Source organism: Cupressus sempervirens, chromosome 3 (assembly GCF_028749045.1).
Source record: "Cupressus sempervirens isolate cs-2001-9-10 chromosome 3, ASM2874904v1, whole genome shotgun sequence".
NCBI lineage: Eukaryota > Viridiplantae > Streptophyta > Pinopsida > Cupressales > Cupressaceae > Cupressus > Cupressus sempervirens.
This window is the reverse complement of record NC_143120.1, coordinates 270,245,815-270,389,993: the sequence shown is the minus strand read 5'-3', so window position 1 is coordinate 270,389,993 and position 144,179 is coordinate 270,245,815. Positions and strand designations below refer to the sequence as shown.

General features: G+C 32.1%; 2 protein-coding genes across 3 annotated transcripts; one reads left to right on the top strand and one right to left on the bottom strand.

Annotated features, from left to right (window-relative positions):
* Window positions 1-90,446: 90,446 nt before the first annotated feature.
* On the top strand, window positions 90,447-91,830 carry LOC149565954 (cationic peroxidase 1-like). The gene is made up of 4 exons (XM_089817300.1): window positions 90,447-90,662; window positions 90,746-90,937; window positions 91,034-91,199; window positions 91,294-91,830. Exons 1-4 carry the CDS (start codon window positions 90,459-90,461, stop codon window positions 91,677-91,679), a joined length of 948 nt encoding a protein of 315 aa, XP_089673426.1. The 5' UTR covers window positions 90,447-90,458; the 3' UTR covers window positions 91,680-91,830.
* Window positions 91,831-128,540: 36,710 nt separating this feature from the next.
* Window positions 128,541-138,766, bottom strand: LOC149565953 (cationic peroxidase 1-like). Of its 2 annotated transcripts, XM_089817299.1 has the most exons (5): window positions 138,745-138,766; window positions 129,870-130,018; window positions 129,595-129,786; window positions 129,142-129,307; window positions 128,541-128,923 (listed from the first exon to the last, which is right to left on the bottom strand). In XM_089817299.1, the coding sequence occupies exons 2-5, from the start codon at window positions 129,915-129,917 to the stop codon at window positions 128,541-128,543; spliced, it is 789 nt and encodes a 262-aa protein (XP_089673425.1). In that variant the 5' UTR covers window positions 129,918-130,018; window positions 138,745-138,766. The 2 variants fall into 2 exon arrangements, with proteins under 2 accessions (XP_089673425.1, XP_089673424.1); XM_089817298.1 differs by lacking the exon at window positions 138,745-138,766 and having other exon boundaries at window positions 129,870-130,082.
* Between the last annotated feature and the right edge of the window lie 5,413 nt (window positions 138,767-144,179).

The following is a 144,179-nucleotide window of genomic DNA, read 5'->3' as shown; positions in this document are numbered from 1 at the left end:
AATTATCAATTTTTTTTATAAAAGCAGCTAGAGGAAAGGCTTGCATATTCAATGTTCATTCGTGAAAATGTAGCTAGAGGAAAGGCTTTACATTGATAAATAACAAAAAGTGATTGTTTCCAAATAAAGTTTCTATAATATTTAGAGAAAGGATCATCAATGAATAATATGCAATAACAATAATCTTACAAGAAAAAAAAGGAAAACTCACATCTCAAGCTCCAACTGGGATATACAAACTCAATAGAAAGAAAAAATTGTTGGCATACAAAGATTATCACAGCTTGAAAATAAGGAGATACCCAAAATGCATACTAGAAGAGTCCAAAACATATAATTCTTTAGCACGGGGTTCATATAAAGAAATGTGTTAAAGAAAACAAAAAGAAAGTTGTATTTTATTTTCAAAGTTGAATTCAAATCAAAAGAATACAAGGTTAGTATAGTTTCAATTCAGTTTGGATATTATTTTACTATTCATGGCACCCCATTAGTTTATATTCAGCTATCAATAGTTTGCATAAATAACCATTACAAAACTTCAAAATACTATTATAGCTTCTGCATTTTCCCCAAGGTTTTTAATTTCAGATTCATTAATATGTTGTCTCCACTTCTCTTGGAATATTCAACTTATTAACTATTACACCCACATCACCTTGCACATATTTTTAAGGGAAAAAAGCTTCCATAGAAGTGACATTAAAGAATTTGTAACTTAATCACAAGGACACATTTCGATCCAACAAGGCTGCTTCACCTTATCGGGTTGCTTCAACTTACCAACTACCACTAGTACATGGCTTTAAATAGTGGACTCATTTTTGGGTGGGATTTGCTTTGGCTTGCCATTTTAATTCCAAGTACCAATTCTAAAACAAAAGCCTAATTGATTTTCTTTGATTCGGTAATTTATATAACAATGGAAAAAAAACCTTGTAAAAACAAAATCCATAAGAGAGTATTGAAAATGATTAGAAATCTAGAACTTTTATTTTAAAAATGAATCATATATATATATTTTTATTGAATAATGCAAAAAGAATAATATACAAAAAGTCAATCAAAAGTTCCAAAAGTTCATAAAGTGGACAGCATGATCAGTAACTAACCAGCTCGAAAGAGCTACAACCAATCAACAACTAATTGGCTCTAACGAGCTATGACCAAACAAAGAACATTACAGCTGAATGTTAACATAACCAGCTCAAAAGAGCTACAACCAAACAACAAACATTACAGCTTGAATGTTAACATTTGTTGAAGCTCCTTCGAGCAAAAAACATCTCTTTTGAAAAGATGTAGCAGCTGGTATTTAATCCTGTCAAGCTGGTTACTAATCTTCAACTGGGCCTTGGGTCCTCCCTGCAAAAGTTTACACAAAAAAATTGTCTGGAAAATGATGTCAGAGTAAAACTGAAAAATTTCTCCTTCAAGATGCATTGTAGAATTAGAAAATACAGCCCTACATCTGCACTTCCAAATGTTAAGTAAAATGATCTGCCGCAAAGAGTCGCCCACAATATTACTTTTAAGATTAATATCAAAAATAGCTTCCTTCCAACTTAAAGAATGTTCGAAGATAGCTGGAAGAAAGATGAAGACAACAGTCCACTTTTTCTTAGCCCATATACAATCCCAAAAGAGATGTTTCATATCTTCCTCTCGCAAACAAAATGGGCATTTAGTAGGTTGGGTCAGCAAACTTCTCAACCTACTACCAACTGGCAATTTGAAATGTAAAACTTTCCAGGCTAAGAGTTGAGCATTAGCCTCAGCTTTAGAAAGCCAGATCTGGGCACTCAAATTACTCCAAGTGGTTTCATTGAATTTACAATTCCATTTATTATTAAGTCGTGGATTTAAAGGCATTGGCAGCACAAGATTTAAATAGATTTTCTTGAGGGGAAAGTGGCCAAATTGATGAGTAGATAGCCATGACCAGTCCTTTGAAAAGTTGCATTCCAATGGAGTGCAGATTTTCATGGCAAGCTCGATAGGGATTAGTGATTTAACAAATATAATAAAGTCCTTGAACCTGCTGTGCAAAAGAAAACTATGTTTAATGGTTGTCCAAGACGCCCAATCAAGAGAATTGAAGTCCCACAAATCTTTGAACTTACGAACTCCTTTCTTAAAAAGATAATGAGCATGTTTATGAAATGCTACAGCAAGAGGTTGTTCATGATATTGAACCAATTTGTTCCACTAAATAGAAGAATCGCTGAAACTAAAACCATGCTGTAAGGAAGGATTTCTCCAATTCAAAAACTTGCAAACTGACTGCCAAGCTTTCCAGATAGACTACAAAGGAAAGGAAGCTTTAATTTGAAAGGAAGGGGCCAATAGAATTTTATCCACCCATCTAACTGATTGCCATCTATTATAAGCAGATGCTTGAGAAATACGAAACCAAACCAACTTCTTCCAAGGTTCCTCCCCATCAATAATTCTAATTATCCACTTGGCAGGTAGGCAAACCCCTTGAGTTTGAGGGTCCAATAAGCCTAAGCCTCCCTTAGATTTAGGTTGAATACAATGCAACCATGAGGTAACTGTATAACCAGCATTACCACTCCATTTAGACCATAGAAAGCCTCGAATAAGTTTAGTAAGATCATTATAACATTTTTTGGATGGCATCCAGCATGAAGAATAATAGACATGAGAAGCCAAAAAAATACGATTAACCACTTGAATCTTGCCAGCTAGAGATAAGTACTTATTTTCCCACACATACAACTTGGATTTGAATTTGTTAAGAAACCATTTCCACATATCAGCCAAAGAGACACCCAGTCCAAAGGGAATGCCCAAATAACGAGAGATTTGGCCATGTTTTATTTGCTTCCATTCTTTAGGAATCCAAGAAGGGACTACATCTATATGAGTCATGATAAATTCTGTTTTATGATGTGCTAACTTAGAACCAGGGATTTCGCAATAAAGATTGATCACCTCCATAATATTAGAAATCTCAGCTTCATAATTCTGCAAGAAAAGCATGCTGTCATCAGCAAAGTGAGAGTTTAATACCACCGAATTATCGGGTATGGAAATACCCTTAATAAGATTCATTTGGTTATATTTTTGGAGCAAGTAACCAAGAGCATCAGCTGTGAGCACATAAAAGAAGGGGGATAACGGAGAGCCTTGTCTAATAGAGTGCTGCAAAATGAATCATATTAACTGTCAATAAATACAACAAATATCATAAAGTTAGAAAACCAAGTGCAGAAACATTTTTCTAGTACAATGGACCAGAGTTGCATATACCATTTATCATTAAGTTTTTTTCAAATTCACACTTGAACCCCAATTGAATATGGGAAACATTAACTGATCTAAATCAGAAAAGACTTAATCAAATAATATTATTTGCCCTAGAAAGAAAGTAAGGAATATTGTAGGCATAACTCCTCCCTTGTATTCCCTGGCGACGACCATTTTTGTGATTCTAAGAGTGCTTTTCTCAAGGGGTTTCTTGCACATTTTGCAGGAAGATCGTGAGATTTTGGCGTATTCCACCTTCCATTGCTTGATTTAAGGCTATGATTTGGGCTCTACATTGAAATTGATAAATTTCAATTAATCTTTTCTCCAGACGTTCAAAATCATTGGCACAATAGAAGAGAGGAGATAAGTCATGACAGTATTGAGACCCATTTTAAATAAGAAGGGAAAATAGGAGCTTGTAACTTCTATTGACGTATATTTTTAAACAAAGTACCTAATTCTTACCCAATAAGGCCGTCTATGTGGGTTGTATAGTACTGCCATCTTTTAGCTCCATGCCACGCATTTGAAAAACATAATCATTTTTAACTCCTTTAGTATAGGTATATTCAACAAAGTTTATATACAACATGTTTCATTGTTTGTCATTGGCTAACAGTGAACTTCAAATGAAATAAATTCTTGTTACAAGTGCAAGTTAGGTGGTCTTCATTTGAATTATTAGAACTACAGTATGAACTTGAGAAGTGTATCATGAAATGAATACGAAGTCTAGTAACAATTGTGCTGACCCAAATAATTTTATGTACATCACTTTGACTTTTAAATGTCTAATGATGATCTATTGTTTCAACTCAATGGTTTGTTGATTATAATGAAACTAGGATTATGTCCTTGCTTTTTGAGATATTCATTACAACATAGGTATTGGCTACATCGTTGTGTTGAATAATAAAAACTCCATGCAATCTCTAAAGACAAAAGGAAAAGGCTAGTCAAAGTGCTCTTTATAACAATCCTTTGTATTGAAAGTATTTAAAAGGCAATTCCTTGCATGGAACTTTTCTTTACAGAATTATAATATATCAAAACTGTGACGAACCATTATTAAGTTTTTGAGCTTGATAAAAGGAGAACAAATTGATTATAGTTTTAATTCAACAATAACACAGTTTTAATTCCTTACTACATTCAGGTGACCCATATTTCAATAAGTGACACAAAGCGTCAAAGTTCCTACCAATAGTAAATGAAATGTTATTATCTGAAATTAGAATAAAATCTAAAATTATAAAAATTAAATTAAAATTAAGAATTAAATTTGATTATTTGTAAGAATTTAAGAGATTCTTGTGAATGATAGACACATACATGAAAACAATAACCTCCTCTGATTTTTGTAGGTGGATGAACAGGAATTTCAGGTTACAGTTGTATTCCTGTGCAACCAAATCCCCCTGACGGATTTCTATAGATTTCATCCAAATTCATTTAGATTTACCAAAAGTTTCTATTATGTTAATGAGAATTGTATAGTGTCATGGTAATATTTTGTGGACAGTTGGACTATAACACAATTCAGTAAAAATAAATTTCAATAAGAGCAGTGTTTGATCTTTGAACAAAAGTTTCATGGAATCCATGTCATTCAACCAACATGAGATCATAAACCAACCTTGTAAAAGGCATGGAAACCTGTTGGGAAAGTGTGTTCTTTGCCACCTACTAGCATGAACCAGCTCAACGCGTACCTGTGTCAGAGTGGAAGAGAGCCTTGAGCAACTATTGCTATTTTTTTGACAAATAATTGAAGAAGTTGAATCTAATATGCAAACGAGAAGTGAAAATTAAAATGTCAGCCTCAATACTCTTATTAAATACAGGAATTAATAAGTTGCTTTTGATTTTCTATGGCAGAGAGGTGTGGAAGAAAAACTTAAAGAATCTTTGTAGTTGCATGTTTGCAGACATGTGCAAACTGGACGCAAAACTCAAATATTCCATATGTAATTGTAAAAAAATAGAGAAGAATTATTATTTTAAAAGTTTATATAAAAAATAAGAAAATAAATGAATTAAATATATGGTAATTAAAATATATATGATTTTTATTGTTAAATTGAAACATTTAAACTGTGTTTTGACTGAAGATGCAAGTTCTATTTTCGTCAGTCAAAAATAGTAATGATATTTCTGTGCTAATGAAGTCATTTGATCCATCAGTTCTTAACAAAAAAGCTATAAAGTTCACTATATTGGATAAATCAATTGGTATCTGTAGAACAATAGTCTTGAATTTAAGTAGTCTTCTTTTATCAACCTCTTTTTCTACTATCTTTCTGTTAGTTTTCTTAATTGCTTTGACAATAATCTTACAAATTTTCTTCTTGGGGAAGATTATAAATCCTTAATAAGGGAAATTGCAAAATGATTTTTGAACTTTGTTATGAATATGTTTTTTATATCAGCTTGGCATGTCTGCCACATCCAATAGTAAAGTCTATTGCAGACAATTCCTGATAGGTGGTTATTATGGTTATTATGCTCTTCTGAATGCTAGTGCTTTTGAACCAAATCCTGATCATTATAGATTAGCAATGCAAATTATAATTTGTTATAACATTTTGTACATTGTGACTTCATTCTGGTTTATCTACAAATTTCAAGCATCACTGAAGAACTTGAATTATTTTAAGAAAGTGTTGAACAAGGTTACTACAAATTTTGCAGAGCATACAATGTATGTGGAATCAACACCATGGTTTTCATTCTTTTTACAACCACAATCAATAATGAATAGAGAAACATTTGTCTATGAAATTTTGAATAGATTTATATTAGAGTGAAGTCTGTTAAAAATTCCTTAAATGTGCTTCCCTTACTGTGTAGATCAATCAATTGAAGATATTCAAGCAGCAGGTTATCTCCACCATTTACCAAAGAAGAATATGTTTGACAAAATTTGATGTCAAAATAGTTTGTTTGCAGTGCATTAATTTACAAGATTTTTCTTGATTAAACTGCTAGATCTCTCTCTCTTTAGTGGATCTGCATTAATTTCTCAAGCTCTTCATATAAGAACTTATTTCATCTTTTGTCACTGTTATGATGTGATTGAGGATTTCAGTCAGAGCTTTCTTCCAAGTGATGAGGCATTCAGTAGAGTGATTTGCATCATAGAAATATGGGGAAAGGACTTGACTTGTACCTACTAAACTCTCAAACTCACCATGTGCCATAAATCTAAACCAAGATACATGATATGACCAAAAAAGGTTTCCAAAAATGCCACTCGTGTATGGAAATTCTTTCTGTTCACCAACCATTGTTTCTCTTGCCACGTTGTCTTTATAGTTTCTCTCATTGCAGCTCACAAAACGAGGCACTGGGGTTTGATAGGAGCAACCTCTAGTTTAGCAATATTAATAAGAAGAAAAAATTTAAATGGTGTATTCGTATTCTAAAGCACACACATCCAAAAACAAAGTGCATTTCGTCCACGTGTTGTCTGTGACAGCTAGGAAATATGTGTAAGACCAAAGGAAACACAAGTGTGCATGGCCATTTGGACAGGGTATGGGAATCCATCGATTTATAATATATGTGTTACAATGAAGCCCAAGTCTTGCATTGGCAGACATTGAATGCCTACAACGGTTATTTTTATTTTGAGGATTATTGTGAGAGAAAGAAAGAGAATTCAGAAGGTAAAGTGGATCCAAACCCCCATTTTGAAAATTGATCACAGAGGTGGGCTTCTTCTTTCATAATTCAGAGCAGTTTTAATTTTTGATATTTTATCATCTGCGGCCTGGCAACAGAGGGCTCTATGAATTGCAGGTTCTGCAGTGAATATCAAAAAAAGGGAATTGAATTGGGGAGAATTGGATTGAGTGGTGATGTTCATTACACCGTTTGAACTAAGACATGGTAGCAAATTATCTCTCAAAGCAGAAATGAGTTTTGACGTGTTGAATAACAAAAAGAGAATGCAGATTAAGAAGTTCATGATGGGCAGTGGCCATTGTGATAATTCTCTATTTTGTGTTTGATGAAATTTAATTTGGGTGATGAAAAAATTTTCAATTTTCTTTTTTACTTTTTAAACTAGTTATGAAATAAAAATTGGGTTGTGTTTCTAGGATTTCTGAAAATGACAATAACAATTGCATTCGCAGGTATTTCCAGAATCTTTCATTAAAGAATTCTGGCTATGAATTTGACACCTACGGTTCACATTGTGCTACATATTTTGCTTGGATAAAAGTCTTTCCACTGCATTTGGGTTTCATTTTAATTAGTTGCATCTTTTTTCATAATTGCTCCTTAGAATACCTCCCAGACAAATCAAGATTAAAATGTTGACACGACAATGAGGAAGTCATACAGAAAAGATTGGTACCACAAATTGTGCTACTCAAATGCAACAAGAGTTGCAATATTCGTAGGGCATAATTGATGGGCTTTTTGTCATATTTTTGGTAGTTTCATCGGGTGCGCATACTATTTTGCACAGATTTTCTTTCAAGCCTGGATAAGTATTGGGTGATTAAGGGGAGAAGGAATATTTTTGGGTGTATCCAGAACAAGGCGGAGGAAGCCTCTCAAATGTTATTTTTTGTCGCTGCTTTAATGTTTGAACATTAAGGATTTTGTCTAAACAAAAATTATTTTTCCGCTGGCTTCAATGAATGAAAATAGATACAATTTAGAGGGTTTAACAGGAGGAAAAAATCATACCATGTGTGTCATTTCCTTTCGAATTTATCAGCCTTGGATCCCAATTTAATACAAGCTAGCTAGCATCTCAGTGTCAATTCACTTCAATGACAACCTATTCCATTTGCAATTAGGTGCAGTATCCAAAAGATGTATCGCTTAGATTTTCTAGATTGAACCATCTCCACACTTTGTTTACATATCCATGAGAGAATTTGCTACTATAACATCTGAAACATGCCCACTTTTTTGTTATCCTTCGACGAATTTTTATACCCGAACCTGCAAATTAACACAATTTAAGAAAACCCTAATTTTTACAGTAAAAATATTTTTTTCTATCTAGGGTTTACTTATCGCATAATCTAACAAGATCGACTATGAATAAAGAGAGTGTGTACCAAAAAAATCAGCGTTTGATGTATTGTGCAGGAATGAAATTGAGGTACCAAATTGTAAGAGATCCCCTGGGTTGTCAACGTGATGCATGAATAATTTATGAATCAGAATGATGGTGTTGTCATAGCATTTTTTTTGACGGATTTTGGGGAGACTTATTGAATGGGCCTCAGTAATTTGGAGATCTATGGAATAGTGAAGTTTTGAAGAGCGCAACTTTGTAAGCTTTGTGATTAATGAAAGAAAATTCTCTGAAAATATATACCCCGCTTGGGTCTGCCCCCCATGTCATCATTCTAGATAGTGAGTTTACCTAGATAGTGAGTTTACACCAAGGTAATAATTTGTAGCATTGTGAGGCCTTTATTTATTTATCTTAACAGAGAATTGTAAATATGCATTGATAGCTTGGGAATAGAAAATAGTCTGAAGTTGTTTATTAAGTTCAATGTTAAGTGGAGATAAATGAGTTAGTGATCTATTTGTAAAAGTATAAGAAAATTGTTTCAACATTATTCATTTATTTTTAGAAATTATAGTGAGGATACATTTTTTTATATGTTAATTAATCTATTTAAGATAATTAGAATTGTAGATGGACAATAGTTTTGGAACAATAAATAATTTCAATCTATTGTTTACAAGCATCATAAAATTGTATAAACATTTTTAATTTTCAATTTGGCACCTTCTAATTATTGGTTCTATTTTATATTAGATATTACCCATTATATTCAAATTATCATCAAAAGACCTTTACAAAATGAAACATAAACTATATCCACTAAATAACCTCATAACCCTTACATGATCCTTGTTGCCCAACATTGACATATTTGGACTCAAATTACATGGAAATTCTACTATTAGCAGTAATTGCATCATTAGTGACCTTATAGGTATTAATAAAAAATAAATGGCCATAAATTTCCTTATTGGTATTCAAATGTGTGGCTTTATCCATATGACCCCCTTGGTATTCCTTTAAGTCTCGAGCCCCTTGGTATTCCTTTAAGTCTTGGGTGCTCTTCACCATAAAGTGAAGTCAATGTTGAGTACTTTAGTCAAGAAGGGAAAGGTGTGCATGTCTCCCTTATAATGAGGAGACAAAGAAAGTTTAAAATAGAAAATATTGATCTAAGTCAAGGTTTTATTAGGTGGGATCGATAAGGGAGATTTAGTATGAGCAATTAGAAGACAAGAAATTCTAACATGATCTAGTTGTCATCAAAACTAGAATATTGGATAGGATGTGAGAAAGTTCTTACACTTTAAGTATAAGATGTGAGACCAAGGAAAACTCTAATTTGTGAGATACTTATAATAATGTATTAAATGATCATTAACAAAAGTGAGATTCATCAAAGATGCTTGTAGATTGGTATAGTTATCTAGTTGGTGAGTATTAGGAGTTGGGTGAATGAGAAATGTCCAAAATGATTGGGTATTATAAATATAAATGGATAAAATATTTATTGAAGGGGAAGACTTATTAATGGGTCTTATGAATAGTGAGTCATATAATGAACATGTAATTAGTATTTTAAGTTTTTGATCAAAGATGAGTGAGAGTGAATGAGAATAGGTCTAGGTAGTCATGATGTGAAGCTAGTCTTCTTTAAGGAGGCTTGCAAACTATCATAGTTATATTTTGAGGATTTGAGTGGAGATTGGGGTGATTTTAAATTCATTTCTAGTTCAATATCAGTTGAGAGTCCACTTAAGGAAGTTAACTGATAATGATGTATTGATTTGAAAAAAACTTGATGAGCAAGTAATGAAAGCAATAAAAAAGTTAAATAATGTATTAATATGATAAAAAAAATTATCAATCATTCATGTAGTCATTTGTTTGGGTGACTAATTATTAGTGACCAATTGTTTAGTCATTTATTTGATCATTTATTTCGTCACTTATCTTTGTCTATCTTTGTGATTTTATCTGATGACCAAATTGGTCGTTTATTTAGTCAGTTATACTTATAAATTATAGAACATGACTAGAATTTGATCACTTTTAGTCACATGGCTAAGATTTTTAGCCTTGGGACTAAAATTTTTAGTCATGTAGTCATTTATTTACCAATATTCTGTTGGTGCTACTTGCGAGTGGTCTATAATGTGAAATTTTTCACATAGCTCATCAATTATTTGTTTTTTAAAGTACAAGGCATTATCCATGAGAATGGCATGTGGTATGCCAAACCAAAAAATGATATGGTTTAGAATGAAGGAAGATATTTGTTTTCCCATAGAGTTAGCAAGTGGCACTGCTTCGACCCACTTGGTAAAGTATTCTGTGGTGGTGATAATTCATTTATGTCTACCAAAGGAAGGTGAATAGATGGCTCCAATCAAATCAAAGCCTCACTAATAAAAAGGCCATGGTGTGGCCAAAGGGTTAAGCTCTTGGGCTGGCACATGAACAAGGTTACCATGGATTTTGCATTTCTTGCAAGTTTTAACATAGTTGATGGAATCTTTTTCCATGGTTGGCCAAAAATAACCTATCCTAAGAATTTTCTTTGCTAGCATAACCCCATAGCAACATAGGAGTATGACTCACAAATCCCTACATGGACTTGTTGCAGAGTACCTCTAGACTTGTCCTTTTCAAGACATCTAAACAATGTACCATCAAGACCTTTCCTATATAGTGTATTAACCACCAAAGTGTAACGTGAGGTATATCATATTAAATTTCATTTTTGGCTATGTGAGAGGTCAAAAGGAATGGTGTTATCATAGAGGTAAGTGATGATGGGGTTATACCAAAGGGAATCAAGAGTGTCTAAGTGGAAAATGATAATGGAATTAGGTTGAATAAATGCAGGTTGAACCATACCTTCTACGAAGAACTCATATTGCTCATGCTGCTCTGGGAGCTAGAATAAGGAGGCTAAGCTGTCCATAGAATTTGTTGCTCTGTTCCTTTCTCTGGGAATTTTTTGAAAGGTAATATGAAGAAAACATTCTTTGAGGGTGTCAACCATATGTTTGTAAGGCAATAATATTTCATCTATGGTCTGATAAGTGTTAGTGACTTGATTGATGATCAACTGGGAGTTTCCATAAACCTCTAGTGATGTCAGTCTCCACTCTAAAGCTAGTTTGAGACCTAAGACCAAAGCTTCATATTCTACCATGTTGTTGTGCAAGGGAAAAGCAGTTTTTAAGACTTCGGTATGGTAACACCTAGTGGCATGATAAACAAAATACTAGCACCTAATCCATGATGTGTGTAGGAACCATCAAAATAGAATTTCCACATTACTAACTCTATTTGAAGAATGTGCATGTTTGGGAAATTAGCTATGATAGGATTTGATCTCTCTATAGGTGCATCTTCCAATTGATCAACAATGGCCTATCCTTTTTTGGCCTTCTTATCAATGTACTCAATGTCAAATTCACTTAGGATCATCACCCATTTGGACAACCTTCCTATTAATTTTTTTTTACTAAGAAGATATTTGAGGGGGTCAATTTTGGAGATTAGCTTGACTTTGTGTGTTAGAAGATAATGATGTAGCTTTTGGGAAGAAAAAATTATGGCTAGACATGCCTTTTCAATAAAAGAATAATTGAGCTCATAATTGACCAAGGTACAACTTATGTAATAGATGGCTTTTTCCTTTCCTTGGGTAGTTTCTTGTGCTAGGAGAGCTCCAATTGATTTATCCATTAGAGAAATGTACAGTAACAAAGGTTTATGTGATATTGGAGGTACCAACACAAGAAGATTCTTCAAGTGGGTTTTTAGTAAGTCAAAATCTTTCTGATACTGACCATCCCACTAAAAAATTATATCGGCATAATAAGTGGGTGAAAGGTACACACTTTTCTACTGACTGAGAAATGAACTGACAAATTGATTGAAGCCTACCTTGAAGAGAGTGCAACTGAATTAGGTTCTTCAGAGGTTGCATATTGATTATCACTTGTACCTTTTTAGGGTCAACATCTATTCCTTTGGTTGACACAATGTATCCCAGAAGCTTGTCTAATTTGATGCCAAAAGCACATTTCTTGGGATTGAGCCTAACTATGAATTCTTCTAGATTGGTGAATATCTTGGCAAGAATGGGGAGATGTTCTTCTTGACTATGGGATTTGGCGAGGATGTTATCTATATAATCTTCAATAAAAATATGCATCATAGCATGGAAGATAGTGGTCATGATGCGCTAATAGGTGGGCCTTGCATTCTTTAGTCCAAAGGGCATCACATTCCAACAAAATGTGCCACATGCACAAGTGAAGGAAGTTTTCTCTTGAATCTTGGGTGCTATCTTGATTTGATTATACCCTAAAAATCCATCTATGAGTAAACTAATGGAATGGTCCTCTGTCAAGTCTACAATGGTTTCAATGTTGGGAAGAGGGAAATTATCTTTGGGACATGCTTTATTTAAATCCTAGAAATAAATGCAGATGCATATGCTACCATTCTTCTTTGATATGGGAACAATGTTGGATATCCATGATGCATACACCAGAGACCAGATGAAATTGGTGTTGATTATCTTCTCTAATTCCACTTTAACTAGTAGAGCTATATAGGTATGTATCTTTCTAAGCTTTTATTTTACTAGCTTGACCTTTGAGGAAATGTTGAGATGGTTGAGAATTAAAGTTGGGTCTAATCTAGGAATGCTTTCTTAAGACCATACAAAATTTATTTTTCTTTCTTCAAAGAAACAAACAAATGCATTTATTTCTTCTATGCTTAGGGACTATGCTAAATAAATGATGATCAGTTCTTGCTCTATGCTAATGGTGACTTGTTCTATTGGTTCAATCAAGATAGAAGATCTTTCCTCATAGTGTTCAAGTAAGGTATCAATCACCTCATCCATGGGTGTGATAGTTGGGATTTCACTTTGGGATGTGTCACTTCTATTTATTTCTATTTTTTCTCAAGATCAGCTATAACACGGTAGTGATCATTAAGGCAATGAAATTCCTAACTTTTCCTAGTGTGTCTGAGGTCACTAATATCAGACCCAACTATATGCATCTCTTCTATTCTTCATTGACGAGATGGTTCAACCACATTAAGCTAGATGAAAATGTGATAGTTAATTTCAAAATGAGGAATGTAGTGAGGCTCATTTGTATCCTAGCTGATAAGTTTGGGATGGACTAGGGAGAGTGGTTCATAATATGGAAAGGGTTCAATAGGGTTTAAAGAAACGATTTCATTGGATGAGTTGTATGCTATATCCATTAGATCTATGGCATGAGCTTCTTCTAGAGTATCAAGAAAAGTAGAGCTTGCAAGAGGCTCATAATAGTCATCTTCAACTTCTATTAGAAATAAGTTAGGAAATAGGGTTTGAAACTAAAAACCTTCAACATGTTCATCATCTTCTAAGTTGTGATGTTGTGTACTAAGTCTTGGTAAAGTGGGTCTTAGACAAGACATCATTCCTTGTGTAGCTAAATTGTCAAATGTGGGTATGTGAACAACATCACATTATTTTCATGGAGACAATCCTTAGATGATGATTCAAATTCCCATTGAGTGGATAGATTTACATTTATGATGTCATTTGTTGTCTAGCTATTACCATCCCTTTGTTTAGGTATCCACACCAAGGTGGAAGAGGAGGAATCACTATGCTTAGGATGATCCTCAAAAGAGATTGGTGTCTTGTCTTGGTCACCATACCCTACCCCTACTTTGGACCTATTGGACTTGAATTGTGCTATCAAAGGTTCAATGATGCCTGTCCCTTTCCCTAATGGACCATCTCCCATATATCCCATTTTTTTTCATGAGATCAAAACTTTTTCCAGGTAGGTGGGAGAAGATGTCAATTTTTGTTTGACTTATTTATTCTACTAAACTTGGAGGTGTTCCAATTGCTTTGACAAAATGTGTGTGATTAGGCCTAATGGTGGATGATGGTTTCCCATGGTATTTCAAAGAAAGTGTGGTATCAAATAAGGAGACTAAGTACTCACCCACCCCTTTGGATTGCAATTTACACTCTCTATCAAATTCTTTCATCAATCTATCTATTTCTTCATAATGTGACTATTTAGGGTCTTTGGATGATGATGGTGAAGTAATGGAAGGACCTAAACAACTGCTTTCTCTTTTCCCTTAGTTGATGTTGATGAGTGGTTGTTATTTTGACTGGTAGAGTATGAAGCATCTATAGATGTGGACTGGCTAATGTTATCTGTCGGTGTGCTAGTTTCTTCCTGTTATGAGGGACAAGGGAATTACAATACTGGTGAAAATATTGATCTTCAGGTATGGTCACCTCTTGACCCATAAGGAAATTTAAAACACTGATGATAAGTAGAGGGAACAACTTACATGTCATGAATCCATGGTCTTCTCAATAGAATGTTATAAGTTAATTGTAGGTCTAAGACCTAAGAAACAATTTCTTTCATAACTGGTCCTACTCTGATTGGTAGAATAACTATGCCTTTGGAGGATCTCTCCTCATAGTCGTAGCCTTTGATGGTGATTTTCTTTCTTGGGTCAACAACATCCTCTGTATACCCTATGAATTTTACTAAATTGAGTTTGCAAATGATGAGACCTACCCCACCATCAACCAATGCTCTTTTAACTCTATTACTATGGATAAAGACTTCAATATGCAAAGGAGATTTTTATGGCTGAATGACATATACGTCATCTTGGGCTGAAAATGAAACATAGTGAGGAGAAACTAGATTGCTGACCATGTTCTAAAATCTACTCACATCCAAGTCATTTAGCACTAAGGCTTTGGTGTGTATTTCTTTATGCTATGGGGAGATTTGCAACAATTAAAAAATGGAGATGTGGGCCAAATTCTTAAGTAATTGGTTGACCAAGTTGTATTTGGGCAAGGAGGAACATTTAGTTCCATGATCAAGATTTGTCACAAGTCTTGGTAAGATAAATTTAGAGGCTTGGCCTCAGGTAATAGCATTTAAGGATTGTTTTTTGTTTTTATCTTTAACTACGATAACATTCACAAAATCATAAAAAATGGAGATCATGTTATGGTGTTTTCATAATGATGTGTGCAATTATTCTTAGTCTAATTAGCTTTAGAGGAGTCCCCTTTTCATGGCTCATGAAAGGGTACGTGAAGGCTGTGTGGTATTCATTATTGGTAAGATTATTTACTTTGATAGTTCCATCATTGATTAATTTTTGAATTTTTTCCTTAAGGGAAAAATAATTATTTGTTAGGTGCCCCTTATTTTGATGGTAGGCACAAATGTGCTTGTCATTCCACCACTTTGGCTTGACTTGGGGTTCATAAGGTTTGGCCTCAAGAAGTACAATGATTACATCAACTAAGAGAGTTTGCAAGGAACTTTCGTAAGACACCTTGATAGGAGTCTATTCCTTGGTTATATCAAAAGATTGATATCTGTGAGGATGAGGATCTTGATTTTAAGTGACTTGTTGATCAAATATCGAGGGAGTTTTTGCATTATGTCAATAGAATGGATGGGCATTGTCTCGTTGAGGTATGTTTGAGTTGGTGTTGTTGACAATGGGATATGATTGACTTTTATTGGTTTGAGGTTTTAAATAATTAGCTTTAGCCATCCTATCATTAGCAGTATTCTTGTTGTTGTTTCTCCACCATGACTTTTGTTTATGGGTTTCTCAATCAGAGGAATTGGGTAAAAGTACAAAGTTTTATTGCCTTTTAGCCTAACTTATTAGAATGACTGAATTTGATTATTTATAACTAAAAATCAATTTTTTCCAAACATATGATCTAGATAAATTCATTCTAGTTGAGTTATATATGGTCTCACACTTTTCCAATTGGAAATGTCTATTAAATGCATGTTTTATACTCGTTTGTATCCAATTACTAAAGAAATACAATTATTTCATAAAAGTGGTGTTACAATAACTCTTATATTTTTTATGATATTTTTAAAATAAGATTTAAACACCATTTTATAGAGCTCAAAGTCAAGAATATTCTCGTATAGAGCTTATAGTGTAATAATTAGATATGGTATATTATAATTAAAAATTTCTATAAGTATGTATTTTAACACTTGAAAAGATGTCAATTTTGAGAAAGAACAAAATATAAAATCATATCAAAAAAATTTAAAACTATATGGTGTTCTAGAGGAGAGAGTCCTCTTTTAGAATGTATATTTTTTCTCCTAGCTAGAATAGATTTTTTTGGAAAATGTGGTTGGAGATGAAAACTAGTGATTTCAAGTGAGTTTATATTTGAATCATTATGAAAGAGAAAATATAGTTCTAAAGCTGATTTTTATTTTTCATTGTTCTAGATATATATGTTATCTATAACATAGTCTGATATCAAAGGGAATTAACTTTATTTCCATCTAGTTTTGTGGTGGGAACAAGACCCCTAATTTTTAGCACTTTTCAGCAACTAAAAAAATATCTATAAAAATTAGGAAAATATATTAATTCTTATTCCAACTAATTATTAAAATTTATAATCTTAAACTTCATCCATTTCTAGACATTTCAATAGTTTACTTCATTTTCAAATTCAAAATAATAATACCAATTTTATGTCATTGAAGGTGAACAGTTATACTTTTGTTAGCCTTTTCCTTTACAAAAGGGTGACATAGGTTTGTACTTTTACCCAATTATGAGTTTGCATGGAGTTGTTTGAAAAGCCCTTACCATCTTTTGATAATTTAATAATGTTATTATTTAGTAAGGTCTCTTCTACCTCAATGAAATTTTCTAAGGTAGTTTTGAAATCTTTAGGCCCTTAGACATGGAGACAATAATTCATCAGTTTGGAGAGACTATTATTAAAGATGCCAATCTTCTCTTTGTTGGGCATGTCTCTATGATACCTGGAAAATGTGTGTCTCCATCATTGGAGGAAGGGCTTGAATGACTCGTTGGGAGTTTGATACATGTTGCACAAGTCAATCATTGTGACTTCCTTCTCAATATTGTAGGAATACTAGGATATGAACATGGAAGCTAGTTTGTCAAAGGTTTTGATATTGGAGGGTAGCTTGGAGAACCACTCCATAGTTTTCCCTCCAAGGCTTCTAGGAAATAGTCATATCAGGTATATCATGTCATGGACAAATTCCATACTAAGGGTATAGAGCTATCTAAGGTGGTCTTGTGAATTTGATTGTGCCAAAATATTTATCATTTTTTAGTATTTGTACATTTTGTGGGAAAGGTGCAAAGGTAATGTTCTTATCGAAAGGGAGAGGACACATCTTTTCAAGGCTGAATTCTATGGGTTGTATTTGTCCTCTTTTCATTAGTTCTATTTCCATTCATAGGTCTTGTAATTTTTGTGTGACAACATCTAGGGGTGACTCTTCTTCATCTCGTATCAAGTTGGTCACATCAAAATCAAATGGAAATTTTACACCTTGTTGTGATGTTAGTATATACTACTCCTTTTATTTCTTGAGTAACTTATCCAAGATGTTGACAAGTTTGAGATTTTGTTTAAAATCTTCAATTTTAGTTTCAATACTCTTGTCATCCTATGTGGCAGATGAACCCATTGTGGATAAGGATTCCAAATTTTGGTTGAACAAGGATGATTCTTGAATAACTACATTTAGTGAGCTATATGTTGGTGTAGTAGGTTCAAGGAGATTTAGAGGTTTTGTGCATTTGATGGTTCTACTAGCTACTCTAGCACTCACACATATAGGTGACCATCTTAGTTTTGTAGCTATACTAGTTTTTTATGGTGGCATGAAATGTGAGTTGGATTCCTTTAGTTCTTATACATTTTTGAAATGTGAGGGTTTCCATTGACTGCAATTTTTCTAGGAGTAACAAGCTAGGTTGGACAAGGTGTATGACAAATTTGATGAGATGAGTTCTTTTTTTGTGAAGTTAGGTAAGGGATCGATGTGTGTCTCTGAATGTCTCTAGCTTGATGTATGAAATGAAGTAATGATAACTATTGTGTTCATATGATGTTTTTAGCTCTACTTGTTTCAGAAAGATGTTTTTGGTGAGATATGGAATTTCTAAGGCTTTGTAAAATACCAACAAGGAAAAGGGTATCCAAATTTGTCATTTGTTCGCAATTATCATGCATGCAGATGACCTCTATTTGATGTCTTGGTTCAGATGTGTCACTGGATTGGTTAAATGCATTGTTTAATTGATCATTTACACTTTTTAGATGCTCAGATGTGCTATTCTAATTGTCATATGCTTTGTTCCATGATCCATATGCATTATTTGGCTAGGTGAATGCACTGTTTAAAAGATCAAATGTGTTGTTTTACAGGAATAAATTTTTAAATAGAGATCAAAAGAATTACAAGAATGCTCAAAATCATTTTTAAAGGTAGTATATGTGTTACTTTCAAATTTGTTCAACAATGTTCTCATTTTGGACTTGGTTTCTTGATACCAGTTTGAAGTTTGTTTTTCTAGAAGGATAGTGATCTGCACTAGTGTTTCTTATTAAGTTTTAAGATACATCCAAGAAAAAAAAATTATAAAACAAAGTAAAACATAAAACCACACACACCTAGAAAAATGAAAGGAAATATATTGCTAATATGATTATCTAAATCTAGTGACTAGTGGGTTTTAGTGTTTAACCAACTATGTTCGGATTTACCTATCTTGTGACTAAGAGCATCCCACCAATGCTAAGGAGGTTTTGTGCAATCCCATATGGGAATACTAGAGGAAGGCTACATTCCAAATATGGGTGACTTGCATTTGATTGGGAATACAAGATTGGGAGGCAGTCCCTCTCACTGTCCCTACTAAGGGAACTTGGGAGGTAGCCTCTCTATGGCTAGATAACTCTACCTAGTGGAAAGCAAGAAATGGAAATCACAAATAGGTTTGGGAATTTGATTAATTGAGAAGAGTGAGAGCATATCCCTACTATTTTTTCTTCCCAAACACAATATACAAAAAAATTTAATCACTAGCCCTTACTCTACTGAAGAAAAAGGGGCTCCTAGTTAAGCTATGTATGGATTCTTTCCTCATTCAATTGTGATCAATCTTTATAGAAGGTTGAGAATTTTGACTAACTCAAAGGAGTTGAGACCATTGGCCTACTTCTATTTTAGATCAATGAGATTGAATGCTTGTATTAATCTATGTTTGGAACTTTGAAATGCCACACTTTATATTAACAAGAGCTGAGGTCCACTTACTTAATTCAGAGCTAGCAAAGGCTAGGTGCATTTAGGAGGGTCTTCATTCCCATTGCATGATATCTACAATCTAAGAGCTTTTGTTATCTTAGAAGGGACTTGTAAGAAAATGATATTCAAATTTGGAAGTTAGATTCAGGAAATTGTAATTTTTAGCAAATGTGTTATAGGAATACTCATATGCCTTATAAGAAGCTTTGTATGAACTTTTCAATCTATCAAATGCACTATAATAAAAGTAAATGCATTGTAAAATAGTTTATATGCACTTTAGAAATGATCAGATGCATTAAAGAACTCTTTATAAGTACTATAGAAAGATTAAAATGCATTACAAGACTATTTAAAAGTTCTTTAGAAAGATTAAATGCATTAAACAAGAGTTCAAAAGCATTAGAATATCTCTCAAAAGCATCAAAATAGAGCTCAGAAGAAACAAAAGATTCAGATCCAGCCCTTGTGTGTTTAGGGAATACTTTGGGACTTTACTCTCACTAATACAAAGCCTCTACAATGTTGTAGAACCTGTAATTGATCAGATATTTACAAGGAAATAGCAAGAAACTTAGATCTATTCTAAAAATGAAAGATTAGATTGAAAGATTAAAAAATAGAGATTCTTTGAGCTCAAGCCCAACAGTGGGCACCAATTTTTACATGGTATAATCGTGTATTCATAAAAAATTAATGTAGAATGTAGATAGACTGACAATGAGCTAGACTAAACCCAAGAAATCATTATCAAAATGTAAATTCTATGAAGGTCTCATGTTTCCCTAACTACAACTACTAAGAAAGCTCTTAGACCAACATCTCAGTGACAATTCTAGAATAGGGGTATGCTTAGAATGCATGCAAGATCTATGATTATAATGCAAATTATATGAGGATAACAACTCTTATAATTCTATTATAATGGATATACAATGAGCTAACATGTTATAAATGATTCTAAATGACATAAAACTAATGCTTAAATGTTATGAATTTTCTAGAATAATAATGCTAAAATGATAACTTAGAGTGTGCCTATAGTGCAGATGCCTAAAACCTGGGGTCCCTTGGCTATCAAATTTCCCTCCTATTTATTGGATTTTGGAAGGGCTTGGGGTAAGAATTAGGATTTTCACCTTTGACTAGTAGATGAAAGTGAAACTAAAAATATATCATAAGAGAGTAGGAGGAAAAATCCAATAGACTTGGTTTTGAGGATAAATGGGGTTATTTCTAATTCTTTTAAATGAGAAAGGAATATTTTCTCTTTTGTGAGGATAATTGATGTAATAAATATTTATTTATTTCCAACACTTTTCCTTTTTATTCCTCCCTTTTTGAATTTTATTTTATGAATTTGAATTAATTTTCTCCTCTTTTAAAGTTGATTTAGGTCTTGTTGATTTGATGGAAAATTAATGACATAATGTGATTTTGATTTGAAAGTCTGATGTGCTCTTCTGATTTACTCCTTAATTTGCATTGATTGATCAAAATTGTATAATTTAAGTCTTTGCCAATTTCTAAGTGTCTACACTATTAATCACAAATCCATGTTAATTAACAATTTACATCCATTTAATATAAGAAATTCAAAGAGTTTATTAGCTTACTACAATACACTAGAATTGTTGACATGATCCATGAAGATTGTATTAAAGAGATATTGGGAACCCAAGAAATTGGTTATTATATTTCCATTCATGTCAACTTGGATTGTGATGGTTGATAGCTTATCGAGTGAACTGATGACGTACATGAACAAGTGAATTTAGTGTTACAATAGTGTTGGACATCGAAATATAGTGTGAGATTAAAATGGGAGTCTTAGAGATCTCTACAAGTTCTGTGTTGGGTACAAAAATCTAGAAAAGGGTCTCAAGAAAGTTATGCTGAAATGAAAAGATGATAGCTTATCGAGTGAATTGATGAAGTGCATGAACAAGTGAGTTTAGTTTTACAATAGTGTTGGACATTGAAATAGAGTGTGAGATTCAATTGGGAGTCTTAGAGGTCTCTAGAAGTTTTGCATTGGGTATAAAAATAGAAAAAGGTCTCAAGAAAGTTATGCTCAAATGGAAAGATGATAATGCAACTAGATGAATAGTTAGTGATACATGATGACTAATTTGATGGTTTAACAAGATCTATCTAGATTGGAGTGTTTTGGTTTAGTCTATATTATCTAGACTATTCCATATAATAATTTTTGCAATCATATTATTATTGATATATAACAAGACATAGTATCATTGGATTAAATTTCATTCTATGAAAGATTATGGTTGTCCCTAGAATTATTTATGTCAGATTTCTAACTATTAACATTGTGACTAGCTCCACCAAATCTTTTCTTTATGTAGTTATTATGTGAAAATATTGTAATGTTATATAATGATGACTTGGCCTTGCATCAATTATGGTGATAAAGTTTCTTTGTGTTATACAATTTATGTTGAAAAAAGTAGCAAAGCTTAGTTATTCTTGGTCAATGAATGGTGTGTGATTACAACTAGAAATTTCCAAAGATGGAGAAATGGTAAATTAAATCATGCTAGTACATTTTGGTTGAGTAAATGTGAAATTCAGATGTAATGTGCCTAGGTTAAGGTGGTGGCTTTCCTAATAACTAAAATTCATAGATCATGAGTGTTGGGTGTGGTTGAGTAGTTTCTTGATTATCAACAAAAAGAGTTAAATTTTATTCTAAATGGGGTCTATAAAAAATAAGATAAGTGATATTCTCACATATTTCTTGTTGAGTCCTAGCATATTCCCCAAGCTTATTCTCTTAACCAACTCACTCCTAATAGGGTTAGCAGTATTATAACATGGTTGAAGAATGGATTTCTGATATTTGGTTGTTGATTAGGAAAGTATTGTACACTTTTTGGTTAACTTTTCAAGGATCTTTAAATTAAGTTGTCAATCATTTCCCAAGGCGAACTTGCAAATAATGTTTAGGGTTATATTTTCAAGTCAACATATGTTATGTAATATTGGCATAAGAATAAGCTTTTCTAAGGTGAATATATAGCCTCTTGAAATGATATTGATCTATTAGGGAGATGGAAGATTATAAAACATTGAGGGTACCCATTATTTGGTGGAGGTAGCTCAAGGATTAGGTCAACTACATTAAATAATTGTGTCTTATATTGAAATATGTCTTATTTTTTCCTTTATGATATTGGTTAAATTTACATGCAATTATTATTTTCATATACATATTTCTAATAAGTAATATGCAAGAAAGAATTTTTTTGTTATTCTCTAGAGAGAATTATCATGGCCAAGTGGGAGAAATGGAAGATATAGTTAAGCTAAAGGTTGAGAAGTTTAACGGGAAGAACTTTGATTTATGAAAAATGAAAATGGAGGACTATATTTATCAAAAGGATTTATGATGGCCATTGGGAAGAAATTCCAAGAAACATGCAAATATGATAGATGAGGACTAATAGATTTTGGATAAAAAGACACTTGGAACTATTCATTTATGTTAGATAAAATCAATGATATTTATTATTACATAAGCATAGACAACTAAAGAGTTGATGGAAACCCTTGGAAACTTGTAAAAAGAAGACTTCCACTTTAGATAAGCTATTTCACAAAAAGATTTTATTTAGTATGAAGAAGGTTCTACTGATTATCATTTTGATTAGTTTAATATAGTTATTCATTAGCCATTTTCTATAAATATCCAATTTATTGAAGAAATTAGGGCTCTCTTAATTGTTTGTTCTTTATCTAAGAGATGGAAAGACTTGGTTATGGTTGTGAGTAACTTTCTCTAGTTATAATACCCTAAAATTTGATGATGTATTGGTGTTGTTTTGAGTGAGGAGACTCATAATAAAATATCACATCGATCTACATCAAGAAGTGTCTTAAATGCATAAAGTAGAGGCAAAATGAATGTGAGAGGAAAATATTTTAGAAATTATGGGACATCAAGAGGAAAATCAAAGGGAAAGATGTCTCAATCTAGAGGACCAAGATATTTTTAGTACTTTAGGAAACCAAGTTATAGGAATAAATATTTTGGTCTTATAAGAAAAATGAAGGAGACAAACAACAAGGAAATTTTAAGAGGAAAATTTGGTAAGTAAAAAATTCAAAGAAGATTCTTTTCTTCTTTTCTTAGGAAATATTGATGATTCATGGGCTCTAGATTTAGAGGTTTTATTTCATGCTACACACCATAGAAGTTATTTTCTTGATTATGTCCAAGGGGATTTTGCTCTAGCTTGTTTGGGAGACAATGAACCTTATCAAATTGATGGAAAGGGAAAAATAAAGATTAATTTGCAAATGGGAATCATTGGCTATGAAAATATGTAAGACATATTCCAAGGATGAGTAGGAATTCAAAACATGGTAAAGAGGATTGCATAGTTGCTTTTAATGATAAAAATTGGAAGGTTTCAAAAGGATCCTTATAGTTGCAACTGGTGAATAGTAAGCACCTTATACCTTTGTACAAGTTATACTATTGCTTCTGCTTTAATATTTTTAGTGAACAATTACTATACATGAATAATTAGTGTAGCTAGTAAGGGAGAACATCAAATGGTTGTTGTAGATTCTAAAACAATAGTGTGCCATATAGAGACTTAGGCACAAGAGTGAAAATGTTTGAAATTACTTCATTCAAAGAAAGTTTTACTTGGTCTAAAATGTGTCAATATTGACTTCTATGAAGGTTTTCTTATATTGAAAGAAAAGAAGAGTCATTTTTGTGAAGTAGAAGATGGAAAGAAAACTGAGAAATTAGAGCTTGTGCATACAAATGTATGAAGACCAGCTCACATTTCTTTCTTTGGTGTTTTATTAAATTATGTTATGTTTGAATTGATGATGCAACAAGAAAATTATGGTTTATTTCCTCAAATAAAAGTCTAATGTGTTTAAATTTTTTTAGAAATAGAAAAGCTTGGTTGAGAATGAGACTGATAATAGACTAAATTGTGTTAGACCTAACAATGGTGGTGAGTATTACATAAATGATTTTCAATGATATTGTTCCATAATGGTATTACTAGGAAGAATGCTATTCCAAGGACTCCACAAGAAAATGAAGTATTTGAAGATGTGAATAAGACAATAATAGAGAATTTAAGGAGTATGAGGTTGCATGTTGGGATATCCTTAAACACGTGGGAAGATGTTGTTGATTTTTATGTATATTTAATCAATAGATATCCCTCTACTCCATTGGGTTTTTTAAAATTTTAGAGCAAGTATGAATAGGTAAGAATACATGTTAATGTTTTATTAGAATCTTCCATTATGAAGCATTTGTACATATAAATTATGAAAATAGAATCAAGTTGGAAGCCAAATCTATGAAATGTGTATTTGTTGAATATAATATTAATGAATTTGGCTACATACTTTGAAATTTGGAAAATTGTAACTTTTTAGAGTTAGGGATATCATATTCAATGAGAAAGTGTTGTACAAAGATATGTTGCAGCAACATGGGAATAACGGGAGTGGTTATATAGTACTTGATGATACTCTAAACAATGATGTTATAATGATCCCTCATGCTTCACATGAAAAAAGGACAAAAACCTTAGTAAATTTTAGACATTCAAAAGGGCTAAGTAGACCTCTAAATAGATTCTATCCAAATTTATACTTTATTTTATTAATATATTTTTGGGAACCGGAAGGATATGATGAAGCTATGAAGGTGGATATAAATATTTACTTAGAGTCTACAATGGTAGAAGAGATGGACTCCTTATAAAGAATCAAACTTCATATTTATTTAAGTTATATGCAGGTAAAAGATCTTTAAAGAAGAAATTCGTTTACTAGATCAAAGAAGAAGATGGATGTAAGAAAATATTTAAAGCCATGTGAGTTATAAAAGGACTTGCACGAGAAAATGACATTAATTTTGATCAGATATTTTCTCTAGTGATTAAAATGACTTCTATTTATACTATTTTAAGTATTATAGGTGTTGAAGATTTGCATTCGAAAAAACTTGATGTTAAAACTAATTTTCTTCATGGTTATTTAGATGACTAAATATATATGAAACAACCATAAGGATCTAAAGTTACATGTAAGGAGAACTTATGTGTTCATTGAAGAAAAGTTTAATTGCCTTGAAGGAAGCACCTTGACAATGGTATATTAAATTTGATAGTTTTATGAATGATCACGGATGATACACTCAACATCACTCAAACCGTTGTGTTTATTTTAAGAGGTTGGATGATGATAACTTAATTATTTTATGTTCATGTGTTGATGATATTGTTGTAGCTATGTTGAGCATGGATGACATAAAGGGCTTGAATTAACACTTGCCACATTCATTTTCTACAAACAATTTTGAGGAAGAAAACTAAATCTTCAAATTAAAATTTGAAAAGATAGGAAGACCAAAAATTAACTCTCTCTGTCAAGAAGATTATATTTAGAAGGTGTTGTAGCATTTATAGAAGGAGAATGAAAATCTATTGACATACCTTTCCCTAGTCATTTCAAATTGACTATGGAGATATGCCCAAAGATACATGAATATGAGGATGAAATATCCAAGGTACATTATGCTTTATGTCTAATAAGTTTAATGTATGACATGATATATACTATACTAGATATTTCAAATGGTATGGGAGTGGTTAGCATGCATATGCTTCATCCTAAAATTGAGGAGACAAAACATGTGTGCCTTTTATTCTGATGGCCTATCCTATAGAGAGGTCCATAAGCTAAAAATAAATAAATGATCTTTTACAAGATATTTTATAAACCCTAAGACAAGTCATGAGATTAGTGAGAGGAAGCCTCACATTTCTATTATATTGTGCACACATCCACATATATCAACACACTTTTCGGACTGCTATTCAATGGTATTTGACCATCCACCAGACACAAATTAAGAGGTGTCAATGCACTTCCTTAGGAAGCTATGAGTTGAATTTGAATTGTATTTGAAACTGAACTATTTTGATATTAGAATATTTTAGGGGGTTGGTGGAGGGATGCCTTAGGATAGGCTTGGGGCAAAGCTGAGTGATAATAAGAGGAATTGTATATGGCCTCAGCCTCTTGTACCTCTTCCCACACTAGTTCTCCTAGAACCACACCATCATCAAGCATTGTAGACTAGAGTAGTGGACATGGGAAAGAGATTTTCATCCACTTGGACAGATTTGTACTAGTTGTCAAGATATGTATAGATACCCTTAGAGTGATTTTGATGTGATACATGATGACCATTATGCTGAAGGTGTTGCTTTTGGTGATGATGCATATGCTGCCCCATGGTGATGGTAGTGATGATATTGTTGTTTCTTCATTTTTTGACCTTCTACAAGGAGAGCCTAGAGACAATCAATAGCAGCAAGTAAAATTTAAATTAAGTACATAACTATTTACTTTCTACATACATCTGTAATTGTATTAACCATATTAATGTATGTTTATTTTGAAATAATAGAGGATGGATGGTATTGTTCCTCTAGGGAGGCAGTATAGTTTTTTTCTAAGACCTGCAGAAATTGGCATCCTTCATATGGTATGCACTTTGAATTACACTATAAATAATAACATGTCCTCATATGTTCTTTTTATTTGATTTTGTAGGGATTTTTGTCTGCTACACAGTTTGATGTTTGTATAGGTCCTAATCCATTGATCACTACGGCATAACCTCAAATACCTACAGTATGAACTTTTGACTCAACACAAATAATTTGTACTATTTTTATGTACACATTGTTATTAACTTATAATCTTAAACTTTGATTCATGTATAATTTTATGAGTTTTGGTTTTTTGAATAGGAGATAGATTGTACTTATCCACATAGGCCTCGGTATAGTTTATTTTTGACTCCATGTTTTGACTATTTGAGACATACCAATGATCATCATGGTAGCATGTCTTTAGAAACATCTATGACATTGACTACTACTTAGGTATGAAATACATACATACATACATACATATACATACATACATACATATACATACATACATACATATACATACATACATACATATATACATACATATACATAAGTATCATACATACATACATACATGTTTTTATAGTTTATAGAAAATGTAGTGCAAATTATGTACTCTTTAGTTTACATACTTTTTAATTCATGTATATATAATTTTGACCTAGTGTTTGTGTATCCATAATTTTAGGACTATGTCACCATAAGTTTTGCTAAGATTATGGGACTAAGCTAGATGGTGGTACCTAAATCATCCTTTGAGGTTAGTATTGTGATTTATGTACATACATAGTTCATTATGCTCTTTATAAAAATTTTAAAATATATGTATTGTAGATTACAAGACCTCACCACTACCACATTTGGTAGCTTTCGTAGTGAACCTCCTCCTATTGTAGAGGGACACCCATCTCCTATCATATTATTTTTATTATGTATTAAATATTTAATTTATGTGAAAGCTAGATTTTGAAACCCATTTCAATTAAGCATGTACATGATGAGATACCTCATGTTACACAGGATGATCCATCTGCCTCATAGGGTGTCCCACATGCTGAGATAGCTCATGTTACATTGGATGATTCATCTACCTCACAGGGTTTCCCACATGATGAGACACCTCGTGTTACATAGGATGATCCATCTAAGTTAGATCAGATAGATTAGGTCTTTTTGGCACCTTTAGATTGTACTTTTATGACACATTGTTATTTTGATACACTTTGTATTAGAATAGTTAACTATATTATATGTATCTTTTGACTTCATAGATTATGTTATGACATGTTAGACCATGCACTATTTTTTTACAACTTCTTATCATACTAGTCTATGTAGTATGGATTATTATGTTATCATGTTGTGAGTATGAATTGTTTTCTTTGTTGTGACATATTATATTCATGTTATGACACATTTTGTATGTATATGGTACATGAACAATAATTTTAATAATTTTAATTATTTATATAGAAACATTAGTTTAAATATGTTTGAATGTAAAATTAACGAAAAAAATAGGAGCTTATTACTTGAATTGACAATTAATTTATAATATCAAGTGCACAGCTTTAACTTTCAAATAGAAGTAAATTCCTATTTTTAAATGTTTACAACATGTTTTACAGTATATGTAAGACAATATGAATCACATAAGTAGAAGTGAACTCAAAATATAAAATTGGTTAAACACATTTCTTCAAATGAGGTCCTGCAAAATAAAATTGTAAAACAAAAACATGTGTTAATAAAAGCATAAATTAATTTGAGCTATCTAAACTATGTAAATATGTGTAATTTTCATGTATTCACTATGTGTAATTGCACAAGATGTTGATGTTTGATCCACCTTAACATTTAAACTTTCTTAAAATATAATAGAGACCTAAATAAGAGGTATATATTAGTTCTCTAATTTTCTATTGACAATATATACATACATTTAATTAATTTATATAAGTACATATATAAAAATAGAACAATAAAAAAAAACATACATATGTTTGATTTAAATGTAGTCATCCCATTGTACCATCTGCATCCTCTCTCTTTTGCAATGCATCTATGATTGTCTCATTCTTGTCCATTGAAATTGTACATAATACCTTATTGGTGGGTCTCCCTTTGTATCTTTCTAATTTGATATTCATTGTCACAACCAAATGAGAATAGTGTAAAATCTTCTTTTTAGATTGCTGGTCTTCAAATGTAGGTAAACTATTTCTTCTTGTTAGGTATGTATGTAGCGAAGTACTAACTACAACAATAGACCCAATTGGATACTTAAAATCATCATCATTTACTTCATGAGATATCACTTTTCTCTTAGGTTCCACACATCTAGCTAGCCGATACTTAGTTTATTCATCGTTATTATTAGGTGCAATAATAGCATAAATATGTCTTGTAGAATAAGATAAAGTGCATAAACACTTTAATCACATGTATACATGTATATAAATTATATATTAAAGACATGTACTTGAATTATATTAATGAAATGTACTTAAATAAATAATATAAATTGAAGCATGATCACAAAAAAATTTAATTTAATTGTGCATGCCAGGTTGTATGAGGTCTAAAATAAGACCATAGTCTTTTGATGTAAAACAAACATTCTAGCCTTCATTTACTATATCATCTTGAAAATGTGTTAGTAGGTGCTAACAATTTTTGTTTCCAATCTTCAACCCATTTTTTATTCTCCCATTCTTTCTATTCACCTGCAAGACAAAACTGACAAAAAAAAGCAAGCTCCCTAGTCCATATAGTCGAAGTGTTAGAATCTGAACAACTAAATGAATGCCATTTAGCTGACCCATTCATGGTATCATAGTCATATCTTGAAAGGATATTCTTCTCTTCAACTAGATAGAAGAAATGTTTGATTGTAGAGTTCTAACTTGATCTTGTGTATAAATATTTGTTATATCATTCGAAAATCTCATGTGCATTTTTGAATTTGACTTTTTCCTCAAAATTTAATTGCTCTCTAATAAGGGCTCTCTTCATGCATGGACTAGCACCATCATTTTCTCCTTTACCATGTCCACCCTCAAGAAAACTCCACACATGTTGGATATTAAAGTTTTCCTGTGTCCTACTCAACCAATAAAACATTCTAGCATTCTTGAATTTTCCTATTCAATTATCTAACTATATCCAATGTTGTATCATTTGAATTTGTCTCTCTTTAAAATTATCATAAAAGACCTTGAAACAATATTAGAGAAACCTAGATGAATGAAGTTTATTATCACTCATATAGAAATGGTACTTGCTCAATATTTTTTGATCCTCCTATGTACTATCAGGTGCATGCCTATAAACTATATGAACATAAATTATTACTTGCACTGAATTGCAATATTGTGGTTGTACCTCATCTTGCGGTGCAAGTGTGTAGTTCTCTATAAAGTCAACAACTGAAAGTATAGTACAAATTGAAAATGTACTCTTACATATGTAAAATTGTCCATCAAGCCATCTAGCATATTGAGTGTGTTTAACATATTTTGGTATGATCACACTCTTAAACTCATCCATATATGCATGACAACTAACTTTATCTATAGCTAGATCACACCTTCTTCCAATCTTCTCATCCTTCAATGGATATTCAATAGTTTTGAATCATTTTACATCAACTAATTTTTGTCCAAAAGTACCCAAAGAATTTTCATGCAAACATTCATCTAACAAAGAAAGACTCCACACATATCACATGTACTAGAAAGACATGCACTGAAAAGGAAGTATTGATCATTAGATGGATTACAAAATAAACTTGATATGAAATCCTTTATAATTTGAGGTGGTATTTTTATACTACATTTCTGTGACATTTCTTTTCTATATATGGTACCACGTATAGATTGAAATACATCATAATGATAATAAAATTCAAAATGAGTTTTACACCAACATGTGATTCTTTCCTTGTTAATCCTTAAATACCATGGTTTGTAGTTCACTTTTCAAAAGATCTTTGACTAATGGTAATAGTTAACACCATATCATGTACAAATTTCCTCAGCAATTTAGTTTGAGTCATTTGCAAAAGGTGTTTAGGATGTGGATCACATATTTTTAAGCCAACTCTCAATTTAATAACATCCCTTGAATTAGGTGATACTCTTGTATTACCATGCCAAAAAAATTTGACAAAACTTTTGAGTTCACTAGTAAGCTTCATATCACATCTCGAGAGTCTACCACTAGAAGTCCATAATATATTTGCTAGATCACATTCAAAGTCAACCCTTCTTTTTACATCTCTTTCTAAAGTCTTACAATTCACATTAAGATATACATTTATGTTACTAATCAATCCTTTACAGTTGTTGATTTCTTAACTAAAGTTGTTGTTATTGCTCATTGTGCTACATTCTTATTTTTAGAGTGACTTCTCTTTATGATAACATGAAAGGGACTAGCAACAGTTGATACAATTTGTTTTAAAGACTCATTTTTATTCTTGGGTTTTGCATACATTCCTAACCTTTTCATTACTTTTCAAATTTTAAAAATTTTAATTAGTTGCAACATTAATTGAAATTGAAACCCAAAATTTTTATTATCAAAAAATGTCTACATAATCTATTAGCATGTTTCCTAATTTGTCTCTATGAAACCAATCCCTCAAGACTATCTAGCATATCATTAGGAAAATGAAAATTATGTTCAAGCACTTTAGTATCATTCTAACATGTTTATTTAGTAATTGGAGTTTGTGGTGTATGATCATTTGGTAATCTATTCTCATGAAGAAAATCTAAATTGTAACCTGCTTCTAGAAAATCACCATTTTCATCATGAGAGAAAACTCGAGGGTTTGGAGACACACCTATATTGAATGTTTGATTAGAATAAGCACCTGAATCTCCTTGTATTGGGTTCTCTTCTTTAACCTCTTCATGCATCATGGTATCCTCAATGTCTTTCTCCTTTGAAACATTGCTCAACTCTCTAATTGTTTGTCTTCTCTCATGTTGATGTTGTGCTTCATTCTATTTATTTCTTGCAATCTCCTTATTTTTCAAAAAAATTATTTTCTTCTTTCTTCATTGTTTTGATCTCATGTTTGCACCAATTTTGGATTCAAATCAACAACTTGCAAATTTTAGAAGAAGACAAGAAAACATAATAACTATGATAGAAATTCACTATTGTAGTTTGAAATTATCATTCAATCATTGTAATTTTTGAAAAATGGTCTACGGGGCATCTTTTGGGGCCCTACAGTAGATTAGAATCGGATACCAGATTATTTAAAAATTAGGTACCTAATTTTTAAACAATCAGTTACCTAATTATAAATTGTGCACCCATTTTTTAAATAATCAAGTGCCCAATTGTTTAAAAATTGGGTGCCCAATTGTTTAAAATGGGCTACCTAATTTGGTTAATAGGTAAATAAAAATCGAGCACTCGATTCTTGAATTGCAAATTGGGTGCCTGATTCTAGTGACATAGGTAGGAATTTGGCATGGGCATGAATTTGCATGGGGTTTTGCCTTGGGGAAAGGCATGGCATGGGCTTGGTTCCACCAAGCCTATGCCTTTATGAACCAATTTTTGACTAATGAATTTAGTTAACAATTTTAGTATTTTTTGTAATTTTTATATGGTCATCCCCATTAATTTTTTTGACAAAACAAAAACCTAGTATAGGTCTTAATGTTCTGATTTCAAAATTGTAATTTTTTTGGTGTTATGAGTTCATTTTCTATTTTTCCATTATTTATAAATCAAATATATCTCTTAAACATTCAATAGTGACATTCAATAAAACTTAAATAACTTTTTTTAAATTTTCATATTTTGTAAAGTAATTTACGTGTCATCAATCCTGATACAATTATTTTAAAGTTAAAGAAATCCAAATAAAATAAATTTTGATTGAATTTTGGCTTCTGTACATGAGAGGTTTTAGAAATTAGCTTAATCATCAATGTAAATTTAATTTTAAAAAATATTCACTAGAAAATCCAAGAATTTTTTTCTTATCAATCTTTGGTTTGTTAGGTAACTTTATTTAAAAGGATTCAAAAAAATTCATTTATTTGTGTCAAATTATGGTGTTCGTACACGAGCATGGTATGGTCCTAAAATAGACATTTTGAAAAAGTACTTTTTAAAGATCAATAACAAAAAAATTTCTATCATATGGGTATACAAATAAATTACATATTTAAAAATAAGATCTGAGGCACTACAAATTTTGTTTCTCAAGTTTTTTGATATTTAATCTCTAAATGGCTCAAATTTTAGCATGAATTGACAATATATTTCAAAAATAGGAAAAACACGTCCACTTTTTGGCCAAAAGTGAGACCCAATTTCTTGCACTGACCCAACATTAAAATGTACACCAAATGGATTATCATATAAATTGAGAGGTACATTGAATAATATTTTACATATTGGGGGCTCTACTTATAATTTACAAGGTTAAGTTCACTTATATTTGGTAGGGGATGTAGATGCAAGGTAGAGTACTATAGGATATGTTTTTAAAATTCATGAGATAGCAGTGAGTTTGATTTCTTGGTTATAAAAGGTGAAATTTTTATCCACTATAAAGGTAGAGTATGTTCATTCTATAGAGGCATCAAAGGAGATGATATATATTTAATTAATAATTATACTATCCACACCTCATAATTAATTATTTTTTAAGCTTTATTCACCCAAAATAACAATAATATCATAATATCACCAAAGATCTCCATGGCCATGTTGTATATAGTGTAATTGTAAAGGAGAAAAATAAAAAGTGGGATGTTGAGTATTCAACCTGCACAAATGCCAAAGGCTCTATTTAAAATAATATTGTCAACTCTATGCCATGTGTCACTATATTATTTTCACTTATGACTAGACTTCTTATCAATATATTCATCCACATCACTTCCATGTCATGATGAAATATCACTTACTCATCTACGATGTCATTTTCTATTTGGCTAATAGTTGATTTGGCTACCATTGTTATGTTAATCTCATCAAATCAACCCTTTCTACGTGTCACCTTTATTGGCCTCAACTTTCTCATATGAGCTTCCTTTTTAAAAACAAAAATAGCTTTAGAATTAGCATGATGACCACTATGAACTTATATAATTTTATCTTGGATTTGGGAGAATCCACCTTTACCTATTTTCCAATATACCTTTTGTTCACCAATTTGATTAGACCTTTGATGAAGTATAACTTTTGTAGGCCACACTCAAGTTCCATTGGGTCTAGATTTATGAACTCTTTGCAATGATATCAATTTTGAGAGCATAGATTTTTCAGCTTTTCCTAGATCTTCCTTTATCATTCCTCCCTACAAAGAATCTTTTTTACCTCCAAAAGTTTATTTTACATACAATACAAGTGATGACATGTTTTCCTCATAGGTCTAATATCACCTGGTCTACTAAAATCATAAATTTTTGACTCATGTCATAAAAATCATGATAAAATAAAAGTTTATATTGATAACCAATATTCATTATTACATCACCCACATAATATGAACTTGTAGAATAAGAAGAAATGTTGTTGAATAAATTGATAGAAAAATAAAATTATCGATTCTCTAGATCTCCTGCATAGGAGCACCATTAGAAAATGAATCATAAAAATCTTCTTTTATCATCACTAATTAATACCTTATTCTACTTGCAGTTGATCCTCACTAGTTGTTTTGGACATGAGATTAAGTATATTTCTTGCATTTGTAGTCCTTTTCAAATGCCTTATGTTTACAATTGATCTAGCATGCTTCATGTGATGAGATTTTACAATGTATTTAATTCCACACTTAAAAAAGGGTACTTAATTTTCTTCCTATAGAAGATAGATCCTCTACCACATAAACATGAACTACCCAAAATAATCCCATAGATGTCTATTGAGACCATATTAAATTGAATCTTATCTATGTCCTTGGATGTTATTTCAAATTTTTGCTTGCATTACCTTATTACTCACAACCTGTTATCATTGCATACCCAACCCAATGGATAAGGTATGTTATGTGGCCTAGCTTCCAACCCAAACTATTTAACAACATCTTCTAAAATTAAATTAAGTTGGGAACCACTATCTGGGTAAAAGCACAGATCTGCATCACCTTTAAGGATACCAGAATCTATTTTGGTCAAATCTCATTTCTCTATCAAAACTCAATTTTTTTCAAAAACTAAAAATAACCTTTTATAGATCTTATATTCACTATCATCATTATATAAAATTTTAAGTGTTTTGATTAGTTATAATATGTTATAATTTCAAAATATTATAAGTTGATATTTCAACATTTGAGAAGATGCTCCCTCAAAAAAGGGAAAAAAAAAGCAAATTATGTCAAAAAAATTAAATATTTATATTTATCACTAGAGGAGAGACTCATCTTCATGAATATGTAATTTTTTTTTTAAAAGGATGTAGATTTGATAGGGTAGTTTTGACAAGAGGAAAAAATAGTTTTGACGAGAGGAAAAAACTATTGGATTCTGATAATGTTGACCTTAAGTACTTATAACAAAGAAAATAAACATAAAAAATAATTATTTCTTTTTTTTTTCCCTAGCTCTATATTTCATCTATAAGATATTTTGAAATCAAAACAAAAAAGATTATTTGCATCACTTGTTTGATAGGAACTACACCCTATAATTTTGACACTTCAAAAAGAGACTTCAAAATTTTAAAATAATGAATAAATTATAACTCAAAAAAATTATTAAATTATAAGCATAAAATTAATCCAATTATACACATTTCATTAGTTTACATCATCTCCAAATTATAAACACAAATACCATTTTTTTGTCATGAAAGTCAAATAGTCACATTATGATATCTTTTTCTTATTTATAAAAGGTGACACATGTTTTTTTTTCTTATACCCATCTATTAGTGTGTTAATTTTACTATTTTTTGAGATCACCCTTATATGAAATAATCTACATCTTTTATCTTCAGGAAAATCATGACTTTTGGAAGTAGAACATGAAATATTAGAGGTAGAATCAACAAAGTGTTTACTTTGAAATTGACAAATGATATCTTGATTTCATCATCAGGACTTGATTGAAGATCTTGAACAATACCTAAACTATTCTCCTTTCCTTTATCATCCTTCTTAAGTTACTTTTATTTGAATTCTAGATGCAATTTCCATCACTTTCTATTTTTGTTCCCTTTTTTTGGAAATGTGAACATATGGGATTTACACCTTCCTCTTTCTTCATTGTGGCTACTTTATTACCCTTTTTGTGAATGCATAATTCATCAAAGTTACAAGGACTAAAAATGATTGTTTTATGTTTCAAATATAAATGCATTTTTCCTATATAATTTAACAAGCTATCTTTGGTATAATGAGGAACTCCAACTATTAATTGCTTCTTCCAAAACACATATGTATATTCTTGTATAGATTGTCCTTTTTCTATTTTGATATTTTTCCAATCCATAATAACTTATTGTATACTACCAAAATGATAAAACTATATCTTTAAATAAGTAAACTCATACTAAGATGGAATAATTCTATCATGTGTAGAAATTGTTGAAAATAATACATCAAATATATATTGTCTTTGATTTTACATAAAATTTCATATATTCACCAATCAGTGTCTTTTGATCTCACTTTGTTAACATTGGAAAATCTATTTCAGTTAGTGTCTACCAAGTAGGGTTGACTAACAAAATATTTTCTTATTTTGGCATATTAAGTTTAATGGATTTGTTTGTTGGTTCTAATCGATTCAAGAGATGAATATAAATTGTTTTAAGTTGTATTCAAGCTGACTTGATATTGTATATGATATAAATATAAGGTCAAGTTGAGGGATTGAATGTGGAACAAGTGTCTAAAGATAAGAAGATGCTTATAGGAAGAGAATTGGAAGGATACACAAAATATCCTTGATGAGATGCAAAGATACATCAAATCAAGAAGGATCAAGTATTCAAGCTAGAATTGAGATATGAAATCAGCAAAGATTAGTTTGCATCAGTAATCAGGTCATTATAATAGTGTACTAAGTTTGTTAAATAGATTTGGCTTAATAGCTACTTGTAAATCCTCTATCAAGGTGAAATTTATACTTGAAATGTCTTGAAGACCTCTAACAAGGTCACTCCAAATAGGTTGATTAAATCCTTTAATAGGCTTGGCTCCTAACAAGGTTTACTTCAAAAGAGTGAAAATTTGTAACTATTTGCAATTGGTGGTTTTTCTCAAATTATGTTTCCACATTAAATCTTGCTGTCACATGTGTTCATGCTATTTATTTTATGTGTATGCAACTAAGTTAATATAGGTTAATCACGCTAAACATCTTTAGATCTGAATGTTTAGTAGTTACTAAGTTGTAGTTGATATTTTAGTGCTTGCCAAGTGACAATAATTGCTAGTGTTAACTAAGTTCCTATGTGTTTTCTGAGTTATAGGAGAATACAATTTTAGTAGAGCTTATGTTTTCAATTAACATCTAATGGATCTAGAATTTTTTTTTAGTAACTAATTTACCCCTCCCCTCTCAGTTACTCCTCTTATATTTCCAAAAATTGGTATCAAAGTTTTTGGTACTTGTAGAGAATGTCTCAAGGACCTAAGCTAAAGATTAGGATGTCTTATAGAAAAGAGATTCCTAAGCTAAATAGAGATAGCATCTTGGCATGGAAAGAAATTATGAAGGTTCCTTTTGAAGTCATCAGTGATTCAAGTTTGAAATATCTAGAGAATCAATACAAGGCTCCTACTAGAACATTGATAGTGGAATAAATTGTTGAAAAGAAAAATCATAACATAATGATTATTGACATTGCTTCTTCTCTTAACTATGCCAAATTTGATGAGGTCAAAGATTGTTGTACTACTCATGAAATGTGGGTCAAATTGAAAGATATCTATGGAGGTGATGATAATGTGAGTAGAGCCAAAGAAGAAAGTTTTAGAGGCTAGTTTGGTTAGATGAAAATGATAGAAGATGAAAATATTGCAAAATATACAACTTTGAAAGAATCAAGACAAGTGTAAGTACAATCAAACCCTCTAGAGGAGAGAATTATGATAAAATAGTTGTATGAAAGGTACTCAGAACCCTTCTTCCTATCTATGCAATTAGAGTATCTTCAATTCAAGAGATGAGATATGGTCCCAATAATAAGATAAATCTAGATGCTTTAGTGGAAAGATTGATAGCCTTTGAATTAGATAACTATGACAACTATGTCCCTAATTCTAAGAACTTTGAGTCTACATATGAAGCCATGCTCTCACTCAAGAAGAAAGGTAGAAACTCAAAAGGAAAAACATCTAAAAGTGAATAAGAGGAAGAAATTTTTGTTAGTGAACTGGAAGTTATTAAAGTTGTACTTGCAAGGAAATATCCCAAAGGTAGAGTAAAATACAAAGAAAAAATTCCTCTAATCTATTTTCCTTGTGAAGAAGTTGGTCACATTGTTGCAAGGTGTCCAAATAGAGAAAGCAAAGAAAATAAAGGTAAAAGGTACAAAGGAAAGAAGGATTTCAAAAGTTACAAGGACTAGAAGGGAAAAGGTAAGAAGTCTTGTTTCATGGTTAAAAATTTAGATAGTAGTGATAATGATGAAATGGTTTACATTGTTATAAATAGATGAATTTGATAATGAAGATGGTAAGATGACACTTATTTCTCATGTTAGCAATAATGATTCCTTGATTATTGATAGTGGTTGCTCTCACCATATGACTAGTGATAATTCAAAGTTTAAACATATGGAACACTAACATGATGGGAGTGTTAGATTTGGAAACAATGAACCTTGTTGTATAAAAGGAAAAGGTTGCATTTCACTAACCAATGAACTCAAATGTGACAATGCATATTAGATTGAAGGACTAAAGCATAATCTGTTGAGTGTGGCATAGTTGAATAACATTGGGTTCAAGGTAGAATTCATGAATGGGAAGACCAAGTTGCTAGATGGAAAATAATATTTAGTTGGGTCTAGTAATAGAAAAAAAGGTAACCAATTCTACCTAGATCTTAGTGAAAGTTCATATTTCATTTCTCAAATAGAAGAAAATTGGTTATGGCATACAAGGTTGTGTCATGTAAACTTTGATAACCTAGTCAAGACAAGCAAGAATAAAAGAGTGAGAGGTATTCCTAGTCTGAGGAAACTTGATATGCGCATGTAAAAAAATTGTCAAATTGGAAAGATGGGAAAGATTACTTTCAAAAGAAAGAACTATCATTTTGAAGAAGTCTTGGAGTTGGTTCATATAGACCTTTATGGATCTATTAGCATAGAGAGATATAATGGAGATAAGAATTTCATTTTATTCATTAATGATTATTCTAGAATGATGACTATAATGTACTTTAAAGATAATTTTGAAGCTTTTCAAAAGTTCAAATGGTATCTGGCTAGAGTTGAGAAAGAGGTTAGATAAAGGATGAGAATTCATCTCAAATGAATTCATTGAATTTTGCACTAAGAAAGAGTTCAAAAGATAAGTATCAACCCTTGGCACACCTCAACAAAATGGTATAGTAGAAAGAAGGAAAAGATCTATCATGGATTGTGCAAGGATCTTGACGATAGAAAATAGCGTTACAATCAAATACTAGAAAGAAGTAATCAATACAGTACTTCACACCTTGAACATAGTATACTTGAAGAAATTATCAAATTAAAGACCTTATTAACTATGGTATGGATATAAACCCAATGTAAGTTACTTGAAAGTATTTCATAGAAAATGTTATATCTTGAAGGAGTATATGAAAGGTGAATTTGATGTCAAAAGTAATGAAGGAATATTCCTAAAGTACTCCTATAGAAGTGAAGAATATAAATTTTTGAATCTATCTACTCATAAAATCATAGAAAGTATCTATTGTACATAAGCTTACCAAAATTATGATTTGAAGGAGGTAGATTAGACCACATATAGATCTATGATGGAAAATAGCAGTATCTAGTATATATTAGGCCTGATATTGCTCTTGCAATTGGTATGGTGGCAAGATTTTAGCTAATCCTAAGGAAAATCATATGATAGCAACAAAGAGTATCATGATGTATGTGAAAGATATTGAAGATTATGATCTATGGTACAAGAAAGGAGGCAAATTTAATTTGAATGCCTTCACTGATGTTGATTAGGTAGGAGGTATTGATGATAGAAAGAGCACCAGTGGTGGGGCATTCTTTCTTGGCAAAAGACTAGTGTCTTGGACAAGTAAAAAGAAGAATTACATCTATTAGTCTGCAGTAGAGGAAAAATATGTTGTAGTAGTAGTCATTTGTTCTAATATTGTTTGGTTTAAGCAACTATTGGAAGATATAAAGGTACAAATCAAGGATCTAGTGGTTATCTTCTATGATAACACCAATGCAATTTGCATATCAAAGAATCTTGTGATGCATGCCAAGATGAAGAACATTGCAATAAAATATCACTTTATGAGAGAATTGGTTCAAGACAAGGAAGTAAGATTGGAGTTTGTACATACTAAAGAATAGATTGCAAACATATTCACCACGTCATTACCTAAGGATGCATTTTGTATCTAAGAGGTAAGCTAGGGGCCATTCCCCTATTTGAAGCTCACTAAATGAATTTTAGTGATGCATCAACTAGAACATATTGCACATCAATTAAGTTGATATAGTAATGAAAGGGAAAATTATGTATGAATCAACACTTAAGGTATATTAGAAACTACATTGTTTATGGACTTTGGCATAAGATGTCAAAGAGTGAGAGTTTGTTGTCATAATTCTATGGAGAATAGTTTGATATGCTAAAGATGTTTGAAGAAGAAGAACTTGGCTAGAAATTTTCAAAGATAATATCAAAGAGAGAGAGTTTAATATCAAAAGAATGTTACAATTAGAGTGTTCAAAGTTTGATGATAGTAGAAAGTGATACTGAAGTCAAAGGGAATTCATAATTATAGAGGGAGTTCTCATGGATGAGAATATAAATGAAACTATGGATATTATCCTTACCTTTATTTTGTTGTAAAATTGTATTGTATTATGACATATTTTATTGTCATCAATGCCAAAGAGGGAGATTATTGAAAATAATTGATCAATTATATATTATCTTTGATGTTACACAAAATATCATATATTCACAAGTTAGTGTCTGCCTAGCTCACTTGGTTATTGCAAGAAAATTTATTTTGATTAATATTTGTTGATTAGGCGTGACTAACAAAGGATCTTATTGTTTTGGAATAATAAGATTAATGGATTTGATTGTTGGTTCTATCTAACTATGAAAAATAATATAATTTTTTATAAGTTTTATTCAAGTTGACTTGATAATGTATATGATATAAATATAAGGTCAAGTTGAGGGATTGAATGTGGAACAAGTGTGTGAGGATAAGTAGATGCTTAGAGGAAGCTAATTGGAAGGATAAGCAAAATATCCTTGATGAGCTACAAAGATACATGAGATCAAGAAGGATCAAGTATTCAAGCCAAAATTGAGATCTAAGATCAGCAAAGATATTTTTTCTTCAAAAATAAAGTAATATCATTGTTCCTTCCTAACCAATGTAGTAGTGTACTAAATCTCTTAAATAGAGTTGGCATAATAGCTATTTTAAATCATCTAACAAGGTGGCATTTCTACTTGAAGTGTCTTGAAGATCTCTAACAAGGCCACTCCTAATAGGGTGATTAAATCCTTTAACAATGTCATGCCTAATAGTGTCTTTTGTAACCTTTAATAGTGTTGGCTCCTAACAAGGCTCACTTCAAAAGAGTGAAAAATAGTAACTAGTTTCAATTGGTGGCTTTTCCCAAATTGGGTTTCCATGTTAAAACATGGTGTCATTGTTTTTATGCTATTTATTGTATGTGTATGAAACTAAGTTAATTAAGGTTAATCCCTATAAGAATTTTCCTTAGGGAAAAATTCACCCAAGAACTAAGAACTCAAACACAAGCACAACTATAGACTAGAGAGTACGATCAAAATATTGACATGTATTTGATTCAATGTGAATAAAAGTACACTAAGAGTGCCTATATATAAAGGGCTCCGAGATGCATCTAGAATACCTAAGAATCAACATCATGATAAGTCATACAACTAGGCACATGTCCACCAGATGTGGGTTATCCCATTAAGCACAGAAGTAAGTGCGATGATGAGAGGATGAGCCTACAATGGTGTAGCACACAAATTTATGTTATAAAATTCATGTGCTAAATTAGGAGTGTGAATAACTATGTTGTCTACATGAAAACTCAGTGAATGATGCAAACTCTAGTGTTGTAGACACCATGTGTTGAATTAGAGTTGCATAATTTTGTGTTGTCAATATGACAACTCATGAAAGTATGCAAACTTCTAAGTGTCTCACAAAATAAATAATTAAATAATATAATATAATAAAATAATGCATTAACCTAAGTAAGTGTAAATAGTAAATATGTATCTGCACCAACACCCACCCTTAAGTGCAACTTAGGGGAATACCCTTAAGCTTACAAAAACTATGATGAAATGCATAATGTGTCTTGACTACTAGGCCATGTTAGGTACCCATGTACATAATGAAATGTAATCTCTCATAAAGTGGAGAAAGAGGGAAAACCTTATGGAAAAAAACTTCCCCCGAAAAGAAAGATGAAAAGACAAGATGCATGGATGGATGGAGTAATCAAGACCCCTACCTTACGAAATACATCAAGTATATACAAAAGTGAAGAATGAGAAGAATAAGACCTTATGAGAGGAAAAAGTCCCCATGATAAGAAAGAAGAGAAAGAGAGACAAGGTAGTCCCCCCCCCCCCCAATGAAGATTGTCGACTAGTGATAGCTAATCTGAGGAAGAAGTTGGTCCATGAGTGCAGAATGATGTTCTTCCTTTTTGGAAGAATCAAATGCAAAGGTATAATCCTAAAGATGTATGGTGTCCTTGAAACCTAGTCAAGTGTCCCTATATTGATGCTAATGGTTGCCCTTTCCAACACTGCTAAAAAGAATGAATGTAGACCTAGCAAGGATGTCTGTAGAACCTATCACAATGAGCCAACTATCTCCTCAACTGATAAAGAGAGCTCCAAAAAATTTTGTACATAAGGATCCATAATCATGTCAACCTATGAAGATTGATCACATAGAGAATCGACATGAGGGTTAGAGTGAGCCCTCACAACAACTGTAGAAGGATCATCTTCATCAAAGAGAAGATGCAAATCATAGAGGCTATCTGCCAAGTCTGTGATGTGTGACTCCACAAAAAAACCAACAATGTCTGCCAAGAAGTCATCAACTGAAGCTAGAGATGGAAGACATGATGTACCATGTTGTGCTCGACCTATCACTATGAAAATGTATGCATGTGGACTATACTAATGTTGTAACCTCTTGCTACAACTATTGATAGAACCTCACATATCTGAATCTATTAAAGCGCTATTGCTAGTGTCACTATTAGTCTCCCTAGTATAGGAAGTGTAGAGAGGAGTAGAGGATAATCTTGGAAAACTTTCCTCAAAGTGAACATCCTTCTCCACAAAAATCTCACGAGTCTATGGATCCATAAGTCTATATGCTTTAGCACCATCTTCATAACTAACGAAAGTACAAGGCCTAAGTGATGGTGCCTTGCATCCCCTGGATGATATGTTTTCCCATGCTAGACAACCAAAGACTCTAAAGTGACTCACAACTAGTTTTCTACTGCACCATGTCTCAAAAGGTGTCTTTCCATCTAGGGCATTATGAGGAGACCTATTAAGTATGTGAGTAGCACTTTTAATGGCTTCAACTTTAAGTGCAGGATCAAGAGACTTCACTTTAATCATGCAACTTTCCATGGACTTAAGATTTCTAATAATCATAGCTACAACATCTATCTTGTGTGGAGTAAATGCTAGTGAGCTTTGAAGATCAATTCCCTCAAGTTTACAAAAGTCCTTAAGTCTTCTGTCCACATATCTCCTTTCATTGTCCATCCAAAGAATCTTGATAGCTTTCCTTGATTTCTATTCAACATGAATCTTGAAGGCTTGAAGCTTATCAACCACTTCATTCTTATGATGAAGGAAATAGACCCATGTGAAGCATGAAAAGTCATCAACCAAAGTGAGGATGTAGTGACCTTGGCTAACTAAAGTCACTAAAAAAGGACCTTCTAAAACCATATGAACTAACTGAAGAACAACTGGTGCTCTTGAAGACTTCCTTTTATCATACTTCTCCTCTAGATGTATATCCACTAAACATGATGAACACTCACCCTTGGAAAAGTTGATGTTGGTTAGACCTTTGACCATGTGTTTTGAGAAAAGTTGCTGAAGATAGTGGAAGGAAAGATGTCCAAGCCACTCATACCATAGTTTGATTTGTGAATTAGATTGAGTTAAGGATAAGGAATACTTAAGCACAAAGTGGGAGAAGGAATAAAGCATCCTGTTATGATTGACTTTCCCCATTGTCACCAATGAATCATCTTTTGGACTTTTCACCATCATTAAATCTAGAAGGACCTCAACTTTGTTGCCATATCCAAGGTGAGTAATTTGTAAATTGAGAAAAGATTAGAGCTTAGGTGTGGAACATAGAGAATGTCCTTGAATTCCCCATTTTCCATCTCTACATGTATTTTCCTTTCAACTTCCATTTTGGTATCACCTCCCACAAAGATGTGTGATGTCTCTCTTTGAAGAACCCTTATGGTAGGAGGCACCTAAGTCAAGAATCCATTTCGATGAAGAACTTGTATTTTCCATAAGTGCTTGCCCTTTTCCCTTTGAAGAGGTTGGAGTTGAATCCTTGGAAGTACCTATCACTTGAATTTTGTTCTTCTTGAGTAGGTTTCCAACTCATTGTTTTTTTTAGTCTTGAAATGATGTTCATCATGATTCAGCTTCTTGCAAGATGCACAAAATTTTTTGTCCTCCTTCTCATTACTTCCCTTCTTGTTAGAAGAAGAATTTCCTTGTTGTGAGCATGATTTTTGTGTCTCAAATTGTGATTTCTGCTTCCATTGCTTCTTCTTTTTGTTGTTATAACTTCTTCCTCCTTGACTTGATTAGTTCTCATCACTAGCCACCAATGCTTTGGTCTTTGATGATGTGAGAAGTCCCAAATCTATCAAGTGAGATTGTTCAACAATCAACATCTTCGCAAATGCATCAAATGTAGGCTTCAGGAAAGCACTTCCCATGGTCAATTTGTGAGTATTATAACCCCCCCAAAAGGAGGCAAACTATAAAGGTAGTCTTTCCAAGATGTGATGAATCAACTTGTCATCCTTCATGAGATTTCCACAATCTTTAAGTAGTGTTCTATACTCATTGGCTTTGTTGATGTGATCCTAAATTGTTTCAAAGTTCTTTAGATCCAAGAGAAGTGGATCATCCTCGATTTGGAAACCTTTTTCCTCATCCACCTTACCATACAATGGTTCAAGTTTTTCCCATGCAGGTTTGGATTCCTTGAAACTGGATATGTGGAAAAAGAGATCTCTATGTACACAATTCGTGATAATTCCTAAAGCCTATTGGTCTTCTTTTTTGAATCAATGAGTTATGTAGCATCAATGGGTTTGGGAATTGAACCATCAACATAAAGACGTAAACCTTTTTCCATTAATCTACTCTATGCAATATCTTTCCATGTAGAATAATTATATGAAGTTAGAAGTGGACATTTAGGTTAACCCGTGATGCAAAAAATGAAAAGAGTACACAAGAGAGACATAAAACATAACACACATCCCCCCTTTTCACTCAATCAAAAAACCCCCCCAAAAAGGATGCTTTTGGCACTTTATATGTAGGTCGTATACAATAGGCCACTTGTCAAAATTAACAAAGTGGAATTCCAATTTTTCTTTTTACAACTACCTTTTGAGGTCTAAATCTAGAACTAGGCACTATAGCTCAAATGTACAACAATTTTGAAAAGTAATCAAAGCATTACAATGCAGAAAAAGCCCTAATTTAGAAAGTGAGATTTTTGTCCACACAACCCTAGAATCTAACCATAGATCTAGAAAGTAGACAAAAAATAATGCACTTTGACAAAAAAAAAGGAACCTGGAAAATGTATCCTAATGAGCCCATATAGAGAAAATGAAGATGTAAAATGCAGAATTGAACAAGTATAGTTACCAAAAAATGATTTTTTTGACAAATCCTTGCACCAAAACTATAAAAGAAAACCACCACTAGAAAGCTCAAGAAATTTTACCCAAAATCAAAAAAAATTGCACCTAATTTGGAGTATGGATGACCACATTATGGCCTCTCAATGTCAAGCTGCCAAATCAAAAATCCATTTGAAGAAGGGTCTGGAAGAAAAAATGCATGCTTAAATTTGATGTTCAAATGACCATCATAGTGGTTATAAAATTCTTGAGAATGATGGTCAAATGGCCATCAATTTTAACCTCATTTCTAGCTAACATCAATGAAAAACAACCTCCTTGCTGACGTGGCTGCTGATTAGGCATACGAATAGTATAGACAAAATATGTGGAATTGTATAGATGCAAATGTGTCATACAAAAATAGGTGTGTTGGTAGCTGATGTAGCTAGAGGTGGATAGGCTAAGTCATAGTCCATGTGGCATAGTCAACATGTCTCTTGCCACATGCTAACTAGGATAGCTGTTAGCATTGGTAGATGAGGTGTTGAGCAGAGTCAACATGATAACATGGACACTATGGTAGAGTCACTAGGTGCCACACGACACAGATATAGCAGTTGTTGGTGCATTGCATGGCAAAAAAATAGTCAGACAAAGTGTTGATAGGTACATCTACATGTCCACCAGATAAAACCTTTTACGAGCCCAAAAAATTTAAACGTCACCAGCTTTATGGGTATTAATGCCACATTCCCATAGGAAGAAACTACATAGTGTTTAAAAACAAGGTGCTACAAAATTAGACCAAAGTGCTCCACCATAGTATTTGAAGACTTGGTTAGAGGATGCGCATCAGGTTTGCAATGTGCAAATCATGAAACTATGTGCTCAACTAGAAATGCTCCATTCACTGATAATTAGATTTGGTTTTCTAGTTATTGGATAGGAATATGATTGTCAAGAGAAGAATATTCCAAGCTATAGGGTTAGGGTGTGACTTCTTAGTTCTACAAACAAAAAAATTCTCTACAAGACTGCTTGGCCTAATTTTTTTAAAAAAAATATTCCAAAAAACCTAGAGAAAAAATAAGTTACAGATCTAAATAAAATTAAATTATAAATCGAAAGGATCATACCTGAATTTGCAAATTAGGGCCTTCGGGTACCAAATTGCAAAAAAAATTTCCTCACAATCAACTTTGGCTTAGGGTAGGCATATTTATAGCCAATTTACATTGAATTGAGGTTCTGAATGTAATGGCGAGGTCTATTTAGGTTCTAAATGCTCCTAATTTCTGTGGTATTCTAGATCTGGGCCAAGGTGTTGAAGCAATAGTGGTCTTGAATGGCTATGCAAAGAGAAATTATCCAAGCTTTGATACCATGTAAGAATTTTCCTTAGGGAAATTTTCACCCAAGAAATAAGAACTCAAAAACAAGCATAATTGTAGCCTAGAAAGAGTATGATCAAAATATCAATATGTAGTTGATTCAATATGAATAAAAGTACACTAGGAGTGCCTATATATAAAGGCCTCTGGCATGCATCTAGAATGCCTAAGAATCAACATCATGATAACTCATGCAACCAAGCACATGTCCACCAAATATGGGTTATCTTCCATTAAGCACAGAAGTAAGTGTGATGATGAGAGGATAAGCCTACAATAGTGTAGCACGCAAATTTATGTTATAGACACCATGTGCTAAATTAGAGTTGTGTACTTCTATGTTGTCAACATGACAATCATGAAAGTATGAAAACTCCTAAGTGTCTCACAAAATAAATACATAAATAATGCATTAATCTAAGTAAATTTAAGTAATTTTAAATAGTAAACATGTATTTACACCAAAAGATCCCACTAAACATCTTAAGATCTTAATTTTTAGTAATTACTAAGTTACAATTGATATTTTAGTACTTTCCAAGTGATAATAATTGTTAATGTTAACCAAGTACTTGTGTGTTTGCTAAGTTACAACAGAATATAGTTTTAGCAAAGTTTATGTTTTGAATTGACATCTAAGGGGCCTAGGAATTATTTTTGTATTAATTGTTTTACACCTCCCCTCTTAGTTTCTCCTCTAATATTTCCAATAGATATATCATCCTTGATCTTACTCTCCCTACAAACTAATGCAATACCTCCTATTCTAACAGTAGCTAGATAGATTTTTGAGGTCATCCAAAGTACTTTGAACCCTACAATTAAACTCAATGCTCTTAGGCTAGTTATCTATTTTTCTACATCTAATTCACCATTATATATGGTAGCTCAAATTTTAAATAATGTTTTAACAAAGGTTCATTGACTTGTAAATTCTTTTTCTTTTTAGTAGAAGTACAGGAAGAATAAGATGATGAGAAAGATGAAGAAGATGAAGATGAAAGTTTAGAAGAGTCACTACCACCTCCTACTTGTTTACATTTGACATATTTTCATGAGGGATTTTCTTCCTCCTTCCTAGAATTTTCTAGATTTCTTTTATGTCCTTCATGCCTCTCCTTTTGAAGAATCTCCAAAAATACCCTCGTTTCTAATTAAAAAATCTCTAGAAGACTTTTGAACCAAACTTAGGAATATTTTATTTACAAGTCATACTTGACCAAGGAAAATTCCTTCTTTTTGAAATCTTTGGATTGAACTCTGTAATTTCACCTTCTCCTTGTTGAAACCTCAACTTGGTTAAGATTCATCACCTGCCATTTCATGCAAAATAGGCTCCAACATCAAAATTTATTTTTATAGTAGGATTTATAAGCTTATGAACTTAATCCATAATGCAAATTTAATGAGTTGATCCAAGATGTAATGGTGTGGTTGCATATTTTTTACCATTTAAATTACAAGAAGATTTATTCTTTAAGAACTTGATTGGACTACGTGTTTAATTTCCTAACAAAAAGAGAAATTAAATTTAAAAAACTATTAAAATAAGAAAGAGATAGTTCAAAGAAATACAAGCACTCTGATAATGGATTTTACCTTGTTGGGACTCCATCTCTAGGTTGACTTCTCAGTTTGGGGACCACTTTATTAATGTTTCCAAGAAGAATGCCTTATAACAAGATCCAAGCTTCAAACTACATTCATATTTTCTTCTATGCACTTGAAGAAAATATACAATGCCCATGTGCTTACAAGAAATCATTCACAAAAAATTCTCCAAGATTAATGGTCCTCTCTTCAAATATTCCCCAATTTTAAACACAATTTTTTCATTATTCAGTATAAAGTCAAATAAAAATATTACTAACCACATTCTCAAAGTGCATAACTATTTCTACCTTTCACATTAAAAAACTATTAAAAGAATCCATTTGTTATAAAATAATAATAACATAAGGTTCATATTTAGCCAAATCATAGTTGAGGGCATTTTTTTATAATAAGCTACATATAATTAGAGGGGAGTTTAAAATAGACAACCATTAAGTTACTATGAACTAGTTACCCTACATGGTTTTACATTATATGCTTATGTCAATATGTGGGACTAATAGCAATGAGTTATTTGAGTACTACTAGTTTATTTTTTAGTTTTTTCTTTCTACAATTTTCACGGTTGATGGCATTGTTAATTTAGAAATGGATATTATATTTTTTTCATAAGTTTAAAGTTGGTCTAGATTAGATGATTGGAAGGTTACCTTCGGCTAACTTTTTAGCCTTTTTGTACTTTGGGGTCAGCCCCTCATCTTTTTGGCTGCTATATAATACTTCAAAAAAAAACCATTGATTTTGTTAAAAGGATCTTGAAATTTCCATCTATGTTGAGTCAATAACATTGGTTTGTTATTTTAATTTTTGGTTATTTTAAACCATTTATAGGACACTTCTTAGGCCCCACACCTCATAATTATTTCTTTTTAAAATTTTATTCGCCCGAAACAAGAAAAAAATCAAAATGTTGCCAAAATCTCCATAGCCACTCAGATGTTGTAATAATAAAATACAAAAATATAATGTGGGAGGTTTAGTGTATAGTTGCCAAAAATCTCAAAGGTTTTCTGAAAAATAACACTACCAACTCTGTGTCATGTGACACTATATTGTTTTATCTTATGATAACACACATCATCAATAGAGTCATCCACATCACTACCATGTGTTAAATTTTATTAACATGTCACATGATTCCACATCACTTACTCATTTGTCATGTTTTTTTCTGATTAGCTATCTACCAATTTATCTATTGATGTCATATGATCAACCCTTTTCTTGGGCAACTTTGACAAATTAGAACTTTCGTATACAAGATTTTTTTTTGAAATCATAATAGTTATGGAATCAGCATGATGAGAACTAGAACTTGACATAATTTTGACTTGGATTTGGGAGAATTTTTTTTTTTTGTCATGTTGAACATAATTAGACTCAGAGGTCATTTTTTTCCCCACGTTATTTTGCGTGATTTCCCCCTAGATTTTACTTCTCAAATTTAAAGGTAGCACTCCTTGTGGGGTCCAAAGATTGAGGGGTAGCTTCCCCAAAGTCAAAAATGAATCTACCATTGTAAAATTCATTAGGAGTCATTTTTTTCTATTGGTTGACTTATTCTAGTCCCAATTTTGTACATAGAAAAAATGCTTGTATAAAATAACTAGGACTAGAAATTTTATTATGTATGATGAGATTATATCTTCTTATAGTAGTATTAAGATGTAGTAGGTTATATACTTGTAATCACTAGAGAATAAAAATATTAAACTTATTTTTTGGTGAACATAGCCTAGGGATTGGGTGAACCATGTACAATCTTTGTGTTCTCTTCTTTATGATTTGCTATTTTTTGATATTGGTTATATTTGTTTGTAATCTTAATTTAGGTCTCATTAATCCTAACAAGTAGTATCAAAGCTTATTTGTTTTAGTTATCCTCTTTAGGAAAGTCTCACAGTTGAGTGGGAGTCTTACAATTGAGTGGGACTAATGGAAAACAAGGGTAAGTTGAAGGTTGATAAGTTTAATGGAAAGAACTTCTAGTTATGGAAAATACAAATGGAGGACTATCTTTATCATAAGTATTTATAGCAGTTACAACATGGAAATGTCATGAAATTGATAGCTATGAAAAATGAGGATGGAGATATTTTTGATAGAAAGACACTTGGAAGTGTTTAGTTATGCCTAGAACAATCAATGGGATTTAATATTATAAAATTGAATACAACTAAAAAGCTGACGCAAACCCTAGAAAAGTTGTATGAAAAGATCTCCAATTCAAACAAGGTATTTCTTATGAAGTATTTATTTGATATGAAGATGATTGAAGTTAGATCCATTTTTGATAATTTAGATGAGTTTAATATGATTACCAACCAATTATCATTTGTAAATATTATATTTGATTAAGAAATTAAGGCTCTTTTGATTTTTTGATTTTCTCCTAAAAGTTGGAATGGCTTGGTAATGGCTATGATTTATTATGTTTCAAGACCTAAATGATGTGATTGGTGTTATTCTATGTGAGGAATGTCATCAGAAAAGATTAGGTGGATCTACATAAAGAAATAATTTTTGATGCAAAAAGAATAGGTAGAACAAATGAGAGAGGAAGAAATTTTAGAAATATCAAGAAATCAAGAGAAAAATCAAAGGGGAAGAGATCTCAATCAAGAGGATTGAGAGATTGCTTGTACTATGGAAAACTAGGACACAAAGAGAAACAATACTAGTCTCAAAAGAAAAATGAAGGAGACAAACAAGAATGGACCAAGGAGGAAAATATGGTAAGTAATAAATCACAATATAATTCTTTGCTTCTTTCTTTAGAAAGTGTTCATTTTTTTATGGGTTTTAGATTTAGGGTGCTTCATTTCGTGCTACTCCCCATAGAAGTTGTTTTCTTGATTATGTCAAAGGAAATGTTTGGATAATTATTATGGGGATAAAGAAACTTGTGAGATTGTTAGAAAGGAATGTTAACTAAGATTAAGTTGCAGAATGGGAATTATTGACTACTACAAGAGGTAAGACATGTTCCAAGGATGAGTAGTTAATTTCAATAGGAAAATCGGGTGATGAATGTTGCACAATTACTTTTAATGATAAAAATTGGAAGGTTTCAAATGGTTCCTTAGTAGTAGCAAAAGGTATAGAAGTAGGTGTCTTATATCGTTGTACAAGTCATACTATTCCTTCTACACTAATTATTTCCAAGAAAAAATTTATATTAAGGAATATTTGTTGGAGCTAAATAAGGAGAATAAATAGTTGTAGATTCTAAATTATTAGTATAGCAAAAGAAATTGGGTGCATGAGTGAGAAATGTATGAAATTTCTTCATTCAAAGAAATTTTTACAAGGTATAAAATATCTCAATATGGATTTCTATAAAAAATTTGTGAATCAAAACAAAAGTAAGTATTTTGAAGAGTGGGAGGATCAGAAAAATGAGAAATTAGAACTTGTGAATATAGATGTATGTGGACAAGCTAAAAAATATTCCTTTGGTATCCCTCATTATTATGTCAAATATATTGGTGAGGCAAATAAAAAAGTACAAGTTTTTTTTTTAAGATAGAAATCTATTACATTTATAACTTTTAAGAAATCGAAATGCTTGGTTAAAATGAGACTAGTGGAAGACTAAAATTTCTCACATCTGATAATGGTGGCGATTATTTTAGTAATGAATTTGAAGATTATTGTTCCACTAATGATATTCATTGGAAAAAAACTATTTTGAAGACTCCATAAGAAACAAGAGTGGTTGAATGCATGAATAGGACAATAGTGGAGTGTGTAGAGAACATGAGGCTACATGATGTACTTCCCTTTAAGATGTGGGAAGAGACTATCAATACTATTTTTTATTCAATCAAAAGAGATTCCTCCACTCCTTTAGTTGTGGTATTCTAGAGGAAGCATGAACTAGTAAGAAGGTGAGAAATTCTTTTCTTAGAACCTTTGGTTGAAAAGCATTTAAATTTATACATTCTAAAAAATAGAACCAAGATGGAAGCTTAGTCAAAGAAATGTATATGTGTTGAATATGGCATCAATAAATTTGGTTATAGGATTTGGTATTTTTAAAATCATAAAATTGCAAGAAGTGAGGAAGTCATGTTCAATGAGAAAATATTATACAAAGATCTAATAGAGTAGAATGAGAAGAAATAAAATGATTATGTAGTTCTTGATGATGCTCAAAAGGATGATTTTATGGCAATTCATCATGCTCTATAATAACTACAATAATAGATACCATGCAACATAGTGAATGTTAAAAGATCAACATGGATAAGTAGACCTCTAGAAAGACTTTCTCCCTCTTTGTATTCTATATTATTTACAAATAGTAGTGAACATGAATACTAATACAAAGTTGTGCAAGTGAATACAAAGATTAAGTGGGAGTCTTCAATGAAAAAAGAAATGGATTCCATGCTAGAAAATCAAACTTGAGATCTATGTAAGTTACATGTAGGTAAAAGGATTTTATAGAGTAACAGGTTTACAAATTGAAACAAGAGGATGGAGGTAAGAAAATATTTAAAGCTAGGATAGTTGTAAAAGGATTTTCATATAAAATGGGTGATTTTAATGAGACATTTTGTATTTTTGTTTAACTGACCTCTATTCACATTATTTTAAGTATTGTGGCTACTAAAGATTTGCATTTGAAGCATCTCGATGTTATAAAAACTTTTCTTCATGGTGATTTGGATGATGAAATATATGTGGCACATCCACAGGGGTTTGAGGTCAAAGGTAGGGAGAATTTAGTGTGAAGATTAAAGAAAAATTTAAATGACTCAAAGAAAGTGCCTCAAAAATGGAATCTTAAATTTGATAGTTTTATGCATGAGAATGGTTAAACTAGGTTTCATTAAAAATATTTGTACCTATATTAAGAGGTTGGATGATGATAGCTATATTATTTTAGATTTATATGTTGATTTTATGCTAATAGCTAGGTCTAACATGGGTCACATTAAGGGGTTAAAAAAATAGTTAGCACATTCATTTTCTATGAAAGATTTGGGGGAAGAAAAATAAATCCTTGGAATGAAAATTTGCAGGGATAGGAATAACAAAAAAATTGGTCAATTATCTCAAGTTGATTATATTGAGAAACATTTCTCTATGAAGAATGCCAATGTTTTCAGTACACCTTTTCTTGGTCATTTGAAATTCACTAAGGAGATGTGTCCAAAGACACAAGAACATGAGGATAAGATATCCAAGGTACATTATGCTTCAGCTATAGGGAGCATAATGTATCTCATGCACTAGGCTAGATATTACACATGCAGAAGGACTTTTTTGTAGGTATATGAGTCATATTGGGATTGAGCATTAAAATGTAGTTAATTGGATTCTGAGATATATAAGAGGAACATCTAATAAATGTTTAAATTTTATGAGCTCTACTACTGATTTACAGGGCTATATTGACTCAAATTTGGTAGGGGATCTTGATGCTAGGAAAAGTACTATGGGTTATGTATTTACTATTGGTGGGATAATAGTAAGTTGGGTTTCTTTTTTAAAAAAGGTCAATACTTTATCCACTATAGATGAAAACTATCTAATAGTTCTTATATAGAGGCATCGAAGGAGATGATATGGCTTCAATTCTTCATGGAAGAATTGGTACACCCGTAGTGGGATAGTTATGTGTTTATAGATAGTTAGAGTACCATTTATCTTGCAAAGAATTATGCTCTAGATTCTAAGACATAGGAAATACAGTTGTAGTACCATTTTATTGTGTTAGTTTTGGATGATGGATAGTTAAAGATAGAGAAGATACATATAGATGATAATCTAGCACATATGTTTACAAAGGTAGTGAAAGGGAGAAGTTGAACTCCTCTCCAACTTCAGTTGGTCTTCTAGACTGAATAGAGTAAAAGAATACTAGAGTCCTAGTGGTTTTACATTCTAGTGGGAGCTATAGGTTTAGTAGTGCTATGATCAATCTTTAAGTGAGAGGTTACTATTATTGATTCTGATTTGTATCCTAGTGGGAATTTTTTTTGTGATGTGGGGCCTTATTAGACTCAATGGTTGATTTTTTCTCAACTTTATTTGGTGCATTTTTCCCCCATATTTTACTAAGGGGGTTTGGGGTAGTGCCCCCATTTTCTAGAGTTCAAGAGGTAATGCCCCTTCTAGGTTCCAAGAGTAGCGTTGTAGGTGGGGTTAAGGAGAAGTGCCCCTTATGTGGTCCTGGGATCAAAGGGAAGTGTCCCCAAAGTCAAAAATGAATTTACTATTGTAAAAGGTGTTGAGATTTAAATAGTTTTCTATTGGTCAATTTATTCTAGACCTAATTTTGTAAGAAACAAAGAGCTTGTCTAAATTGACTTAGGGATAGGGATTTTTTTACATATGATGATATTGTAGCTTATTGTGAAGATATTGAGGTGTAAGGCATTATAGATTGTAACAAGGTTGTAATTACTAAAGAATAAGAATATCAGGCTCATTATTTGGTGGACATAGCCTAGGGATTGATCAAACAACATTAAGTCTTTGTGTCTTGTGTTATCTTCTATTAGGTTTATTATTTTCTAATATTGTTTATATTTTCATGTAATTTTTGTTTCTTTCTTGTTGACCCTAATATTTCTCACTTATTTTTTGATTAACCTTTGGTCTACCAATTTGACTAGACCTTTGACCAAGCACAACCTATGTATATGACCTCCTTTTTGGCCCACCCAAGTTATATCAAGTCCAATTTTATGATCTCTTTGCAATGATACTAATTATAAGAGATTTAAAGACTATTAAATTTTACTCTTTTACTAGATCTTCTTGGATCATCTATTTCTCATGGAAGATTTTAGGCACCTATATCTAGGAAATTGTCTTTAGATATAGCCAAATTGGCATCCATCTTACAAAAAATTATGATCTACATTCAAGTATGCAACATATAAATATTTTGTACCATTTCATTTGGTCAATTATTGATGATGGATAGTTAAAGATAAAAAAATACATATAAATGATAATCCAATAAATATGTTTGAAAATACAATGATAAAGTAAAATCTAAACTCATCTTGCACTTGTGTTAGTCTTCTAGACTGAATATAATAAAAGAACAATGTAACCTAGGGTGTTTAATTCTAGTGGGAGATTAAGGGGTAGCAATGTACCTATAGGGTCAAGCTCCAAGTGAGGTGGTTTAGTGTTGATTCTGATCAATCCCTAAGTGGGATATTTTTAATATTTTGGTACTAATTAGGAAAGTAATATACACATTTCATAACCCATAGGGTTCATAGAATTGTCTTAATTTTACTTTGGTTAACTCATTAGAGATTTTTGAGTTGAGTCATTAACTATTTCCAAGGATCACTTGTCACATATGTTGAGGGTTTTCATTTTAAGGAAACATATGTTCTTTAGGTGAATATATAATAACCTCTCATAGTGGTATCAAGTTGTAAGGTATAATGAAGATTGTACTAGGTTGAAGTTATTGGATAATTATATTGGACTTTCTATTTTGTGGATGTAGCATAGGAATTGGCTGAACCACATGAAATATTTATGTCATCTTCTCATATATGTGTGCTTTATTCCTTTATGTTATTAGTTATATTTTCATGTAACTATTAATTTCTGTCTATCTACTCCTAACATGGATTCCTTAATTAGGTCACTCATTAAATTTGAGTTTTGAATCATTTCACAAGGTTATTCCAATTAAGTTGAAACTCTTAAGAGGGCTAGGGGAAAACCAATTAATTGGGTGACTCTTGGTAGTGTCTACTTTGAACTATGCATTATTGTAAGATCCTCACATAGCTAGGCCTTTACTCAAGCATACTTTAGAAGAGTGAGAGTATTTATGGGTAATAACTATCACTATGATTTTTTCCTCTAATAAAAGGTTTTTAAACAATATTTTTGTTGGAATGTTTAGAATAACTAAGAGAGGGAGGTGAATTAGTTACTCAAATTCCATAAGTACCATTTTAAAAATAAAACATTAAACTTTATCTGTTATGTTTATCATGTTGTAGCCCAGTTTCTATTGAATACTAATAAAAAATATTAATATCAATTCACTATCCAATTATAACAAAAAAATTTGAACATAAACAATTAAATTTAAAATACCATAAAACATTCATTACAAGTTTGACATTGGGATTTAACTTGGAAACCTAATTTGGTAAAAACAACTAGCAACAAGTCACCACTTTTTCACTCATTTGATGTGAGCTCTATTAGGAGCCCACCCTATAAAATATTACAATACAGATAGTTAAATGTGACCTAGTTAGAGGATTTAATCATGCACTTAGGAGAGGCCTTGTCGAGGACTTTGATCATTTCATTTAGAATTTCACCTTGCTAAAGGATTTACATAGACTATTAAGTCCTTCAATGGTTGTTATGTCAACCTTTGATTAAAATTATTGTGTTGATTCCTCGATAATCCTTCATTGTCACCTCTATCCTTGATTCACTTGAAAACCCTTTAAGAAGGCATCCTTCACTTCACATAGAACTTATGCCTTCTTCTTATATTTTCTTATCAACCTCAACAACTTTGTTCTACCTCCCTAAAAATACTCATAGATTCTCTATTCTATCTCTTTTCATATCACACTTCGCACTCTTGTACATTCACCCATGTGCACCTTTACTCCACCTCTCTCTATGTATATTAGATTTAAATTTGTACCTCATTAAATAGATAATTATACTTTTTCCATTTTCCATGATCACTGTAGATCTTATGGTTTATGATATGATTTATCAGGTTCATTGTATATTTCCATCTTCTTCTTTTCTAGAAACTTGTCATCAAATTCATACATTTGTTATTATACCTAATCCTCTCCTTGAATTAAATGATCTAAGTTATCAATCTTATCTTGAACATGGTTTCCATGTTCCAAGAATTCAACTGAGTTGACTGGAAATCTCAATTCCTCATGCACATTCAAAAATATTATTACTTGGCAATTATTAAATTCTGACACTTAGTCATCACTAAATTTTTTTTATTTTTGTAGATCTTGTAACTTAGCATAAACACTATTACTTAGTCAATATTGATGCTAAGCCAACACTAAATTTCCTCAACACAAGTATTGTGGCTTGGTTGACACTAGTATCACTTGACATTCCTTAATATTTCACTTCATTGCTAAGTCAAGTTTTACATAGGTAATATATATTGACTTGTACTATAAAGACTTTAACATCAACATGATTTAAATAATCACTTTGTTTTTTCAATGTCTAACTAATCAAATGTCCATTATAGCTTCCTTTTCATAACTTAACCTTTCCTCTAGGTTCTTTTGGTATGAGAAAAATTTCAAATCCTCTTCATCAATCAAATATATATGACATTTAGATCAAATAAAAAAATGTCTCATTAGTATATTTGACATCAATGACAAAAGAAAAATTGTTCCAATTTCAGTTATCAACAAAAAAATTTCTTTCTATTTTTAGTATTGATGCTTTTATTTATTTCATTATGCATTGCTTCACAAATTATTACTTAATGCATAGAGATGATTGATAATGAATAAAGCCAATTTTGATTTCTTTATTGATAAAAGTAGATTATTAATTCACTCCCCAACCCTTCACCCTCTACCCACTGCCTCCCAGCACCCACCACCCTAAAAAAAATTCTCAAACCTTGTAATAATTATAATTCATTCCATATTCTTAGCCCTCTTTGCATAAATCTTAGTGATTTGAGGAAAATATCTAATGATGAAGACAAAAGGTCCTAAGTTTATAAGGGCTAATTACATAATATGGAAAGACCAAATGAAGATTTATCTCAAAGGAATGGGGCCATAATTCTTGAGTTATGTCAAAAATAAATATGTTCCACCTACAATAGATCTTGAATCATATGACTTGAAGGAGAAATAGGAGAATATAAAAACATTGGGAGCCATTGTAAATACTCTCTTTATTATTGAGTATATTTATATTTAGAGAAGTGCAATTATTTATAATTTTTGGAAAAATAGTGTATTAGTCTATAATGGAGATTAGCATGTACAAAAGCCAAGAATAATAGATTGAAGAGAAAGTACAATAATATTAGCATACTAGAAGGAGAGAATATTTCTTAGTATGGTCAAAGGATTAAAGAAGTTTTTGATGCTATTAGTTGTTCTAGTGGTACTATTGATGATGAAATAAGTGGTATTAAAATTTCTAATGGCCTTTTTTCTGACTTATGCCATTAGAGTTCTTTCTATTCTTAAGTTGAAAACTAGTAAGAATTTCTCCATTGATAGATTAATTGACAATTATAATATTTTTGAGTTAAGTATTTGTGATTAAATAATTCCTAAAGTTGAAGCTATTAGCATGAATGATGATTTCATTCCTATGGCAGACCATCCTTTTAGTGGTAGAGGCATGATTTAGTGGTTGTTTGTTGCATTAACAATAGATTTTATCATTGATGTCAACTTACTACTAATTTTGTGAAGAATAGCAGACCAACAAATAGAGTTTGGCTTCATGTGGCTCAAGGATTAAAGATAAGATTGTGTGCATTTGAAATTATGTTCTAGAGTATTTCTAGATGCTATTTATAAGATCATGTGGAGAACTATGGAGACTAGACAAAGTTAAAATGGATAGGGGAAACTGATATAATTTTGATTGTATCTCCTACCAGAGATGGAATCTGGTTGAGTAAGCTTAGAAAAAGGTTGAATACATATTGAAGATTTTTTGGTTAATTGTGCACATTCAAAAAAACAACTAGTGAAGAGTTATGAAGAGTGTGTGCTTGTAGATTGCTTGCAATTGTGAAAAAAAGGAAAAAAATAATATTGTAATAAAACATGTAATATAATAACTTAAGTTTTTCCTATATTATAATAATTGTAGATTGGAAAATCCTAAAGTTTGAAACAATAAATTATTTTAGGACTTGGTATGAAGGAAAGGTAATTCCTTATGGATTAATATCCAATGCGAGTGTTTTGTAATTATCAAGATTATTTTATTTATTGTGTGAACTTACATGGAAATATATTTTGGATTAGAGAGGGTTTTCTATAGTTTTGGCATGGTGATATTACAAGGATTTTTGTATTTGGAAAGATAAGTTGTTGGTGGGAAAATGTTAATATATATTTGTATTATTTAATGAGCATGATACTGAAGTTGTTTGGACACTCACCCATCTATCTTCTTTTAAACTCCTAACAACATTGGCACAACTCCTAATGAGGTCGAAATATTCTAATAGAGATTCAAAGTCTCCTAACAGAGAGTCATATGTACTTATTGTATTTCATTGACTCCTAATATGGCACATCCTTTCACAAGGAATACTTATATTAAGGAATACTTATATTAGTACATCATCTTATGGGTACCATCCTCACTAAACTTTTACCTCTAATCAAGGGCTTCCTTAGATAATAGATCTAGTTTTATTTTGTATGGTTATCTTTCTAGGATTTTTGCATCTATTGTTTACATGTTTTAGAAATAATAAGGATATTGAGAGTAATTGCATAACTAATTCAACCCCCCACCTCTCTGGCTTAGCTTGGTTTACTTTAATTTCTAATAGAAGCATCTTGTATGGCCTATTTATCTTTCTATCAAAGAAAAGGTAAAGATACAAGTCACTATTAGGAACTTGGATTGTTTCTTTATGAAGAAAGAAAGAAAAATCAATTTGAATACCTTCCAAGTAGAACTCCTAGAGGTGCTAGTAATTATAAAGGACAACTAAAACTAAAATATTTTTCATGAAATAAGATAACACATAATTCTACTAGTTGTCCTAATTTTGGGCAAAACGATACAATGAGAAGCTCTAAAGAAAAAAAGAAAGAACCAATGCAATGTTGCAATTGATGAATGTGTAATTCTTGAGGAATAAGAAAATGATGAAGAATAATATGTAGTGCTTTTTGTAGTTAGGAAAGGGTGAAAAAAGTGAGAAAGAATTAGTTTCACACTTGGAAAATGGTAATTCTTGAGTCATTGATAGCGGATGCTCACACCACATGAGTGGTGACTAAAGAAATTTCCTTAAGATGGAAGAACTTGGTGGTGGAGTCCTAAAATTTAAAAAACAACTCATCCCATCAAGTAAAAGGTAAAGTTTCTATTTCTCTCAGTGGAATGAATAATGCTAATAATTTTTATGTTGCAAAAGTTCTTAAACATAAATCTTTGAGTGTTTGTTAGTTTAGTCATAAAGTATATCATGTAGAATTAAAAGAAGATATGTGTAAAACACTAAAATTATGAGATCTAATTTTTACCATGACAATCACTAAAGGTAACTTGTTCCATGTAAATCATACTATTTACAGATGTTTAGTTGCTAAAGTTGATTAAATTTGGTTATGGCATGTACAATGCTTTTTCATATTTATTTTGATAAATTTTTAAAACAAACATCATTTTTTTGAAATATTCCTAGAACACTTAGGGAGACAAATATTTGAATTTTTTTAGCAAACTTTTGAATGATAAGAATATTCAAGTTCTCATATTTTCTTTTAATGTATATTCTAGATGGAAACCTATAATTTAAGAAATCTGAGCTTTTAAAAAGTTTAACATATTGAATTTTATCCAAAGGTTAGTTGATTTAGTTAAAATTATATTCTCATCATTAAATGTTGGCCTCCTATAACCATATGAAATTCGTTAATTTTATTTTGTTTTAAACTTTACATTTGAAATGTGTTGTAATTGAAAATTTTATTAGCTATGTGATTTGATATCCTTCATTGTGTGCGTGTGTGTGTGCGTGTGCGTGTGCGTGTGCGTGTGCGTGTGCGTGTGCGCGCGTGACTAGATGAGCCTTAAAAAGTTTATTTTTTCCTAACCCTTGTTTGTGTGTGTGTGTGTGTGTGTGTGTGTTGTTATTTTGTGGTAATTGATCAGGGAAGTATTGTACATACTTCAAAAAACAATTGGACCATGGCCGACATTGTGGCCAACATATGGCCAACATATGGCTGACATGTTCTAACCCTAAAGAGGCATAAAAATACTTGTATAAAAGGGCTTAGGTTTAGAGATTGTTTTATAGTAAGTGATGCAAAATTGATTCTTGCAGCGGTATTGAGCTATAAAGGATTATGGATTGTAATTAGGTTGTAATCACTAGATCGTAATAATATCAAACTTGTTATTTGGTGAATGTAGCTCAAGGATTGGGTGAACCATGTTAAATCTTGGTGTCTTGTGTTCTTTACTATGTGATCTATTATTATTTTTATTAGTTATATTTTCATGTAATTTTTATTTTTGTCCATGGTTTAATCATAAAAAGTAGTATCAAAGTGAGGTTCTAGTTTTTCTGTTATCCTCTGTAGGAAAGTCCTACAGTTAAGTGGGAGTCTCATGATCAAGTGGGAGCAATGGAAGATGAGGGTAAGTTGAGGGTTGATAGGATTAATAGGGAGAACTTTCAATTATAGAAGATGTAAATGGAAGGCTATCTTTATTAGAAGGTTTTATGGAAGTTGTTGGAAGGCAAAACTAAGAATCAGGGATCTATGTCAAATGAGGACTGCGATCTTTTGGACAAAAAGGCACTTGGATTATACCTAGCACCATTGGTGGCATTTAATACTACAAAAGTGAAGACAATAGAAGAGTCGATGAAAACCCTAGCAACACTGTATGAAAAGCTCTCTGCTTCAAGCAAGGTATTTCTCATGAAGCATTTATTTAATATGAAAATATAAAAAGTGGATCTATTACACATCATTTAAATGAGTTTAATACTATTACTAGTTAGTTATCTTCTATGGGAGCTCTCTTGATTTTTTGTTCTTTGCCTAAAAGCTAGAATGGCTTGGTAATGTAGTGCCTACCCCTAAGTCGCATTTCAGTTATCCTTGCCAAAATCTTTTAGGCTAGTTTTATACTTGATATTTAGTAGTATTACTTTCAGATTTTTAGATATTATTTCAGACTTAGTTGATTATATGATGAGATTACTTGGTACTCTATATTTCATGCATGCATGATGATTATTTAGTGTTTTTAGTTATTGATGATGATTAGTTAGATGGTTTATTATCACATGTGCTTTCTTATGGATACTTACCCCATACTGCATGTGTATGGTGTGCGTGTTTATTTTCTTTATGTATGGTGTTTCTGATGTGGTTAAGGAAGGGAGTCATAGTCACCTACTAGTTGGGATCTACACGATGCACCACTTCCTACCATTTTTTATTTAGCTTAGAATATTGTGTCTGTACATGCATGGATTTTATGCAGGTTGCAGGTACTAGGTATCGACTTCCCTGAATTGCCAAGATGAGTGTACCCTATCGCATTATCTCAATGGTAAGAGAGGGAGATAAACTCTTAAGTCCAAATCCTAAACCCTTTAGCCATTTGTCCTAATTGATAATTAGGACAAGTATTTAAGTTAAGTACCCTCCTAATGCATCAAATGATGTAATTTCGTGATTATAACCCTTTGTTGATTTAGTATGTGTTTTTCTATGTTGGGTGTTCGTATGTTGTCTTCATGAGTTCTTGGTGTATTTTCTATTAATTAAGTTTAATTAAATAAAAATAATTGAATTTGGAGATAAAAGTTTAAGGACAAATATAGAACGTGATAATATTTATTTACTTTAATAATAATATATTTAGAGTTCATTTTTAAATAAATGCTAAATAGTATTGTTATTTAAGTTAATTAAATATTTATCAATTAAGTTTCTAAAATAAATTAAAAGTTGAAAGATATTAAATTATTAAAGTTTCTAGATTGCATGATGTGAGCATGAGTTGAAAATAAAAGAAATAAATTAAAAGATAAAATAAGTGGAAATAATAATGTTATTTTAATTTCATAAAGTGTGCATGGGATTAAAAGTAATAAAGATTAAATATAGAAGTCGAGAGGGAAACTAAATTAAGTTATTTAATAATTCATTTAATGTGCATTAAAAGATAAAAGAAAAGGTTAATAAAAGTTAATTTTGAGTTGAGTCTTGTGAGCAAGGAGTCCTCTCGGGTGAACGCACAATTAGTGCCTTGATTTAAGGACAAAACTCCTTATCACAACTTTGAGGTTCATTTTTGAGGGACGGTGAATTCTGGAGACAAGAATTTTTGGGGTGACAACTTTTGGAAGCAAATTTCAAGAGAAGAATTCTAGGAAAGATTTTCAGAAGAAAGTTACGGTAGAGGAGCAAATTCTCTTACAATTTTTGGGGATTGCATATTAGCATCAGGCTCAGGTAGGGTCTTGTGTTTTGATCATTGATTAATTACGCAATTATCCTTTCATGTCTTCTTCGTGCCTGTGGATTGTATATCTGAATTTATCTGTGATGAAAGCTTAAATATTTCAATATTGTAAATTATTAAATGCTTGTCAATATATCTGACATACATAAAAATTAGAAGAGTGATCAGATTTCTTATTTGATAGATTAAAGAAATCTGAATTTAATCAGGGTAGGGTTGAATTTTTAAACTTAAAAAACAAGAAAATTGTAGATTAAAATTCGAATGGTTAATATTATTTTCTCTATCAGATTATATTTGTGTATGTTTTAAAATATATATATATATATAATAAAATAATTATTTATAATCTATATATAATAATAAACATATCTTATTAAATTTTAAATAAGAAAGAGTTGAGAGATGATTTTAATTAAATTTAAAAGTTCCTTTTTAAAAAAAAATAAAATTATATATATATATATATATAATAAAACACATGGGGAGGGGTCTTACCTTCCTCCCCCCCTCCCCCAACGCTTTTAATATCGCCAGCGGTGACCTGCATCAGCAGGGGACCGCACGACTTTAAAAGCTTGTGGTACCCTGTGACATGGGCTGCATGGCTCTTTATAAAAAGGCACCAGTTATATCAACTATGAATTTTTTTTTTTTTTTTAATCAATGTTTAAAAGTATAAATTTGTTAATAGGTATCAATAATGTTAAAATTTGCTTTAATAAATTTTTAAATTTATTAAAAATTGTTAATAATTTTATAATAATAATTTTTAAAAAAATATATTTAAATAAAATATTAATTTATTTAATTAAATATGGTTAAGGTAATATCTGTTAATAGTAGAGAAGTTATTATCAAATGAAGATTAAATAATTGATTTTAATAAAATCATAGTGATTTTATTTAAAATCATTATTGATTATTTTTATAACTTAATAAAATAAAGATTATTCCAGATTGAATTATTTTAGGGAATTTGACTTTAAATTTGAGAATACTTGTATATTCATGAATAAATAGTTTGGTTAAATTATAAGGGTAATAGTGAGAAACCTTTACATAAAAAACGTACACTGAAACTCAAACTAAAAATTTCAACTTAAACCTTAGTGTGTATTGTGGAAACAAACCCAAACTATGAATTGTACTATACTATTCTGTTTTCTTTATGCTATTTATGTTTGGGGTTTTTGGGTTGACTAGATTATTGACCAGTTATAGGATGTCTACCAGAGGCTTGGGGGTTTTGTGAGTATGGTATCATGTTGACTTGATCTTGATCATTATTGCTCAACCATGTATGTGATGGTATGTTTATGAGGAGTATGTTGTTTTGTTGGTTACTATGTTCTCAGTGTCTTTGTGAAATAGCGGATGTATGCTATGAGATACCTAAATAACCATTATGAATCATTGATTATTATTGTTGGATTACTTTCGGTTGCTCATTGAGAACTGATGGATACTTTGATTTATCTTGTTGCTTTCTAGTTTCTCGTGGAGAACTGATGTGTCTATTGTGGCTTATCTTTTGATGCTTTCCAGTCACTTGTATAGAGCTGAGGTGATTTTGTGATTTGTGATTTCATGAGCCTAGGGTAGGTTATCTATGTGTAGTGTCTAAAAGTGGCTTGCAATGAGGGATGGGAGACCCAAAGTGGCTCTGGGGATGACTCGTTGTAAGTTGTTTGTTTTAATAAGTGAAAACATATCACCTAAATACTGACTTAAATGAACCTAATAAGATAACTGTATGTTCTCTTCCATGCCTTGAGTGCTAGTACAGACTAGGATGGGGTAGAGAGAATGCTTGGTTGTGACCTTACATTCCATAGTATGCCTCGTTAGTACGAGAGGATACTAATGGCTGCAGGATTACTGGGGGCTTGATATTCCTGAGGGATTTCTTAGGTAACTTCCAATGTGATTCATGTGATGACACTTTCCTGCTTGCATAGTAGGTTTCCTACATGTCTTGTGTGCCTCTTGGTCTAGATGTCTATCTATGTTGGAACATTTGAGTTAGTGTACTTTTAGGATTTTCCAGACTTAGAGAGTACTTGTGTTGTGTGTTTTGGTATCCTATTTGGGACTTGAGACTATCTCCTCAGCGCGGTGGGAGTGGACCATTTAGGTTCCACACGGTCGGGTGGTAGTGCTCTTTACTCTTACCATTGAGATCTATCTGTGGTCACCGTGGTTGGAGCTTTCTTGGTTGGCATTTACCTTCATTATGTTCATGGATTATTATGATGGATGGTTAGATTTTATGATGGATGTTTTATCATTATGGATGTATGGATGTATCATGTATGGTGAATGATTTCATTTATTTTACTGTATTTTGTATCATGGATTTGAGGATGATATATCTTTATTTCTACATATGTATATTCTTTTAAGCCTTTCATACCCTGTGACATGTACAGTGGATAATTGAGCATTCTGAATTAATTTGCCAAGAGGCATTCAGAACGAATGTATATTATGGACATTGGACTTTATTATTATTCTTTCATGTGGATGTGGTAGTCGGTAGACTTAGAATTAATTAAATTTAAATGTGACTCAACATCTTGGGATCCTTAAGGAATGTAACCTATTATGTATGTTTGCTAATGATTACATGTTATTGCTTCCGCTACTATGTGTTTGATGTGTATGTTATACTTTCTTATTTTTAAAAAAAAAAATGGTTAGAAAACTTAGTAAAACTTTAGGTTAATTCTTTTAGATCCCTTGGCAGGGCGTTACAAGTAATGACTATGAATAATTCTGTTCCCAGATCTAGTACCCTAAAATATGATGATTTGATCAGTGTTATTTTGAGTGAGGAAACTTGTAGGAAATCCTCAGGTGGATTTACATCAAGAAGTGATTTGAATGTACAAAGTCAAGGCAGAACAAATAAGAGAGGAAGTAATTCCAAAAATCATGGGAAATCAAGAAGAAAGTCAAAGGGGAGGAGGTCTCAATGAAAGGACCAAATGACTATTGGTACTATGGGAAACTAGGGCATAAAAATAAAGATTGTTGGACTTGAAATAAAAATGGAGGAGATAAACCAAATAAAGACAAAGAGGCAAATGTGGTAATTAACAAATCTAAAGAGGATGTTTTTCTTCTATCTTTAGAAGGTGTTGATGATTTATGGGTTTTAGATTCTACTGCTTCAGTTCATGCATCACATCATAGAGGTTATTTCATTGATTATGTCCAAGGGGATTTTGGGCTTGTTTGTTTGGGGGATAATGAACTCTGTCATATTGTTGGAATGGGAAACGTTAAGATTAAGTTGTAGAATGGGAATCATTTGCTACTATATGAGGTAAAACATGTTCCAAGGTTGAGTAGGAATTTAATTTCACAGGGAAACTCAGTGATGAGGGTTGTGTAGTTAATTTTAATGATAAAAATTGGAAGGCTACAAAAGGTTCCCTTGTAGTAGCAAAAGGCGTGAAAGTAGTCACCTTATATCTTTGTACAGGTCATATTGTTCCTTCTACTTTAACAGTTTTAGAGAAAAATGGATGTCCAGGAATAGTTGCTCCAGTTGAGTAGGGAGAATAAATAGTTGTTGTAAATTCTGGTACAGCACTGTAGCACAATAGACTTGGGCACATGAGTGAGAAAGGTATGAAAGTAATTCATTCAAAGAATGTTTTACCAAGTCTGAAATATGTTAATATGGATTTTTTTGAGAGATGCGTCCATAGAAAAAAATAGAGAGTGAGTTTTCTGAAGACTGGGAAGGAAAAAAGAAGAAGGATAAATTAGAGTTTGTGCATACCAATGTATGGGGATTGGCTTAGGTATCTTTTCTTCAAGGCTCTCATTATTATGTTACATTTATTGATGATACAACTAGAAAGGTATGGGTTTATTTTCTTAGACAGAAATCTGGTGTATTTCAAACATTTAAGAAATGGAAATGCTTGGTTAAAAATAAGACTGGTAAGAAATTAAGATTTCTTAGATCTAATAATGGTCATGAGTATTGCAATCATAAATTTGAAGATTATTGCTCCACTAATGGTATTCGTAGATAGAAAAATGTTCAAAGGACTCCACAAGAAAATGGAGTGGCTAAATGAATGAAAAGGACTATAATGGAGCATGCAAGGAGCATGAGGTTCCATGTTGGGTTTCCCTTACATATGTGGGTAGAGGCTATCAATAATACTATATATTTGATTAATAGAGGTCCCTCTACTCCTTTGGGCTATGGTATTTTAGAGGAAGCATGGAATAGTAAGAAGGTGAGTTATTCTTTTCTCAAAACCTTTGGTTGTGAAGCATTTGCTCACATAGATTCTGAAAATAGAACCAAGCTAGAAGCTAAGTTAAAGAAATGTGTATTTGTTGGATATGGAATTAATGAATTTGGTTATAGGCTTTGGGATTTTGAAAATCATAAAATTGTAAGAAGCAGGGATGTCATATTCAATGAGAAAATGTTGTACAAAGATCTATTGTAGAAACATGAGAAGAAAGAAGATGATTAGGTAGTGTTGGATGATACCTTAAAATATGATGTTCTAACAATTCCTCATGATATGCAACAACTACAACAATAAATACCCCACACACTAGTGAATGTTAGATGGTCAACAAGGAAAATTAGACCTCCAAAAAGATTTTCTCCCTCTTTGTATTCTATTTTATTAATAGATGGTAGTGAACCCGAATTTTATGATGAAGTAGTGCAGGTGAATACTAAGATTTAGTGGGAGTCTACAATGAAAGATGAAATGGACTCTTTGCTGAAGAATAAGACATGGTATTTATGCAAGTTGCCTACAAGTAAAAGAGCTTTACTAAACAAGTGGGTTTATAGGTTGAAAGAAGAGGAAGGAGGTAAGAAAATATTTAAAGCCAGGTTAGTTGTAAAAGGATTTGCACAAAAGAAGGGCATTGATTTTGATGAGATGTTTTCTCTTGTTAAGATAATTTCTATCCATACTATTTTAAGTATTGTGGCTACTAAAGATATACATTTAGAGCAGCTTAATGTTAAAACAACCTTCCTTTATGGTGATTTGGATGAAGAGATATATATGGCTTAGCCATAGGGATTTGAGATCAAAGGTAAGGAGAACTTAGTGTGCAAATTGAAGAAAAGTTTATATGGCTTGAAGCAAGCACCTTAGCAATGATATCTTAATAGTTGTATGCATGAGCATGGTTACAATATGTGTCATTCAAATCATTGTGTTAAATTTAAGAGGTTGGATGATGAAAGTTGCATTATGTTATGTTTATATGTTGATGATATGCTTGTAGCTGGGTCCAACATGGATCACATTAAGGAGCTAAAATGCTAATTAGTACATGCATTTTCTATGAAGGATTTGGGGGCAAAAAAAAAAATCCTTGGTAAGAGATAGGAAGAATAGGAAATTGATGCTATCTCAAGTTGATTACATTGAGAAGGTGTTGCAATATTTCTCTATGGAGAATGCTAAAGTTGTCAGGATAAGATGTCCAAGGTACCCTATGCTTCAGTTATAGGAAGCTTGATGTATGCTATGGTATGTACTAGGCTAGATATTGCACATGCAGTGGGAGTCATTAGTAGGTATATGAGTCATTGAGCATTACAATGCAATCAAATGGATTCTCAAATATTTGAGAGGAACATCCAATAATTTTTCACACTTTGGGGTCACTACTACTAATTTACAGGGCTATGTTGACTTAGATTTGGAAGGGGATATTGATACTAGGTAGAGTACTATAGGTTATATCTTTACTATTGGTGGGGCATTTGTGAGTTGGGTTTCTAGGTTATAGAATATTAATGCTTTGTCCACTACAGAGGTAGAGTATGTTGTTACAATAGAGGTAGCAAAGGAGATGATATGGCTTGAGTTCTTCAAGGAAGAATTAGGACACCCTTAGAGGAATTATTATTTGTTTATAGATAGTTAGAGTGTCATTCATCTTGCATAGAATTCAGCTCTACATTCCAAGACAAAACACATACAATTGTGGTACCATTTCATTCAGTTAATTTTAGAGGATGGATAGTTAAAGATGGACAAGATACATACAAATGAAAATCTAGCATATATGTTTACAAATGTTGTGACAAGGAAGAAGTTGAATTCCTCTTTAGCTTCAGTTGGTCTTGTAGACTGAACATGAATAAAAGAACAATAGAGTCTAGGGTGGTTTGATCCAGTGTGAGCTCCATGCTGCAGTAGTATTGCTATAGGATCAGTCTCTAAGTGGAAGATTATTTTCTAGTGTGGAGTTTGATCAGTACCCAAGTGGGAGATTTTTAGTTTATGGTGACTAAATAGGGAAGTACTATACATGCTTCATAAATTCTTTGGGGTTTGGGGCAGTGCCTCATAAAAAATTTTTAGGTCATGGCTAACATTGTGGTTGACATATGGCTAACATATGATTGACATGTTGTAACCCTAAAGCGACATAAAAATACTTGTATAAAAGGGCTTAGGGTTAGGGAATATTTTATAGTAGGTGATGCAAAATTGGTTCTTGTCGTAGTATTGAGCTATAAGGGATTACGGATTGTATTCAGGTTGTAATCACTGGATTGTAATAATATCAAAATTTCTATTTGGTGGATGTAACCCAGTGATTGGGTGAACCACGTTAAATCTTGGTGTCTTGTGTTCTTTTCTATGTGGTCTATTATTTTTGTTACTTGTTATATTTTCATGTAATTGTTATTTATTTCCATGGTTTAATCCTAACATGTGTGTGTGTGCACATGTGCGTACATGTGCATGCGTGTGTGTTCCTATGCGTGTGTGTGACTATGTGTATGTCCTCTATATTTAACCAAATGAGCCCTGAAATTTTTATTTTTTCTTAACCCTTTCTATCTTACATTTGGTGGTTATGGTGTAATGTTATTGTGAATTTCCTAGAATATTTATTTCTTTATTGAACATTGTCTTGTACTATAGAGACAATGTGTTTTAAAGTTTATATCTATCACATTTTTAAATGATAGGTTTTCTACTTAAAAATCCTAAAATATTTCAAGGGAAAAATAGTTAGGAATATTGAATGATGGAACAAGACATAATTTGTGTTTGGAGTATAATAATGGCCAAAATATAAGAAGATTTCCAAGCATGTATTCAATGATTCATAATTATTATGAGAATAAATATTCATCTCACTTATTCTTATTTTGTCTCTTCTAAGATTGAACCTTCAAGATTATCAACTTACTAAATGTGAATGTCCTCCATTAATTTTATCTTAAAAGAATGTTGACAAATACTCTAAGTACAATCATAGGAATTATGAAACTTGTGGTGCTCACTATTATCATAATATAACGGTATGTGTTTTTTCCTCAAGGTTTTGAAGGTAGTCATGTTTATAATTTTGTTGAATCTATATCCATTTACTAAGTTCTCCTATAAATTGAGTTAATGAATTTTATCATTAGTTTTTTGAATATGACTCTGAAATTTTGGTTGATCATTTTAAAAGAAATCTTGAGTTCCACTTTTAGAAATGACATCTAAGTGAATAGACTAAATAAATTATCCTTATTCATATTTTCAATTTTCTTAAATAGAAACATATTCTACGAGAAAAAGAAATCAAGAGTATATAATATGATTTACTTAATCAACTTCTAATTGGAATGGATAGAAATATATATTATCAAACATTGTCCAATAAAATTGTTTGAAAGGGATTTGGTAATCTCTTTTCTCATTTGTTTTAATTTTTCATGGTTGACTACAAGAGTAAATTGGGAATTCAAAAAAATATGTAAACTAAAACAATAAATTTAATGAATGGTTACATATATTAATTGCATAGGATCAAGTGCAATAGCTATAGACACCAAATTTCAACAAGAAACAAAAATAAACATTAGTTGAGGTATAACTAAATTGTAAACTTAAAGAGCTTTTTTAGCATCTATCATTTTCTTTATTCAATTAAAAGTAATAATATTTGATCTCTTCCAAGATCTTGGTGTAAGAAATTATCTTTTCTAGATGGGAATGCAAAATAGAAAATTATAAAATGATATTATTATAAAATTACACCATTCCTACTTATTGGTGATTAATAGGGTTGGAAAGTACAATTAACAATATAATTTTCCAAATATTCATCAAATTGATTTGTCTCAATAAACTTGGAATAATATTCTTATAAAATAAATTACTACATTCTTATCCAAGACATGACCAATGATAATTTAAAAGGACACAAAAATAATACATTTTTCATGCTAAAGAACTTTATAAATGATCTTCAGTGTCTAACATTTGGTTCACTTTGATAAGAAAAAACAATGATCTCTCTTCCAAACTTGTGTTTAAGGAAATTATCATTTCTATACGGGAATGCAATAAAGGAAATTTTTGTATGATATCTCTATGAAATTGCACCATTTTTACTTCTTCATGAGTAATATGGTTGGGAAATACAATTTAACATCTAATTTTCCAAATGTTCATCAAATTGATTTGTCTCTATAAATCAACAACAATATTCTTACAAAATCCAATGCCAAGGATGACATCTTTCCATCCTAAATAAAATCAAATATAATCAAAAAAGAAAGTGTAAAAAATATTTTAAAATTTTTTTTTCCCACTAATAGATTCGAAAATATATTTTATGTTTTCATAATGCTCCCAAAGGACTTATAGATCATGTGCAATTAGAAAGTTTAAAATAACCAAATGTTAACATTAGCTCCATCTTTTTCACTTTTAAACACTCATTTTATTCCCTAGTTATTATTTGTCCCATCAATTAAGGTAGAACACTATAGTTTTTAATAGAAACCCAAAATTAAATTATGTTTGAGAAATCATGCCACATCTCTTTTAGGTATTGTTTGAGTTAATTTATCTATTAATGTGAATTTCAAGTCTTTCATTTATTTTTTCCTATTGGTCATGGATATTTTTCCTAGTATACTTTCCTTTTTATTTAGTAAAATATTTGATAGAAAATGTAAGTAGGTAATTTAATTTTTTCCACTTAGTATATGTATTGACTTTTCTTCACTATTTATGTGTTAAATGGTGGCTAGTATGCATTGTGTAGAGTGGTTTACTTGCCTTATCTTATAGTAGTCCATGACTGTAATAGCTTGAACATCCAAGTTGATGCTATGCAACTAAGCTCAACAATTATATGGGTTCATATAATTAGCATAGAAATATATTATCAATGATTATATTGTGTTTTTGTGGAGATTCCAAGAATTAAGATTTGTCAAGAGGGCTCTTCTTCTCGAAGGCCTTGCAAATGTTCTCCTACCAAAATTCATCAATTTTAACTATAATGTGCTTGGTGTGAAGAAGTCTTTGGAGTGTTAGTATCTTTTTCTATGTTCATTTTATTTTCTCATTATTTCTAGATTTGTCTAGTTACTTTTTATTTTCTCAATGTTTCAAATAAAGTAGTTAATTGCAATTTTTTTTCTTTTCTTGTGAACAATGGGTGTATAAAATATTTTTAAAATTATTATCTATTTTTAGACTATATTGTAGCACGAGCCTTTAATCATCCACATTAAGAATGTTAACACATAAAAAATTATTAATCTCTATAGTTTGCACCCTAGCCAAGGTGGAGAAATGGCTAAGTCTAGCCAAGGAAACACCCACTTGGGGTTTGAGTGCACAGAGGGCCAACTAGTAGCAAGAGAAACAAGAGGAGCCATTGGGGACCACCCTGAGCCAAACCTCCAAGGAGGTGAGGAAGAGTGGTGCCAACCACTAAAGCCTCTACAAGAGTGGCACCACCACTAATAGAGTAGTGTGGCTAAGAGCAAGGTGTGTGTGAGTAGCAAGCAAAATTCGTATGTCCTTGATAACGACCATGACGAGGGGTATGATCATTGGAGGCCAAATACGATGGAACACGAGCTATTTTATAGGGGGCATTTCCCCAATGTGCCAATAACTCTTGTAGGTGACCCACCTCCATAGCCACTTTACCTATTTGTACTTGAATCTTCAACATGACATTATTATAAATACATGCTTTAGGGTACATAGAAAAATTAAAGTCAAGTGTATTATTAGCATAAATAACTACATTATGATCTTTCCAAATGGTAAATAAGATCTCCAATCTAAAAGCATGCCATATCTAGGAGTACTTGAAGGGAATTTGAGTGTTGTCACCTAGAACAACCATATGCCAAGAGAAAGGTTATGGGTGGAAGGGGCAAAAGATATCATGGATCCATCACCAATAACATTGAGCCCATCGACAAAATTAAAAAATGTGCAAAAATTTCCCTGGTTGACAACAGAAAGGGCAATGGGGGTCAAGAATACCCATATGTTGTAGTAGGGGAACTAAAGGTAGGCCCTAGAAAAGAATACACTAGGAAAAATGCACAATTTTAGGCTCAATAATGGTTTGCCACATAATGGAGAACTTATGACTCCAAGTATGGTGAGAAGATTGCAAATGCCATCATTGGTTGAGAGCTTTGACCATGGGAAGGTGAGGAACCAGCCATTAATAGCCTAACCTAGGCTTGTAGATGGTTACAAAGGTGTCTAGATACCACTTCTAGTCTTTTCACCAAGGGTGAGAGTACTGAATGCTAACTTTATGTAAAAAATGTGGAGGCACCGTAGAAACTAGAAGATCAAAAGTTTGGTGATCTAGATGAGTGAGCCGAGGTTGCACTTTCATATCCTCCCACAGCCATAAGATCATTATAATTCTAGAGAAAAGATCTTTAGGGGTTCTTATTCCATGTTTGAAAAAATGCAAAGTAGTAGCCCCGTGTACTTTGGCCAGGGGAACACCTTGGATAGAAAATGATGGTGATGACCAAATATTATGTCAATTCATGGAGAGCCCATCTTTGAACTCATCGCAAGCCCAAAAAAGCCAAAAAAACATAATCTATGCCTCTATAGTTAAAAAAAAAACATAAAATGGCCAAAATAATTGTGAAGCTTATCATTAGTTGAATATAATACATTTTACTCTACCAACCTTAAAAAAACCTATAAAAGAGAAAAGCCACCAAATAAATGCTATGTAAAATATAACACTCATATTGATCATGAAAATTATTGTAGAGAAAAACTTCTTCTATATGTGTCATTAAAAGCCAATGAAGAAAGGATTCTACATGGACATGAAAGATTGAGTGCAATGTTTGATGCAAAGTATAGATTTTTGAAAATGAGAAAATATTCATTGCACATGCTGATAGTAAATGAGGTGATATTGTTTGAGCCACAACAAAAGATAGCAATATCAATTACCTACCAATAGATCTTGACTACATCAAAGTATAAAATGTAGTAGAAAAATATGACATACTGATTGATCTCAAACATTCAACTATACTAAATATGTGCATGAAACTGATGCCTCTCCATTCTTCAAAATTTCCCACCAATTTTTACTTAATAATGATCAATATTTCAAACTATTAAGATAATTAAATAGAGAGGAAAAATCAATACTAGAAAATGTGGCAATGAAAAAGTGGCTTGCTCCTACTAAACCATTGCACTTGTTCCTAATAGGCATAGTAGGCATGGAACCTCATCTTTTCTTGACTCAAACTAGGCATAGATGTTTTGAAGTTTGAAATTTTTTAAGGGTTGGTTGGTTTTATTTACCCATTTTTGCACTATCAGAGAGAATAATGGAAAAGAATTTAACTTTTTATTTGAAAATTACATGTGTTTGATTATTTTAAAAGCATTTGTAACAAATTAAGTGTTTGCACATTTTGTACTCAAAACATTATGTGATCTTACACCCTATGTAGGATAGTTCATACTAGTGCAATTAATATTTTTAAGGTAATAACTAACTTCAATGTTAACATAATTCATGACCAGTGACTATAACAAGTATAATGATTATGGATTCCTAAGATAGAATAGAATGCATCATACTTGTGGACTGCCAAAGAAAAAATAGTGTTCATTTACTTGATCTAAGTGGCTTGATATCTTGTTCATCCATTGTGAAGTCAAAGAATGGTACCAATGTTTCCTTTTTCTTAATGGTTGGTCCAAAGTTGTTCGTATCAAGTTTGAATTGGTAGACAATAATTCCTTGGTTTAATTCCAAAATACTAATTGAATATGTTGATTAATCCAATAACTTTATTGTTTCTTTCCTTATATTTTTCATGCTCTAAAACATTTCTTAGATAATCCTAGGGCTCCTACATTTTGATGTTATTTGACAACCTTGTCATTTTTCTTCTTTGAGGCATGTGTTGAATGTTTCACCTAAAAAATTTTAAGAAATTATTTCAATCGCTATATTTTAATCCCTTTCATTCAAAGGTTAGTGATGATTTTTTTATTTTTTTTTTAGAATCATCTTTTTGAAATCCAAACAACTAATTGAAGATGTAATCTTTATCTAGTCCATCAAGTAGAATTTTTTCTTGTGTTATAATGATTTAGAATAACTAAGAGGCAAGATGGTGGGAGGAAGGTGGTGTGAATCGGTTATCCTCAGGTCTAGATGTACCAAATCAACTTTTAAACACTTTAAACAACTTAATTAAACTCATATACCCACTCGGTCATATCATCAACATATTAAAATTACTTGATTTACTTAACTCTCTATCTTTGTATGTGTCAACTACTAGTAAATAAACTATGATAAAATATAGCATACAAAACAATAAGCTCCACATATGATAATAACACCTTTGAAACCAAGATGTAAATTGGAAACCCAATTTGGGAAAAACCACTAAGTTACACACAACCAATTTTTCACTTTTTTGAAGTGTGGTTGGTTAAGAGCCAACCCTATTAAAGGTTATACAATGCACTATTAAATTTTAACCTAATAAAGGATTTAATCACCCTGTTAAGAGTGGAATTATTAGAGGACTTTAGAACATTCCATTAGAATTTCAGCTTGATTAGAGTACTTACAAAATAACAATTAGGTTAACCTTGGTTAAAGGATTTTGGATTGATATAATGGTTAGAATGTAACAATAGGTTTGATGTATAAAGTATGAATCACTTTGAAAATTTAGGCCTAAATTTTCTCATCTACTAGTGTATTGGTTGACCTTCATTAACATCTTCATCACTAATCTATTAGGCAACTCCTCAAGCAATCACACTTTACAAACTTTTCACACTTCACCTATACTATTTTTCTCTTCAAAACTTCTCCTTAAGATGACCAATAAACCACAAAGCAACATTACAACTCATTCTTTGTGCCTCTTTAAATAGGTAATTTGAATCATTTTCCACTTAAACATAGCCATTGATCTTAGGATTAGGTCAAATTCGAAAAGTCCTTCCATCTTTATTTTCTCCTTCTTCTTCTTGAAACTTTTGGTCAACTCCTTTCCTTTGATCATGTAACAACCTCTACTCATACATTAAATATGCCAACTTATCAATTCTTATCTTCCATGTTGTTTGAATAAATCAAAATTCCAACTATGTCAACCTCAAAATCAAATATTTCTAAAAATTTAACTCTTATTATCACTTAGCAATTAATGTGCCCTTCATCTCGATCAATACTATATAACTCAATAGACATTGTACTTTCTCACTTGACATCAACATGCTCACTCATCCATTATGATGCTCAGTCATAGCTACACTTGCTCGAAAATAACTAGCACTTCACTTCTACTTAAGTTCCTTAATCTTTTTCTTTAACTCCTTCATTGATTCTGCAATACTGATACTTAGTCAAGCTTAGCCTTTTGACTTATTTCAACTTTTAGCCTCATCTGATTGTTTACTACACTTCATGTATTCATTGAACATAATATTATCTTGTCAAAGACTAAATTATCAAGTATCCATTATATTTCCATGATAGTTAACACATCTCAACTCAATCTTTCACTATGTCATCTCATAATAACTTCTTTTCAAATCCTTTTCATCAATCAAGGATGTGGCACTCTACAGTCTTAGAGTATATCTCTCTAGTAGGGTTGAAACTTTTTCTAACAAATAGGTTTCACATCAATGATATCATAAAATTTCTCCAATTGCACTTTCCAACAATCTCCCTCTTTGGCATTGATGGAAATGCCACTCAAACTTAATTAATTACCATAGAATCCAAAAAGATTCAACACTGTATTGTCTTCTCTCTCTATGTTTATTTTCTTACTTTCTAAGTTTCATTTAGATTCTCATTAAATTAGTCTCAAGATGCTCCCTCTATTAGTTCAATATATACTCTTTCACTATAACAACCTCAAAGAATCATTTTCTTCTACATTACTTCTCCCTTTTTGTCTGGTAATTCATACATTCGCTTCCTCTTTATGTCTACTAGAATACTATTATCTCCCTCTTTGACAACAATACCAAAGCAATACCATGCTACATTCATATTCATATCATTGTTTGACTATTACAACAATATCATTTCTTCATAAACTCCTTGTAATTTCAACTAGTGATATGTCAGTGTCTCCCATACACACCTTTAGAAAGCTCCTAAACTATAATCATTTGCATCAATATTCATGATATTCTAATTCTTATGGATTAATGCAATGCAACATTTATGTCCAATTTTCTTCAATTATGGGGTTGACTACTAACATTTGTGTTAGATACTGAAAAGCATCCTTAGGTAGTACCTTATTGAATATATCAACTAAATATTCCTTTTATTTCACATATTCTAGTCTCACTTCTTTCCCTTGTACTTGCTTTCTCAAGTACTTAGTGATTCTTGATCTCAATATGCTTCATCTTTATATGCATCACTAGATTCTTTGATATGTTTATAGCACTTGTGTTATCACAATAAATATAATGGGTTCAGTGATCTCTTCCTTCATACATGTCAACAATTCCATGATCCATACAATGTTTGAACAATTCACTATAGTAGCAACATATTCAGCCTCGGCTATAGATTGTGATATAAAATTCTACTTCATGCTTGTCTATAAGATCAATCCTCTACTCAAGAAGAAAACTCCTCCACTTGTGCTCTTCCTCTCATCAACATTTCTTTCCCAATCAGCATTTGTGTATAGTTTTAGTTCAATTTTTTCATTGCTCTTGTGTCATAGGCCATGGCATTTTGTTCCTTTTAGCTATCTTAGAATTTTCTTTACTACCATTTTAGCATTTTCTCTAGGATTAGAAGAGAATCTAGAAAAAATTCCAATAGCTAAGGTAAATTTAGATATGCCATGTTTAACATATTATAGCTTTTCCCAATCATAGACCTATACAATATTTGATTCATCTAAATAGAATCATCAGTCTTTGGCAATTTGTCCTAAGCACCATTGGTGTTTGAATTTTTCTTGAGCCTTCCATACCAAAAGTCTTCAAAATTTATTTGATATACTTTGATTGAGTAATAAAAATAACATTTTTCATCTGATAAACTTGCAAACTAACATAGAATTTAATCTCTCAAAATACTAGCATTTCAAACTTCTTTTTCATTTGATCGAAAAGTTACTTTCTCAATGAATCCTTTCCTCCAAATATGATGTCATCAACAAAAATTTTGGCTAGTAATATCTTATTTTCATCATCACTTTTCATAGGCAATTTGTTATTGTCATTAGTTCTTGTAAAACCAATCTTTACCAAATAATTGTGTAACCTTTTATACCGTGCTCAAGGGGCTTGGTTGAAACCATTTAGAGATTTTTGTAACTTACATAACATATTCTTTTTGTTTGGATCAACAAACTCTTCAAGTCATCAATGTAGACCTCTTCCCAAAATCTAATTAAAAATGCATATTTTACATCCACTTGGTACAATTTGAATCCTTTGTAAGCAGATATGCAAGCAAAGTACTCACTCCTAACCTTGAAACTAGTGAAATTTTTTCTCTATAATCAACCCTACCCTCTTGTGCATATCCCTTACAAACCTATCTAGCCTTGTTCCTTATGACTTCACCTTTCTCATTCAACTTTTCTTTGAACAACCATTTGGTACCAATCACATTTTTATTTTTAGGTTTGGATACCAATATCCATGTTTTTTTCTTCTCAAAATGCATAATTTATTAATTCATTTCCTTGATTCAATCTTCATTATCTAAAGCATATTTTATAGATTTGGGCTCAAACCCACAAAATAATCATGTGTTATTCTTTTTAATTTCCTTTTTGTCATTACTCTTGGATCTTTATCTCCAATTTTTCTTCTAGTGCATGATGTACTTTCACATACTTTGTTGATACAAGTTTAGATCTTAGTTCCTCTTGTTATTTTTCAATTGATTCTACATGTTTAATATCTTATGTTCTCTCTGGTTGTAAGCCAAATTACCCTATATATTTTTTGGTAGTCATGGTTTGTGACTCATCTCTGGTAGCTTAATGCTCAACAAATTATTGATGCTTAGTAGAACTCTTTTGCAAAACCTCAATAGTGTTGGTATTCATTATTTAAACTTTACTCAAGTTTACATAGGTCAATGCATTATTTTATTATTTATTATTTTGACACTTAAGGGTTTGCGTACTCATATGAGTTTTCATGTTGACAACACTGGAGTAACCAACTCTAATTTAGCACATGGTGTCTACAACACTGAAGTTTGCATATTTGACTGAGTTGTCATTTGACAACACAATTATTTGCACTCTTAATTAAGCACACGGTGTCTACAACATAATTTTACATGCTACACCTTTGTAGGCTTATCCTCTCATCTTGACACTTACTCCTTTACTTAATGGAGGATAATCTACTCCTAGTGGACATGTGGCTTGTTGTAAGACTTATCAATGTGCTAACTCCTAGACATTCTAGAAGCATTCTAGATGCCTTTATATTTAGGCACTCCTAGTGTGTATGTACATGACATTACATCAATTCATTTTGATATTGTTATTCTAATCATACTTTGGTCTGTTCCATGCTTGTGCTTGAGTTCCTTGATCTTGGGTGATTTTTCCCTAAGGCAAATTCTTAAAAATAGTGTCTAGCTTCTTATACTCAACAACCACCTTTTCTACTCTAGGTAAGGTGCTGGGTTTAGCTTCATAGACATAGAAAAAAATTCTATATTGTCTAGGTTCTTTCTTGCACTCTTCTTAAGTTTTCTCTACAATTTCATCAACTGTGACCTTTGTATTTTCTGCAATTTTGTTAGTGTTAGAATTCAAGTGCTTGTAAGGTTTTCTCTTTATGGAATAACCTAGGAATATTCCTTCATCACTTTTAGCATCAAGTTTACCTTTGTTTGAATATTTTAATAAATAATGTTTTCTTCAAAAGACTTTGAAATAATTCACATTTGGTGCATATCCATACCAAATTTCAAAAGATTTTTTCTTTCCTCCATTCTTCACTTGAAATTAGTTCAAAGTGAAAATTGTAATTCTTATAGCCTCTCTCCAATACTCCTATAAAAAATCCTTCTCCATAATGAGTGTTCTTAAAAAATCCATAATGAATTTGTTCCCTCTTTCTTATATACCATTCAATTGTGGTGTCCTTGGTGTACTCATTTGCCTCTTGATTCCTTTAAGATGAATTCACCACCTATGTTTGATCTCAAAGACTTCATTCTATTACCTATATTTTTCTCAACTCTAGAAATATACCACTTAAATATTTACAATGGATCAGATCTTTCCTTAAGAAACATCACAATCATTATTCTTGAAAAATCATCAACAAATAGAATAAAGTATCTATCAACATAATAGCGAGCTAAATTCCAATAGGACCACATAAGTTAGTATGAACCAACTAAAAAATTTCATCAAAAGAATAGGTCTTTCTCTTGAAATCTAGACTTTTTCATTTTACCCATCTGACATTGTTTGCACATCACTTTATCAAGTTTCCTAAGTCTTTGCAAACATCTAACTCTTTTCATTTTACTAATGGTTACCAAAATATCAAATTTTACATGACATAGCTTCTTATGCCATAACCAAAAATCTTCACATTGTTTAAGTAGACAAGTATATTCATATAGGTCTAGATATAACAAGTTACCTCTTGTTTGCTCTCAACTTCCAACTAGATCATGAGTAGCATCATATATCTTAGCCTTCCTATTCCTAGAAATCAACTCTATAACCTACCTTTTTCAACTATGCTATACTCAACAAGTTATACTTCAAATCATCAACCGAATATGCATTGTAATACTTGATCTTTTCATTCAATTTAATTGATCCTTTACCTTTCACATAACATGTTGCATCATTACCAAATACTACTTCTTCTATAATGTTCCAACTTACCAAACTTACTCATATCACCAATCATATGATGTGAGAAACCACTATAAATTATCCATCTATCACTATTACTAACATGTAAGATCAATGTAGTGTCATCATGTTCATCAAAATCATCTTTCATTACAACATAAACAAATTCTTCATCACAACCATCAAATCACAACAAAGACCATACACTTCAGCAATATAGCAAGATTTTTGTCTTTGTAGTCTCTTTTGTCTCAATTACTTCTATCATCTATCCTTCTTTTGTACTTGGAATCTTTCCTCTCATCTTTGTCATCTTTGTAAGGGCATCTAGCTACAATATGACCAACTTTGTGACGTATAAAATAAATAATAGGAATTTTTCTTGCCACTAGTACTTCATGTTCATCAAGGTTATCCTTAGATCCACTATCACTTTCTACATACTTTATTTTCTTCTTTTTCTTAGATCCATCTAGGTACTTGATATTTGAATGCAGATTCAACACTAGCAAGGGAATAATCATCAAAATTTGATAATTCAAAAGAAGTAAGTCCACCAATCAAACTATCCAAGGTCAGGTCATTATGAGTTATACATCTAAGTTCTTGAACTGTAGATACTATAATTGCCTAGATAGGAAGTAAAGTCTTCAATATCTTACTTATTACAATCTCATCAGTTGTATGTACTCTAGATCCTCTGATATAATTCACCACTTCTTTGATTCAACTACAATATTGTGCAATATTCTCACCTTCCTACAATCTCATGTCATTGAACTTTCCTCTTAAGATTTCTTCCTTGTCTCTTAACACATTCTTGTCTTCACCATGGGTTTTGGCCAACTTGTCTCACATTTGATTATCGGAAGCACATTGCTTCACATTGTCAAACTTTTCATAACTAAGGGTTGTTGAAATTTCAATTTCATCATTTGGTTGTACTCTTGCTTCTCTTTCATTTATTCAATTGTCATAGGTTGAAGAACCTCAATGAAGTTATGTTTCAAGTACTAAGATGTGGAATCTCCAATTCTAGATAAGTGTAATCTCATCAACATTTTCTATATTGGAAATTTCTCCTTGTTCAGCTTAGGTATCTCTCCCACACATCTTGATCTTTGACTTGAGTTCTTTCAAACTTTCTTGAAATAACACCCACACATGATAATAACATTTTCACACTATGATTTAGTGTGGAAACCTAATTCGGGAAAAAGAACTAACTAACATGCTACCAATTTATCACTCTTCTAAAGTTACCTCAGTTAAGAGCCAACACTATTAATGGTTATACAACACATTGTTAAATACGACCCTATTAAAAGGTTTAATCACCTTGTTAGAGGACTCTAAAACCTTCCATTAGAATGTAACCTTGATTAAATGATTTACAAAATGACTATTAGGTCAACCTTGATTAAATGATTTTGGATAGACACAATGGTTGGAATACAATAGTAGGTTTGATCTATAGAGTACAACTCACTTTCAAAATTCATATCTCCATTTTCTCATCTATTGGTTTATTGATTAGCCTTCATTAACATCTTCATCACTAATCTAGTTGGAACCTCCCCAAGAAATCATGATTTACAAACTCTTCACACTTCACTTTTGATATTTTATTTTTCATCACTTCTCCTTAAGACCATCAATCAACCACAAACCAACCTTAAAAATCATTCCTTATGCCTCCTTAAATAGGTAATTTTGATCTTTTTCAACTTAAACATTGTTGTTGATCTTACAGTTAGGTCAAATTCATCAAATCCTTTCATCTTATTGTTCTCCTTCTTCTTCTAGAAACTTATGGTCTAATCCTTTCCTTTAATCATGAAAAAAATATTCTTCATGTATTCAATATGCCAAATCATCAATTCCTATTTTCCTTGTGCTTTGACTAACTCAAAGTTCTAACTCTGTCAGTCTCCAAATCAAATCTTTCTCAAACTTTAACTTTTTTTGTCACTTGACAATCATTGTGTTTGATGTAGTGCAAGGTAGGAGAATCCCTAAAGAAGTCCTAACCCCCCCCAAAAAACCACATAGTCCAGACAATACAACAAATAAACATAAATACAAGATCTGGTACATAGTCACAACTCTTTATTCATCTAATAATTGATTACATGCAATATATTTAGTCGTAAGGCCTTCTAGGTTAGGGCCAAATACAAATAATAATTACAATAATAGTTTTGCAAGGTCCCAAAAGATCCAACTTACAATTCCAATCCTAATCTCAACTAGTCTAGATCCTCTTCTTAATAAGAACACCAAGAAGAATCCACACTTGTACCCTCAGGTCCACCAAACAATCTTCTCGTTCTTAAGCCATAGCTACTAGCTCTTCAAAGTTCACATCTACCCTTCATCCTATTATTCAAGCTGGAATGAGTAATACCTAAAGACTCTACAAAACCCCTTACTTATACCCAACTAAGCCAAGAACTAAACTAGATCCCTCACATTAAGTATATGTTGAGCCATAAGTTGGCTACAACACAAGTTAAATATTCCTACATAAACTAAATGCCAAAAGTCTGCTCACAAATAACTCAGCAACAACAAGAACCAAGACCATGCTGAGCATTAGAAAGACCAAGCTGATCATCAACAAAATGATAAGCAATGTTGAGCTCCACAGACCATGCAAATCTCCAAGACCATGTCGAGCTCCATAGTGTATGCCAAGCTCCATAGACTATGTTAATGCCCCAAACCATATGGAGCTCCAAGACTATGCCAAGCTCCACATACCATACTGAGCTCCATAATACTTAATCAAAATACTTAAAACCATTGCAAGCAAGCCTAGGATGCTCTTGCATCAAACGGTCCAAGTTTGAAAAGATGTTCTCAAGAGCTAGAAGAACATCTTCTCAAATTCAACACATAAATCCCAAATTGGTTCTTCAAATACATATCCTCCAAGTCTTTAACTTGTACACTCTTTCCCTTGTTCTTCTTTTGCTTCTTCACATCCATCTTAGGTTTTCCACATGTCTACTTTCCATGCTGATCTCCAATCTTTGCAAAATCTCCCAACTCAACTCAGCTGTGAATACTTAGGTTCCTCTTACTAAGCTCTTCATTCTGCAATGGAAACAGGGAAAACTTTCTACCACCTTTCTCAATAGTAAACACATTCTTGATAAAATCATGCATAACATTGAAATAATACTTTCAAGGTCTACCAAGCAACACATGACAACTGTTCATGTCCATAATATCACACAACACTTGATCTTTATACTACCCAATCTAGAAATCAAGAAGGCATTGTTCCTTTACTTCCAAAGCATGCTCACCATGCAACCACCCAATCCTATAAGGATAAGGATATCTCACTTTCTTCAAACCAAGTTTCTAAACCATCTCCTCAACAACAAGGTTATCAATACTACCACCATCCACAATCACATTGCAACTTTACCACCAGATTTACAACAATTTTTGAACAAGCTAGTCCTCCGATAAGAATCTAATGTCCTCCGACCAACTAGTACACATAGAGCTAGTAAATTCTCTCCTTTCTCATGTTGACTATCTTGGATTGCAACTTCATTGACAAAAAAAAAATTCTACCATGTGGACATTCAAAAGATCTATGCCCTTTTTTACCACATCTAAAACAATTGCCACTAAACCCACCTCCACTTATCCTTCTTTTCTGATCAATAGGTTTTGCGTCACCTTCAACACTTAGTTTAGCCTTTTCCAAGTTATCTTGCTTCTCCTTCTCTCTAGCATTACCTTTTCTTTTCCTCTTCAACTTATCTTCCATTTTTTGAGCATACTGATAAGCATCCTTGAATGAAGAAATATTCAACAAGCCAATCTTATCTAAATATTGAATCTAAAACCATTAATGTACCAAGCTACTTTTTCCTTTGACAATTCTTTGTGACTAGACCTAATAGTCAACTTGTAAAACTTATCTATATAATCCTTCATAGACATATCCTTATGTTTCAGATTTTGCAACCTCTTCAACAAGTCAAGTTCATAATCAATAGGAATAAACTTAGCCTTCAATTTAGTCACCATCAATCTCTATCTAGTGATCTTCATTTCACCTTCCTCCTCTCTATCTCTTTGCAATTCTTTCCTCTAAATAGCAACATGTCCTTTCAAATTAGTTTGTGCCAACTTCACTTTGAGTGGATCCTCAATATCCTCAAGCTCAAAGTAGTCTTCCAATTCACCAATCTAATTAATTAGGTCTTCAAGAGTCAAAGTACTTGAGAAATGAGAAACCTCCATCATATGCTTCATCTTCAACTATGATCTAGGTCTAGTAAATTGGCCAACCCTAATTCCAATAGGTCTCTCCACATGATGAGCTCTGTCCTCACCACTAGATCCACCAAATTCAATGTCTTCGACAGCTTCCTCATAACTACCTTCAATACCCATGTTCCTAGGTACAACACCTAATGAACTCCCATTTTCAATAAGAATGTCACTCTTCATCAATGCAATCTTAGATCTAAATTCTACTCTAATCTTCTATGAGATCCTTTCTTCCATAACATCACTAAGATCATCAATCACCCTATGGTTTAATCTTCTTGGAGGCATCTTCCAAAAAATTTGTAAACCCTAAGCAATAGATCCACCAATCTAGAAGATCAATTAGCTTCACAATCCTGGTGTAAATTGCCACAACTTCGATGATCTATCTATACACACAAGGAAACCTTTTCTCTAATACCACTTGACATAGTGCAAGGCAAGAGAATCCCCAAAGGAGATGTTGTAGCCCCAAGAAAATAATCACAAAGTGGGAACAATAGAACAAAGCAACACAAATCCAAGATTTGATACCGAGTCACAACTCTCTATTCATATAATAACTCATTACATGAAATATGCCCAACTGTAAGGCCTTCTGAGTTAGGGCCAAATACAAACAAGAATTACAATAATAGTTCCACAATATCCCATAACATCCAACTTACAATTCTAATCCCAATCCTAGCTAGTTCATATCCATAACTCGATAAGAATACCAAGAAGAATCCACATTTGTACCCTTAGGTCCACCAAGCAATCCTCTGGTTCTCAAGACATAACTACTAGCTCTTCAAGGTTCACATCTACCCTTCATCCTATTCTCTAAGATGGAATGAATAATGTCTAAAGACTCTACAAGACCACTTACTTATACCCAACTAAGCTATAAGTTGGCCTAGTTCATTAAAAACTAAATTAAATCCTTCACATTAAATATATGTTGAGCCACAAGTCAGTTGCAACAAATTAAATACCCCTACATAAATTGAATATTGAAAGTTGGCTCACAAACAACTCGACACCAACAGGAACCAAGACCAAGCCAAACATCAACAAACCTAATTTAGAAATGTCAAGCTCCTAGAGCATGTTGAACTTCACAGACCATGCCGAGCTCCAAGACCATGCTTAGATCCCAAACCATGTTGAGCTCCAAGACTATTTTGAGCTCCATAGACCATGTCGAGCTCCACAACACTTAACCAAAATACCTCCAACCATGCAGGATTGCAAGAAAGCCCACAATGCTCCTACATCAATGTTCTTCATCTTGGTCAATACTATGTAACTCAGTTGACACTATACTTTCTCACTCAATACCAACATTCTTACTTGACCGTTACTATGCTTGATCACAACTACACTTTCTAGGCAAAAAATTGCACTCAACTTCTACTTAATTTCATTAATCTTTTGCTTCAACTCCTTCATTGGTCGTGCAATACTGATACTCAATCAAACTTCTAAGTCTTTTGACTTGTTTCAACTTTTAGCTTCATCCAATTGTCTTCTACACTCCATGTATTGATTGAACACCACATTATCTTGTCAAGGACTAGCTTATCAATTGCTTGTTGTATTTCCATGATACTTAACACATCTCAACTCAACCATTCAATAGGTCATTCATAATCACTTCTTTTCAAATCCTCTTCATCAATCAAATGATATGGCACTCTACACTATTAGTAAATATCTCTTTAGTAGGTTTAAAAATCTGCCTTAACAATAGGTTTGACATCAATGACAGCATAATAATGGCTCTAATTGTAGTTTCCAATAGTTTGTCCTTAATGAGCCATGTGTCAATAGGTACACTAGGAAATCTGAGACTTAAGCTTTGCCCTCTTTTTGGCCATAATTTGGATGCCTTTCTTGTAGCTTACCTTAAATAAGGAACATGTTGAAAGCTTTTCTTAAATCCCAAACTAAGATTTCGCTACTATGTCTTCTTTCCTTCATTGGTCAAAGGCCGACCTTAAAAAATATTTAAAGAAAAAGAATATACAAAGATTAATTGATAACCAGAATGATATTCAAACATTATTTCATAAATAAAACAATATTGGTTTCATTCAGTCCTAATCATGTTTCAATTATGGAGTACATATCATGTGATAACCTTGTTGAATTTTGGTCTTCTTGTTGTATACAAGATTGAGGCCAAAGATAACATCTTTGACTCATCGTCCTATCCCAATATTGATTTTCATAAGAGAAATAGTTGCATTATAGCTATGTTCCCTTTGTACTTTAATTGTACTTTACAAAGATTGAAGTACATAATTAATTTGTTTCTAAATTTAAAAATGCTTTCTTGTCAAAATTGGGTAATGTAGATTTAAATTCAAATGAGCAGTCTCATATGTTCATGGGAGGGATTAAACAATGGTTTCCACTTACTTGTTTTACAATCTATTGATTCTAATATAATTTTGAGAGTAAAAAATTAGAAAAATTAAAAATAATTTAGAATAGCAGAAACTACCAAGTTGAACTCTCATTATTTATGTACTCCTCTACGACTCCATCTTATCAATTATATCCCACTCAAATTTGACCCTTTTGAGAAACCCTATTTAACATTCATATCACAACCAATAAACTTCAACACTCCGTAAGTTACCCTAATTTTAGCCTTGACCTGTTTATAAGATTATTTGTCAACAATGCTTGAGAATTCTAAACCTGTCCACCCTTTTTCTATTTCATTATTTGAGATGAGAGATCCAAACAATGACATCATGACACCCACTACTCCCAACGAAATAAAAAATTTGGATAAGTTTAATCTGCACGTTCTTTTCCCTTCTCCGACACTTTCTTCTTGCTTCCCCACCATAGGCAGGACTCGAGTTGCTCGCACAACCCTTGCTTGTATACATACGAGAGCCCATTTGGCATTATATATCTTTAATTAAATTTTTGTGTGTCAAAGAAGGTTCAAGAAAATCTGTTCAAATAAAAAATCTCCATAGGTGGTGCGGCTTCCTTTCCATGCGTCCGTTAAAACTCCATAAAAATGTTCCACCGTAAATATTTTAAAAAATAGAGAACCGGAGAAGTACACCGACAAATTCTAGTGGAGAACCTTTCCAAGATTCACCGTGTGCAGGGAACATGTTACTCGGCGCGTCATCCAAGGCATGTGGAGCAACTGAAAACTTTTTATATTCGGAATAGTCGATACACACATGTGACCCTAAGTATCAAATAGCGATATTATAAGTATAGAACTTGAATTTATCAACATCTTATGCTGATATACATTCGGGGAAACATTCAAACAAATATTTTTATTGCACACGGTCAAATGAATAGCTGGCTTACGCGAACCGGGAATTAATATTGAATCGTTTTAGTCTAATTATTTTCTTTGACGTACACATTGTTAAGGAATCTTCATGATTGTCAATGCCCGAAATGTAAACTAATATTATTCCGCAGTCCACCCAGGTAATGGTTGCGGTGGAGCCGCGTGGGTCGCCGCATGTGGAATCCTGAAAAATGGACAGTTCAACTCTTGGGCGACTATAAGTAGCCTACGCTTTCTCCAACCTTGTTCATCATCGACTGTTGAGTTGGAGAGAGAAATAAACAAGAGAGATGGCTTTCAGACTCATTGCGTTGCTAGCGTTGGTTTTGCTGGGTTTGAGTCAAGTGAAGGGGCAGTTCAATTCAACGTTTTATGGCAGCACGTGTCCAAATGTGTCGTCGATAATTCAAGCGGCAGTGCAGAAAGCAGTAGCGAATGAGTCGAGGATGGGCGCATCCTTGCTCCGCCTTCACTTTCACGATTGCTTTGTTAACGTAACTTTTCTTACCATCCTTTACTATGCTTACTATTGCAATCCCTCCTCCCTCTTTTCTAAAAGGTGATTCTTTTGTTACAGGGTTGCGACGGATCGATTCTGTTGGACGACTCGGTCAACATAACAGGAGAGAAAACCGCTGGTCCAAACAACAATTCCGTGAGAGGATTCGACGTGATCGACAGCATTAAATCGCAAGTGGAAGCTGCCTGCAGTGGAGTTGTTTCTTGTGCTGACATTGTCGCCATTGCCGCCCGTGATTCTGTAGCCGCGGTAACTACTTTTCTCTTAATGAACTCCGCATTTGAATACAAATTATTTATATCACGGGAGGACTTAGTGGGAGAGAATGTTGTTTGAGACTGGCAGTTGGGAGGGCCGTCATGGACGGTACAGCTGGGGAGGAGAGACTCGTTGACTGCCAACCGAAGCGGTGCAAACACAGACCTTCCGGGTCCAACGTCGAGCCTCAACAATCTTATCTCAGCATTTAGTGCCAAGGGCCTCTCAACAAAGGACATGATTGCCCTTTCAGGTAATCTCATACTTTGGAGATAAGATCCATGTTTCTTAATTAGCTAATGTTCTATTTAGGTTTCATGAGTTTTGAGTTTATAAATGATTTTCAGGTGCTCATACGATTGGTCAAGCGCGGTGCACCAGCTTCAGAACCCACATCTACAATGAAACCAACATCAACGGCACTTTTGCCAATTCATTGCAGGCTAACTGCCCTTTCAGTGGCGGAGACGACAATCTGTCGCCCTTAGATGTACAAACTCCCACAACTTTTAATATCGACTACTACACAAATCTGAGGAGTCGGCGAGGGCTTCTACACTCGGACCAGGAGCTTTTTAATAATGGATCGGCTGATTCTCAGGTAACTACCTACGCGAATAGCCAGAGCACGTTCTTCACTGATTTTGCAGCAGCCATGGTGAATATGGGAAACATAAGCCCTCTCACGGGTAGCAGCGGACAAGTTCGAACTAACTGTAGGAAGCCCAATTGAATAGTGTATTCATATCTTCGATTCAGTTATTCTTTGTCGTTGTAATAATTCCTCAATGCATTACGTAAAGCTTAACAGCGTACACATGATGAAGCGCGACAGTTATGTGAAGAAGATCACTCTATTCTTTGTTCACATATCTTTGAAGAGGCCACAATAAAATCAAAAGTTTCCTTTTCAATATCAGCTGATTCGAGCATTGCTTGGTTGAACTCAACTCGTTCTTGTTTTAAAATTTTGATGTATACTTTGATGAACTACTTTTTAAAAGGATATTAATGAATGCAGGTAGCAAAAATATTTTGGATTTACACTTGCACAACTGCAATCTCGTAAGAGAAGCCGAATATTTTATGATCAACATAGAGATCTGAGTGCTCGGCGGACACTCATACACATGCAACACTCTCGCCAACCACGAGGACGCCCAGTCCCTCCCCACTTGCAACCTTCCACAAGCTCCCATGATTGTCAACCATGAACACCCATTCTAGACTAGAGAGATCCCCACCCACTTGTTCTCTTCCTTTTCAGAGGCAACTCAGACATTTAAAATTAGACTTAATGTTCTCTCAAAGTTCTACACGTCATAAAGGTAAGGAATGCTACCCTGGTATGCATATTTCTCTATAAGCAATGCTGTCGCTTGTAGGAGATGCTAATTGGAAAAAGAAATGCATTGCTTGTCTTCAGCCAACAATATAGACTCACTTGAACAATCAATTGTTTTGAGGGATCTCATACAAGTAGAAGAGATGGTCGTTGCATGTGTTAATCGAATATTATAAGCCACCTATGGTGCACAATACAAATATGGTGGTAATATATTAGATTCCCCCAACAAATCAAAGTAATCGCATAATCTTTTAGCATTCAAGAATTAAATGTACAAATAATTTGTAGGCTTAATGCACATGGGAAGGCTTATTATTGCTATGTTTGTAGAAGTCGCAGTAGCAAAGAAGATGAAATATTGCCCTTATTACAAGCATGTCTTAATCAATGATTCTACATTATCAATACTTTGTAATTCTACTATTGACATCTCACAAATGTTTGTTACGCTTCAAAGTGACCATGATGACCCAAATTAAATAAACAATGAGTCCTAAAACATGCATAGTAAATTAGAAAATAATGCAAAATATTATACATCTTTTATGGTATGACTCTCAAACAAATGATGTGATCTACAAATCATTGAAGAATCTTTGCACCTAGATCATGGTAAAAACATCATTATTGAGTGGCTATAAATATGTTTCATCCCCATTAATGAGTAGACAACTAAGGGATTGTTTGACATGACATTTCCTACACTATTCCCAAATAGAAATGTGTAACTCATGCAAGCTCAAGCCAGAGAAGTGTAACTTCATGAATATTCCTTGCACCCTATACAATTTTATTATAACCATTTTTTTTCCAAAGCCCATGCTTTAGATACTTCCTCCTAAACACTATGATGTGTCATTGCAGCCAAGCTCTTTCTTTTATCTTCACTTAACAAAAAGTCAAAGATTTACTATTATTGGAAACCTTTGATCCCAGTTAAGAAACCTCACTAACAATCAATTGGCATAAGCACTTATGTGTTTTGGCTTTGCTTACGAGGGAAACATTCATACTAGTAAAAGAATTACACTAATCTAATAGATCAAATCACCCCAATAGGTTCTTGAATTTTATTCTTCACATCAAGTGTAGCTGACACAAAGTGGAATAGCATTTATGATGTCCTTCACCTATTGATACATCTTCCTTCCTCATTGAAAATAGAACATAGATAATGTGATTACAAACCCCCGTACAATATTGGTATACATACATCAACAATTCACAATCTTTTGAGATAATGTTATTGAAAAAATCATATGGAAATTAATTATTTGTGCTGCTATGAATGCAAACATTGAGCATCTACACACATATGTTGTTCCATATGAATAAAAAATTCTCTCAACATGCATGCACAAGACAAGTCAAACCTTACTAAATTATATAGAGAAAAGAATTCATGGAGAAATTTGTCACTTCTTGGAACCCTTTCTCTAAATCTAAGATTGGAAATATTAAATATAAAATACCAACTGATGATTTGTGCCTACTAAACATGACTAGATTATTTTCTTCTAATACTTATGTTGATCATGTACAAAGGCACATAAAATAATCTCAGTAGAACTTTGTGGATAATCCAAACACTAGCAAGTAGAATGCAGATATAAAGCTCCTTTGAAAGAATGCAAAGAATCAAAATTACCATGTGACAAATCATGTTACAAATCCCATGCACCATCAACAAATGATGATAGGTTGAACATCCATGTAAAAAGTATATGCTCTCCATATTGAGGTGTGATAGAGATTTCCAGCTCGTCACCTCATGGTTTTGTTTTCCCAGATACTTTGTATAAAGTTTTTTTTAAAAAAATTAATGGTACAATGTTCACAAGAATTGGTTCTATGTAAAACCAATAATATAATGCCATTAAATCATATGAAACATTCTTGAACAAGATTATTGCACAGAGATATATAAGCACATAACAAATATGCTATATGTTACAAAAAATCTTTTTTGTGATTTTCAATCGCTAATTCATATCAAGATATGTGGGTAAAAATGTGTTCCACCACATCAAATAAGTATTTGATGGAAATGAGATACAATCTAACATTAGACACTAAGTGAATCAACAAGATCTTACATGGATGTTTCCAATTGAAAAGGAAGAAAATGGTGATATAGAGAACAAAAAGAAATAGTCCAAGTCTTTCAAAAGTTTTGTGTAATTGCAAAAGAGGACTAATAATATTAAGATGTTTTATTGGGACAAGCTCATTCTATACAAACATTTTCATAAAATAAAAATATATATAGGCATTTCCAAAGAAGAGATCATTTGTAATTGGAAATGAATGGACAAGGAAAAAATATGTTTGGCACATTGATTGCATCGATCAAAAGGAAGATATTTTGGTAGATGAAACTCAAAGTGATGGCAAGACACATAGATAACATAATGTACAAAAATATGACCATGAACTACAATCATAAATGGGGGTTTTCTAATAGTGTCAACTCAAATGATCTTGATATGTTGGGAAAATGTGATTTGGACACCACTAAAATTTGCAGTGACCATAGTGTGTGAGAAAGATCAGGGTTGTTGCACAAGAAGATTGAATTGTTAATGTCTGATACAACAAATAGTCTTATAGAACCATAGGAGGTGGTTAAGTCATTTCGTGAACACTAATAGTGATGCTAGCCCACTACCAATAATCCCCCTCTGAGCGTTACTCATCATGCCTCACAAAATTTGAACATGTAACCAAGCTATGATATGTTAGTTGTTAGAAAGGTCAGGGTTGTCATTGCACCAAAAGATTGACCTATTAATGCCTGATACAACCAATACTCTTATAGAATCATAGGAGGCAATTAAGCAATGTCACGAATCCTACGAGGGATGCCAACCCACCAATAACATAATGTTCCTTCAAAATTGCATGAAAGTTAAAATCAATTTTTTCATAGCAACAAGATGTCTCAATGTGATATTAACACCCAAAATGTGTACAAAAATAGCTACAAGTTGCCTCCTCAGTAGTAAATGGAACTTTCTATCATTGTAGACCACTCTATCGATAACTTCTCAACTTAAGATCTATACATTCTAATATAAGGCACAAAAAAATTGTATGCAATAAATTTCATACAAAGTGCACTAAAAAATCACATGTCACACAAGAACCTAATCTACTCATTGGTCTTGAGCTAATATGAATATTAACATAAGATATAGATGCATCAGCCATAAATACAAACCTCTAGATTTTAAATAGAGAAATTAAACCATTACAAGGTAAAATAAATTAACAACATCCCAAGAAGATATGAAAAATATACAGTACATTCTCATCAATGAAATGAGTTTAATAGGCCTAAACTATATTTAAAAATTAATGGTAGGTTCTATTAAGCAATAACCCACCTAGAAAACTTTTATTTTGGGAGTGAATCTACAATTTTCATTGGACACTTTTCCCAATTTTCATTGGTAATGAGAAAACCTATCTATGTACCCTACATGATTACACAACATCTATGGCACAAGTTTAATACTATTGTTAAATTAAAAATAATTTTTAGACAAGATGGTGACGATCCAGTTAAAATATAGTTATCTCAAAATGTTAAAAATTATTCACAATGCCTAACCATTAGACATGATTTAAAGTTACCAATGATTCACGCAAAGAAAACACCTACCATTAATTCAGAAAGAGGAGTTTGAACAAGGAACGTATTTGTTTTATATAAATTCTCTTGTAGCATTCCGTAATTGTTAAAGACTAAAATAACCAAATGTGCCTATATCACTATATGTTTCACTCAATACAAAATGTAAATATCTTGAAAACAATAATAATGACCTACAATTATATGAAGTCATTCTATATGTATTTCAACGTGTCATTCCTACTATAAATTTATGGATAGAAGGTTGTCATGTCAATGAATCTTATAGCAAGATCAAAAGATATTGTATATATATGTGCGTGTGGCTCTAATCCCCTAGAGTTACTTAAATTTTTTATAATTGATGTTGATAACTACAATTTAACTCACCTTGGGATGTCTGAAACCCAAAAACTATCCCCATGTGGTTGATAACAAAAGGTGACCCTACTCAATTACCACCAACCACTAGATGGGATATAAGCATACACAAATTGTAAGGCCTTAAACTAGATAACTCCATAAATGATTTAGGTAAAATTGAAAGATGACACCTTCCCTTTACAGTGGTCTCCAAAGTCAAAACATTACAAGGCTTTGAATAGAGTATGCCTTCTCTTTGGAGCTTAGTTGCAAAATGAAAATGAATATGTACAACAAATTATTAGAAAGAAAGAAGTGTTGAAGTTGATGAACGATCAACCCCACAGATCCCAAGAATCACCTGCATGCAAAAACCTATTATAGAAGAGAAAAGAAAAAGGCTATGGAGGCTTGAATACCTAGATCCATAGATGAGACATTCTTGATGAGCAAAAAAATGAATTGCTATACAAAATGAATTATCTCAAGTTGATGTTTACAATGAGAGATTGTCCTTATAAAGGAGATCAAAACCCAAAAAGGTGACGTAAAACTCATTAGGGTATTTAATATAGCTATTTAATAATTACAAGATTATTATTAAATACAGTAAGAGAAATTAATCTAGGTTGTATCAAAATAATTAATAAAAGAAATTAATTATTAGATACCTAAAGTTTAGCTTAAGTAGACTAGAGTTAATTAGAAAATATCTAATTACTCTAACACTCCCCCTTAAGATAAACTTAGGGAGTAGCTAAAAACCTAGAAACTACTACTGAAAGAAGGTTTGGGTATCAGTAAACAAGGCCTAATGAGGTACCCAAGCACAACCAAATCTTTGTAAACTAGGGAAATAGAGAAAACCCAATGGGAAAAACCCTACTCCAAAAAGAGATGGAAAAAACACTGAAAAATAATTATTGATCTAAAGAACCTCCATTGAAATAGAACTTGACTAGGTAGAGAAAACTATAATCTACATCAAATCAAGAGGCAAACAAAGGAAAACAATTGAACTCGAAAATATAGATGGCATGAAACATCAAAGCTTGAAGAGATGATCAATCAGACCAAGGAAGGCTTCAACCAATGTAGGAACTAAAAGAAGAGTGTCTATATTGTAAATGACCCATCTCATTGAAATGCATAGGTATCTAGCCACTACAATCACCTAGTACATAGGATAAAATATTGAATACATAGCTCACTCCAAAAAACCAAGGAAGCATTAGAAATAATAGAAGAACTCCCCACTAATGCAGACAGGGTGAGGTGATAGGCAACTGAGAAAGTGGTTTAATAGGCAACTGAGAAAGTGGGTTAATATCTCCTACAAAACATAACTAAGAACATCAAGATTGAGGAAGCGATATAGACACCTATAAAGGTATGTGTCATTGACACATCATGGGGCTCTCATGGCACTTTATAATGTAGTGTGAGTACAATAAGTCACAATGACAGAAAAGATCCTAAAAAGCGAGTGGCACTTTATCTAAGTGCATTTGCATAAAAATGCTTACAAATGATATCAACAAAGATTAAAAAAGGCATATGACTAATAGAATAGATAGTTCAAGTATTAACAAATCATTTGAAGCAAAGAAATCAAAATCGAAACCTGAAACAACCAAGTTATCCACCAGAATGCAAAAATGCAAAAGAGTGAATAAAATGTGCCTAGCGTGGAATTTGAAAAATAACCAGCATCATTGGAAAGATCTCAGAAAGAGCTTTCCAATGGTATAATTAATTCCCAAATTAGAGATCAAATGCTTAAGATATGCCTCCTAGAGTGCAAAAAAGAACTCCAAACTTTGATAGTAGAAAAAAAATCAAAACTAAAAACTAATTGTACCACAATGACAGCCTAAGAACTAGCTTTTCGACGATATCTCATTTGCAAAAAATGGAGTCCATATGCCTGAGATATGAGCAAAAAAGTGAAGATATGTCCAAATAGAGGTCAAGGAGGTGACAAGAAGGAGTGATGCAGCACTGACATGGCACTGATGTCAAAAAATGATGAGCTCAAATTTGATAGTCAAATAGCCATCAAGGCAAAAAATTGCTTGAAAATGACCCCTATTAGAAAAAATTCTGATCGCGAGAATCATAGAGCTAGGCAAAGGGTTGGTGCTGGAAGAAAAATCCACTAGCTAAGAAAAGTATATGCCATGTACTTAGATCTAAAAACCAATGTCAAATCTGATCTCAAATCTCTCATGAACAAAATAGGGGCATGAAGATCTGGAGCTTCGATACCATGTTGAAGTTGATGGATGATCAACCCCATAGCTCCCAAGAATCACCTGCATGCAAACACCTATTATAGAAGAGAGAAGTAAAAGGTTATGGAGGCTTGAATAGCCAGATCCATAGATGAGACATTCTTTATGAGAAAAAACAAAATTCTATAAAAAAAATTGAATTATCTCAAGTTGATGTTTACAATGAGAGCTCATCCATATAAAGGAGATCAAAACTCGAAAAGGTGACATAAAACTCTTTAGGGTATTTAATAATTACTACGTAATTATTAAATAAAGGAAGAATATTTAATCTAGGTATTTAATAATTACAAGATAATTATTAAGTACAAGAAAAGTATTTGATCTAGGTATTTAATAATTACAAGACATTTATTAAATATAGGAAGAGAAATTAATCTAGGTTGTATCATAATAATTAATAAAAGAAATGAATTATTAGATACCTAAAGTTTATCTTATGTAGACTAGAGTTAATTAGAAAATATCTAATTACTCTAACAAGAAGAAGCTCAACTGCAGTTGATCTCAATTTTATTTTGCGTATGCATTATTACTTTGGTCTCCCTTTTCAATTGATTTAAGTCTCATCTTTTTTCCTTGCCTCAAATAAGGCAACAAATTGTTTTTGGCCCAAGAATTCCTAGTGTTGTACCCTTTTAGATGTTGGGAAGAAGTTTTATTTTGGGATGAAAGGAGAGAATGGAGCGCAAGCGCAAGGGCAACGACAAGGGCAAGGGCATTGAGCAGCAATACCAGAAGCAACACCATAGGCACAAGGGGGATTTTCATGGCCTAGATCAACATCAACATCAACATCGTATGGATCTAGAGTAGCTTCAACAACGGTTCAAGGGGAACTTGCATGGCATAGATCAGCAACAAACTAGGTATGAGGGAAAGTCACATGGTAGCATGCGATAGGTTTAGGGTAATCAAACCAGTCTTGATCTTGTTCTTCATGATCTCTCTTCCATTTTCTCATCCATACCCATTGTTCAACCGACATGGGATCATGATTTCAGCTAGATTTTTTCTTCTACACTAGTGGTTCAACCAATCAATTTCATATCAAACCCTTTTCTATTTCAGAGATTCTCTTTCAGAGGTATAAATTTCAAATGGCTTTCGAACACTAGTAATAAGTCAATTTTCAAAGGGAAAGCAATTGTTTAGCCTACCAAACCCTTCTTCCTTAACCCTTATTTTTATGATCGATGGTTACAGTTGAGATCTCATGGTCCAGAAGTCACAAAAGATGGGATATTACCTATTTTTGAAAAGGGTGAATCTTCTCACCAAAATCAAAAGCCTTGGTCACCAAATGCTTATGGGTGGGAAAAGTTATTTCAAAACAATCCTCCAAAGGTTTGCCCATTCTAGCAGAGAAACGCTCCCGATTCTTTGGTACCCGATAATGCGAATATGAGATATCAATCTAATTTTGCACAGAGAAGTCAAAAATGAAAATCTTCAAAATACAACCAATATTTGACAGATGTGAAGGTGCTCCTTATGGTCTACCTATCCATATACAATCTACCCAAATGCAAAACGATTTGATTCAAGAGAAGTTAGATCTTCCAAATGGTCCCTCTAGAGCCCCCTTCATACCAAAAAAGATTTGGAGAAAGAAAGTTTAGGGCAAGGTTCTTCGAAATCCTCAAAATCCTGCACATGATCAACAATTAAAAGACACTTGTCAAGAGCAATATTAGAATAATGAAGATCAAGACCTTCTGAATCCTACTCATGAACAATAGTTGAATGTTACTTTTTCAACTCAAATGTTGCAGAGCTCAATTTCTTCTCTTCGACAGATAGCTCTCATAGGTAAGTTTTCTCTTTCTCCTTTATCTTTCCTGGGAATTAAGACATGGGCTTTCAAATCCTGGTCTAGACTTAAAGAGATTTTTTACCATGACTTGGACTCCAATTTCTTTATTGCTATTTTTCATTTGAAAGAAGATAGAGATGTTATTAATAAGAAGAAGGGTTGGGTCTGTCATAGAGTGGGATTATATACCATGTTGTGGATTCAAAATTTCAACCCAAGGTATATAAATATCCAATTCTTTCCACATTGGATTTCATTTTTGTCTCTACCCTTGGAATATCACGGTCCTAAGATAATGGAAATTATAGCTAACAAGTTGGGTATTTTCCTAAAACATGATTTGATTCCGTATGAATGCCCTCATATGGAAGTTGGGGTTTGTTTGTTGACTAATATGCACAAATCATTTCCTAATTCTATAGCTCTCATATCTAAATGGGGGAAATGGATACAATCAATTAAGGTTTAGGATTCTTCTATGATTCACAAACTCCAAGCTAATCTTGGTCCTTTCAGTTATATGTGCCAAACTGGTCAGGAGGATGTCTTACAAGTATTGTCCAAATCATTGCACAGATCCAAATATTTACTCTTGAAAAAATAAACTGATCAACTGCAACACTTTTGAGGATAACAATATATCTTCCATGTAAGGGGACCCAGTTTTCACAATAGCTAGCTTGCATAATATGCATATAGAGAACTTACATGCAGGCCAATTTATGTCAAGCTCATTCACAGTTTACCTTCAAAAATTTCTTTGGATCATGGCCTTCTTCTAGAAAGTGTGCTTCAATCGTAAAATATTTGTTTTGGGGTATGCCCTTCCATCTCTAATGGATCCCTTTACAACTGTGAGTTCAAAGTTAAGTTCAAAGTTACCCCCTCTATTAGACATTCAACATGGGGTTCCTCCACAGTCATTAAATTTGATCACTCTTCAGAACAGAAGATTCTCACTTTCATTATTAAGGAGGCCTATTTGGTGCCTCTCAATACAACCTTCTCCTGTCATATTGACTTTTATTTGTGATCAAATTTTATCTGAAATTGCCACTTCTATCATTTTTGATATTACAAAAGAAGAAGGTATTCAAGATAAGGATTATAATTCACCTGTAATTGACAAACTACTTCGAGAATTTCAATTCTAGAATAAATTGATCCCAAATTAGGCATTTGAAAATAAGACATATCATAACCAATTTCCTCAGGATTCTGGTGCTGGTAGTGTCATTTCAATGGTGGAAGACTCTAGGTTAGAGGATAATAACTATTAGATAGTGCAAAAGTCCACAATTTTGTTTCCTCGAGATATTCAGTCTCAAGATCTCTTTGGTCATAATCAAGATAATTTAAAAATTCAGCCTTTATCAATATTGAAAACTCCATGTACAATAGTCCCTATTGTCAAAACACCTAAGGCGAGAGGTAGACCGAAGGGCTCCAAAATTAAAACAAAAATTGCAACAGGTATTCAAACAACATTGGATAATAGCTTCATTGTTATCAAAAGATTGATGAGCAGAACTAGGTGTTCTCCTTGTCTCCAATGGAAATCATTTCTTGGAATGTTAGAGGATTAAATGCCTCTGACAAAAGGCAAAGAATCAAACAAGTCATTGATTCTTTGCAGGCAAATATTATTTTATTGCAGGAAACCAAATTATCCCAAGAAAACCTTGATAAAATAGTTGTCAATTGGAACAAATGGAAATCCTATCATATGCAAGGATTGGGTGTATCTGGGGGTTTAGCAGTTCTTTGGAACCCTCTTACAGCTAATTCACAGCTCCTCCAACAAGAAAGTAATTCGCAAATGATACATATAATTGCATTTGATATATCTTTTATCCTTATCAATGTATATGGACCTACTTCATCTTTGGACAAAGAATATGTATGGGAATCCATCACACATTCCCTTCAACCACAGGATCAATAGCAAGTGTTTATTGGAGGTGATTTTAATGCTTTATTATCTCAATTAGAGAAAATTGGAGGTATTATCCGCCTTCCCCCCCCCCCCCTCGAATTTTAATGCTTTTATGGACAATAATACTGTAATGGACATTCACCCAAACAATGATTCATTTACTTGGACTAATAAAAGATTTGGATTTGTAAATATTGTTGCTCATCTAGACAAATTTCTCTTATCTAATGATTGGAAGTTGAGATGTTCAGATATTTCTTCAGAAATCCTTGCATTGCAAGGATCTGATCATTTTCCTATATCTTTAAGCCTCATTTGCAATAGCAAATGTTCAGAACAACATTTTCATTCTTCATTCAAATTTGAAAGTATGTGGCTCATGCATCCAAAATTTCTACATAATACCCAATAGTGGTGGAATGAAGCTCCAATGGAAGGACTTAAAATGCATCAGTTTGCAATGAAGCTAAAATATGTCAAATCTCAAATTAGAACTTGGAATCAAAAGGTTTTTAAAAATGTGTTCCATCAAAAGGTAGTAGTCAAAACACGGCTTGAAGAAGTATATAATCAAATCATCCAAAAGGGAATGACAGAAGAAACATATTCTTCTCAAAAAAATCTACAATCTCAATGTGAGGATCTGTGTGCTAAAGAAGAAATGTACTAGAGACAAAAATATCAGGAATTATGGCTTCAAGATGGGGATAGAAATATAAAGTTTTTCCATACTTTAGCTAAGCAAAAAAGAATTAATAGCACAATATTCCAAATCAAAGATGCTACCTCTGGTGATCTCCTATCCAATGAAAATCCTATCAGAACTAAAGGCATCAAATTTTTCAAAAACCTTCTTGTGCCTAATGTCTTGCCTTCTCCTTCTATGTCACATGTTGATGAACTTCTTGACTCTATTCCAAAATTGATTATAGATCAGGACAAATATATTCTGATGGTACCCTTCACTATTCAAGAAATACATAAGGTCGTATTTTCTTTTCCACCTAACAAAGCCCTAGGTCCAGATGGTTTTACCACATTGTTCTATCAAAGTTGCTAGAATATAATTGGATGGGATTTATTGGCAGTTTTTGAAGAATCTAGAAGATCTTAAAACATGTTGAAATATTTTAACACTACCAATATTTCCATTATTGCAAAAACTCTGGATCCCCAAACTTTTGCAGATTTTTGACCAATTTTTGTATGCAATTTATCCTATAAGATTATTAGTAAAGCCATATATCTTAGGATTCAACATCTTATCCAATGTATTATTTCTCTAGAGCAAGTTGGATTTGTCCCAAGCAGGGAAACCATGGAAGGGGCTCTCATGGATCATGAAGTTCTCCATTCTATTAATTCAAGAAACTCTTCAAACTTTGTTATTAAATTGGATATGATGAAAGCTTATGATAGAGTTTGATAGAAATTTTTGCTTCAAGTACTTGCTAAAATGGGTTTTTCAAAAAATTGGTGCAAATGGATTAAGGCATGTATTTCGAGAGCTTGGTTTTCACTTATCATTAATGGTAAGCCTGTGGGTTTTTTTCCTTCTACACAAGGGATTCGACAAGGGGATCCTTTATCTCTAGTCTTATTTATTATTATGGCTGAAGCATTTAGTAGAGCCATTTCACATCAACATATGCTAAAGAAATGGAAAGGAGCTCTTATTTCAGGTACAAACATATCTATCACACACTCTCTTTTTGCAGATGATACCCTGTTGTTTGGTTTGTCAAATGTACAGGAAGCTCACCATATTCTTTATACTCTTGATCTTTACTAAGCTGTGTCTAGTCAAGTTATTAATGCTCAAAAATCCAAGATCTATTTTTTCAATACTAAGAAAATGGTTTATGAAAAAGTTAAACAGATCTTGGGATTTTCAACAAACTTTCTTCCCTTAGTATATTTGGGTATTCCTTTCTTCATGGGTTCAAATAAGTCTTCGTATTGGTCATCAATTATTCAACGTATTCAAAATTGAATTGCATCTTGGGAAGTTACATGGTTGTCGCTAGTGGGGAGAATTGTGTTGATCAAATTAGTTTTAGCTACAATTCTTAACTATTTTATTGCTATCCCCAAGATCCCACCCAAATAATTCACAAATTGATTAAGGGTTTCCTTTGGTCGGGTAATATGGATGAATCTCATAAAATTCCACTTATTTCATTGTAGCATATGTCACAGACTCCAAATGTTGGAGGGGTTGGAATTCATGATTTACTCATTAGAAATGAAGCATTTGGTGTGAAATTGATTGGGCACATGTATTGTAAGTTTTAGTCTACATGGTGCAAAATTATGCAGCAAAAATATCTAGATAACAATGATTCTTCTAGAATCCTCACTATTTCAAGTTCTCCAAAAGGCTTTGTTATATGGGATTTCATTATAGCTTCACCCAAAATCATAGTAGATTACATTTATTGGGAAGTCAACAATGGCTTAAGCATTAATTTTTTGAATGATTCCGGAATGGTCAAATTCCCCTTTCTAAGAGTGGGATCTTATTGAATGTTATACAAGTTGTTGAGCTTCACTGGGGGACCTAGCTTAATCATTATGTGGAATATGTCTATGAATTTTCAAAGAAAATATTTTGGAAGGATCCTTCTAGTTTACCTCTGTCACCTCAGGAAATCATTCAATTTCAAAATATTTAGAATTCAAGGCAAGTTTTCTTTTCAGAAGTCCAAGATCGGATTTTTTGGGCTCTGACTAAGGATGGAAATTATTCAGTGAAAGAGGGATATAAAATTTTACAATAGAATGGTTTGAATAAGCCTAATTCTAGAGCTTTTTCATTTTGTTGGAATCCAATTGTTCTTCCTAAAGCAAGTTTTTTCTCATGGCTAGCACTTAAACACAGGATTTTAACTAGTGACATATTGAACAGACTACAGATTGCTCTTCCTTTTAATTGTGTTCTTTGTGAGAAGTATGAAGAAATTGTGGATCATCTATTTGTTACATGTTCACTTTCTTATCAATGTTGGTACTTTATTTTGAGCAAACTTAATTATTTTAGTCCTTTTCCAAATAATCTTTGGGATCTCTTTCAAGCCTGGCCAATTCTTTATAAAAAATCATTGTTTGCAAATCTCTGGAAATGCATCCCAACCCTGGTAGTTTGGGCTATTTGGTGGGAATATAATAAGCGTATTTTCAAAAAGGAATCCCTTCCATTAGACATTGTTTTGAATAGTATTGAAAACTCAATCTCAGAAGTGACTAACTCCAAGTTAAAAATGATCAAATTCAATCCTGTTGTGACCCATTGGGATTCTCAGATTGTCTGAAATTGGAAACAATTATGCATACCAAATGGGTGGAAAATTAGTCAATCACCCACATATTTCTTACCCCGAAAGAATTTTTGGAGACCCCCATCAAATGGCTTTTGGAAGTTGAACTTTGATGGAACTTTAAGAGGAAACCCAGGTCCATCGAGTTTCAGAGCATGTATTAGAAATTCCACTACATAGGTTATGGCTATCACAACCTCTCCTTTGCCTATTGATAATAATAACACAGCGGAGGCTCATGCCCTATTGGCTGGGCTTATATTATCTAAACAACACTATTTCCATAGGCTGCATATAGAAGGGGATTCTTTAGTTATTATTGATGCTTGTATTCATAGGTGCATCATTTCTTGGAAACTAAAATATGTTCTTAACCAAATTTGGAGACTTCTTGATGAATTTTTAGATGTTTGCATATCGCATTTTTATCGAGAAGGGAATAAAGTTGCAAATTTTTTATCCAATTTGGGTTGTGATGGGGTTATTGCTTCTACTTTTCAATCTTTATCATTTATTGAGAAACACAAGGTCCTTAAAAATCTTATTCAAGATGACCTGGTAGCCTCTACTGGCTCGACATCTAAAGTTCTCTAGGGATTGCTAGGAAACTATTCAGCAACTAAACTGGTTCTTTCTAGGAAAATACACATGTTAGGGTTTCTTGGTATACAAAATGTATTCGACATGTCTAGCTGGGCATTTGGCACACATATGCATAGCACTAGCTATTTGGCTTAGTCATTATCCTGGAATAACTACAAAGTCTGAGCTTAGGAAGATAGTTTTAGGTGCTAACATTATCAGGAGATTCTTAGGTGCTAAGTTAGACATGTAGGTAATTGATGCTAAAGATTGCTTTAGGTGTTGAGATTTGTAGGTGAGTAGAATAGTAGGAAAGCAATAGATGTTGGCCACAACTTAATAGTTTCAGGTGTCGAGTTTAGTAAGAGACTCTCAGGTGTCAAGTTCAACAAGAAGGTAATTGGTGTCAAGTTATGCTGAAAAGTATTAGATGCTGAGTAAATAAAATAGTCTTTAGGTGTCGCCAAGTTATGTTGAAAACTATCAGGTGTCGAGGGTACTTGATATTCTTTAAATGTCAAGTTAAGGTGTCGAGCTTAGCAAGATTGTTTCAGGTGCTGACCTAAGTAGGTTATTCTCAGATGCCAAGTTAAGAAAATGAGCATTAGTTGTCGAGTTGCCCTAGAAATAGAGTTGGTGTGCTGATGCCAAGTTTAGCAGGATTCTTTCAGGTGCTGAGCAGAGCAGGTTATTTTCAGATGCCAAGTTTAGCACATGAGTATTATGTGCCAAGTTGTCATGGATACAAAGTTGGTGTCGAGAAATTGTGGAAATATAGTGATAGCCGAGCAAAGTAGGCTCACATTTATAGTCTCAACTTGCAAAGCATACATAACTTGTTCATACATCCTTCATTGAAAGTTCATTAATGTCACATGGTTTTATCAAAAGCATTTATGATGACACTACATGCACAGTACACTCTGATTGTTTCAAATCTTATTATTCTCTGGCAATATTCAATTTTTATTATTGTGACTAGATTCCCTCATGTGCCTAAATTTGAGTCATTAAATTGCATCATCATTAGTACTATTTCCAACTCTTTAAAGGAGATAGTTTGTGCGAGATTATATGGCTTATTTTTCTCATCCTTTTACTATACACGTATGCAAGAATTCAGTTATGTGATCTAGGACTGTGCTACATGATGAATTGGGGGTAGGATATTGCTTTGGCCTGTTAGATGTGTCATAAACAATATTGTGCCATCATGCCAAAAAAAAATTGTATTTGGTTGCCACTAGCATTGGAGGATACCAAGTAATATTTTGGATGAGGTGTTGGACCAAATGTTTGTAATTATTTCACCCACAGTCCAAAGAGCTATTCGACATATCATTGGTGAAGAGCTTCTATGTCCCTCGACACTTCTGTTCTTCTACCCATCTCAGCTCATTTCAATTTTCATTTCCAATGCTATGGATCTCATGCAGTCCCTTGATATGCTTCAACCTTTGGCTCAAAAGGTAATCCATCCTCAATTCGTGGTTGATAATAAATTGACTCTGGCTATGCAAAAGTATGACTTATGGACTAGATTGGCATTAATTGGTGGCCTATTTTCACATACACAACTTCTACATAAACATGAATTTTATGCCATTTTTTAGGCTCTTAAGAAGTCTATAGAAACTAGTAGTTTCATTTATTTGAAACATGCTTTGCCATCTGAACCACGATTAATGGGTGTTTGATTAGTGGAAAAAATCAAGATGGTGGGTCAGGTTATGATCGATTTTCAAAGGGATTCTAATGTTTCAGTCTCCATGGGTCTTAATGTAGCTCTAGTGCAGCCAATTGAACATAATTTTTGGGATTTAATTGTTGAGGTTACTTTGGATTTGGATTGGCTTCATGGCACTTCAAATTTATGTACTGGCTGTGGACCTCTTCTTGGTGGACTTGAGTCACCTAATGGTGGATTTGTGTCTAATTGGGAAGACTTGTAAGATAGTGATAGTAAATTCTTCAGAGCTTTCGATGTCTTGTTAGGATTAGCTTGTCAAGAAGATTTTGCTTGGATAATGCCAAAGATCTCAATGTCAAAGCACTCTTTGATTCACCGATGGGTGGTAGTTGATTCACCCTTTGTAATTACTTGTTTAAACTATCTACATCTATGTATATATTAGGACGATGCTGGGTTTTCTTCATTGATTCTTTCCCAATTGACCTTGTTGAATTAGATTAATAAATATTATAGTGGCTTGCCACTTTTTCCTAGAAAAGAAAAAACAATTTTTTTTTGGATAATTTCATCTTTCCCCTTCTATAGGTTTAGATGTTGCTACAAAAAAGGAAATAAATAATATTCATTTTGACATATAGACAATTTCCTAATATGGTATGATCCATATTAATGCTTCAATATTTTGGGTAGTCATAGAAGATGTCAAGGTAAACAATATTGTAGATTCAAATTTTCAACACTAAATTATATTTACTATATTTTCTCCTACAATGAAGCATGTTTTTAAATTGACAATTAAAGAAAATCCTTTTACTATGTTAAAATGCCATAGTGCTTGCACATCGTATACCTCTTCTTAAACCTTTTTCCCTAAAAGGATAACCTAAGTAATTTTTGTGCACAAGATACAGTATAAGTTTACTTCCTTCATTCACAAAAAATATACTATATTTACTTTAAATATTCAAATTTTATTAATTTCTTATTACCTGCTCAAACTTGATACAATTTGTATATTCTATAAATTTCTTTAATCTAATGTGCCTTAATTAGTTTGGCTTTCAATTTAAACTTTCAACCACCTTCTTTAATTATGTAAATCTACAATTACACTTTCAACATAAAAACTTATCTGCACATTCCCTATACCTCCTATTGGTTCAAGTGTTGGTTATTATTATTACTAGCTTGTTATCCAATATTCTATTCCTAATTGAACTTATGCTATTAAAGAAATAAATCACACTTATAAGTTTTTTTTTGGGTAGGAAATGTATTAGTAAAACATAGCACTAGCTAATAGTGATAGTATGACTATCATAAAAAACAATTCTAGGAGTGATTTATTTCTTTATTGGTAGAAGAAGAATGAGGAATAGCATATTGGCCAACAAGCTAGTAATAATAATAACTAACACTTACAAAAATAGGAGGTACACAAGATGTGCAGATGGGCATTTAAGTTGAAAGTGTAATCACAGGTTTACATAATTAAAGAAGCTTGTTAGAAGTGTAAAATGGAATATAAACTAATTAAGGCACATCAAATGAAACGACATTTATAGAATGTGTAAATTATATGAATTTAGATAATGTAAAATGAAATTAATAAAATTTGAATATTTAAAGTTAAGACAAAATAATAAAATAGTTTAAAAAAACACAAATTTGGGCATTGAATTATTGGCAATGGACTAGCATCCCTCATAGGGTTTGTGGCATGATTTAATAGCCTCATGTATCTTCTATAAGTCTAGCAATTGTATTTGGCATTAAAAGGTTGATATTTTGGTGAAATGTAAACTCTAGTAGTTAACACAAATCATATCAAGAGTTGTACAAAAAAATCAACTATCATAGATCTCAACATGCCTCATGCATACATGTTGCATTACGGAATATCCTCCTATGTGTATAATGACATGTCATATTTAGGAAAGTTATTTGTGTATTTATAATTCATTTGATGTTAGATCATAATAATTTAGTGAGTAAATTTCCACTACCCTCCATAATGGTTTTTCTTCTTATGAAAATCTTGATACACCTAAAAATAATCTCAATAGATGATAGCACTTCCTCATTTGTCATTATGAATTTTAGAGCAAGATATGCTAGAGTATTTATAGCTACCTAAACAAAAGGACAAATAACTTATTCTCAATATTTACAGACAAATTCATCAAGACTCTCAAAGGTTCTCTTAGTACCCCACATCCCATAAAAAAACTAAAAGTTCCTTAACACTCAGGGTTGGACATTTGCAAGCTTTTAAGATTATGTTTTTTTTTTTTTAAATAATTTTACAATTGTTGTAAGAATGTTAAGTTCAAGAATTTGTACCATTAAATATTGTTCTTGTGTTCCAATAGATTAATTTTTTCTTCATGTAAGTTTATGGTTTTATTTTTTTTATTTTTTTTAAATTGACATAAACTTAAGAGATTTAAGGTGGCACAAAACTATTCACAAAATGAGTTTTTTTCTCGTGTTATATATTATCCCATGAAGTTAAATTTCAAGGTGTTCCATTATTAAAAAAAATCAATTTCTTGTGCTATCTAATCAATAATTCCATTCTATAGTTCTTAGAAAAGTTCATTCTATCCAATTGTAGAAAGAAATTTATTCATTTTTTTGTAACTTGCCATTTTATTCTAGATTCTAGTCAGACTTTTGATATGATTAAACATTTGGAATGAACTTGTTGGTTATCTAAAATCCTCTAAGAACTCATTATGTGCAATGAGACTATGTCCAAAGTAGAAAAATATTTCATGTTTCTATTGATTAGCCTGACCATGCCTTTTCTACAACTTTATGTTGAGACTCTCAATATCCCTAAAAATTACCTATGCGGATTCAAATCAATATATGGATTTCTTAGGGAAATATATCAGCTTCATGTCTATGTACAAAATATTGTGGACTTTAGTTGTAAATGAGTTGGTATGGTCGAAGATGGCACTGCATTTAATGATATTTCATAATTATATTTGTTGCTTCAAAAAAGGAGTTGAATTGTAATACAATAAATAGTGATGTTCATGGGTAATTAAGATTTTTTAGTATCATATTATACTTAATATATTTATTTTTTCTATGAGACTTTAATACCTTAACCATGAAGACATATTTTTTATTTCATCTTTGATCTTTGCAAAACTATTTTCTTGATTAGAGAGATCATTTTTCACTAAATTTTCCTTATTAATATCCAAATAAGTTGTGAATATAATAAGAGAAGAAGTGTGAAGTAAGAAGGCTACAAGTAGTATAAGGAGTAGAAAAGATTTATCTATCATAACAAGGTGATAGTTACACTTCAAAAGAACATCAACCAGCAAATCAGAGTTGCACATCAGAGATCAACCATCAGTTCATCCTAATAGGTAGAATAGTTAAATCCTTTCACAAGGTAGACTTAACAATCTTTTATAAATTTCTTTACCAAGTGCATAGTTCATTGTCTATTTTGTAAATCCTTTAACAAGGTGTACCTAATGATCCTTATTGCTCTTAGCAGAGTAGATCATCAGAAGTAAACAATTGTAAGCCTTAATTAACCAATTGTATACTGCAGTACTAAAGCTTGTGGGTATCATCCCTACCCCAATTTTACTTCCTATTTGGAAGGTTTTTGGGTTACCATATCTTGTGTCAAAGTCTTATGAATGTTTAAAATGCTTTTAGTTTTTCTTGCATGCAATTAGATCAGAATACTTATGAAGGATTAATTGGTGAATTAAGATTAAGTTTTATTGATTCCTAACTCACCCCTCCCCTTTCAGTAACCTAGCCTATTCTATATTCCCAACACATATGTTTTAAATCCTTGGTTTAAATTTATCTATGTTAAGATTAATTAAAAAATAAGGGCCATTTTTGAGTGTTTTCTAAGGTAGTTCAAAGATTAGAATCATGAATTAGAAATCATTATTTTATAATTTTTTCCCTTGCATGTAAAGTTATAAAATAAACTAGTTATGTGAAAAGTTTGTAAATAGGCTTAAATAGGAAATTTGACTATATATCACTTCTTGAATGAGAGTGTGACTATAAAGGAAAAATATTCGAGGAAAAATGAAAGAAGTGTTTGATTTTATCACGAAATCAAAAGAAGATTTCATCAAAGAAAAACCAAGGAATAAGAATACGTCTAAAATATAAATACACAAGATTCTTTAGATCCTATAGATATCGATCAATAATATAGCAAACATAAATGAGAACTACAAATATATAGTAAATTTTATAAAGATATTGGTGTGTTTGTAATTCAAAAACTAGTGTTGGGTCCATTTAAAGGGATTTCTTGGGAATTTTATTTGCGGCTGATTTATTATTCTAGAGGAGTTGAATTCCCCTCTAATCAAATATGTTACTTTAAAATTAAATTTTATGGCCACTAACAAATAACACATATTAAAGAATCAATTATGGTACATAATTGATTCTTTTGTGTTTCATAAAAAAAGAAAAATAATAATATTTTATTTAGTTTAGAATATTTAAATAATTAATTTTTGAGTATTATCAATAGTCAACAAAATTTGAGATAGGTTTTTTCTTCTCTCTTTACTATTATATATTTAATAGTTGGATATGTGTAAATTTAGTAGTAATCAAAATATAAAATTTTGGAGGAGAGTGCCACTAATTTACTTTTAAACATTTACTAGTCTTCTAAACCCCTACTTGAGAGTAACTTAATATTTGTAGATAGTGTAATACAGTCTTCAAATAATGAACAATTTAAACCAAAAAAAAAAAAAAAAACTATGTAGGTCTATCCTCTCTCGTTAACAAAATAAATTTGATAGATTTCATATTTTCTTCCATAACAATTAAATTTTGATAGTGAATAGAATATTTTATGATCACTAGTTTGCATCAATATTGAATATACCTTATTATATAAGGGTTTTCTTTAGGAACTCAATAATCTCTCTCTCTCTCTCTCTCACACACACACACACACACACACACACACACACACACACACACACACACACACACACACACACACACACACACACACACACACTCACACACACACACACACACACACACACACACACACACACACACACACACACACACACACACACACATGAAACACTAAGAGGGGTGGAGGGGTTAATAAATATTGTAGCACTCTCAAATCAATTAAATACTTTTTAACATAACCATAATAATCCACAAAGAGTAATCCATAGAATTAAAACATATGTCCAAATGATAAATCATAACACCAAGATTTTAATGTCAATGAAACCTTGGAAAATGGAAAGTCATAGTGGGGATGCTACCCACATGATGATAAAATGGTATAAAAATTCTCTAGTATGAAGTCTAACCCTACTAAGATTCATTACGTAGAGTTTAGTACATATGCCCATGCTAAACAAAAAGACCTTGTTAGAGGCATGTAACCATGTTAGGAAATAAGAGAAAAGTAGAGAGTAGTTTCTCTAGAATGAAGGAAAAACCAACCTTCTAGACTAACTATCACAATAAAAAAACACAACACTACAAAATTACCAAACTACACATGACATCACAATGTTTGATTAGTCCATAGTGAATCTCAAATATGATCTGATCCAAGATCAAGGCACATACATCATAGTATCATCACAACACCATCATGACTCTATGCACACATACAAAACAAATCCTTCCTTTATGTAATACCCTTGCAAATTATTTATCTTGCCAACCTAAAACAATTTTCACAAGATATGTAGCTAAAAGTCCAATGAGAAAACTATAACTATGTTTAAAAAGGGTTAATATATTGGATGCAATCCCTACATTGCCAAGAAATTGAATTATTCAAATGATTCATTTTGTTAGGAAAAATTGAATAAACATAGTAACTATCTTATACCACTACTATACTACACTACTTATACTTTGGAAACCAAAACTCAATGAAATAAGCACAAAAACACAACAGACCGTGATATAAGAATATATACACTATATATACCATATTCACAAAGTTTTCTTCTATCTTCCTTTTGTTTTATCTTGTCCACTATCTTCTTAATTTTTCTCTTCCTAGTCCCTCTAGTTATCTCTTATCTTACCTTGTTGTATTGTTCCTTATAGGTACCCCATCTTTTTGTACTAGTGTTCTTATAAGATGAAATAATTATATCTACATGTTGTACCATTATGAATGGGTCAACCTTATATCCAATGGAATTGAAATTTTTTTGTGTTTGTGTTCTTAGCCTAGAGACATCATGCATAGTAACCTTATTCTATAACTTTAGTAAATTATTAACAAGAGTCTCAATATAAACATTCATATTTTAAACTTGGTACTTACCTTGTCAAATGAACATAAACATTGTGTAATTATTATAACCATTTCACTAAAATTTATATAATTTCATTTTCATGACTATTAAATTAAACAAGTATTTTGAAAAATAATTTCCAACATTATGTGCTGCCTTTTTATTAACATCCATGGATGAATATTATTGTTTTATTAAAAAATAATCCATATCAAGTAAATAGATCTCAACTCTCCAAATGGATGAACAATGTTAATTATAAATGAAACCCTAAGATTACAAGGTTTTTCATTGAAGTGTGGTCATTTTTCATTGTTGCCCCTACACATAGAAACATCCCCATGAATTCAATGAATTTCATCTCAACTTCAAGCTTTGTAAGGTAATATATAAACTATGCTAAGCTTTCGAACCAAAATAATTATTGCATATCTGGAATAATGGAAATATAACAAAAACCGTGAAAGACACCTTTTTTTAGTTGATTTTTTGATATCTACTAATATGACATTCTAGGCATTCTGCTATAAATTCATGTTGTTTATTATATACAATAATCATAAAAAATGTATTTATTTCTTAACACTCCATTCCAATATATTTCATAATGGAAGATAATTCTCAATACAAGTGAGGTAGAATGTTTGATGGTGGTATTAAAAAATTACCTATCAATATATAATGAATTTATTTTTGCTAATATAAAGAATATCAACGGTACACATTTTACCCTTTACTTACTAGTGATAAAATACCAACAAAAATTGATAAGAAATGATGACATATATAATGTACCTTAACACACATAAGATTTGAATATTGGATAAACCATTCATGGCCTTCAAGTTCACCAAAGATAATGTATTAGAGAGAAAAATGTATTTATCATCCTTAATCAAGGGGCTCGTATACCCTCTTAAGTATAAGTAAATCATGAACAATTTCGAAGTCATCTTCATCATCATGATCATTTTCACTAGTACTAAATGTGTTATTGATCAATTTATTTGCACCGTTGTCTCAACAAAATTTTCTTCTATTTGATAATATTTTTCTCATAACATTGACATCCTTTTAATCTTCCACTTCATGGAAATCTACATTCTCCAAAATTTGATAGTCCATAGGATGTGTGATAAGGTTCCTGTCACAACCTATTTCCTCTATACCAATTAAATAGGTAATATTTTTCCATGGTGTAATTTAACCTCAAAATTAAATTTAAGAAAAAAATATTGAGATAGTGTGGAACCCTTAACTAATATCAAATAATGCTAAAGCATGGAAAATAACAAAAAAATCCATATCTTGCATATAATGCCATTTTTTGGAATCATGTTTATCAAACTGAATCAGTTATGTCTAAAAATAGTATTTACAATTAGAGGGGTAGTTAAAAAAGAAATAGGGAGTGGGGGGGTGAGTTCTTGAATAGATATGGAAAAACTCAAGGCAATGGGGAATGGAAGGAAGAGATTTGGAAGCAATTTTGGCAAGAATTTTACCAACAAAAATTATCACTAGTAGGTAGCACCATGGAGGATGGAGGTTGATGGAGGGCTGGAAATGGTAGAAAGATTGGAAAAAGAAATTATGGCTATATTCAATGAGAATGCTAGAAATTATGGCTAGAACATTTTCTTTGTTATGATTAAGAACTTGTCTAAATGAAAGATCATCCATCTGTTAAATCTTAAGAAAATCAATTCTCTTCCCATCTAGAAACCTACAATGTGCATGTGATTATTTTCCCTATTAAGCTTCAAACCATCTTCTCAAGTCATCATTTCATATGTAGTGAACTGACATGTAACTATTTCTTCCTTGATAAAGAAGTTTTTTTGTATGTGGAGTGGAGTAGTAGTAGAGGCTTATTGAATACTTTTATTTGAGAATCTAAATTTGTATTATGCCATAAATGCAAAGAAGAGCAACATCATGAGGCTTCAAGATACATGGCTTGCAAGACTGGTTCACCATATAAGGTCTTAAGACTAAGGATGGGTGTTGTTATGACCCCTCTTGTTCAAAATCTATTTCAATCTTAAAACTATTGAAAGTTTGAAATTTAGGGTTTGTGATACTGACTTTATTAGGTATCCATTTGCTATGTAAATGATAATTGAAAGAGATTGATGATATGATCTTTGGTTCTTGAATGCATATTTTATTTTCACCTCAGTTTCTCTGAGTAATGATGTTTGGACTAGTATTCAGCTCAGAATTTTTCATGCAAGAATACTTCAAAATCCTTCAAAATGTTTTGCTTTAGCTTGCTCTTACTATTCTTTCTACTGCTTTTGTAGAGAATTTGACTTTCTTTACTTTGAAATGTGTTTAATATCCACTTTGTATCCATGGCTACTACTTTTAAGTTTTCTTTAGTTTTGGGGTTGTGGATATCCATGAAATTTGTGGCTATTGAATGATTCTATTTCTTTATTGCAGACCAATCTACTGTTGAATTTGTTTGAATATAGCATGTTCTTAAATAATCATTTTAGATTCACATAATTCCCAAAGGCCATGTTTAGATTAACTCAATAGAGCTGCTACAAATGGAGGAATTCAAGCTAGTATTTGTATCACAAATTTCAGGAACTCTTCTCATATAAAATCCTCACACGGCCTAAATCATTGGTAGATCTAACCATGAAAATGGTATTAACAACTTTGTGAGAAGTATAGGAAGTAGGAAAAAATGATAGAGAATTATATTTAGAAATGATTATTTGCAATTTTAAGGGTTTTGTTAGTCTACTTTGTTGTGTGTGGTTTTTAATAGCTTTATAAACACTTTGTAACCCTATTCATTATTTATTTTATTATGGTTTTGTACATATTCATAAAATAGGGTTCTTGGTTTGCAATATGACAATAAAATATTATGCTTGAGCGTAGTCTCTAAATGGGAAGAATATTATCTCATGATGAATGAAAAGAAATGGTGTCATGCTTGTTACTTAATATACATCTTGTGTATTTATGCTTTATGAGAGGAATTCAAGATAGGATAACACAGTATGAATAATAATTGATGGAGAAGGAGTTTTATTATTTACTATGTGATTGGCTATATATATATATATATATATATATATATATATATATATATATATATATATATATATCTATATATATATATATATATATATATATATATATATATATATATATATATATATATGTATGTATGTATGTATGTATGTATGTATGTATGTATGTATGTATGTATGTATGTATGTATGTATGTATGTATGTATGTATGTATGTATGTATGTATAACATGTGTCAATCGAGAATTGATGGTAGTAATTGTATGTCCTTTTGGAAGTTGGACTAATTTTCTTGTTACTGATGAGCTAAGATGATGTAATTAATTGATCCATGATTAATGGACCTTATGGTTTTATCCTTGTATGTTGATGGGTATATGGAACTCAAGGTTGGAGGAACTATGATACTGAAGTGATAACTGAGAAAATGTTGTTTTTTTATGTTGTTGACCAATTAGTGTTATGAAATTATTTGTGAAGCACGATTTCATTACTCTTCCAAATTTTACTTGTTTAGACTATCTCGTTGTCAGGCTAGGTATCTTTCATGTTAGGAAAGATTTTGGGGAAGCTTAACAACTTTGTGGTAAGCACCCCTACAGTATTCTCACTCTTCTATTCTTAGATAAATTCTAGAGCTCATTTCAACATTGGTCGTCATGGCTAAACCATCTAGTATATGGTATCTGGTATCTAGTATTGGTAATATGGTAATAAAATTATGGTTTTTATTTATTTGAGCATATATGTATATGTATCATTTTGTTAAAATTAATGATAGTTAGTCAACTAACAATGACTGGTCAATATTCAAAAGACTTTGACTCTCATTGAATTTTCTACATTTTATGGAGATTTTTGACATGACATTGGTATTTTAGGGGTAGTCATTACATATGGTATTAGAGCTCTTGGTTCCACATGTGGGCCTTACGTTCACTATGCTAGATAGACAACTGTAAGTCGGCCAATTTACTCTATGTTGTATGAGTTGATGACATGGGTTGCATGATGTGCCTCTTAGATGTGATTACTTTTGACATAGAAGGATTTGATGTTCCTTATGCATGTCATGATTGTGAATCAAAAAATTGCATTCCTTTAAAGTTTGTCAAAATGGAAAGTTTATGGAATGATTGGTAAATTGTGTACCTCATATGTTTATGATTATATTACTTTAAACCATGTGATGGTATAACATGCATATTGAAGTATTAAATTTGAACTATTGAGATAGTCAAAGGATGGTTGACTTTTGCATTAGGCTATGAGAGCTTCCAAATGAAGATTTGGATTGTGATAGCAATGATAAATGTTTTTTTATTACGTAAATGATATGTGATGCACATGTGGTGCAAGAATTTATTTCTATTCTACGCCACATTCTATTTATTTCTATAAATTCTAGAGCTCATTTCAAAATTGGTCGTCATGGCTAAACCATCTAGTATATGGTATCTGGTATCTAGTATTGGTAATATGGTAATAAAATTATGGTTTTTATTTATTTGAGCATATATGTATATGTATCATTTTGTTAAAATTAATGATAGTTAGTCAACTAACAATGACTGGTCAATATTCAAAAGACTTTGACTCTCGTTGAATTTTCTACATTTTATGGAGATTTTTGACATGACATTGGTATTTTAGGGGCAGTCATTACATATGGTATTAGAGCTCTTGGTTCCACATGTGGGCCTTACGTTCACTATGCTAGATAGACAACTGTAAGTCGGCCAATTTACTCTATGTTGTATGAGTTGATGACATGGGTTGCATGATGTGCCTCTTAGATGTGATTACTTTTGACATAGAAGGATTTGATGTTCCTTATGCATGTCATGATTGTGAATCAAAAAATTGCATTCCTTTAAAGATTGTCAAAATGGAAAGTTTATGGAATGATTGGTAAATTGTGTACCTCATATGTTTAAGATTATATTACTTTAAACCATGTGATGATATAACATGCATATTGAAGTATTAAATTTGAACTATTGAGATAGTCAAAGGATGGTTGACTTTTGAATTAGGCTATGAGAGCTTCCAAATGAAGATTTGGATTGTGATAGCAATGATAAATGTTTTTTTATTATGTAAGTGACATGTGATGCACATGTGATGCAAGAATTTATTTCTATTCTATGCCACATTCATGAGGTTCGTTGATTAACCTAATATAATAAGTAAGAAGAACATGGATTTCATTTGCAAAAGTATTGTATTTTACATTATGCATTTACAAATGTGTGATTATCAAGATAAATTGAATGTGATGCATGAGAAGTTTTTTTATGTTCTTAGTGACTGTTGGATGCAAGGTATCATTAAACATCTACTCCCTATTGGTGACTAGTGAGAGTCATTATGCTTTAAGTGAATTGGGTTTTCATTTTAGTATGTTCAATTTCACGGACTTGGATTTGATGAAGGACTAGCTTGAAATTTATTCTCTTTGTAACCACTGAGCCACCAAATTTTGTGATCTAATTACTACAACTATTGTTCACTTTTATTTTTGGTTTTGTACCTCCTTTCTAGACTTTGACTTGAGAATTATGAATCTTATTTTCAAGATTTCTTTGACCTTGAGGTGGCTAGGGTGTGTGCATATTTTCTATGATGCTAGTCTTGTGATTTGGAAGTGATGTCATTGATGATGTTCATTGTGGAGCATTGATAGGATGTATAAGGGAGTAGATTGTAAAGAAGACGTCATTCTTATATGTGAAGAACAATCATATATGTGATAAATTAGTTTCAAAAGTAATCAAATAGCCTTGATATGATGATTGTACCCTACAAAAGGAATAATCATAAATGTTATATTTAATGAAGTTAGAATTTGTTGAACATCTTGTTGTAAAGTAGCATTGAGATGTATACTCTCCTTCATGGCTAGGTGTAATGTAGCAATTATGGGAAAGGTAGATGGATACTTCACATTTAGTTTCTCTGTCTACTAGTTCTATAGAATGGATACATGCTTTTCTTATTTCTTCTACCGTTAAATCTAGCTTTATAAAGTGCTTGGCTGAGCCATTTTTTTCTAGCTAATGCATATATGTATATGGTTATGCTTATTTGGTTTTACTACATATGTGTAGATGTGTAGTTTATTTTTATTCCTTGCTACATTATGTGATTAGGCTACTAGGCACATGGTTGTAATGTAGTATGTTTTACGGCCACACCAAATCCATCTGATCCATCTTATTCTAGGAAGCTAGGCTTCTTGTGCCAGGGTCAGGGAATTCTTCATGTCAAGAAGAATCCTGAGGGAGGTTTCACTCTATGGTTGGCGAGGTTAAAGCACCCCAAACCATATTTTATGTGATGCTTCACTAGCATGAAGGTCATACATCACAACACATGCTTATGTGTTGGTTAAGAACACTATGGTGACAAGATGGGCTTGAGGGCCTAAGGTCACTAAATTGAAAAAAATTGGATTTATTTCTCTTGCAAGTGATTGATGATCAACCCTAGATGATTTACTTAATGGTATTGATCATATGGTAGATGACATTGCACTTGTATGATGTGCTTATTATTCCATGTCTGACATGTAGGTCGACATTTTCTATGATGTCCATTAAAATATGATGCTTTAAATTATACTTCATGTATTTATTAAATCATGCATTGATGGATGGTTGACATGTATGTCAATATCCTTGGATAATGCCATGTGTTACATTCCTAAATGCATAATTATTTGATAACTTGTGAATATGGTGAATGAAATAGCCGTTGACTATTCAAACTAGGGTTTTTTGTGATTATTTTATGTATTCTTGCAATGTATAATGTGGCAATTGTTAGTAGGACATGGTTCTTACATATGATAAAATATAGTTTAACATGTAGGTCAACTTATTCAGTATATTCTTGTATGGAATATCCATGCGATGATATGTTGTACTCGACAATTTGGTTGATAATTGGTTTATGAAATTTAAGATATTATAATACCTATCATTTCAACATGTAAGTTGGAAATTAGAATGAAGTTGCATAATTAATTGGAAGATATTGCTTCTACTTGTTGATTTAAGTATGTGTAGTCAATTTCTAACTAACCTGACTTGAGTTTTTGGCTTGTGTGGCAAGAATATGGATATGTGGTTTCCCTATGAGAATACAAAAGGGGTATGTATAGATCCCTCCTTTATCTATTCTTTATAATATTTTACATTGGTGTTATGTATATGTGACGATCCACCATGCATGTGACTTCTACTTATAGAAATTTGCCAACTCGTTTTATTTAGACAACTTGGTCAATGAATGACGATCAATGATTTGGTCATCTTGAGCTATCTATTTGACTCATACTCGATATGGTATTTGACATAGACTTAGCTATTACGCACCCAACTTATACCCTTTGGTCGACATGTGTGTTTTGGATTTGGTAAAATTATTTATGATGTAGAACTTTGGTCAATATTACTTGACAGATTTGATTGTGTGACCTTCTATCATTGATCTTTCTATTATATTGGTTAAATGTATGAAGCCATATGATGCAATTATCTGGTATGTCAACTTAGCAAGCATTTAGATTCATAATGATGATTAAATGTTAATTATTACATTAATGATGTTATATGTGCATGTCATTATATTTCATGATGATGAATTTGATGTAATGGGATTGAATCACTTGATTATGTTTCATAGACACTGACTTATTGATGTGGATGAGTACTCACTTAGTGACCACCACATATTATATGGTATGTATGCTATGTATGGTTGATTATTTATGTTACTCGTGCTCAAGATGTGATTAAAAGATGAGTGAGAAGTTGTAAATTTAAAGGAAAAATGTTGACTCTTAATATTTGAATTGATCTCCTTGAGATATTGACATTGTGAATGAGCTTAAATCACTGAGTTGCATGTGCATAAGTATGGCAAGAAGTGGATATGAAGTACCTACTATAGGGGTCAAATCCATGTGTCCCAAAGTATGATAAGTAAGCACAAGTATATGTGTGATATCTTAAAATTTTAAAGTAATATGTTAATTGGATTTTGAGAATCATAGAAATAAGGAAGTATTTGAGTAGATATTCCATTTGATATTTGATTTGGTTTATGAAATATGATGGACTGATACTTTCATTTTGTTCCTATAATACAAAAGAGAGAATGATATATTATAAGAAAGGGGGAATATTCTCAGAGAGAGGTAGTCTAACCTTGTAAAACTATAGAATGGTAATGGAATTCACACACTCACATAGAAAAAGATATTTAAAATGATTATTATACATATGCTTATATAAAATGTGTATTATTTTTCTCTAGAATTGATTGCTTCAAATAAGTGTTTAAATTTGGGTTGAAAAATAGTGTCTTATGAGTGTTGTATGTGTTGCTTATATTAGAACGCATTCATGTGAGATGTTGGATAATCTTGTTGATTATGATAGAATTTGAATAGGAGTACATGTATTATCTAGAACATGGAACAATGGAAGTTTGACTAAATTCAAATTATTTACTTTTTTTCTCATTGATTCCATTTGTACATATTGACCTAGCATCGAGGATGATGCATTATTAAGTGGGGGAGGATGTCACAACCTGTTTCCTCTATACCAATTAAATATGTAATCTTTTACCATGGTGTAATTTGACCTCAAAAATAAAATTTAAAAAATAATAATATTGAGATAGTGGGGAACCCTTAACTAATATCAAATAATGCTAAGCCATGCATAATAACAAAAAAAATTGATATCTTGCATATCATGCCATTTTTTGGAATCATGTTTATCAAATTGAATCAATTAAGTCTAAAAATAGTATTTACAGTTAGAGGGGTAGTTAAAAAATAAATTGAGGGGGTGGGGAAGTTCTTGAACATATATGGAAAAACTCAAGGCAGCAAGGAATCAAACGAAGGGATTTGGAAGCAATTTTGCCAAGAAATTTACCAAGAACAATTAACACCAGTAGGTGGCACCATGGAGGATGGAGGTGGATGGAGGGTTGTAAATAGTAGTAATATTGGGGAAAAAAGTGAGGCTAGGATACGAGTGTTGGAAACCAACATAATCTAGGTTCCTTTTCTTCTTTGTGCTATTACTGATTTGCTTGTCTTAAAAGTTGGAGCTATATTCAATGAGAATGCTAGAAATTATGGTTGGAGTATTTTCTCTGTTTTGATTGAGAACTTGTCTCAACGAAAGATCTCCCATGTGTTAAATCTTAACAAAATAAATTATCTTCCCATCTATAAACCTACAATGTGCATGTGATTGTTTTCCCTATTAAGCTACAAACCATCTTCTCAAGTCATCATTTCATATGCAATGAACTAGCATGTAATTATTTCTTCCTTGATAAATAAGTTTGTTTGTATGAGGAGTGGAGTAGCAACAGAGGCTTATTGAATGCTTTTATTTGACAATCTGAATTTGTATTTTGCCACAAAGGCAAAGAAGATGAGCATCATGAGGCCTAAAGATACACAGCGTGCAAGATTGCTTCACCATATAAGGTCTTAAGATTAAGGATGGTTTTTTTTTATCAACCCTCTTATTCAAAATGTATTTCAATCTTAAAACTATTGAAAGTTTGAAATTTAGGGTTTGTGATACTGGTTTTATTAGGTTTCCATTCACTATGGAAATGGTAATTGAAAGAGATTGAAGACATGATCTTTGGTTGTTGAATGCATATTTTATTTTCACTTTAGTTTCTCTCAGTGATGATGTTTGTACTAGTATTCAGCTAAGGGTTTTTCATGCAAGAATACTTCAAATCCCTCAAAATGTTTTGCTTTAGATTGCTCTTACTATTCTTCCTACTACTTTTGTAGAGAATTTGGCTTCCTCTACTTTTAAATGTGTTTAATGTTCACTTTGTATCCATGGTTGTTGCTTCTAAGTTTTCCTTAGTTTTGGGGTTGTGGATATCCATGAAATTTGTGGGTAATGAGTGATTCTATTTCTTTATTGTGGGCCAATCTGCTCTTGATTTTGTTGGAATATAGCATGTTCTTAAACAATAATTTGAGATTCATGTAATTTCTGAAGGCCATATTTAGATTAACTCAATAGGGCTGCTACAAATGGAGGAATTCTTGCTAGTAGTTGTATCACAAATTTCAGGAACTCTTCTCATCTAAAATCCTTGCATGACCTAAATCATTGGTAGATCTAACCATCAAAATGGTATTAACAACATTTTGAGAAGTGTAGGAAGTAGGAAAAAATGATAGAGAATTATATTTAGAAATGATTATTTGTGATTTTCAGGGTTTTGTTAGTCTAGTTTGTTGTGTGTGGTTTTTAATAGCTTTAAAAACACTCTGTAAACCTGTTCGTTATTTATTTTATTATGCTTTTGTATATATTTGTAACATAGGGTTTTTGGTTTGCAATATGACAATAAAATATTATGCTTCATATGATCTCATGATGAATGAAAAGAAACAGTTTCATGCTTATTACTTAATATAAATCTTGTGTATTTATGTTTTATGAGAGGAATTCAAGTTAGGATAACATACTATGAATAATAACTGATGGAGAAGGAGTTTCATTGTTTTCTATGTGATTAGCTTAATATATATGTATTTATAACATGTGTCAATAGAGAATTGATGGTGGTACTTGTATTCCCTTTTGGAAGTTGGACTAATTTTCTTACTAGAGATGACCTAAGATGATGCAATTAATTGATCCATGATTAATGAACCTTATGGTTTTATCCTTGTATGGTAATGGGTATATGGAACTCAAGGTTGGGGGAACTATGATACTGAGGTGATAACTAAGAAAATTTTGTTTTGTTATCTTACTGACCGATTAATGCTCTAGCATTATTTGTGTAGCATGATTCCATTACTCTTCCAAGTTTTACTTATTTAGACTAGATCTTGTTGTCAGGTTGGGTATCTTTCATGTCAGCAAAAGATTTCAGGGAATCTTAACAAATTCGTGGTAGGGTCGTAAAGCACTCCTACAATATTCTCGCCCTTCTATTCTTAGACAGGTTCTGGAGCCCGTTTCAACATTGGTCATCATGGCCAAACCATTTGGTATTGGTAATCTGGAAACAAAATTATGGTTTTTATTTATTTGAGCATATATGTATATGTATCATTTTGTTAAAATTAATGATAGTTAGTTTACTAATGATGACTGGTTGACATTTAAAAGGCTTTGACTCTCACTGATTTTTTCACATTTTATGGAGATTGCTAATGTGACATTGGTATTGTAGGGGCAATCATTATAGTTACCTAGCTATATAAAAATGATCAATAAAAAACAAAGCATGTTCATGGTATCAACATAAACATTACAAATATAATCAATACAAATGCACATAAAAACAACTTACCAATGTACAATAATCACCCCCCCTTCAATGTGGCTATATTTTCTAAAAGGTTTCTGATCTACCATAATTGAAATTTTTCTCATCTTTAAGCCCTTGTAATTTTTGGAGGGAAAATAGCATTTTCCATCACCTTTTCTTTTCAATGTATATCACAATCTAGCAATTGAATCTTTGTTTTATTCTAGAGCAATATTATCTATAACTATCTTCCTTCATAGCCAACAAAAGTCCAACTATGAAAGAATCTCTCTATAACCTTTACAAACCAAGAAAAACACTTTTGGAAGTACATGAAAAATTGTTCACACATGCAAGTGATATAAATTCAAAAATATAATACTATCAAATAAATCAAATGAATTTTTATTTTATTTTTAAATTTCATATTTATCAAAAATTGGTGATGTATGATTAAAAATAAAATATTCAAATTCTTGGTGAATGTTAGGAATTTAACTTTTTTGACACATTTTACCTCTTATGATATGACAAAACAAAAAAAATCCTTTTTTTTTTTGGAATTTTTATGTGAAATGAGTTTTTCTGGATCTATTGAATATTTGACATGTCTTAAGTATTTGTTGTCTTCCTGTTGGTATCCCTTGCATTTCTTTTGGTGACTATATTTGGAAGTGTGATCAGATCCTTGTTATTTTCTTTGGTTTTCGTCTATGTGGGGGCTTATACCAATCTCCTTTGCATGGTAAGGTCAGGCTTAGGGTTCCATATATTTTGGTGGTTGTGGCCTCTCTGACCATCCCTCCATTGAGACTTGTGGATTTCTCATGAGTGTGGATGAATCTTATTCTATTTTTATTTATTCTGGTTTCACAATTATCTTCAGTCACATATTGTATCATCTCATGTATCACTACTTAAATGTTTTGATGTTCTCATTAATACTCTATAAGGAGTATTTTTTAAATGTACAAATGTTTTCATTTTAGGTGCTACAAGATTCTTTAGGATTCTATAGGTGAACATTACATGATTATCCTTTTAGGTTGTACCCTTTCCCTCACTAATCCTTTCCTAAACATGTATTCATAAGTATAGCTTGTGGCACATGTCGTACCTTGTTGAACTATTGTTCCACTCTATGAAAATAAAAGGAAACTATTATGCACAATCATAGTACTAGAAAGTAGTCATGTATATATTTACATGTACGATATCCCTTTGTCATGTACTTTTTATTGTACATAACCCATGCATACTCTATCTCTAAAAAAATAGATCTGATATTTTTTAATCATATACAAGGGGTTAAATATTTGCCCTATCAATATCATTTGTAAGCCACCAATGATAAACAATAATTTTTTTAACAGTTGATATGCTTAAAATCCCACACTTTAGTTGTGTATGCATAATCAATATTATACCATCATTATGTACATATTGATTAACGTCATGGTAGATATGAGTAAGCATGATATCTTCATAACAGTACAATATCCATATCTCCTTTACATATCATATCATGTGTACTAGACCCAAACATTACTAGGAGCCTCATTCATCTAGTTATTTTTACCGCTATTATAGCTACCACAATGAAATAAAACTAGGAACATGGCATATCTATTATCTATCAATGAAAGTGAGTTCTATATGTATCAAATATTTTACACTATATTATATTTTTAATTAAATATATACTTTTACAGTGTCTAGTGTCTTCTATTTGTACCATAGTTCCACACCCTCTTTTGAATGTTATAAATAAATAAAATTTAATGAAAAAATAAAATCCATTAAAATATCACAACTAATTTCAACAATTCTACCTTGTGGAATGGTGAACTTCCTTATCATGAAAAAATATATTCTAAAATGATAAGGATAATAATATTTGTTATGTTCTTCTGTAAACTTTGAAGTGAATTTCAAGATTCCGTCTCCATCCATCCTTCCTCACTTAAGGATAAGTAAAAGACAATTTGATTAATTTTTTAAAATGATGCTATTTGATCGAGTCCCCACATAGCAGGTTGGAGTTGTAGTTGTAGATAACGGTGAACCAAAATATAAATGATCTTTATACAAGAATACATTCAATAACTCAAACACATGACTACAAATAACAATACAACTTAGTCACAATGAATTCAACTCATTAGGAGAAGAAAGGATGAGATCAAGCTTGTTAAAATGATTGGACTTAAGAAATTGTTGTTTAACAATATCTTTTGGAATTTTCATTTTTTAAACTTGTAGACACTTAATCAAAATTAATTAATATTTATTTTTTATAATAATAATAATTTTTAAATTATAATATTTTTTAATCTATCAATTTTTTATAGCAACCGTTTGATATGTTAATATTATTGAATCTATTTTTAACTAAAAGATCAAGTAAATATAGTAATATTCTTAAGAAAAATTTCAAATACATTTAAAGTTGGAATAATATAGATTTATAAAAAATACTACATATCTAATAAAAGACTTATATTTATACTAAAAATAATTAAAAATTAATTATTTTTTAAATATTAAAAAAAATCAAAGATTTTACAAATGTAAACCTTTAACATTATTTTATATATTTCCTTGTGTCAACTATCAATTAAATTACAAACGTGCCATAGATATATCCGGTTAGAAATTTAATAGCTGTAGTAAAATTTCAACATAATCATAAACTCTAAATATTTTTAATTTGAGAAAACATTTCACATACTTATACATCGCTTATAATAAGGGTGGAGTTGGTACACCCTTATTATGTGGAATAAATGGCACTGTCACCAATTATTGATATTGTTAATTGGGACGTGTAATTATTGAAAACAAAGAACCCTAACATCATTCTAATAATCAAGAAGTGGTATCTTTTGCTTCATTACATATCCTTTTCTCTACGTTTCAATTGATTTTCCTGCAATTTTTCCTTACTTGTCCATTGCTACCAGTGAGCGGGCTAATGTTTCCCATATTCACCATAGCTTCTGCAAAATCATCAAAGAAGGCAGATTGATCGGTACTATACGTTTTGACCAAAGCATCTGAGGATCCTCCAACCAATGCTTGATCAGAATGGAGGAGCCCTTTCTGGTCTTTCAGATTTTTATAGTAAGTATTGTCAAAAATATCGGTAGTAGTCACGTCTAATGGTGAGAGGTTGTTGTCGCCACCACTACTTGGACAATTTGCTTTGAGAGAATTGGCATATGAAGAGTTAATATTTTCATCATTGTATATGCGAGATCTGAAGGTTGCACACCTTGCTTGACCAATTGTGTGACCACCTAAGATACCAAATATATAAAACTTTAAGAATTCCAAATATTGTCTTGGTGCATAACATCTAACTTCTTGTAGTTATAATTTTAGATTATACAATCATCTATAAAAAATAACTACTAAGCAAAAGATTGATCACATTGTTTATACTATGTTCTTTGATTATTTAAATATCAAGTATAGAATGAACATTTGTAAATAGATGTTTAATATCTCCAAATACCTGAAAGCGCAATCATATCTTTCTCAGAAAGTCCTTGAGATTGAAATGCGGAAACTAGTGTAGTAAGGTTTGAAGATGGACTCGGGAGATTTTTATTGGCATCACTTAGACTTGCATTCGTTGAATCTCTTCTTCCCAATGGCACCTTCCATGTGCGCCCTCCCAACTAAACAATTATCAACAAAACCATGTTCTTGGATAAAATCTATAATATTTTAGAGAAATTTCAACAACATTTGTTCTTACCCTAACAGATTAATTTAACGACAAATCACGGAAATGATAATTGAAATCGCACAAACCTAAAATCTCCCACAATTCAAAGGAAAACTTACGTACTATATATTCGCGAAAAAAAAAACAGAATGAATATTTTATATCCAGTAAATTTCTTCTCGCAATAGCCAGCATAAGATTATATATAAAATGAATAGAAGAGTGTTAGAAGTTTACTTGAACAACAGAATCACGAGCAGCAAGTGCCAAAATATCAGCACAAGACACAACCCCAGGGCAGACAGCTTCTAAACGAGCTTTAATGGTGTCTATCACATCGAATCCTCTCAGAGAATTCGCATTGGGTCCTGCAGTTTTTTCTCCAGTAAATATTGAGGTGTCGTCCAACAGTACTGACGCATCACAACCCTGCACAAAATAATAGCGAATGCTTCCATTTTCATATCAATTACAGAGGCTGACCTTATAAATTAATGGGGACAAATGTTTACCTGAACAAAACAATCATGAAAGTGAAGGCGGAGCAAAGATGCACCCATTCTTTTCTCATTTTTCACAGCTTGAAACACAGCAAGTTTGACTATGAGTGGTGCTAGTGGGCATGATAAGACATAATATGTTGAACGAAGTTGTCCGTGGGCTACACTTGAACATAAAATAAGCGTTACAAACATAAAGCAGGTGTAAAGACTAGCAGTCGTCATTACTGAAATGCTATGCTATGCAAATCAACAAAAAGCAGACTCAGAAGAGAATGTGGTGTGAAGGTTTTGGTAACGATGGGATATTTATAAGTGCCTTGAGGCTCATGCTTACAGAACCTAAGCATTCACAGAATCATATTTTTTTTTAAATGTTGCGTTGACTTTGATAAAAACATGTTACATCCTGACAATTGAACAACTGTTTCTGATCCGGACTGGGTTGTCCAGATATTCATGTGTTCTAAATAGGCCACGTTTCGAACTCTCTATAGTAGAATAGAAATTTAAAATATAATTGCTTGCAACATAGCTAGATTCCAGCGATGACAACACTATTATATTAGAAAAAAATTCTCCTCGGATTTGTGAACCTATTATTCTGGATACATCGAATATTTATCTTGGTTTCTAGTGATATACAATCTGGTTGTTCTTCACCCTGCAAAAGCAAGTATTACGTGTAAACCGGGTTACTTCTTTCTGATTGAATTGGATTTCTTCGGTTCAAAGAAAATCTTATGTTCAAACAAGCTAACGTTCAATATAGGCTAAACCATCCAAAGTCTATTAGAGCTACAAAACAAGGGGATAGGCTAATCTACATATGAAGTGTACTAAAGACAAAACAAAGTTCAATTTTTTTATTTTTATTTTTCAGATTCACCAAAATTTAGTGATTTTTCTCAAAAAAAAATTGTTATTTTCAACTACAAATTATGCAGATCATTGGTCAACTGTACAAATGGCACATAGAGGCTTGTGCTTGCCCTTAAAATTTATTAATTAATTATAATTAATCAAAATAATATACTTAGATTCATAAAATAATTTAATTTAATAAAATACAATAAAATGAAAATAATCTTTTAATAATCTTTAATATCAAATTCTTATACCTAAAAATTATTAAATCATAATTGTTTAATCATTTGTATATATAATCATTAGCAATAATTAAAATATAAACCAAATCATAAAAATATTATTATTTTTAAAAAAATTAGTAAAATTAAAATAAGAATATGACCTTGTTAGGTGTTTTAAACATATAATTATAGTTATAAATTTCATAAAATTTAATCTCATATTTATTACAAAAATAATATTATTAGTATAAAAAATAAATTAAAAAGATATTTTGGCTAAGACTTCAAGGAAGACTCGAAATGGGTATGCAAAAGTGTTGGGGAAACACATCAATTACCATAAAAGAAAGTTATGCAATGCTTAGATGGCACTATAGCAAAGAATAACTAGAGAGTTGCAAAGTCAGGTTGTGAACCTCCCTAACACTTACCTAGGGATTCCACTCACGGTCAAGGAGGTGACCCCCCAATTCTAGAATACTATGGTGGAAAGGAGGCAAAGTAAACTGGTAGCTTGGAAAGAGGAGTTCCTAAGCAATGGTCATAACCTTCAATTATTATTGGCCTCTTTACAAAGAATTCCTAACTACTTGTTATCATTATTTAAGATATCTAATAGGTTCAAAGATATTATTGAGAAAATTCAACAAAATTTCCTATGGATGGGATCAAAGGAGAAGAAAAAGTTAAGCCCAATTAGTTAAGACAAGATGTGTAAGATGAAATTCCAACAAAGTCTAAATCTAAGAAAAAAATGTAGATTTGAACAAAGCCCTTATGATGAAGGTTGGTTGGAGGTTGGGCCAAGAATCAAACCCTTGGTGTCAAATTATGAGAGCTAAGTACTTGGAATCCAAACCTTTATCTAGGCTCTCTTTAGTGAAGGTTTATTGGTTAGTTCAAGGATATGGAATAATATCATCAAGATAAGAAAAGACTTAGGGGAGGGGGGGCATTAGATGGAGCATTGGGGATGAGAACCAGGGCAGATTTTGGAAGAATAGATTGGTTGGAGAAGTTCCTTTAATCAAAACAAATTTTGCCACTTTCAAAAAGCAAGGGAGATCAAGATGGCAGAAAAGGTGAAGAGCTAAATTCATCACAAAGACTAGAAGGTCTTCATCATAAACAACTTTAATAGCGAAGACAAAGCCTTATATGATAAATTGTTCACTCTTCTGAAGGAGATTCATATTCCCTCCTTTCCTGATATGGATAAAATAATATGTGATAAAAACTCAAGTGGGGAATTTAGTGTGAAATGGGCATATAATACTATAATTGGAGAGGAGGGAGCTTTGGAGTGGAAGAATATTTGACACTTCCACTTTCTCCCTAAGATTAATTTATTTTGGTGGTTGATTATACACAACGTCATCCTCACCATTGACAACCTTAAGAGGAATGGCTTTTAGATGTTCAATAGGTGTGTGTGTGTTGTGTTACACTAATGAAGAATCTATCCCTCACCTTTTCATCCACTTCCCCTATTCTATTCAAGTTGGTAGACTATTTTTAATCAACTCATAATCTCATGGGTTTTCAATAGTAATGTTTGCCAATTTATCCTTGGATGGCAATGCCATATATGCCATTGCTTGATAAAAAATTATATAGAAGGCCATTCCCCCCATATCTACTAGAATGTATGGAAGGAATGGAACAACTATATCTTCAGAGATATATACTTACCTCCTCACCCCCCACCCCACACACACAAGTAGAGAAGGACTAGGAAATTTTTTGGACTGTCAATTAGGTTATTGAAAGAGTTGATAATACTTATAGAGAGAAGTGGAGAAATAGGGGACTTGAGAAACAATTTTTGATGATTGTATTTTACCTTTTAATATAGGTATAATCAAGGTACACAAAGTTATATAGTGAGAGAGGATAGTCTGATGATGATGTCAGTGAGTGCATAAGATTTGAAATCATACATGTGAAGAGTTGTAAAGATTGTGAGCTAATAGTGCTATGTGGTTGTGAAATAATTAATGATCTTATTACGGTCCTATCATAACTAATTGTAAAAACCTCAAGGATGACTCAAGGAATTATTTTGAGGACTTGGTATAAAGGAAATTATTTTCCTTGATTATAAAATGTATGTGGTATGCAAAGCATTCAAAAAAGTTCAAACAATAGTAGAGTGTTTGGTAAATGTGAGTAAGCGATTCAAAGGATTATTGCATACAAAGTTTATGATTTGGTAACGAGATCAAAAGGAGCATCATGTTGATAGGACATAGGAAGAAAAAGGAGAAGTATAGTTCAATTCTATTATTCTTTAAGGCCCTAAAGTTGTTTGGACAAATGGTTCCATCTACCTTCTACAATTTCTAACAGAGTTGGCACAACTCCTAACAAGGTTGGAATCTCCTAAAAAGGATTCAAAGTCTCCTAATAGGTACTAATATGTATTTTAAAAAATTCATAGACTCCTAACAAGGTGCTATTAGCATGTATGCGGATGCTAAGGGGGAGTATTGCAGAACATTATTATGATATATTTATAATTGTGTTTTTCATTGATGACAACATAGTAATGAGTTTGTAAAAAACTACTAGAGAAGTAGACTATCATTTTTTGTATTAAAGAAAATACATTGCATATCTTCTTATGTGTAGTTACTGGCACATACTACTACATGTATTTTTCACATGGACAAGTGCATAGAACCTAAACTGACAACATACGAAAGATATTGATGATTTATAGAGAACTACATAGAAACAGAGCATTATGAAAATAGTTTCTATTGTATGATCAATATAGAGCATTGTATTTGGAATGAAGGGTTGCACAGTTAACTAGAGGTAGTACACTGACCATTGATGATGTCAGTAAGTGCACATGCATGGAAGTCACACATGTTAAAGTTTGGGTATAACTGTGAGCTAACAACATTAATTAAATATGTATTTTATTTAATTAATTTATGGTAAAGTATGAAATTGACTCAAAGACCTAATATTGAGTGTGATATAAAGCAAAGATGTTTTCTAAGTTTTAAATATTATGGATACAATCGATGAGCAGAGGTGAATTGCAAATTGAGAAGTAGCAGAGTAGAGGTGAATTGTGAATTCTAAAGCAATAGAGTAGAGTGATTTGGTAATGCATGTAAGTGACCTTAAGGGTTACTATTGATTGTTTCAAAGCTCCAAATTTGATTGCATGATCTGAAGGTGAAGAAATTTGATGTACTAGATAGAGGAAGAAGCAGAAGATTGTCACACATCAATTATTCTGAAATGAATAGTACTTGGATCAATTGGATAGTGGGTTTGTTGATATGATCTTGAAGTTGTTTGGACAGAGGGTTCAGCTATCTTCTACAACTCCTAACAGGGTTGGAATTTCCTAACAAGAATTCAAAATCTCCTAACAGGAATTCTTTGTACGAAGTTTTGTAATAGACTCCTAACAAGGTCCATCCTCTAACACGAATTATTCATAAACTAGTACATTTTTTTGTGAGCATCATTCTTGTCAAGGTTTTCCCTCTGATCAAGGGTTTCCATGATCAACATATCTTGTGTATTTTTGTATTTGCATATTTTTTTATTGTTGTTTACTTTGATTGAATGGTTAAAATTGTTTAATAAACGTTTCAGATATTTATATAACTGATTCACCCCTCCTCTCAGTTATATTGGTGGATTATTATTTCTAACAATTATTATAAGAGCCTCAGGACCTTGAACGAAAAGTTTACCAACTTTGGGAGATCCATGGTGAGTTTGTTCAAAAAGGAAAGTCTTAGATTTGACGGCACAAACTAGGACAGATGGAAGGATAAAATGAAGACTCATCTCTTGTGCATGGGTCCCTGGGATATTGGCTTCTAACCAAGGAATCTAAAAACATTTTGGAAGAAGACAATCTTGAAACATTTATTGAGGAGTAGAGAGAAGTATTTATGTGCAAGATAAGGGCAAGAGAAGTAATATTGTCAGCTCTACTTGAAAGTGAGTACAGTTAGGTAAAACAAGTCAAAACATCTTATGAAATTTGGAAAACCTTAGAGGCTAATTATGAGGGTGATACACATGCAAAAAGGGTTATATTACAAAATTTACATTGTGCATTCCAAGATGCTAGAATGATGGAAGATGAATCTATAAGGAGCTATATTGGCAAAATATCTGAGATTGTTTTAGGAATCACATCTCTTAGTGGAAAGAAATTTAATGATGAAGTGATATGGAAAGTTTTGAAAAGTCTAAAACCACCTTTCAGGATAGTGGCACAAATGATTCAACTAATAATATCCTGTACTACTAATTTCACAAAAGACACATTACTTGGTAGATTGGAAGCTACAGAATTTGATGTAAAATAATCTGGAGAATTAGCAAAAAATTAGATAACATTTAGTGCATTGAATATTAAACCTAGTCTAGCAAGGAACACAAAAGCATAGGGAGAGATTGCGAGTAGTAGCAAGTCTATTGAGGAAAAGATCCAAGGAGTGGAAAGAGAAAAAGATGGTAAGAATATATTCAAATGTTGGACATGTAATGAATATGGTCTTTATGCATTTAAGTGTCCTAAAAGAGAAAGAAAGTACAAGGGAATATTCAAATCTAGAAGACTTAGAAATTGCTTATATGCTAATGAAGAAGAAGAGGAAGAAGAAACTAATCAAAACATGAGTGAAGATGAATTGGGGTACATAGCCATAAAAAAAGGATGATCATGATAGAGAGATTAGAGAAGAAAGTGCATTGATCTCACAAGTTAAAAAGAAAGATTGGATCATTGATAGTGGCTATTCACATCACATGACTAGTAATATGAGAAAAAATTTCAAATTTAGAAGCCATGATGGAGGAATTTTCAGAGTAGGGAACAATGCAGCCTATCCCATTACAGGAAATGGATCCATCACACTTGATGGTAAAACATATACTAATGATGTTTATTTTGTTGATGGACTGAACCATAATTTTTTAAGTGTTGGATAGCTTATGGAAAAAGGTTACCATTTGTAGTTTGGTAATGACACATGCATTATCAAGAACAAGGAAGGAAAACCATTTGGTACAAGTACAAGAACTAGAGGTAATGTATTTCAATTAAATTATACTAAAATAGCATGTTTGGTAGCTAAGATTGACAACAATTAGTTCATACAAATCTGAGTGGTCCTACAAGAACAAGATGATTCTATGGGCAAAGGTATTTTCTGATCTTTGTTGATGATTTTACTAGAATGATGTGGGTAGCTTTTCTCAAGGAAAAATTAGAAGCATATGAAAAATTTAAGATATTCAAGAACAAAGTAGAGAATGAATCTGGAGTCAAAATAAAAAGCCTAAGATTAGATAGAGGAGGAGAATTCACTTCTAGAGAATTAAACATCTATTGTGAAGAGCATGGCATTAGGAGACAACTACCCTCATGCCATACACCTGAGTAGAATGGGATTGTTGAAAGAAGAAACAAGTCAATTACTAAAGTAACAAGAGCTATGTTATTTGAGAATGATGTACCAAAAACCTTTTCAAGAAAAGCAATTAATACAATAGTATACACACTAATTAGAGTGCATATTAGAAGAGGTATGAATAAAAATCCCTATGAGTTATGGTTTGGTCACTCGCCATCAATCATGTACTTCAAGAAATTTGGAAGAAAATACTACATGAAAAGAGATGATGATATTGGTAAGTTTGATCCAAGGAGCGATGAAGGTATGTTTCTTGGCTATTCATTAAAAAGTAAAGCTTACAGATGTTTCAACTATAGAACAAAAACTATAGTAGAGTGCACAAATGTTAAAGTTGAAAAAATGTTCGGCACTAAGGAAAAGATGATAGATTATAACTCTGATGGAGAAGATTATTCTAGAATGACCAAAAAATGCAATGAATTGTTTGCCAAAAATAACAAAGACTTGCAAAATAATGTGCAAAATGAAGTAGCAAGAGAAGAACAGAGCATAGTACCTGAAATAAGAATTGAAGTAGCAAATCCTACCCTAAACATCAATTTGATGAGAAATCATCCTGCTATAGGAAGTAAAGAAAAAAGAGTAATGATAAGAAGCAAAACTAATGAAGAACTAAGCCTAATATCTCAAGTAGAACCAAAAAGCACAGATGAAGCAATCAAAGATGATCATTGGATAAAAGCAATGAAGGAAGAACTTTGATAGATAATTAAAAATCATACATCAGAATTAGTTCCTAGACCTAAGGACAAAAATGTGATTGGCCCAAAATGGGTGTTTAGAAATAAAATGAATGAACATGGAGAAGTAATAAGAAACAAATCAAGACTTGTATGCAAAGGTTACTCTCCGCAAGAAGGAATTGACAATGAGGAGACATATGCACTTGTACCCAGAATGGAAGCAATTAGAATGTTCCTAGCATATGCAACAAATAAGAATTTTAAGGTATATTAGATGGATGTTAAGTTGATGTTAAGTTAGCATTCTTGAATGGAGAACTTGAAGAAGAAGTTTCAATTGAGCAACCAGAGGGTTTTCCTTTGATAGAAGAGAAGGATATGCTTTGCAAACTAAAGAAAGCCTTGTATGGATTAAAGCAAGCACCAAGAACCTAGCATGCAAGGTTGGATAAATACTTAACAAATCTTGGATTTGCTAAAGAAATAGTAAAAAAATAACTTGTACTTGAAAGAAATAGAAGATGGTTTGTTGATAATTATTATATTTGTTGATGACATCATTTTTGGAGGAAATGATGAAGCCAACAACAAATTCTTAGAAGATATGAAGAATGAGTTTGAGATAATCATAATAGGAGAAATGAATTTTTTCTTAGGATTGAAAATCATTCAGAACAAAGAAGATATCATTATTTCTTAGACCAAGTATTTGAAAAATTTACTAAAAAGATTCAGTCTAGAAAATTGTAAACCTATTGGAACTCCTATGGTAATTGGTCACAAGTTATCAAGCAAGGATGAGACACCTACTATTGAACAAAAGAAATATAGATCAATGATTGGAGGATTGTAGTATCTAATTCATAGCAGACTAGATATAGCTAATGCAGTTGGAATTGTGGCAAGATTTCAGGCTGATCCCAGAGAATATCACTTTGTAGTAGTAAAGAGGATATTCAAATATCTGAAAGGGACATCAGATTATGGCATTTGGTATGATAGAAGAAATGATTTCAAACTTTGAACTTATATAGATGTTGATTGGGCTAGAGATAGGGATGATAGAAAAAGCACCAATGGTGTAGTATTCTTTCTTGGTGGAAGGCTTGTTTCTTGGCTTAGCAAGAAGCAAGATTACACCTCACAAAGCACTGTAGAGGCAGAGTATATTGCAATAGAAAAAAACTATAATCAAGTCATATGGATGAAGGAGATGATGAAAGTTATTGGAGTTACATTCAAAAACGTATTATCATTTACTATGATAACACAAGTACTATTAACATGTCTAAGAATCCTATTTTGCATTCTAAAACTAAGCACATAGCCATAAAGTATCATGTGTTAAGAGAGAAAGTTGCAAAGAAAGAAATCAAACTGGTGTACATCAACACTAAGGAATAGATTATAGACATTTCACAAAGGCCTTACCAAAGGATACATTTGAGTACCTAAGAGGCATGCTTGGGGTTATGCCCCTACCTAGTTCAGAGTAGAAAATGCAAAAGTGCATCAATCTAGGGTACATAGCACCATTGTTAGACTAGACTGAATGTTGATGCTTCCTCTATTGGGGAGTATCTATGATAAAAAAAGTCAATCAAGGACTCTTGGTAATTGATATTTGATATGGAACAGTGTCTTTAGACACTAGTGTTGTCTATAGAGTAATATACAAAAGTTATAAAGCAATAGACCGACTTGTGGTCATGCTGATAGATTATTGTACTATCTTTAACATTGATGTCAATGGGGGAGAGAGTGATATGAAAAACATTAGAGAAAACATTGGAGAGAGTTTGTATCATGGGAGAGAAGTGTTGTAATAAAATATTTGCATGAAGCAAGATTTGATTGATGAAGAGACTTGTTGGTATTCTAGAACTAGATGTTTTTCATCTATGTTGCCATTAATGCCAAAGGGGAATATTATTAGCATGTATCTAGATGCTATCAAGGAGTATTGCATAACATTGTTATGATGTATTTATAACTATATTTTTCATTGATGACAACATAGTAATGAGTTTGTAAAAGACTAATAGAGCAGCAAACTGTTATTTTTGTATTAAGGACAATACATTGTGTATTTGCTTATGTGTAGTTACCAACACATACTACTGCATGTATTTGTCACATGGGAAAGTGTGTAGAACCTGAATTGATAGTGTATAGAAGATATTGATGATTTACAAAGAACCACATAGAAACAGAGCATTAGGAAAATAGTTTCTATTGTATGATTGATATATAGTATTGTATTTGAAATGAAGGGTTGCGCAGTTAACTGGAGGTCATACACTAACCATTGATTACATCAGCAAGTGTATAGGCACAAAAGTCACATGTGTGAAAATTTGTGTATAACTATGAGCTGAAAACATTAATTAAATATGTATTTTATTTAATTAATTTGTGGTAAAGTGTGAAAAATGACTCAAGGACTTAATTTTGAGTGTGGCATAAAGGAAAGATATTTTCCAATTCTTAAATATTATGGATGAGATCGATGAGTAGAGGTGAATTGCAAATTATGAAGTAGTAGAGCAGAGGTGAATTGTAAACTGTGAAGTAGTAGAGCAGAGTGATTTATAATTCATGTAAGTGACCTTAAGGGTTACTATTAATGGTTTTAGAATTCTAGATCTGATTGCATGATCTAAAGGTGAAGAAGTCTAACATACTGGATAGAGGAAGAAATAGAAGAATGTCTCACATCTATTATTTTAAAAGTAATAGTATCGAGATCGATTAGACAGTGGGTTCATTGATCTGATCCTGAAGCTTTTTGGATAGTGGGTTCAACTATCTTTTACCACTCCTAATAGAGTTGGAATCTCTTAACAAGGATTCAAATTGTCCTAATAGGGTCTCTTTGTACTAAGTTTTTTAACAAGCTCCTAACAGGGTCTATCCTCTAAAAAGGATTATTCATATTAGTACATTCTTTTGTGGGCATCATTCCCACCAGGCTTTTCCGTCTAATCAAGGGTTTCCCTAGTCAACATATCTAGTGTATTTGTGTATGCACATCTCTTTTGATTGCTTTTTACTTTGATGGAATAGTTGAAATTTCTTAGTAAAGGTTTTAGATAATTATATAACTAATGAACCCCCCGGAACTTATCTAAACACACCCGGCTTATCTAAAAGGCAGTCTGCATGCAGGGGCAGATCCTACAATCTATAGGCCCTACTATTCGGCTGCGGCAGAATGCTCGACCGGTGGCCTTAGAATAGTAGGCTGTTCTCGCCAAACTATATTAGTAGTTGAGTCAATAGAACTTTAGCCTTCACTGCCATAGAATTGTAGGGGCACCGCCCTACCATTTTATAGGGAAGATAAAGGATGTTCACCTATTGGTGGATTATTATTTCTAATAGGTCCATCCTCTAACAAGGAATATTTATATTAGTACATCATTTTGAGGGTAACATCCACACATGGAGTTTCCCTCTGATCAAGGGTTTCCCTAGTTAACATATCTGGTGTCATTGTGCATGAGTATCTTGTTGTGGCTTCTGATTATATTTCTCATATGGTTAAGATATAATAAGGTTGATAATTGTGATAATAGTTGGATAACTGATTCACCCTCCTAGTTATATTGGTGGACTATGTATTCTAACAATTGGTATCAGAGTGTCAAGTACTAAAAGGAAAATCTCAATAGCTTTGGAGTCAACTTTGACACCTAGAAAGAGAAGATGAAGACTTATCTTCTATGTATAGGTACAAGATATTGGCTTTTGACAAAAGTTAACAACAATATTGTGGAAGAAGCCAAGCTTGAAGAAAGCAGTGAAGAAAGAGTTCTATTCATGCGCAATATGAGAGCTAGAGAAGCCTTACTATTAGCTCTTCCTAATAATGAATACAATTAGGTAAAGTCACTAGATACATCTCATCCAATTGTGAAAGCTTTAGAATCTACTTTTAAAGGCAATACACATACAAAAATGATAAGATTGCAAAATTAAATATGGTCATTTCAAGATGCTAAAATGATGGAAGATGAATTCATAAGAAGTTATATTGTTAGGATATCTAAAATTTTTGTAGGAATCAATTCATATGGTGGATCTAGGGAAGAAGATGAATTTGTATAGGAGATCTTGAAAAATTTAACACCACCATTCAAGAAAGTAGCACACATGATTGAACTTTTGATACCCTATACTAATAAGTTCACCAGGGAAACTATGCTTGGAAAATTGAAAGAAACGTAATCAAGTTTAAGATATTCTTGAGAATGGATAAGATTCAAGAAAAATTTTAGTGCCTTAAGTGTTCATCAATGTCTATCTAGAAGTGAAAGCACTCATGAATATTTCTCTAGCAGCAGTAGAACCAAATCTAATGAAGATAAGAAGATTGTAGAAGCTATAGAACTTAATTTAAGAAGAGAACCAGATGGTAAGAATATACTTAAATGTTGGACTTGTAATGAATTTGGTCATTATCAAGGAAAGTTTAAGCCTAGAAGACCTAGAAATTGTTTGTACCAAAATGAAGATGACAAAACTAAGGAAAGAGTTTAGAGTGAAAGTTATGGTGAGCTAGGACTTGTAGCTATTAGAGAAGATGATCTTGACATAGAAATTGGAGAGGAGAAAGCTCTAGTTTCTCAAGTTGAAAAGAAATTTGATTGGATATGATTCAAGAGCATCTTGAATCAGAAAATAAATGGGAAAATAATTTTGTTTTTGTTTGTTTTTCAAAAAAAAAGAGAAAGAAATTATTTTAAAAAATTATGGAGAGAGAAAGTGAAAAAAATTAGAAGGAAAAAAAATTTAAATAAATAAATAATGGAGAAAAGAGGGGAAAAGCACTTAATAAGTGGCATTATTTAATGTAACTTACTAGGCCTACTTGTGTGTTATGCATATATTTAATGTAAGGGTTTATTTTAATTTGTGGCTAGGCCAACTTGTGCCTTAGTTGGGTATAAGTAGAGGGTTTTGTGGAGTCTTTTATTCATTCATTTTGTTGAGTGAGTCATAAAGAGTATGGGATCTAGCTTGGAGAAGAGCATGGAAGATGGAGTAGCTAAGTGAGAAAAAAAATTTAGAGTGTGTGGATAGAGCACCAAATGTAAGGTAGTTTACATTTGGATCTTGGATAAAGTTTGAGAAGGGCTTGGGAAACAAGGATATTGCTTGGTGGGCTTGTGAGCACAAGTTTAGATTCTCCTTGGAGGTTTCTACCAGAGTGTGGATCTAGACTACCTAGTGTTTGGGTTGGATCTTAAGGAATCTTGCAAAATTACTATTGTAACTAATTATATATTTGGTCATAACTCGGAAGGCCTTATAGTTGGGAATGTTGATGTAAATTTTATAAAGACAATTGACATTATTTTGGATCTAAATATCTATGTTATTTTTTAATCTTTCATGGTTTTGTTATTTGTTGGGGGCTAGGACATCTCCCTTGAGGATTTTCCTACCTTGCACTACATTAAGATAATAGAAAATGGACATGTTTGGTGATATGAACAAGTTTTTTAAATTCAAGAATCATTGTAGTGGTATCATTAGACTTAAAAACAATGGCCTATCACATTACAGGGATAGGATCTATTACTCTTGATGGAAGGTATAATAGTGATGATGTTTACTATATTGATTGTTTAAAGCATAACCTGTTGAGATTTGGACAATTGGTAGATAAAGGTTATCATTTTCAATTTACATAGAAGACCTAAATTATCAAAGATAAAGATGGTAAGTTGATTTTAATAGGTACAAGATATAGAGGTAATGTATTTTAGTTTAATCCCACTGAGATGACATGTTTGGTCACTAAATTGGATAATAGTTGGTCATGGAATAGGAGGATTTATTACATAAACTTTGATAATATTGTGAAGGTTAATAGCACATTTCTAGTTAGAGATTTTCCTAAGATTATGAAGCCTACTAATGGTGTCTACCAATAATCTATCATGGCTAAATAGAAGAAGATAACATTTCCCAGTTAAAAGTTCACTACTATTGAGGAGCTAGAGGTTGTTCGCATAGATCTAAGTGAGCCTACTAGGAAAAGAGGATTCTACAGAGAAAGGTATTTTATGATTTATTTTGATGATCTCACTAGCACAATGTGGGTAGAATTTCTTAAAGAGATATCTAAAGCATTTGAGAAGTTTACAATATTTAAGAATAGAGTTGAGAATGAATCTGGTGTTAAGATAAAATGTTTAAGATTAGATATAGGAGGAGAGTTTATCTCTAAAGAGTTTAACATGTTTTGTGAAGAAAATAGAATTAAGAGACAATTATCTTCACTCAAGACTATAGAAGTTGAGAAATTCAACTTTACAGACCTTCAAGAACACCTACATGCAAATATCCTGTAATGAAGAGAAGCCAGAAAATGGAAAAAGCAGAGCTTAGAAGTGCTCAGAAATGTGAGAGAAAAAAATGTATTGTAAGTTATGAAAACAAAATATAAAAGTTCAACCTTTTAAGGTGAACAAAACCGTAAAGGAAAGAAAGCTGGGTTTGCACAATATAATTAATATAAAATATTAATTATATGCACCTAAGAGAGCTAAAGCACCTAGAGTAATAAATAATTTACTCTAACACCCCTCCTTAAGTGAAGCTTAGGAGGAAGCTAACCTAGCAAAGCTATGAAAGTACGAAAAATGGGTCCCTGCAACAAGGCCTGATCAAGTACCCAATACAAGGAAATCTCTGTGAACCAGAGACAAAGGAGAAAACGTAGTTGGAAAAACCCCTCTCCAAAAAGAGATAGAATAAACATGTTGAAAAATAAAAGAACAAAAATTTTATGGCTCAAGAGACTCTCTCAAAACCAGAAAAAACCCCCCCATGAGAGAGAGATGAGACAGAAAAGCCCCCCCAAGAATGATGAAGTCCTGTAGAAATAAACAAACCAATGGAACTCCAATGTGGACGAAACAAGGGCACAGAACAAGGAAACCACTAAATGACAGGAAGGCCTAACTAATGCTCAAAGGAGTAGACATGAGGATCTTGAAAAGGAATCCCCAAAGCAAGTGTGTTGACACTGTCATGAAAGAGGAGATGAACGTCCTCTATCTGCAACAAGTGGTC

What these genes read in the sequence shown, in the direction of transcription:
- LOC149565954 (XM_089817300.1), top strand. Translation starts at nt 90,459, where the DNA reads ATGGCTTTCAGACTCATTGCGTTGCTAGCGTTGGTTTTGCTGGGTTTG. An exon ending in CCCGTGATTCTGTAGCCGCG is followed by an intron (nt 90,938 to 91,033) that starts GTAACTACTTTT and finishes TGAGACTGGCAG; the next exon opens with TTGGGAGGGCCGTCATGGAC. An exon ending in GGACATGATTGCCCTTTCAG is followed by an intron (nt 91,200 to 91,293) that starts GTAATCTCATAC and finishes AATGATTTTCAG; the next exon opens with GTGCTCATACGATTGGTCAA.
- LOC149565953 (XM_089817298.1), bottom strand. Translation starts at nt 130,082, where the DNA reads ATGACGACTGCTAGTCTTTACACCTGCTTTATGTTTGTAACGCTTATT. An exon ending in TTCATGATTGTTTTGTTCAG is followed by an intron (nt 129,787 to 129,869) that starts GTAAACATTTGT and finishes TATTTTGTGCAG; the next exon opens with GGTTGTGATGCGTCAGTACT. An exon ending in CTCGTGATTCTGTTGTTCAA is followed by an intron (nt 129,308 to 129,594) that starts GTAAACTTCTAA and finishes ATAATTGTTTAG; the next exon opens with TTGGGAGGGCGCACATGGAA.